The following is a 138,612-nucleotide window of genomic DNA, read 5'->3' as shown; positions in this document are numbered from 1 at the left end:
ACAAGCCAAACTTGAATCTATAAACCTTATAAACATGCAAAAGTATTTACTGTAGCTGGTGAATAGTACTTTGTGGTGCTATTACATAGACACCCTTACTTTTAATGAATTGCCGAATTTGCCCTTGATCAACCAATTGCTTTTTGCTTGCCATGACTGCCAGCTAAGGTAGGTTAGGTTATGCTTGGCTGCACTTTCTCATTCCTCATTACTCTCAACTAGGGGTGAGCATGGATCGGATATCCGATCCGAAATTCAATTTCGGATCGGATATCCGTATCCGAAAATTGCTATATTTGATATCCGTATCCGATCCGAAAATGTTCGGATATCCGATATCCGAATATCCGAATATTTCGGATCGGATAGCTCGGATATCCAATATCCGACCTCATTGTATATGTTTTTTTAAAAAAATATTAATATTGTACAAATACTAATTTAATGACCAAAAAAAATAAAATTTAGAGGCAAATTTATACGAAGTATATTCGTTGCATTGAACAAGCATTTTTTTACTTTTAACAAACTTGAACAAACAAATTAATTCTACAACAATTCTTAAAAAAAAAAAATTTCTTTAACAAGAAGATTAAATAGACTACAAATACAAAAAAAAATTCATCAAAAAGTATTCAGAATTTTCATAAATTACAAAACATAAAAATTATACACAAACCAATTCATTAAACAAAGAAATTTTAATAAGAGAAGCAGTCGTCGTTGTTGCGGTTGTTGTCGTCGTTGTCGTGATGGCTGATGACGGTGTGTGTGAGAATCGAATTGAAGAGGGACGAACGAAGACACTTAACTAGGTGGTTCCAATGGAGGATAATTTTAAGGGAAATATGAGAGGAATGAAAGATAAAGGAGGAGAGATAAGGTGGTGGGTTCTGGGTTGCAGAGATCTAAGAGGAATGAGGAGAGAGAGAAGATGGAGAAAAAGAGGCGGTGAGGTTGGAATATGAGGGAATTATTTAGGGTTTTTTGGTTTGGGTTGTTGGGTCTTTGGATATTTGGGCCTTTAGAGTTTGGACGGAAGTATTAAATTTTGCTTCTTTGGATTATATTTTTCGGATTTCGGATCGGATATCCGATCCGATATCTGACTTTATTTCGGATATTCGGATATCCGAAATACAAATTTTTGATATCCGATATCCGATCCGATATCCGAAATTTTCGGATCGGATATCCGATCCGAAAATGTTTTCGGATCGGTTATCCTAAATTTTCGGATCGGGTGCGGATCGGATCTTCGGATTATCGGATAATCAGATAGTTTTGCTCAGGCCTACTCTCAACTCTCCTCTTCACCGACTTCCTTCACTTCACTCTCTCTCTTTTTAATTAATTAGTTTTCTCAAATTTGATTGAAAAATCGAACTATTTGAAACTTTGGATTTTCGCCCTTTTGATCTTGATGAGGAGAGAAGATGCGATGAACGGGGCGGAGGTAATGGTGGTGGCGGAGTTTCTGGAATCAATTTGATGAAGCTCATAAACTTGTAAGGTATTTTCTCACCTTCAATTTCTCTGAAATTACATCGATTTCATTTATTGATGTTCAAGATGGCAAAGCGAATTGTAGTTGCAAAATTTGTGAGCGGGAGGTTGTTGATTCTATTGCCAAAGAATTGTGCCGGATCATCAATTACATAGGTTTGATTTGATTCTATTTTTAATATTAAATTAATATTGTAATCTCACTTGAGTATTCAATTTCGTAACTATTTTTGGAGGAGGTTTGATTTTTTTGATTAAGTAGGCTTTGTTGCGGATTGCAATTTGCATAACAGGTTCGCCTTAGATCATTGTATTCTTTTGATTTATCGTTTCGAATGTTATTTGCAGAAGAATATATGAAAGTTCTTTTGATTTGTCGATTGGGCTTAGTTGCGTTAATTTGCATGTTATTTTCTCTTTTTAATTTGCTTATTTGCATATGGTGTTTGCTGCCAAAATTTATGCTGTCAAGTTAGATATTTGTGTTGTGAGTGACTATAGAGGGTAGTTGTTGTTTCACGCTGCTGCCGCTGTTAATCTGGTGCTGCCCTGTTTCTGCCGTTCTGTTCGTCCAAAAATCATCGACCTGAAGTTGTTTTTAGCTCATAGTCCCTTCATCAATGTTTTAGATCTCAAAAAGTTATTCAATCTAGGCTCAAGAATTTCTCAATTTGGAGTTGTGTGCTAGGAGTTATGCCTTCTGGAATTTACTACGGTCTGCTACCCTGGTTCTATCGCAACGGGCTGTTATTGCTCATTTGATGCCTATGTGGTGTTGTTGTGTTGAGTTGGTTGGGGTGCTAAAATGAATTCTTGGGCTTCTCTTATTTATTTTGTCTTCCCATTTTCCTTTATTTACACATTAGTTATGAAGTTAAAATGTGGGCAATTTTGATTAATGACTATTTGGATAATGACTAATTGATAATTTGCCAAAGCGATGAGGATTAATGTATATGTTAAATTTTCAAATGTGTGAGTGACTAAAGTTAATTAGTTTAAATGTATTGAAGGGTTTAAATGTTTATAAAATAGATTTAATGAACGAACACTTATCAAGTAACTTTATAACTAATTAACTTTTATATTAGCAGCAATTGCAGGTTGGTGCAAAATAATGCAGTGCTTGAAGTTAGTCTTGTGCTTCTATAACAAAAAAGAAAATTCAACTGCGTGGCCCTCCTTGATTCCATATCAACTTAACTACCGAAAAAGCAACCTGGACATCCTTGTTAGAGTAAAGAGGTTAATCTTTCAAATATATTCACTCTTATCTCCTATTTTTGTATGTCAACTATGTGTGTCGTTTCCTGCTTAAATTTAATGATGGTGAGCAGGATCGTGATCCTTTGTATCTGAAGTAATAATTAGTTTTTATTCAAAAGATGTGCAATGTTAGATCATTGTTAGACCTTGCATTTCTATGAATCTCCATGAGTTTGTGAGGCGATGGATTCTAAAAGTATATCAAGCTATTCTGTTTGAGATGATTACAATATACTACTCTTCTAGACTTTTTGTTCTTGAGCACTTCAATTATTTTACATCTCTGCTTGCTTACTTTACTTTCTTGATTGTATGTATTAAAAGCCTGCCAATGGCCCAATACTCATTAAACCTTAGAGAGTAGTCATTACTTTAGGAAAATACAACTCATCACGATCACCAAACAACGTAGTCATGACCCGAAATTGAATATTGTTTATGTCATTTGTCATTTATGACTTTATCTACTCCTATAACACATAATGTGTGCTACAAAACTGACAGAAGCTTCTGAAGTGCACATAAGGAAATAGATGACTTAATGTTCCGAAGATTCCTCTTACTTGTAATCTTGTGAAGAAGACGGGTTCCATGTTCTTAAAGTATTTGAAAAGGAGGCAGACTTTTCTGCCTAAAGTTTGTCATAAGATAAGAGAAACATTATGACCTTTCCCATAACAAAGTTAATCTAGGAGTCATAGATAAAAAAAAAAGGACACCCTACTATAATTGCATGATTGCGTTCGCAGGTGGGCATTACCTAAATTCCAAATCTGGTCGGGGGTCTTGATGAGTTTAAGCGTACGTCTCTTCCTGTTTCTTTGACTATTTAGATTGCTCACTTATGCTTCAGTTGCAACTATCTACATCAATGTTTCTGCTATTCATACTTGTTTTGTGTGTTTTTATACAGGTCTTCTTGTATAAAATCTTTGATGATATGTGAGCAATAATGTACCCCTCGAATCTGTCAGCTAGCCCTGATACAACAACTGAGTTGTAGTAACTCTAAAGTTGCTGTAGTTCTCACTCGCTCGCTCTACTTTGTCGAGTTCCAGGGGAAAAGAGGAAAATATCGAGAGGAAGACAATCTCAAAGAAGTTCTCAATCACTCTGCTCAAATGCTTTTGGAGCTCTGAACCTTATAATAAGTATCTGTGAGTGACTTCTTGCTTTTATGGATTTTTGCAGGGCTTTTTTCTTTGTTGTGCTTGTATGAATTTAATTGTATTTTATAACTATCCTTATTAATCTTTAAAGAAAGATTTTATTGACTCACAAATTTCTGAACATTTAGGCTTTGTTACTATAACTAGAGAAAAAAAAAAAAATCAATTTCAATTCTTTATTTTGTATAATGTAGCCATCAAGCTTACACTCTCTTTTTCTGGCAGCTCTTGCTAATTTGTTGCTTCTTCGTGTTTCTTCTGCACATCTTATATGCCTTGTTCTTGAGTAGGCTTGGGATGAAGGCATCATTGGCATTCCAGAATAATGGTGCTAAATGAATAGTGGGTTCTATGAATTGTTTTTGGGTTTATTTCTTAAGATATACTGCTTTGGTAAAACTCTCATCTTCTTATGATGCTTTGCCTTATACAGTACATTTATATTTAGATTAGAGAAATTGGCAGCGCATTATTCTTTTCTTCAAACATGATAGACAATGAACTTGGTTATTGCTTGTATATATTAAGCATTTTTGTTTAATGGCTACTCGTACAGGTTCTCATGGGAAGACCCACAATTTTCTATGGAATGCTTATTGTGTGATTTCTTATATTTAATTTGATTTTTGATCGGATGTGTATGCAGCTTAGTGTTTTTTTTTTCGTATTATATTTTTATATTGTGCCTTGTGGATATAAGTCTAAGCCATGTTTTTCCCCATAGATCTATCGCAGATTAAGTGTATAAGCTGTTAAAGGAAGCTAGAATAATAGAATTAAGTATCTTGAATTTAAAGTATCAGCTTTTGCATATGCCTTCATCATCATTTAGATATCTTAAATATATGTCCGCAAGTTAATACATTTGTTCTTTTTTGTTTGCTTATCTATGTAACTGATATATCTGCAGGTTAATAATTTGGTGGTTACAAATATCTCTTAATATGGGTGACATTCAGAATGGTCCTCTTTCAGAAGAGGAAACTACTTGTAGGTTTCTTTTGTATGAACTTCAGGTATATATATGAACTTCAGGTATAATACAAGCTAATTGTTTATCGTGTTATAATATGTGATTAGCTCTATTTTTTTATATTACTGTTTTATTTAGATAATTTGGGATGAAGTGAGTAAGCCTGAAATATTAGGGCCAAGATGTTACTTGTAGGAGTGGAGCACGTGCTTAAAGGCACCAAGAAGACAAGGATACAACCAGATAAAGCATGTGTGAGATGGTGATGTTGTTATAGGTTGGGGTTATGGGATTTAATTTCATTTGTAGTACGAGTAATATTTAATTTATGGTTTTAAACGGTAGAAATGGATAGAATTAGATACATAAATGATGAAGTAATGTAAGAGCATATAAGTGAATATATGAGCATAATGTGTACTTGTTTTCAACTTCAATATTGTATTGTGATTTTAGTAGAGAAATTATATCTTTGTTCTTGAGGCTAGGTATCAAGTTGGTGCTTTTTTTATTTTTTATTTTTATTTATTTTGAGAAAAGAGGTTAATATTAAGTTGATTAATAATACATTTAATACAAAAGAAAAAAAATAAAAATAAATAAACACAAATTTATAAGGTATAATGAGATAGTTTGCGTAGAAATTCAAGTTGATTGTAGTAGTTAGTAGAGAAATTATATCTTTGTATACCTATTTGATTTAAAATCAACTAAGTTTTAAGATTTACAAGGTATTGAGATACTTTATGTTGAAATTCAAATTGATTAGTTAATACTACATTTTAAACAAAAAATCTACCTTAAGGTAGATAGATTAATGCTAGATTCATAAGAAGTTACTTTCTTTAGTTTGCATAAATATCCATACACTAGAGGGAGACCTATAAGTTTTGAAGTCATAAAAAAGGAGAATGGAGAAGAAGGAGGTAGAGACTAAGGGTCTGTTCACATTTACTTAATTTTAGTTCAGTTCAGTTCAGTTCAGCTCCTAATTTCCATCTCTCATAAAATATTCAGTTCAATTCAGTTCAGTTCATTTCAGTTCAGGGCAGTTCAGTTCAATAAATGTGAACAGGCCTTAAGAATGAGAAATAGAGGGTTTTTGGAAAATAAAGGAAGAATGGAGAAACGGTTTAGAATAAGAACACGATAATACTTGCTTATTTTGTTTTTTTTTTTTTTAAAAAATGCTCAATCACATTTCATTGATTAGCTCTTGGCTTCTTGAAATTTAAATGAATTCAGTTCACATAATACAATAATTCACATAATACAACAAATAATCATACAAAGTGAAAAATCTTACCAAGCCAGTGTGCAAAAACATATCTACAAAGTTACGTGGACAAAGTTGGGAGGTGTGCAACGCGCGCACTCCATACGCAAATACTTTTTTTGGGGTTTGCATGACCATAGAGAGAGAGAGAGAGAGAGAGAGAGAGAGAGAGAGAGAGAGAGAGAGAGAGAGAGAGTAAGAAATAGGAGGTGAAGGAGAGAAGAAAAAAAGAGGGGGGGGGGGAAGGAATAGAGGGGCCGAGAGAGAAAGAGGGGGCTAGGAAAGAAAAAGGCTAGAAGAGAGAGAGAGAGAGAGAGAGAAATAGAGAGAGGAAAAGAAATCGGAGAGAGATAGAGAGAAGGGGGTTAAGAGACAAAAGTGCAAGGAAAGGGAGCAAAGGCAAGACCGAGAGAGAGGGGAGGGGCCGAGGGGGTGAGAAAGAAAAGTGCTATGAAAGAGAGGGAAGGTGGGCTAAATGAAGAACAGAGAAAAGCAAGGCCATAAGTTAAGAGTAAAGAGCATGCCGGGGGATAGAGTGAGCGAGAGAGAGAGAAGGGTCAAGAGGAAGAGAGGGTGGCTAAGAGAATGAAAGGTCATCTAAAAGGAGGAAGGAGAAAAGGGACATAGAGACCGAGAAAGAGACAATGAGAGTTTGAAGAAATTTAAAAAAAGGAAGGAAGGATAAAATACTTTTTAAAAACTTTCTAAAATACTCAATCATAAGACATAAATGAAAGTTAAAAGGATAGAGAAACAGTAAATAGAAATCGACAATTAGATTTGGACAAACTTAAATTCTTTCGGTAAATGTAATAGTTAACAAATGTGGTTTTGTGACAATTTTGAAAATGTTAGCTAATTTGTAGCACTTTTAGAATAAAGTATTCAACCTTATTGTCATGTAGAAACGTGCTAGATTCACAAATATGTTAATATAACCATAGTAATAGATAGCTTTTAAGAGAAAGTATGGAAGAAGGACGGAGGAAGGTAAAGAGGGTAAGAGAAGGAGGGTGTGGGAGGAGGAGAGAGAGGCCAGAAAAAAGGGAAGGAGTGGGAGGAGGAGAGAGAAAGAGTGAGGAAAAGAGGGAGGGAGTAGGAGGGGAGTGAGAGAGAGATGGGTAAAAAAGGAAGGATTGGGACGAGAGAGAGAGAGAGAGAGAGAGAGAGGGGTGAGAAAGGTCAGGATAGAGTAAGATAGAGATGATCCAGTAGGAGAGGGAGAGAGAGATAAGGGGCGGAAGAGAAAGAAATAGAGCAATTAAGAGAAAGAGAGGCAAGGAGAGAGAGAGATAGAGTGATAAAGAGAGAGATGAGTCGCGATCGGGAGAAGGAGAGAGAAAGAGAGAGAGAATGACTTACTAAACCGCTCAAACTATACAAGAAGAGTGGATAGGAAGGAGAAATTAAAACCAAGTTAGTGACTACCACACAAATAAGATCCCCTAATCATTATGTTAATCACACCCCGAACTACGAAACACGATCATAACCACGAATCTTATATATTTTAGGGGGGGGGGCACGCGCGTAGTGCGTGTTCCAACGACTATAAACTTAAATATAAAAAGTATAAAGTTATTCCCTCCAACTGTATTATCTAAAAATCGTACATAAAATGATTTATAGATAAATAACCAATAAATAAACTTTAATATATACACATATGATATTTCTCATTCATTTTATACATTCCATATCGATTACACACTCTAACTGCTTAAATTTCAAACCACTCGAAAATTTTCAACTTTAAAAAGTCTAACAAACAAATATACTTCCTCCGTTTTTTTATTATTGCACCATACATCTTGGGCTCACATTTTTTGGTAGTGGGAAAAATGAGGAGAGAGAAGGGTAAAAGTACAAATAAGGCCATGTGATGTAAACATAAAGTAAAGAATCAAGTGTTAAAAGTAAGGGTATATTGGATATTTATAGTGTGAACACACATATTTTCCTTAAAAGGCAAGTGGTGCAATAATAAAAGAACGGAGGAAGTACAATACTTTTGTATATTTTACATTTAATCCATTTTTCATAACTTTATCCTTTATTGTTGCATTTCCTTATAACTACTCCTTATTATCACAATTATTCTAAAACAAAGCTATTCGAAAATTATTTAGGTACTCATCAATAAGAAACTATATTGCGTTCTAAAATAATATCTAAACCAATACTCCTCCGTCCCTTAATAGAATGTCTTTTTCTCTTTATTATGTGAGCAATAAATGCTCAAAAGAGGCATTGTATTAAGGGACGGAGGGAGTAATATATTTTTTTAAGAATCTTTAAATTATAGCAAATTCTAGATAACTTCACTTATAACAATTGTTTTTCATACATATTTCCCCACAGACACTTTATCACTACTCCTTATTACTTATAAATTCATGTATCCTAGCTATTACAAAACCTGAACACAACCACGAATATCACAACAACCGAACACAACCTCGAATTTTACTTATCTTGCCGTCGGGGGGCACGCGCAACGCCATCAATTACCAGATAAGTCGTTTAATTATTTTAGGACAATGGATCTATTGGCATGCCACGACATTTTTCAGAAAATAAGTCGTTTAATTATTCGATTTGATATTAGTCATATTTGTTACAACATTAAATAATTGCAAATAGCTACGGCTTGGAAAACCAAATACTATTGGAGTAACGGGAGACTATTTAGAAAATGCCTTTACTTTTGAACTCTTTTGTTTGCACTGTGCAGTGAACTTGGATGGATCATTTTGTGTTTGTCCCATTAAACTGTAATCTTTTAAATTGATCAAATTTTCTTCTTTCTACGCAAATGTTTTGTTAGTTTGTTAGATGAATATTGTTTTTTTACATCCAAGCACATGGTAAATGTCTGGCACTTCACAGTTACCGTTGTGAAGACCACCAAACTACTAATTTCTGATTTGTGTATGATTACAATATCGATAAAAAAGCACTGCTGGAGTGCTGGATAATTTATTTGATATTGATAAAAAAAAGCCGAGTCCAAAACTCATCCATCATTCACAAAAAAGTTCATAAGAGTAAACAAAAAATGGCAGAGGGAATTATTTCTAACTTAGCAGCAAAAGCCTTGGATGTTTTGGGTAAAGCAGCCTTTAAAGAGGCTGCATCCTGGTGGAGTGCACGAGATGATTTGAAGAAGCTTGAGAAAACCATTTGGTTGATCCAAGGCCGAGTTCGCGATGCTGAGAGGCACCAGGAAGAGGATGACAGTGACGCCGTCAAGGAGTGGCTTATGAGGCTGAGGACGGTGCTTTACCAAGTTGAAGACCTGTTTGATCTTGTCCTCACTGTTGACCGCCAGAAACAGCAGATTGAAGTTAACAAGCAGGTTTGTGTTTCTTTCTCGAGATCTGGCACTCTTTGTTTTAACTGGAAAATATCTCGAGAGATCAAGTCTATTCGACAACAACTTTATGAAATCAATTCAGAGATTGATGGCTTGAACTTGCCTGCCTATGATCATAGAGATGAACCACAACCACTAAGGGCTCGGTTCGTTAGGAATAGGGAAACAAGGTCTTTTGTGAAAGCAGAAGATGTCATTGGTAGGGAAACTGATAAAAACATTATTATTGGGAAGCTTTTTTATTCCAATTATGATGTCAAAAGGATTTCTGTGATTCCAATTGTGGGTTTTGGGGGTCTCAGAAAAACCACTCTTGCTCAACTGGTTTATAATGATGATGGGGTTCGGAACCATTTTGATCTTACTAAGTGGGTGTGTGTACCTGAGGTAGGTGATCAAAACACTATAATCAGGAGAGTTTACCAGTGCTTCACTGGTGATAAGGATTCTGATAGACTCTTAGTTAGTCATATTGAATCACGCATCCAAGAATCGATTAAGGATAAGAAGTATCTTCTCGTCTTGGATGACATATGGGATGAAAGTCGGGATAGTTGGTTGGATCTTCTAAGTTTGCTTGAATGTGGTGCAAGTGGGAGTAGAGTTATTGTTACAACACGATCTGCTAATGTTGCAAAAGCTGTTGGGACAACGGAAGCCCACAATCTAGGACTTCTAACTAAAGAGGAGTCTTTGAGGTCTTTTCAAAAAATTTGCATTCCAATTGGGGCAAGAAGAGAGTAATCCTGTTTTGACTCAGCTTGGGAAGGGGATCGTTGAAAGCTGTGGAAATGTTCCCCTTGCTATCAGGGTTGTTGGGAGCCTTCTCTACTATGAAAATAGCGAGAAACATTGGGAACGGATTAAAAATGCTAGACTCTCGAAGGCAAAGAGGAAAGACAACAACAACATAATGCAAGTGTTGAAGTTGAGTTATGATAACTTGCCACCGGCATTAAAGCAATGCTTTGCTTACTGTTCATTGTTTGAAAAGGATTACACATATTGGAAAGATGAATTAGTTATATTGTGGATGGCACAAGGATATCTTGATAGCACAGATATTGGAGAAGAATATTTTCAGGAATTGTTACAGAGGAATTTATTTCAAGATCCAAATGAAGATGATGAAGGGAACGTCAAATGCTGCAAAATGCACGATTTGGTGCATGATATGGCTCAAGATATAGCTGGTGAAGAGATGAATCAGATTGAGCATTTAGACCAAATGTCTTCTCCTGGTGGACTTATGCATGTGAGATTTAAAGGTAAAAAGCCATATGGATGGGAAGTTCCAGTGTCATTGCTTGCTGGTGGGAAGATGCGGTCATTGCTACTGTCTAGTTTAGAATGTGGATGTACTATAACAGTGTCATCTCTTCAATTGGTGATTTTGAAATTTCAGTCTTTGCGTGTCTTGGACTTGAAGCATATGACTATCTCCGCAGTCCCAAATTCTGTAGGGAAGTTGAGACATCTAAGGTACCTTAATCTTGCATGGAATCGAAGTATTAGATTTCTTCCTGATGACATAACAAGATTACAGAACTTGCAAACACTGAAGCTTGTTGGTTGTTCCTCTCTTACAGAGTTGCCAAGAGATTTTTGTAAATTGATCAACCTGAGGCACTTGGAAATTGATAAGAGTGGTTTGAGTGATTTGCCATTAGAATTTGAGAAAATGAAATCTTTGAAAATGTTGGATCTGTTTGTGGTTGGGAATAGCTGTGGTGTAGATTCATTGCCACTCTTGAATATTTATGGGAATCTGCTTATTAGATATAGCAAGTGGCGAAGTGATGCTGTTGTGGAAGCACAGAGGGCAAATTTGAAGGATAATCAGCGATTAACTAGTCTTAGCTTACTATTTCATTGGATGGAACTTACTCCATATTTAAGTGAAATGGATAGAATGTTAATGTTCTTGCAACTGCCTCTAAATCTTAAAAATATTCGACTTTCTTTCTACGAAGGAGTTGAGATGCCACGTAGATGGTTAGATGGGTTATCTAAGCTTGTTTCCATTGTTATTCAGGATTGCCGTAATTGTAGAGTTCTTCCTCATTTGAGTCGGCTGCCTTATCTCAATAAACTAGGTTTATTATCGCTTTATGACTTGGAGTATGTAGAAGATGAAGACGACATCTGGGTAAGTAGTGGAGGTGGAAAATGTAAGTCTGGAGCCCAAAATGGTTACTTCCCATCCTTAACGACCTTATCAATCCAGAATTCAAGATCTCTAAAGGGGTGGACAAGACCAGCAAAGGATGACGATGATGAGCCCAGGAAATTGTTGTTTCCTCATCTTCTACGAATGACGTTACATAATTGCCCCAAGTTGACATCAATGCCTCTAGCACCAAAGTTGGAGTTTTTGGAGGTGGTAACAATCACTTGGAAGGTCTTAGAATCGAATTTTATTGATGACGAAAAAGCATCTTCATCAACTGTTTTCACCTCTTTAAAAAAAGCAAGTATTTCTTCAATTGACAATGGACTAGATTATCTGGCAATCAGTAGTAAGCTATCTTATCTACAAAATTTAACGATATACGGATGCAAGGAACTGATAAGTTTGACAATAGAATCTTCAAATTCCATTCAACATCTCATGATTAATAAGTGCCCAAGCTTGGAAAACATAACAATGGGTAATCTCTCTGCTCTTGAAACACTTTATTTCAGAAGTCTCGAGAAGTTGACACAACTCCCAGAAGAGATGGGCAATAACCTCTACTTGCTTCGTCAGCTTGATATTTTTTATTGTCCAGAATTGGCATCACTTCCACAGTCATTACTAGGCCTTACCTCTTTACAGGAATTTTGTATTGTTAATTGTCCAAAATTGGCATCACTTCCACTATCATTCATGGGCCTTACCTCTTTACAAAAACTTAGTATTCATGATTGCCCAAAACTGGCATCACTTCCACAGTCATTTCTAGGCCTTACCTCTTTACAGATACTTCATATCTTGAATTGTCCACATCTGAAAGAAAGATATGAGAAGCCAAATGGCCAAGATTGGCACCTTCTCCAACATATCCTCGAGGTTATCATGTGAGTTCTCAGCTGTCTTTTTATTCTTTTATTATATGTGATGAAATTTGTTGTCGGGGAAAATAAAAAAAATGTCCTTCGTGACAAAACAAATGCGTTAGTTTTAGACTTTTAGTAACACATCAAAAAATACAAGTTTGACACTGAATGTACATATATTTTTGAAGAATAATTAATATCTTTATTTTAAGTTGATAAGCTGATTTGTTGAAAGCTTGAAACAATGTATTGATATAAATTTAAAAATCTTATTATGCTAAGATTTGTTTTTCTATATTGGTGAAAAAATTATGGCCAAAGTGAGGCATGATAAAAGTACAAAAGATCAATTGATGCATTTAATTCGGAATGAAGAGAGTAAAAACAAACTTCAATTGCATTTGATGGATTGCAGTATTTGCTTAACATGCTACTTGTTTCTTTCTTTTAATTCTTTTGATTTTTTTTATATATATTTCTTAGACAAGTTGTTTTGATAATGGAATGTAGGTTAGTGTTTGAAAATTTGAATGTCAAACTTATAGTCTTATACGATCTGTAAATAATCTTTGTGCATCACATTTTCACAAACAATATTATGTGGTTTTTTTTCGACAAGCTATCTTTTTTCTTACACTCTCTATCCATACTCTATGTACCCACTATCTTTTATTCCTATGTTCCAAAATAAATCTACCCAATTTATTCAATTGTGTGATCAAATGACTAATTTCTAATAAAGAGATTATGAGGTCGGAAGGGGTATTTGTTATCTCAATTTGTTCCTTCTTATTATTTGATGGGGCAATACACCCACAAGCCCCACCCATTTTAGTGTATAGCAGGAGGCCAAGGAGGGGACAGGATCAGCAAGAGAGGCAGAGCACTTCTCCACCACCTACACAAGCAACGACCCTCTGATTGTAGCACGGAACACTTTTTGGTGTATTAGCCTTTTAACTGTGGTAACTCTAGCTTGTTGACAAGTTGTAGTAAATTAGCAATTAAGGCATTTGTCCGATTATGTATGAATTGTAGTAGTATAAATAGGAGGAGGCTAAAGTAGAGAAGGTATGCAGAAACTTGTAAGGAACTTTTGGAGAGTAATGGCCTAAAGCCATTGTTATCATTCACGCAAGCATTTAGCTTTCAATCAATCAAACAACCTTCCTTCTATAATTTATCGTACCACGTAGTTCGTTGCATTTGGTATCAGAGCAGGAATGCCGCCGACTCCGTTGACAGTGACGCCAGAGCGGGTGCTTGAAGAAAGGGTGGAGGAAATCTTCGATAAGCTAGGTGAAGGAGAAAACTCGCTTCAGCACACGCTCTTGAAGAAGCAAGACGAATCCATAGATAAGGTGAGACAGTCGTTGGAGGGTAAAATGGATCGATTTCGGCAGGACATAACCCAACAAGTGAACATGACGGCGAGCCGGCAAGACAAGGTTATGGATGAGATTCGTAACGCCCTGAAAGCTTTGGGTAACCAACAGACGCCACTACATGGGGTGGAGCAAGAAGTGGAGCAGCCATCGCACGGAGTGGGAGGGTACCAGGAAATTCCTATCGGAACAGGGGGCTTCAACGGACTCCGTTTCGGCAACTGGGAGGCGGGATTGGGTGGTGCTAGTCGCCACCAAGAGAACAATCAGGAGCACCGCAACAAGTGGAAATTCCGCAAGTTGGACATGCCCACGTTCGACGGAAACGACCCAGACGGGTGGATTTTAAGGGGGGAGCAATTTTTTCAGTTCTACCAACTTTCGGAGCCCGAGAAAATACAAGCGGCGGTCGTAGCGTTTGATGGGGACGCGCTAAGGTGGTACCACCGTACCAGTGGGAGCACCGTCGCCGACCGGTGGTGCTTTGGGAAGATCTGAAGTTGCGGGTATTGAACCAATTCCGGCCGATTAACGATGGCTCGTTGCACGAACAATGGCTGGCGGTACAACAAACCACCACCGTGGTGGAGTACCGGAGACTCTTTATAGAGAAGGCGGCGCCTCTTTCCGACATCCCAGAGAATATTCTCAAAGCTCAGTTTATTAATGGATTGAGAGAAGAGGTGAAAGCAGAAATTCGAATGTTAAATCCGACGACTCTAGACGAAGCTATGGACTTGGCGGTGCGGGTCGAAGAACGGAATCGGGTCGCCGAGATAAAGAAGTCGGGTGGAGTGTTTACCAAACCCGGACCTTACTTCTATTTTAATCGGAGCCCCGCCACCACAATACTAGGGTCTGGATCGAACCAACATCATCAACCCACGAGTCAGCCCAGCCCACATCACAATGCCATACCAGCCCAAACCTTCAGCCCAAATCAAAGTAGCCCAACCCACAGCTATCATCCCAGCCAATCCTCACAAAATTCCCTAGCCTCTGTAAACCAACCCACCAGCTCCTACCCAAACCGACCACACCCAAACTCTTCTCAGTTCAGTGGGAGTGTGCGAAGGCTAACTGAGCGGGAAATGCAGGAGAAACGAGCAAAAGGCCTATGTTTTAGGTGTGATGGGAGATGGACCGGGCCTACCCATGTTTGTGGAGCTAAGGGACTTAGTGTGTTGCTAGTAGAAGAGGAAGAGAGAGAGGATGGAGGGGAGTTTGCGGCAATGGAGGCATCGAAGTTGGAAGGGGATGAAAACCCGGTCTCTGTGTCTATGAACTCAATCATCGGGTTATCTAATCCGAAAACAATGAGGCTCAAAGGAAAGATCAATGGGCAATCGGTGGTAGTCATGATCGACCCGGGTGCCACCCATAATTTTATATCCTTACAAACCGTAGGGAGTCTTGGGTTAGTTGTATCCGGTGATACTAGCTTTGGAGTGTCACTTGGGAACGGGGAGAATATCCAAGTAAAAGGGTAATGTAGAGGAGTATGCGTGGAGTTGGGAGATGGAATAGTGATAGAGAAGGATTTTTTGCCTCTCAAGTTGGGCAATTCGGATGTGATCATGGGAATACAATGGCTCGAGAAGTTAGGAACCGTTCTCACGAATTGGAAGTTGCAAGAAATGAGCTTCTCCTTGAATGGGAAGACCATGGTAATTAAAGGGGATCCGAGCTTAACTAAATCGGGAATTACCCTTAAAGCCATGATTAGGACGTTGAGGAAGGAGGAAGGAGGCATCTTAGTGGAGATGAACAAGCTGGAAAAGCAGGTGGGCTGCCCAAATGAAAATGGGCCGAAAATCAGTGGGCCTCCAGAATTCTTACAGGGAATGTTGGAAGAATTTGCCATGGTGTTTGAGAATCCAAGTGGGTTACCTCCAACTAGGAGACATGAACACTCCACAGTGCTCAAGGAGGGTAGTAATCCAATTAGTGTCCGGCCCTATCGCTACCCCCAATTCCAAAAGGATGAGATCGAGAAACTCATCGGGGAGATGTTGCAAGCGGGTATCATAAGACCCTCCACGAGTCCCTTCTCAAGCCCGGTGCTTTTAATCAAGAAAAAGGATGGCTCATGGAGGTTTTGTGTGGATTACCGGGCCCTTAACAAGGAGACCGTTCCCGACAAATATTCCGTCCCGGTAATCGATGAGTTGCTAGATGAGTTACATGGGGCAAGGGTGTTTTCGAAACTTGATCTCAAGGCCGGCTACCATCAAATTTTAGTGCGACGGAAGACACCCACAAGACCGCTTTTAGGACTCACGAGGGGCATTATGAATTTCTTGTCATGCCTTTCGGCCTCACTAACGCTCCGGCGACTTTCCAAGCTCTAATGAATGAGGTATTCCGACCCTTTTTGCGTAAATTTGTACTTGTTTTCTTTGATGACATTTTAGTGTATAGTGCTAGTGAAGAAGATCATATTAATCACGTGAAACTAGTATAAGCCACTCTTAAGGAAAACTCACTGTTTGCAAATTTAAAAAAATGTGAGTTTGGGAAGCCCAAAGTGGCTTACTTGGGCCACATAATCTCTAATGAGGGAGTTGCAGTAGATCAAGAGAAGGTGGGCTCGATGATTTCTTGGCCCACACCGAAATCATTAAGGGATTTGAGGGGGTTCTTGGGTTTAACGGGATATTACAGAAAGTTCATTCATCACTATGCACACATAGCGAGGCCATTAACAGAGCAGCTCAAAAAAGATGGTTTCGGGTGGACTCCGGCAGCAGACGAGGCGTTTCAGGCCTTGAAACTAGCTATGTCCTCGGCACCCGTACTTATCATGCCTGATTTTTTGAAGGAATTTGTTGTAGAGTCGGATGCTTCGGGGTACGGCCTCGGAGCGGTGTTGATGCAAGGCGGTAAACCGGTGGCCTTCTTCAGCAAAGTGCTCGGCCCTAGGGGACAGGGGAAGTCGATTTACGAAAAGGAGCTTATGGCGGTTTGTCTTGCGGTAGTGAAGTGGAAACACTATTTGTTGGGCCGAAAATTTGTAATTCGAAGCGATCAGCAGAGTCTCAAATACATAACACAGCAGCGTGAGATCGGGATGGAATTTCAGAAGTGGGTTCGTAAATTGGTGGGATTTGAGTTTGAGCTACAATACAAACCCGGGGTGGCCGACGCCCTTTCGAGGCGTGGCGAGGATGATAACGGTGGGGAATGTAATGCCATCGTGGCCACACAAGTGGTCGATTGGGATGCTTTGAAGGGGGAAATCGCAAGGAGTGGTGAAATTCAGAGATTAATTGCGGAAGTGGAAAAGGGGCAGGGATCCCTCGGTTATGCCGTGGAGAATCATCAATACAAAGGTCGGGTCGTAATCCCAAGGGATTCGGTACACAAAACCGCCCTATTTCGAGTGTATCACGACTCACCGAAGGAGGCCACGTCGGTGAGACCAAACGTATTTGAAAATCGGGGCGGATTTGGGGTGGGATGAGAAAGGATGTGATGCATTATATTCGGAGCTGCTCAGTTTGTCAAAGGAACAAACACTCTCAACAAACTCCGGCGGGGTTGTTGCAACCACTGCCCATCCCCGAGAAGATATGGGAAGTCATAAGTATGGATTTCGTAGAGGGTTTACCTCAATCGAAGGGAGTGGATACCATATTCGTGGTGGTTGACAGGCTGTCAAAGTACGCCCATTTTATTGGGCTTAAACACCCTTTCACGGCGTATACGGTGGCAGAAGTGTTCGTTAAAGAGGTGGTCCGTTTACACGGTGTTCCATCCAGCATAGTTTCGGATAGGGATAGGGTATTTCTGAGCATTTTCTGGAGGGAGTTATTTCGAATGCAGGGTACTGAGTTGAAACGCAGCACTTCTTACCACCCCCAAACGGACGGGCAGACGGAGGTGGTAAACAAAAGGCTAGAAACATACCTCCGATGTTTCGCGGGAGGGCAACCCAAAACTTGGGCAAAATGGCTCCCATGGGCCGAGTATTCGTATAATACTACCCCTCACTCCGCAACCCAGATTACTCCCTTCCTGGCAGTATACGGTAGGGATCCACCCAAATTAATTCGAGTTGGAGCAGGGCAGACCACGGTTGGGACCGTGGAGGAATTGTTGCAAGAAAGGGACTTGATGTTGGACGAATTGAAGCTAAATTTGACACGTGTCAACAGATTATGAAGAGCAATGCAGATGGAAGGTGTAGGGAAGAAGAGTTTCAAGTGGGGGATTATGTTTTTCTCAAACTTCAACCATACCGCCAAAGGTCGTTGGCTAGGAGGCCCTTTGAAAAGCTGGCGGCTCGCTTTTATGGACCCTATGAGGTGGTGCAGCATGTGGGTCAGGTCGCATACAAGTTGCTATTACCGGAACAATGTCGCATTCACCCGGTGTTCCACGTTTCTCAATTGAAGCGCGCTATTGGTAATGTTCCTGTTTCTCCTACTATCCCAATACAATTGTCCTCGGAGTTGGAGATGGTTGTGGAACCGGAGGAGGTATTGGATATTAGGCGCAAGAGCGGGCAGCAGGGTTGAGTTGAGGTGTTACTCAAGTGGCTTGGGGTTCCTGCATTTGAGGCTACATGGGAGGATGTCGCGGCAATCAAGGAGCAATTTCCGAGTTTCCACCTTGAGGACAAGGTGGCTCTTTTGGGGGCCGGTATTGCAATACACCCACAAGCCCCACCCATTTTAGTGTATAGCAGGAGGCCAAGGAGGGGACAGGATCAGCAGGAAGGACAGGATCAGCAGGAGAGGCAGAGCACTTCTCCACCACCTACACAAGCAACGGCCCTCTGATTGTAGCAGGGAACACTTTTTGGTGTATTAGCCTTTTAACTGTGGTAACTCTAGCTTGTTGACAAGTTGTAGTAAACTAGAAATTAAGGCGTTTTTTCGATTATGTATGAATTGTAGTAGTATAAATAGGAGGAGGCTAAAGTAGAGAAGGTATGCAGAAACTTGTAAGGAACTTTTGGAGAGTAATGGCCTAAAGCCACTGTTATCATTCACGCAAGCATTTAGCTTTCAATCAATCAAACAACCTTCCTTCTATAATTTATCGTACCATGTAGTTCGTTGCAGGGGTGAAATAGGTAATTGTCCCATAAAATGAAGTAGAATATGGCAAAAGAGAGTAGAAATACACATACATCGTATAGGATGGAATATAAGTTGGGTCACATGTTGGATATAAATATAAAGTGTAGTTAATGGGGACCGGGGGATTTTGAATATAAAGTGTAGTTAATAAGGGATACATTTAATTGTTAGTAGAAAGATAATAATTAAAATACTTGTATAGAAAATAGCTCTATAATGAATTTAAAATTATATGATTGATTTGAACTGAGATCTAATAGAAACTGAATTGATTTGAACTGAAATCTAACTGAATTCGAAATGATCTGATTCAAAGTCTATTAAATTCATTTTGATCCAAATAAACCCAGGCCAATTAAATCCGATTACGAGCTTACTTGAGCTCGATATTGCTCGACACGAATTCGACTTGACCCGAATTCGATATGTACCTGACCATACATTGACCCAATTTTGACTCAAATATAATTAAGCTTGACCCGACTTGATTTGGTTTGTGGTGATAAAATGACCCGTCATTACCTACCTAAACACCCCGAACCATCATGGGTCAACCCAAACTCCATCTGAATACCCGATTTGACACCTCTACTACAAAGTACAAAGTGAGTTTATGTACCACGTGACACGTTCTTCATTTGTTGCTCCTTGGCCTTGCTTCCCCTCCGGCTATTCTTTAAGCATAACTTTAGTACTTTACAGTTTATATTGGGTTTTATGGTATATTGATATCATTTCAGATATCAAAAGAAATTTTTTCACACTTCACTATTTTGCAACATTATACGGTAACGGACTACATTACATTATACTGTATTTTGTGTTGCAAGATTTACAAAAGGAAAAGTGAAGGCCAGCAAAAGTTTATTCGTCAATTAAACTCATCACATTGCCAATAGCATGCAGGGAAATTGTTTGATGAAATGCCACTGGAGATTTACAACATCCAAAAGGAATGCACTGCTAGGAATTAGCATGGTTTCTAACCAGATTACAGCTCTAAATATGGAAGAAATTAGGGAAGAACAATGATGACTATATTGATAATAGGCGAATTACACTAATAGAAGGATAATTCCACTTTTGAGAGGTGGATTCTCTCCTAATATGAGCTTTCGAGAGGCTCACTCTCTCCCAATGACATAACCTCAACAATATTCAACATGATGATTATTCCTCCTAATGAGGTCTATTTATAGAAAAAGTCTCACAATTAACTCTAACTTATTCCTCAAGACACTACTAATAGGCTATGACTAATGTGCCCCTCCCTCACATACTGATTCCTTGCAATACCCGCCGCCCAAACATTCACCTTGTCCTCAAGGTGGTTTATAATCAGAACTGGATTCCCGGCCTCTGACCCAGCTCTTAAATAAGACAAAGGCGAGAGAAAACTACACTAAGAATTCCTGGTCATTCTTGAAAATTCGTGCTCCCTCTTGAGAACCTTCTATGGCAGGAAAATCTGAATACTTTATCAGCATGTCATGAGAGCAGAGCATTGAATTTTGGGTAGAGTTGGTCTTCGTGGACTTGGGATTTGTTGGCTGTGGGAAGGGGAAATTGCAATGTACAATTTGGGTGATGAATTTGGGTTTTAAAACTGATGTTGGATGGATGGGCCTAAATTTACCAAACCCAACATCGGAAGACTTTAATTTGTAAGTCACTCCAAAAGATGATAGGTTGGGCTTTAAATGAGTAAGCCCATTCATTCTCAGAAACCCACTATGGCAATCTATTCTGTCTGAAGCACGTGAGAGCTGGCTGATAAATTTTGCAATATCTTCGGGGTGTATTACTATAATACCCTTACTAGAACTTTTCATTTTTGACTTCCTCTCCAAGCCAACAAAAGATCCACTCAAGCTTTTCCCATACTCTTCTCTTTCTAAAGATTTCTGGGAACCACCAAGCAACCACCCTTGAAGTTTTCCACCAGCGAATCCGCCGCTCACAAAGGGCCTTCTACCGACCAAGCCACCTCTGGCCAGAACACCACCGCCGGAAAACCTGCCAGAGAAATCACCATTCCTCACCCCACTACTCGAAACAACGTTCATACTTTCTGTCCCACACTCACTGCTCCAACAACCTACCACACCACCTGTCTCGCCGGTATAAAAACCAGGGCCACCACCAGACCCGCTTCCTCTAGCACCACCTCGCTCAAACACTCCTCCTAGCGATTTCCTTTCGAGACAATTACATTTCTCACTCGATCTATTGCCGGCGACACCCCCTTGAGCACTGCCATTCCGTCCTCCAAATCTTCTGATGGCGAAACCATCTTCACCACCGCTGAGACCTCCTGGTAAAACACTAAAAAAATTTCCAGATCCATTTGTCTCAGCACCACTAGACCAAGCTTATGGACTTATAAGTCCACCGCCTGAGTGCTCCACCATCGCGCCACTGGAGAAGGTGCGAACTACAGAGTAAAAGTACCGGTTAGATCTGGAAATTTCCAGTACCTCCACCTTCTTGTCCTCCTGTGATGGAGGTTCCTCCTCGCCACATGACCACTCGGAGCTGGCTAACTCACCAACCTGATGTTCATCTTCCTCGAAGTCTTCGTGAAGTACTCCTGACCCTAATTTGATTCGAGAAATTGCATCCTCAAAAATCTTCTCTATGTTATGGAACAATCGATCTGTAATTTCATCAATTTTTGCCTCGAGCTTTGACTGTGAGAACACATCAGAGAACTCCATGTTCGCCGGACTTCCAGCAAGGTCACCAGAGACCGAACTGCTCTGATACCATTTGCTAGGAATTAACATGGTTTCTAACCAGATAACAGCTCTAAATATGGAAGAAATTAGGGAAGAACAATGATGACTATATTGATAATAGGCGAATTACACTAATAGAAGGATAATTCCACTTTTGAGAGGTGGATTCTCTCCTAATATGAGCTTTCGAGAGGCTCACTCTCTCCCAATGACATAATCTCAACAATATTCAACATGATGATTATTCCTCCTAATGAGGTCTATTTATAGAAAAAGTCTCACAATTAACTCTAACTTATTCCTCAAGACACTACTAATAGGCTATGACTAATGTGCCCCTCCCTCACATACTGATTCCTTGCATGCACGCAAGGTGTTTGATGAAATGCCAATTGGAAATTTACAACATCACTTTATAAAGGTACGCATATCTGCGATTAATTTCTTTTCAGAAAGTATATTTTCATATCCAAATATTCGCTACTTTAGTTATCATTCCCTCTATGAGAGTGAGGGATAGTTCAAGTGGTTAGAGCTTTCCTCCCAATTTTAGGAGGTCCTGGGATCTCTATCCTTAGTTGTTTGTCCTTGGACGAATAATTTTGTGTTTGTCCATAAAACTATAATATTGTAAAGTAATCAAACTTTCTTCTTTTGACGCAAATGTTTGTTAGTTTGTTAGATGAATATTGTTTTTTTACATCCAAGCACATGGTAAATGTCTGCCACTTCACAGTTACCGTTGTGAAGACCACCAAAATTCTGATTTGTTTATGATTATAATTTCGATGAAAAAAGTACTGCTGGAGTGCTGGTAATTCATTTGATATTGATACAAAAAAGCCGAGTCTGTAACTCATTCATCATTCACAAAAAAACTCATAAAGAGAGAGCTCAAAGTAAGCAAAAATGGCAGAGGGAATTGTTTCTAACTTGGCTGCAAATGCCTTGGAAGCTTAGGGTGGAGCAGCCTTAAAAGAGGCTGCATCCTGGTGGGGTGCACGAGCCGATTTGAAGAAGCTGGAGAACACCATCAGGATGATCCAAGCTCGAGAAGCTCCAGTTTGCGATGCTGAGAGGCACCAGGAAGAGAATGGCAGTGATGTTGTCAAGGAGTGGCTTCGGAGGCTGAGGATGGTGCTTTACCAAGCTGATGACCTGTTTGATCTTGTCCTCACTATTGACCGCCAGAAACAACAGCAGGTGGAGGTTAACAAGCAGGTTTGTGTTTCTTTCTCGAGATCTGGCACTCTTTCTTTTAACTGGAAAATATCTCGAGAAATCAAGTCTATTCGACAACAACTTGATGAAATAAACTCAGATATTGCTGGCTTGAACTTGAATGCCTATCATGATCATAGATATGAATCACAACTATTAGGGGCTCGTTTCTTTAGGAATAGGGAAACTGGCTCTTTTGTAAAAACAGAAGATGTCATTGGTAGGGAAACTGATAAAAATGCTATTATTGGGATACTCATTGATCCCAGTTATGATGATGGGAATAAGATTAGTGTGATTCCAATTGTGGGGTTTGGGGGTCTCGGAAAAACCACTCTTGCTCAACTGGTTTTTAATGATGAGAAGGTTCGGAAACATTTTGATCCTGCTGCCTTGGTTTGTGTACCTGAGGTAGGTGATCAGAACCAAGTACTGAGAAAAGTTTATCAGTCCTTAAGTAATGATAAGGAAACTAGTAAACTCTCAGTGGATCAAATCAAATCAAGCATCCAACAATCGTTAAAAGATAAGAAGTATCTTCTTGTTTTAGATGATATAAGGGATGAAAGTCGGGATAGTTGGTTGGATCTTCTAAGCTTGCTCGAATGTGGCGCAAGTGGAAGCAGGGTTATTGTAACAACACGCTCTACTATTGTTGCAAAAGTTGTTGGGACAACACAAGCCCACAATCTAGGAATTCTAGCTGAAGCGGAGTCTTGGAAGCTTTTCAAAAAAATGGCATTCCAATTGGGGCAAGAAGAGGGTAATTCTGTTTTAACTTAGCTTGGGAAGGAAATCGTTCAAAGTTGTGGAAATGTTCCCCTTGCTATCAGGGTTGTTGGAAGCCTTCTCTACTCTGAAAACAGTGAGAAACATTGGCAACGAATAAGAAATGCTCGACTCTCGAAGGCAAAGAGGAAAGAAGACAATAACATACTGCAAGTGTTGAAGTTAAGTTATGATTACTTGCAGCCGGCATTAAAGCAATGCTTTACTTACTGTTCATTGTTCGGAAAGGATTACACATATAAGAAAGATGAATTAATTAAACTGTGGATGGCGCAAGGATATTTTGATCCATCAAGCACAGATACTGGAGAAGAATATTTTCTGGAATTATTAGGGAGGAATTTATTTCAGGATCCAAATGAAGATGATAAAGGGAACGTCATATGCTGCAAGATGCATGATTTAGTTTATGATTTGGCTCAAGATATAGCTGGTGAAGAGATGAAACAGGTTGAGCCTTTAGACCAAATATCTTCAACTGATGGACTTATGCATGTGAGCTGTAAAGTTTATAGAAGGCCAGAAGATAATGGATGGGATGTTCCAGTGACATTGCTTGCTGCTAGGAAGATGCGGTCATTGATACTGTCTGGTTTTGAGTATGATTGTACTATAAAAGCATCATCTCTTGAATTGGTGATTTTAAAATTTCATTCTTTGCGTGTCTTGGACTTAGAGCATATGAATATATATAGGGTCCCAAATTCTGTAGGGAAGTTGAGACATCTAAGGTACCTTAATCTTGCAAGGAATTATAGTTTTACATGTCTTCCTGATGACATAACAAGATTACAGAATCTGCAAACACTGGAGCTTTTAGATTGTTACCATCTTACAGAGTTTCCAAGAGATTTTTGTAAATTGGACAACCTAAGGCACTTAAAAATTGCTGGGAGTGGTTTGAGTGATTTGCCATTAGGATTTGAGAAAATGACATCTTTGAAAGAGTTGGATCTATTTGTGGTTGGGAAAAGCCGTGGTATAGATTCATTGCCACCCTTGAATTTTTGTGGGAATCAGCTTATTAAATTTAGCAAGTGGCGAAGTGATGCTGTTGTGGAAGCACAGAGGGCAAATTTGAAGGATAATCAGCGATTGTCTAGTCTTTGCTTAAATTTTGAATCCATGGAAGGTACTCCCGATTTAAGTGAAATGGATAAAATGTTAATGTTCTTGCAACTGCCTCCAAATCTTAAAGATATTGGAGTTTATTACTACGTAGAAGTTGAGATGCCACGTAGATGGTTAGATGGTTTATCTAAGCTTGTTTCCATTCATATTAAGAATTGCAGAAATTGCAGAGTTCTTCCTCATTTGAGTCGGCTTCCTTATCTCAATGAAATCTATTTAGCTTCGCTTTATGACTTGGAGTATGTAGAAGATGAAGACGACATCTGGGTAAGTGGTGGTGGAAAGTGTGGTTTTAGAGTCCAAAATAGTTACTTCCCATCCTTAATGACCTTGACAATCTAGGATTTAAGGTCTCTAAAGGGTGGACAAGACCAGCAAAGGATGATGATGGTGAGCCAAGGCAATTGTTGTTTCCTCGTCTTCGGCAAATGACATTAAGAAATTGCCCCAAGTTGACATCAATGCTTCTAGCACCAAACTTGGAGTTTTTGGAGGTGCAAGAAATCAATTGGAAGGTGTTAGAATCGAATCTGATGTCAATTGATGATGAAAAAGCATCTTCGTCATCTTTATCTTGGACAACTCTTTTCACCTCATTAAAAGATCTGGATATTTCTGATTTGGAAGATGGACCAGCTTCTCTGTCAATCAGTAGTAAGCTCTCTAATCTACAAATATTAAGGATATACGGATGCAAGGAACTGACAAGTTTGACGATAGAATCTTCAAATTCCATTCAACATCTCAAAATTATGTATTGCAAAAGCTTGGAAAGTATATTAGTGGGGAATCTCTCTGTCCTTGAATCACTTGATTTCACAAGTCTCGTGAAGTTGACACAACTCCCAAAAGAGATGGGCAACCTCTCCTCGCTTTGTCGGCTTAGAATTGGTAAATGTTCAGAATTGGCATCACTTCCACAGTCATTAGCAGGCCTTACCTCTTTACAGGAACTTGAATTTTCATGTCTCGAGAAGTTGACACAACTCCCAGAAGATATGGGCAACCTCTCCTTGCTTCGTCGGCTTAGAATTGGTGATTGTCCAGAATTGGCATCACTTCCACAGTCATTAGTAGGCCTTACCTCTTTACATGAACTTAAATTTTCATGTCTCGAGAAGTTGCCACAACTCCCAGAAGAGATGGGCAATCTATCCTTGCTTCGACAGCTCAATATTGGTTATTGTCCAAAATTGGCAGCACTTCCACAGTCATTACTAGGGCTTCCCTCTTTGCAAACACTTTATATACGGGGTTGTCCACAATTGAAAGAAAGATATAAGAAGCCGAATGGCGAAGATTATCACCTTATCCAACATATCCCCAGGGTTTACATGTGAGTTTCTCAACTGTCTTTGTATTCTTTTATTATATGTGATGGCATTTGTTGTCAGGGGAAATTTTTTTTTTGGAAGAACAATTATACTTTACATTAAATTGAGAAATTGATTTGTTAAATCTACAGAGTATATATTAATACAAATCTAAAATTTTTTGTTATGGTCAAAGTAAGGCATGAAAAAAGTACAAAAAATCAATTGATGCATTTAATTGTGAATCCAGAGAGTAAAAATGAACTTTAATTGCATTTGATGGATTGCAGTATAAAATTTGTTCAACTTGCTACTTGTTTTTTTTTTTTTTTTAATTCTTTTGATTTTTTATATATTTCTTAAACAAGTTGTTTTTGATAATGGAATGTAAGTTGTGCTTGAAAATTTGAATGTCAAACTTATAATCTTATATGACCCACAAATGAAGTTGAACAAGGCACAAGAAAATAAAAACACTCATACATTGTATAGGATGGACTATCTAGTCAGCTCACATGTTGGACATTTTGTTCTTAGATGGATGTTTCGTAACAAAAGATGGGAAATTTTACACAAGTACTTCTCCCAATAAGTGGATCAAATTGTCCAGTTTACAGCCCAGAGATATAAATTTTCTCCTCTTATTTTCATCTTTGTATTCTGTTCGCTTTAGTTTGTTTGAGAACATTGTATTTGTTTTATTAGAAGTCTGCTGGCCCTGCATCTCTTTGCTTCTCAGAAATTTTTACGTTGGACTGAAAGGAGAGAGAGATGTAGCTTGAACTTTCTTTACGTGAAAATCACAGCTAAAGGAAAAAAAAATTGCAGAATTCAATCAAATGATAAGTTCAGCCATTCCCCCCCGCCCCCAATCAATGAGAAGATAATATTTATGTATACATCATATCAGTTAATCTGTGTAATGTTGAAGTTAAATTTTGAAAGCATTTACTAACTGTTTTTTTCTTCTTTATATCAGATCTATGGGGCGCCAAATAAGTTTTCACGAAGAGCGATATTGAACCTCCAGAATGGGAATGATAGCTTGCTGCCTTCTGCCTACTAAACGACACAGTTGTTCATAGTCCAAACTACATTCTCAATAAGGTTTACTGTAATACTTTGTCTTTATTAAATCTTAAAAATCTCTAGGAAAAAAACGACACATTTGTTTATTTTCTTCTAGTCCTAAGTCTTACCAGATTGCTACCTTTCTGGTACGATGACACCATTTCATTATTTTTTTATGAATGGTCTTATTAGCAGTTTAATACTTCGTAGTGATTATGTGTGAGATGAAGTACTTGAGTACAATATTTTAGGATAAGAACAGAGCATAAGCTGCAACTCTTGCAACAATGAGCACACTTTGACTATATATTTGTTAGTTGGATGCTTTCAGGGGGTGTATAAAGGGGCTAATTTGTAATGCAATTTTTGTTTGGAATAAAAGATGGACAATTTTTTTTTTTTTTGGAACAAAAAAGATGGACAATTTTTTTTTTTTTTTTTTTTTTTTTTGAGGGAAAAAAAAGATGGACAATTTAGTTTACATGATTATGTGCATATTTACTTTATTGTTTTTAAAAATGAAATTTAATGTGGTTTTTTTTTGTAATTATATTTTGTCTGCTTCAAAAGTGATGTAGAGATATGTGAATGTCACTAATAGTTTGTTTGGATAAAGAAAGGGGATGGAAAAGAAGGGGAGGGAGGAGAAGAGGAGGGGAGGGAAAGGAAGGGGAGGGAATAATGGTGAGTTTTCCTTCCAAATCTCTCTATTGTTGGAGGGATCAATTTTGTACAATTTAATCATTCCATTTCTCTCCCCTTTAATTCCCTCTCTTCCTCATTTGCTATCCAAATAAAAGATACTCCATCTTTCCATTTCTCTTCCCTTCCTTTCCCTCCATTTCCTTCGATCCAAACACAGCGTAAGAAAAACAAAAACTTACTCAATGTCTGAACAGGGTCAAAGAGGCAATCAAGTAATTAAGATAGCTTAGCGTGCTACTCTACAACCTTAGTAGCAGAGTGAATATTCGGGGTAATTTAACTACTCTATAGTAAACTTTTTGGCTGCACGTTAGGAATTAATTTAATGATATATCAAGTGAGTTAGTTAGTAATAAAATATCACGAGATTTGTTCTTGGAAAAGCATTACTCTATGTGACATTGATTATAATCATAAATGGCTCAGTTTGTCTACTTTGGAGTAAAAACGAATTATATAAGAAGTGTCTAGTTTTCTGAGTGAGAAATTACTCTTTATTTAGGGCTTGTTTGGTAATAGACTTTTCATTGGCTTTTTGATTGACTTTTGGGTTTTTTATTTGGTCAAACATCTAGAATTTGTGTTTGGTAAATGGCTTTTTCAGCCAGTTGAAAAGCTGGCTTTTAAGTCAAAATGAAAAAACTACATGGAGTAGTTTTTAGCTTTTGGCTACCTAAGTTACTAATAACATCCAACAGTCAATTTTGGCCCTATTTAGGCAATTGCCTGTCGGCTGTTTTAGTTGGTTGGTTTGACTGGCTGTTTAGATTGGCTTTTGAGTTAGCTATTTGACTAAAGTTGTAGTGTTTGGTAAATTGGTTGTTGGGTGCTAGCTGTTGTTAAACAATGCAACACTAATTAACTAATATAGTACTTTAATATTAATTAAAATAATAAATTATTGGTAATAATAATTGTAAATTAATTATTAATTATTTACAATAAGTTTACAATAATTTTATAATAATTAGTTATAATTCAAATTAATTAATTAATTATTGGTTATTAATTAACAATAATTGTATATAAGTTATAAATTGATAATTATAAATAATAATATACTATAAATTACTAATATTAATCCATTTTGAAACTAATTATTAAAAACTAATTATTGAATAATAATAATAATTAATTATTAACTATTAAATACTAATAATTTATGTTTCAAAAAAATATTAATTATTAATTAAAAAATATTAATTATTAATTAAAAAATATTATTATTAATTATTAATTATTAATTACTAATTATTAATTATTAATTATTAACTATTAACTATTAACTATTAATTACTAATCGTCATATATTATGACTAATTATTATTAATCAAAAGTTAATTATGTCAATAAGCCAAAAGTTGCTCCAACTAGCTTTTGGCTTAAAAGCCAGCTTTTCAGCCAGTTAAAAAAGCCACTAACCAAACATGTTTTTTGGCTGTTTGACCAACTTGAAGAAGCCAAAAGCCAGCTGAAAAGCTGGTTTCCAAACACCCCTTTCACCAAACATGTCTTTAGACTAATAAAAAGTCAAACAACCAACAAAAAAGCCAATCAAACCAGCTAACAGCCAGCAGTCAATTGCCAAAGAAGGCCTAAGTCTTATTAGTAAAGCAAGTAATTTGAATATGAGTAATTACCTTGGCCTTTTTGTAAGTTTACTCTTGTGTCACAATGTATATAAGATAAAAAATAAGGTCTTGTTTGGTAAAAAGCTTTTAAAAGAGGTTTTAGCTTATTTTGTTCAATTAGAGGTTTGACCAAGTAAAAAAGTTAATTTAGGTATTTGGTTAATAGTTTATTAAAAGAGCTTTTTGGGCTTAAAATTTTTTTAGTAAAAACTCATTATAAGAGCTTTTTCAAATTAGCTTTATTCAATTAGCTTTTTTGCTATTCAATATGCTAAAACAGCTAACAATCAATAATCATCAATAAATAAATAATCTTTAAATATAACTAAAATAATTACCTTTGACATCATTACTATACACATGTCAACCTCTTTCAAAACATTTTTCCGCCAAAACTAATAGTGACATCATTATTTTTTTTCCAACCTAAATAAAAGTTTTAAAATATAGTAAATTAATTATACACTTTCCTAACAGATTTTATACTACCTCCATTTAATATTTTTTGCAAATTTGGAATATTTTATGCTTCACAAATAATACAACGAAGTTGCAAAATATATGAAACGGATTTCGTATTTAAATTGCCTAATTAAATGATTTCCAATGGAGTTTAAAAAAAAGGGATGGTTAGACTATTTCCAATGGACTATCTTTCTTTCTACTTCGTAAATTTAGTACAGATTATATGAATTGCGGTTTTCACTCTTTATCAATTTATTAGATTTTACTTAAATAATTTATACTAAGTTTCTTCAAATAAAAAAATAAGTATATTATGTAATACACACAAATAAGCCAAAACATCTATATCTATATACTTTATCTATACTAATATATAATATATAAGGATAAGGAGGTTCGAACCCTCAACTTCACTTTATCTATACTAATATATAATATATAAGGATAAGGAGGTTCGAACCCTCAACTTCTCTTATCAAAGATGACTATATAGCCATCTAAGCTAATGATCAACTATGTTATTAATATGTAAAAATAATTATATAAGTGTAAATCACAATAATTAAAAAAACAATAAGATACTCAAAGAATAACTCAATTTTGGTTTGACAATGACAATTACAGTTTTGAAAAACCTTTACACAAATTTATCGATTATACGTCTACAATAGTAGAAACCCGGGGCAATGCCCGAGTTTTGAAAAAATGACATCCGAGGCAACGCCCGAACCACTACACACACTAATTACACAAAAAATCGAACATAATTGTTAAATTAAAACAAGAAGTACACAAAACTAGCAACCCGGGGCATCGCGCAGGGTATATATTAGTTCTTATTAAAATCGTGATACTAAAAGACACGTCGATAATGACACATGTCATCACCTGATGTGTCTTTAGTTTTTTTTTTTTTTTTTATTACGGAGTAATAAAATCTATTAATTAAGGAAACACATCATTTACAAGAATAATACAGTACTTTTTTTTTATACATATTCCATAGTTATATAGTAATTATTATGTTTAAAATAAAAAGATTTCACAAATCTTTCTAAAAAAAATTGGGCAACTAAAAATCAAAAATTGAATTATTAATTTAATTTGTGACCAGTTTTACAACAAGAAAAAATATTGCTCAATTTTTTTTACCTACTTTTATGTTTGTTGTGTATTGAAAACTATCACATACTTTTATTATTCCTCAACTAATTTATGATTATTATACTTATCAACCAATAATTATAACTATACATAACTATAGATCACTGTGCATAATACAAAATCTGACCTAGTTAATAACTATTTACCAAATACTTTTACACAATCAGCTAGTTAAATGAGTTTATATAACCAGCTAGTTAAATTAGTTATATCAATAAGCTACCAGCTAATTACCAAACATGGCCTAAGGGTCTGTTCTCTTCCGTTGAAATTCAGTTCAGTTCAGTTCAGTTCAGTTCTTAATTTATGTCTAATGATATTGCTAATGATATAAAGCTAAATTTCATTCTTTTAAGCTCTTATTACAACGACGACGACGACGACAACAACAACAACAACAACAACAACAAAAAAAAAAAAAAAAAATAATAATAATAATAATAATATTATTATTATTATTATTATTATTATTATTATTATTAACAATAATAATAATAATAATAATAATAATAATAATAATAATAATAATCAATAAATAATAATAATAATAATCAATAAATAATAATAATAATAATAATAATAACAATAATAATTGAAATAATAATACTAATAATAATCAATAAATAATAATAATAATAATCATCAATAAATAATAATAATAATAATAATAATAATAATAATAATAACAATAACAATAATAATAACAATAACAATAATAATAATAATAATAATAATAATAATAATAATAATAATAATAATAATAATAATAATAATACTAATACTAATACTAATAATAATAATAATAATAATAATAATAATAATAATCATCATCAATAATTAATAATAATAATAATAATAATAATCATCAATAATTAATAATAATAATAATAATAATAATAACAATAATAATAATAACATTATTATTATTAATAATAATATGTACATTTGTATATACACATATGTATAGTAATAAATAATCAATAAATAATCAAAGATTACTAATCCATAGTTAAAAATCACTAATTAATAAGTTCAGTTCAGTTCAGCTCAGTTCAGTTCAGTTCAGTTTTAGTTCAATTCAATCAATCGGAACATGCCCTAAGTCTTAGTTACACCAAATTCTAATACTACCTCTATTAATTTTTAGTTGCAATAGAAGAGTAATAATATAAAAGTAACAGGGTAGTATTGTACTCCCTCCGTCCTTTTTTTACATTCATGCTTTCTTTTTTGGGTATTTCAAAATTACATTCCTTTTTTTTTTTTAAGAAAGTATTTTTTTTTTTTCAAATATTCCAAATTATCCCTCTTATTCTGTTTTGTAATTAATGCTCACTCTTACTTTTCTATTCTCATTCTTATTTTCCCTCTATAAAAATTCAGAATCCTTGTGCCTAAACATAGATGAAAATGATTGGCTCTTAATTTTCCAATAGGAGCATGTTATTGGTCTTGTCTTTTTTTTTTTTTTTTTTTTTTTTTTTTTTGCGCAAAGGATCGATGACATTACATCATTAAATATTTTGTATTTCTCATTATATTTTGTTTTATTGTTATTTGTTTTATTCTTAATTCGTTAATTCCCGTGTAATTTTATAAATAGGAATGTAAAAAAGGGACGGACGGAGTACCAAAATAATTAAATAAGGTTTAAATTGAACATTTTCCGAGTTGGCTTGAGTCAAAACGAGCCAAACAAAACCTCCAGCGAGTATACCCAGGCAACCCACACTCAAACACCACAATCTCGACTCTTGAGAGTTGAGACCTTCCTTCCCTTGGAAGCTCCCAAGCCGTCACTAATCTGTTTGAAAGCTCGAATTCCACCAAACCCAATAAATGCTCAAACAACATAACACCCCAATTTTAGCCCTCATTAATAAATAATAATGGCTTATTTTGAGAAATTTGGGCAATTCTGGTTATTCGTGGAGAATTCAAGTCAGTGTTAGTGGATATGACCTGTGCTGCTTGTTCTAATTCTGTTGAGTCAGTTCTTCTTGCCGTTTATGCCGTCTTCAATGCTTCCGTTGATTGGATCAAGGTTTGTCTTATTTATTATCAACTTTTGTATTGGATTTAGGATCATGGGTTTGCTTGAAATTTCCTTACAATTATGAACACAACTATTTAACTTGTTAACTAGTGTTCAGCCCGGGCGATGCCCCAGGTCTATCGTTAAATATTCTTAACTTCGTATTACAATCCTAAATACTTTTATTATATATTTAGTTGAAGAAATAATTTGAAAAAAAAAAGTTGTGACCTATGTTAACTATATTTAAGAGGAATAAATAAGCAACAGCATAAGATAGCAAAGATGGTATGACTTCTTATTCCATTTCTAATGGACCCGAGTTCAATTCTTGACGTAAACATTTTTTAATTTGACATATACAGTCAACAGTGAATTTCACTTTTTCTTCACAAGCCAAACTTGAAGAAACTCTCAGTTATTAAAGAAAATTAAACGATTGTATTGATTGGAATAGAAGTAATAGAAGTATAAATCATTATTGTTTTCCTTTTTAGTTACAGAGGCATAGAAAAAAGAGAGTGAAACACCAACACTGCAACACATAAATCAAAGAAGAAAAAAAAATGACGGAGGGAGTTGTTTTTAACTTACCTGGAACAGTGTTTAAACAAGCCAGAGAACACCATCAATTACCAGATAAGTCGTTTAATAAGACAATGATCTATTGTCATGCCACGACATTTTTCAGATAAGTCGTTTACTTATTCAAATTGCTATTAGTCATATTTCTTATAACATTAAATAATTGCACCATGTGTAACTTTTAAAAAAACAATCGCCACGGTTTGGAAAACCAAATACTATTGGAGTAATGGGGCACTACTTAGAAAATACGGAGTACCTTTGCTTTTGAATTCTTTTGTTTGCACAGTGAACTTGGATGAACCATTTTGTGTTTGTCCCATAAAACTATAATATTTTATATTCATCAAAATTTTCTTCTTTTTATGCAAATGTTTTGTTAGTTTGTAAGATGAATATTGTATTTTTATATATCCAAGCACATGGTAAATGTCTGGCACTTCACAGTTACCGTTGTGAAGACCACCAAACTACTAATTTCTGATTATAATTTCAATTAAAAAGTACTGCTGGAGTGCTGGTAATTCATTTGATATTGATACAAAAAAGCGGAGTCTGTAAGTCATTTATCATTCACAAATAAAAAAAAAAAAAAAAAAAGAGAGAGAGAGCTCAGAGTAAACACAAATGGCGGAGGGAATTGTTTCTAACTTAGCTGCAAAAGTCTTGGAAACTTTGGGTGGAGCAGCCTTAAAAGAGGCTGCATCCTGGTGGGGTGCACGAGCCGATTTGAAGAAGCTGGAGAACACCATCAGGATGATCCAAGCTCGAGAAGCTCCAGTTCGCGATGCTGAGAGGCACCAGGAAGAGAATGGCAGTGACGTTGTCAAGGAGTGGCTTCGGAGGCTGAGGATGGTGCTTTACCAAGCTGATGACCTGTTTGATCTTGTCCTCACTATTGACCGCCAGAAACAACAGCAGGTGGAGGTTAACAAGCAGGTTTGTGTTTCTTTCTCGAGATCTGGCACTCTTTCTTTTAACTGGAAAATATCTCGAGAAATCAATGTTGGATATTTATGTTGTAAATATTTTAATTAGTATTAATGAAGAATTATGAAGAATAGTGTTGTATGACAAATTGTATGTTTGGATAATTGTAACTCTTCATTGGTAATTGTTAATATGGATAATTGCATTATTTCATTATTTACTATTCATTAATTATGATGGATAATTGTATCTTTTCATTACTTGCGTCTTTTCATCCATGTTTCTTTGTCTATAAATAGTTGTTGGTTGTTCTCATTTATTAATACAGAATATAAGTTTTATTTACTCTCTCAAGATATACATGCATATAGTTGCGGTTACTCTAATCTAGTTTGTTCGCTGGTTTCTTATAATTACAATACCATTTTATAAGAAACGAAACCCGTTCTATCCTGGGAGACAATTGCTTAATAACCTTGGGTATCGTAGAGGGAGCAAAATTGTCTTAAGGACACAACGCAATTTGTTGGGCTCGGGTTATAAAAATTATATTTTGAATCAAGTATAAAGGTATGTGTAATGTTCATTTAATCTGTTTTATACACTAGATATATATTATTTGATTTTTTTATACTAGTTTTGTGTAGTAACTTTAACAATCTTAAGACAATTTTCTTTTTTTTTTCTTTTTTTTTTGTTCTATTTGACTACATTGAACTTGGCGAGGTTCCTCACAGAGGAAGCCCCTAAGTTGAAGGAAGGAGAGGCCGACAAAGATAAGGTCGCCGCCATAGATGCTTGGAAGCATTCCGACTTTTTGTGTCGGAATTATGTACTTAATGGTCTTGACAACACATTTTATAATGTGTATAGTCCGATTAAAACGGCAAAAGAATTGTGGGAAAGTCTAGACCATAAGTACAAGATAGAAGATGCCGGTTCAAAGAAATTCATTGTCGGAAAATTTTTGGAGTTCAAGATGGTGGATAGTAAGACTGTAATGAGTCAAGTCCAAGAACTCCAATTAATTATCCATGAAATACATGTTGAAAATATGACTTTGAGTGAGTCTTTCCAAGTGGCTGCTTGTATAGAAAAATTGCCACCGTCTTGGAAAGATTTTAAGAATTATCTTAAACATAAGAGAAAGGACATGTCACTTGAAGATCTTATTGTTCGGTTAAGAATCGAAGAGGATAATCGAAAAGCCGGTGGCAACACTATCATGTCTTCCAAGGCCAATGTGGTTGAAGGTTCTTCAAAAACCAAGAAAAGAAAGCGTACTAATGATGACTCCAACCAAAGCCACAAAAAGAAGTTTAAGGGTAAATGTTATGGGTGTGGTAAACTTGGTCACAAGGCCAAAGATTGCAGGAATCCTAATAAGAAAAAGAAGAATGCCCAAGCTAGTTTTGTGGAGGTTGATAAGATCTCTGAAGAACTTGATGATGTACATCTTTCAGCAGTGATATCGGAGTGCAACATGGTAGGGAATCCAAAAGAATGGTGGATTGATACAGGTGCAACCCGTCATGTTTGTGCAAACAAGTCAATGTTCTCATCCTATACCCCTGCATCGGAAGGAGAAAAATTGTACATGGGAAATTCTTCAACTTCTATAGTTGAAGGAGTTGGAAAAATAGCACTAAAGATGACTTCTGGCAAGACGGTGACGCTAAATAATGTGCTCCATGTGCCTGACCTTCGCAAGAATTTAGTGTCTGGATCATTACTTAGTAGGAATGGTTTTAAATTGGTCTTTGTATCTGATAAGTTTGTACTTTCTAAGAATGATATGTATGTAGGCAAAGGCTATCTTAGTGATGGCTTATTTAAATTAAATGTAATGACTATTGTAACTAAAGATGACAATGTTAATAAGACTGCTACTTCTGTTTATTTGCTTGAGTCTTCTTATTTATGGCACTCAAGATTAGGCCATGTTAATTATAATTCCTTACGGAAATTAATTAGCATGGAAATATTACCATATTTTGATTGTTCAAAAAGGAAATGTCAAGTGTGTGTTGAATCTAAATTTACTAGACAACCGTTTCATTCAATTGATGGAAGGAATACCGAACCTTTAGATTTAATACATACTGATTTATGTGACATGAAATCACTGCCATCTAGGGGAGGTAAAAATTATTTTGTAACCTTCATAGATGATTGCAGTAGATATTGTTATGTCTATCTTTTGAGTAGTAAAGATGAGGCTATCGGTGCCTTCAAAAACTACAAAAATGAAGTTGAAAATCAATTGGGTAAGAAGATTAAAATAATCAGAAGTGATAGGGGTGGTGAGTATGAATTTCCTTTTGAGGAAATTTGTTCAGAATTTGGTATTATACACCAAACCACTGCTCCTTATGCACCGCAGTCTAATGGAGTAGCGGAAAGAAAAAATAGGACATTAAAAGAAATGATGAGTGCTATGTCCAATAGTTCTGGTTTACCAAAAAATTTGTGGGGTGAGGCTATTCTAACTGCTAATTATATACTTAATAGAGTGCCTCATAAAAAGACACAAAAAACACCCTATGAATTATGGAAAGGAAAGAAGTCATCCTTGAAATATTTTCGAGTGTGGGGGTGTTTAGCTAAAGTTTCAGTTCCTAAGCCTAAAAAGGTGAAATTAGGACCGAAAACTATAGATTGTGTTTTTATTGGATATGCACTGAATAGTAGTGCATATCGGTTTTTGGTATACAAATCAGAAATAGAAGATATACATGTCAATACAATTATTGAGTCAAGGGACGCTGTGTTCTTTGAAGATATTTTTCCGTATAAATCTGAAAAGGGTGACAATAGTCATAAAGATGGGTCAAATAGGAAAAATAAAAGACCTCGAGATATAAAGAGTCTCGAAATAGAGGAGCCTAGACGTAGTAAACGACGAAGGACTTCTACGTCATTTGGTCCAGATTTTCTAACTTTCATGTTAGAAGATGAGCCAAAAACTTTTAAAGAGGCTATGTCGTCTCCAGAATCCTTTCATTGGAAAGAAGCTGTCAATAGTGAAATTGAATCCATAATGCATAATAATACTTGGGAATTAACAAATTTGCCATCTGGTGTTAAGCCCTTGAGTTGTAAATGGATTTTTACGAAAAAGAGAAAAGTTGATGGATCTATTGACAAATACAAGGCAAGACTGGTTGTAAGGGGTAATAACCAACGAGAGGGACTTGATTATTTCGATACATATTCTCCGGTTACCCGAATAACATCCATTAGAATGTTAATTGCTTTTGCAGCATTAAATGGCCTTGAAATACATCAAATGGATGTTAAAACAGCATTTTTAAATGGCGATCTAGAAGAAGAGATTTATATTCAACAACCGGAAGGGTTTGTTGTTGCCAGACAAGAAAATAAAGTTTGTCGACTTGTTAAATCTCTTTATGGTTTAAAACAAGCACCGAAACAATGGCATAAAAAGTTTGATGATGTAATGTTGTCAAATGGATTTAAAATCAATGAGTGTGATAAATGTGTTTATATTAAGACCACTCATAATGGATATGTTATTGTGTGCTTGTATGTTGATGACATGCTTATAATAGGTAGTGATATTAATCATATTAATGTCACTAAGTGCATGTTAACTAATAGATTTGAAATGAAAGATATGGGTGTTGCAGATGTGATTTTAGGGATTAAAATTCATAGGACATCTGATGGTTTAGCTCTTTCTCAATCTCATTACATTGAAAAAGTTTTGAGCAAGTTTAAGGATTTTAGCATAAATCCCATGAGAACACCCATAGATATTAATTTACACCTTGCCAAGAACAACGACCAAAGTGTATCTCAGAAAGAATTTGCTCGTATTTTAGGCAGTTTAATGTACATCATGAATTGTACTAGGCCTGATATAGCTTTTGCTGTTAGCAAATTAAGCCGTTTTACGAGTAATCCAAATGGAGATCACTGGAAAGCGCTAAAACGTGTATTGGGTTATCTAAAGCAAACTCAAAATTTTGGCTTGCATTACACTAAATATCCTGCTGTACTTGAAGGTTATAGTGATGCAAATTGGATAACTGGCTCCAAGGATACGAAATCTACCAGTGGATATTTATTTACACTAGGTGGAGGGGCAGTATCTTGGAAGTCATCTAAGCAAACTTGTATTGCTCGATCTACCATGGAGTCTGAATTTATTGCTTTAGATAAAGCTGGTGAAGAAGCTGAGTGGCTTCGAAATTTTCTAGAAGATATTCCTAATTGGCCAAAACCTATTCCTGCTATTTGCATACATTGTGATAGTCAAGCAGCTATTGGAAGGGCAAGGAATGTCATGTATAATGGAAAGTCTAGACATATACGTCATAGACATGATACCATTAGACAACTACTCTCTAGTGGAATTATCACGTTGGACTTTGTAAGGTCAAAGGATAATATTGCGGATCCGTTAACAAAAGGCTTAACTAGAGAGCTAGTAGATAAGTCATCAAAGGGAATGGGGTTAAGACCTATCAATTAGTTATTATAGCGGCTACCCAACCTAGTTGAATGGAGATCCCAAGATCTAGGTTCAAAGGGACAACCAAGTTATGATAACTGTAAAAGCACAATAGAGTACAAAACTCTAATCCATTCCTATATGTGACAATGGTGCTTATACATGAAAGGTTAAGTTTAAGCTTAATATTAAGCTTAGATTTTTAATGATTTCTATTGGAAGGTATAGAAGTCACCTATGTGAGTGTGAGGACGGGCCGCCTCTATGAGAATTTAGAGGTCGAATTCTCTAACACACTTGCAGAACCAGGAGTGTCCATGGCCAAAACGGTCACGAACGTGAGAACAAACTGTTTTAGAGAAATATTTGTGTGATTTCTATTGTCTTAGCTTACATTTCAGAGTTGGCTGTTCAAAGTTGAAAAATACTACTGATCGACTGAGTAAGCTCGATGGACTTCACTAGGGGTGGTTCAAAGTCTTTGACTACTATTCCCAATGCACATATTTTTCGTTGAGTAACCGCAAATTGCATAACATACCTTGATGTTTCATTATGAGTCTTTCTCATTAATGTGGGGGATGATTGTTAGATTTCAATTGTTTGTGAATGAGAAATTCTTCATTAATGTGGGGGATTGTTGGATATTTATGTTGTAAATATTTTAATTAGTATTAATGAAGAATTATGAAGAATAGTGTTGTATGACAAATTGTATGTTTGGATAATTGTAACTCTTCATTGGTAATTGTTAATATGGATAATTGCATTATTTCATTATTTACTATTCATTAATTATGATGGATAATTGTATCTTTTCATTACTTGCGTCTTTTCATCCATGTTTCTTTGTCTATAAATAGTTGTTGGTTGTTCTCATTTATTAATACAGAATATAAGTTTTATTTACTCTCTCAAGATATACATGCATATAGTTGCGGTTACTCTAATCTAGTTTGTTCGCTGGTTTCTTATAATTACAGTACCATTTTATAAGAAACGAAACCCGTTCTATCCTGGGAGACAATTGCTTAATAACCTTGGGTATCGTAGAGGGAGCAAAATTGTCTTAAGGACACAACGCAATTTGTTGGGCTCGGGTTATAAAAATTATATTTTGAATCAAGTATAAAGGTATGTGTAATGTTCATTTAATCTGTTTTATACACTAGATATATATTATTTGATTTTTTGATACTAGTTTTGTGTAGTAACTTTAACAATCAAGTCTATTCGACAACAACTTTATGAAATCAAATCAGATGTTTCTGGCTTGAACTTGCCTGCCTATGATCGTAGAGATGAATCACAACTATTAGGGACTCGTTTCTTTAGGAATAGGGAAACTGGCTCTTTTGTGAAAGCAGATGATGTCATTGGTAGGGAAACTGAGAAAAACATTATTATTGGGATGCTTTTTGATCCCAGTTATGATGATGGGAATAAGATTACTGTGATTCCAATTGTGGGGTTTGGGGGTCTCGGAAAAACCACTCTTGCACAACTGGTTTTTAACGATGAGAATGTTCAGAAACATTTTGATCTTGCTGCATGGGCCTGTGTACCTGAGGTAGGTGATCAAAGCATTGTAATGAGGTGAGTTTACCAATCCTTAACCGGTGACACAGATTCTTATAGTCCGTTAGTTGTTCAGGTTAAATCAGGCATCCAAGATTCGATTAAGGATAAGAAGTATCTTCTTGTCTTGGATGACATATGGGATGATAGTCGGGATAGTTGGTTGGATCTCCTAAGTTTGCTAGAATGCGGTGCAAGTGGGAGTAGAGTAATTGTAACAACACGCTCTGCAAATGTTGCAAAAGTTGTTGGGACAACTGAAGCCCACAATCTAGGACTTTTAGCTGAAGAGGAGTCCTGGAATCTTTTCAAAAAATTTGCATTCCGATTGGGGCACGAAGAGACTAATCCTGTTTTGACTCAGCTTGGGAAGGAGATCGTTGAAAGCTGTGGAAATGTTCCCCTTGCTATCAGGGTTGTTGGAAGCCTTCTCTACTCTGAAAATAGCGAGAGACATTGGCAACGGATTATAAATGCTCGACTCTCGAAGGCAAAGAGGAACGAAGACAACAACATAATGCAAGTTTTGAAGTTGAGTTATGATTACTTGCCACTGGCATTAAAGCAATGCTTTGCTTACTGTTCATTGTTCGAAAAGGATTACACATATAAGAAAAATGAATTAGTTAAATTGTGGATGGCGCAAGGATATTTTGATCCATCAAGCACAAATACTGGAGAACAATATTTTCTGGAGTTGTTAGGGAGGAATTTATTTCAAGATCCAAATGAAGATAATGAAGGGAACGTCATATGCTGCAAAATGCACGATTTAGTGCATGATTTGGCTCAAGATATAGCTGGTGAAGAGATGAAACTGATTGAGCCTTTAGACCAAATATCTGCTACTGATGGACTTATGCATGTGAGTTTTAAAATAAAAGAGCCAGAAGATGATGGATGGGAAGCTCCGGTGTCATTGCTTGCTGCTAGGAAGATGCGGTCATTGATACTATCTAGTTCTTATCCTACATGTACTATAAAAGCATCATCTCTTAAATTAGTGATTTTGAAATTTCAGTCTCTGCGCGTCTTGGACTTAACGGGTATGAATTTCTCTGTGGTCCCAAAATTTTTAGGGATGTTGAGACATCTAAGGTACCTTAATCTTGCAGAAAATGGTGGTATTAAATGTCTTCCTGATGACATAACCAGATTACAAAACCTGCAAACACTGAAGCTTGTTGGTTGTTACTCTCTTACAGAGCTGCCAAGGGATTTTTGTAAATTGGACAACCTGAGGCACTTGGCAATGGCTGAGAGTGATTTGAGTGATTTGCCATTAGGATTTGGGAAAATGACATCTTTGAAAGAGTTGGATCTATTTGTAGTTGGGAAAAGCTATGGTATAGATTCATTGCCACCCTTGAATATTTGTGAGTTGGTTATTAAATTTAGCAAGTGGCGAAGTGATGCTGTTGTGGAAGCACAAAAGGCAAATTTGAAGGATAATCAGCTATTGACTAGTCTTGACTTTGAATTCGAAGCCATAGAAGTTACTCCTAATTTAAGTGAAATGGATAAAATGTTAATGTTCTTGCAATTGCCTCCAAATCTCAAAGATATTGGAGTTCATGACTACAAAGGAGTTGAGATGCCACGTAGATGGTTAGATGGGTTATTTAAGCTTGTTTCTGTTCGTATTGGGGGATGCAGCAATTGCAGAGTTCTTCCTCATTTAAGTCGGCTGCCTTGTCTCAATGAACTTGTTTTATGTTCGTTTAATGACTTGGAGTATGTAGAAGATGAAGATGACATCTGGGTAAGTGGAGGTGGAAAGTGTGGTTCTGTAGCCCAAATTGATTACTTCCCATCCTTAACGACCTTGTATATCTATTCATTAAGATCTCTAAAGGGGTGGACAAGACCAGCTACGAATGATGATGGTGAGCCAAGGCAATTGTCGTTTCCTCGTCTTCGGCGAATGACTTTAGGTGAATGCCTCAAGTTAACATCAATGCCTCTAGCACCAAAGTTAGAGTTTTTGGAGGTGAAAGAAATTAATTGGAAGGTGTTAGAATCGAATCTGATGTCAATGGATGATAAAAAAGCATCTTCATCATCTTTATCTTCATCAACACTTTTCACTTGTTTAAAACATGCGGAAATTTCTGCAATTGAAGATGGACCAACTTATTTGGCAATCAGTAGTAAGCTATCTAATCTACAATTTTTAACGATACGCGGATGCAAGGAACTGACAAGTTTAACGATAGAATCTTCAAATTCCATTCAACATCTCAAAATTTGGGGCTGCAAAAGCTTGGAAAGTATAACAATGGGGAATCTCTCTATCCTCGAAGAACTTGAACTTTCAAATCTTGTGAAGTTGACACAACTTTCAGAAGAGATGGGCAACCTCTCCTTACTTCGTCAGCTTTATATCTCTGATTGTCTAGAATTGGCATCACTTCCACAGTCATTAGTAGGCCTTACCTCTGGAATTGTCCACATCTGAAAGAACGATATGAGAAGCCGAATGGACAAGATTGGCACCTTCTCCAACATATCCCCAAGGTTAACTTGTGAGTTTCTCAACTGTCTTTGTATTCTTTTATTATATGTTTGTTGTCATGGGAAATAATAAAATTTCAATTCATTACAAAACAAAAGCGTTAGTTTAGTAACACATTTGACAAAAAATACAAGTTTGACAATTGATATTTTTTTTGAAGAACAAGTAATATCTTTATTTTAAGTTGAAAAGTTGGTTTGTTTAAACTATTTATTAATATGAATCTAAAAAAATCTTATTATGCTAAGATTTGTTTTTCTGTATTGGTAAAAAGTTATGGTGAAAGTGATGCATGATAAAAGTATAAAAGATCAATTGATACATTTAATTTGGAATGGAGAGAGTAAAAATGAACTTTAATTGCATTTGATGGATTGCAATATATAATTTGTTCATATTGCTACTTGTTTCTTTCTTTTAATTCTATTGATTGTTTGTATATATTTCTTAAACAAGTTGTTTTGATAATGGAATGTAAGTTGTGCTTGAAAATTTGAATGTCAAACTTAGGGCCTGTTCCGATTGACTGAGCTGAACTGAATTGAACTGAACTGAACTGCACTTATTAATTAGTGATTTTTAACTACGGATTAGTGATCTTTGATTATTTATTGATTATTTATTACTATACATATGTGTATATACAAATGTACATATTAATAATAATAATAATAATATTATTATTATTATTATTATTATTATTATTATTATTATTATTATTAATTATTGATTATTATTATTATTAGTATTATTATTTCAATTATTATTATTATTATTATTATTATTATTATTATTATTATTATTATTATTTATTGATTATTATTATTATTATTATTATTATTATTATTATTATTATTATTATTATTATTATTATTATTGTTGTTGTTGTTGGTGGTGTTGTTGTTGTTGGTGTTGGTGTTGGTGTTGTTGTTGTTGGTGTTGGTGGTGGTGGTGGTGGTGGTCCGGCTAGTGTTGGCGGTGGTTTTGGGTCTGGGTGGTGGGGTGGTGGTTCTGATGTCTTGGTTTGGTTGGTGGTGGGGATGGTGGTGGCTGTGGTATAGCTTTGGTGGTGGTGTTTTTCTTTTTTCTTTTTTTTTTTAACTTTTTTTTTATTTTTGGACAAATCAAATTGTGACACGTGTAAAATAAACTTAATAAAAAAATTACCTCTACAACCGATTACTGGTCATCGGGGACCATTTTGAGCGGATTGATATCAAAGGTGGGATTATTAAAAAGAATCCCTAAGACGGGATTATTAATTTTCGACGCTCAAAAGGTGGGATTATTCCCATCAATTTTTCCTTTTATTAATTAAAGGGGTGAAATAGTTTGTCCCATAAATTGAAGTAGAACAAGGCAAAAGAGAATAAAAATACTCATACATCGTACTGGATGGATTATTAGTCAGCTCACATGTTGGACAATTTGCTCTTAAAAGGGTGTTTTGGTAACTGTTGGGAAAATTTACACAAGTACTTTTCCAGAAACTGGTTGATTGTGTTTCCTAGACAAGTTATACTATTTTAGCCAAATGTCAGACTTGTTTAAAGGTGATGCATTTCAATTGTTTCCCATGTTTATTGTTTTAGTGAGTGTGTGGTATATACAATTAACTTCGTCCAGTTTATGTGCTGCATGAAAATATATGTTACAAATCTGAGTTGCTATTACTTAAAGCATTGGATGATTGGTTAATTTGTTTCGTTACTGCTCAATGCTTTCAGAGGATGTTAATATTGAGTGGGATAAATGTAATCAGACTGAGGGGAGGAAGCTTTTACCACCAGACTTAGCTAAGAATTAAGGAAGGAAGTTTGCTTTAGAGATATAGTGCAGGAATGCCGTACTCAATTGACAAAGGTGACTAGTTCGATGCTCTTTAGAGATGCCAGGCTATATGCATCATTGATGCAACCGGAGATGAACCAAGCATGAAACAAGTTAAATGAAATTGATGCCCTTGTTTTACATCATTACTTTTGGGTAGTTTAATTGGCTTGGCCTGAGCATATGATTGGTGGAGCTTTTCAACCCTTCCTAGAAGGTGGGGAAAGCTTACACAGTGATGCTAGTCACAGGCTAACCCATTTTAATCACAGGTTTGAGAAGTGTTTTATGGTATCCTAACATTCAACACACAAGAGTGACAAGACAGACGGAGGAGAGGAGTTTAAGAGAGTTATAGTTGTTGGCTTGTTGCTGCTGTTGTGGTTTGATTGAAGGGTAATCGTTGTTTAAGCTTCATTAAGGCTAGTGTAATCATAGATATAAGCTCTGGTTGGAAAATGCAGTTGAATTGAACTCTGTTATCTGGTGACATTTTTTTTTGTTTTAATAATTTTTTTTACTATTGTCCTTTAGTAGTTTTTATATTATGTATCAAGTTGCTGTATACCTTTGTGAAATATGTTTGGTTTTCTACTTTCAACATATCATAATAAGAGAAGAAAGGGTGGACTCCTTACCCAGTTACACTTGAAATTGAAGAGGTAACAAATATTTTTGAAATTGTGATACATTGTTATGAGTTCTGATAATTGATTTTATAAAGATACACAAATTTAGTGGATCAATGTGTCCACTTTACAGCTTAGAGAAATAAATTTTCTTCTCTAAATTTCGTCCTTTTATTCTTTTCATTTGTTTGAGCACATTGTACCTGTTTTGTTAGAAGTCTGCTGGCCCTGCAGTTCTTTGCTTCTCAGGAAAAAAAAAAGTGTAGAATTCAACTAAATGATAAGTTCAGTTTTTCCAAAATATATATATATATAATCAGAAGTGCTCAATTTACATATTTTCTGCCAAAAGTGTAACACTTCCTGCAGGCTTAAAATTCAATTTGTTTCAAATATTTGTAATAGCAACTACAGTATTAGTCAATTAGAGGTAAATGGTAAAATATTGTGAAAGATTACATAAACGGAAGAAAAGTAAGAGTTCATGGCAACTACAGTATTAGAATTAATGCGGCTTTGTAGTTGGTATTTTGGATAAGAATCAAGTGGGCCAAAATCCAATGAGAATATTTATTCTTGAAGACTTAAGCAGGTCAAGATCATCAAATACACCAGACTTTGCAGAAAGAGAGAAAAACAAGATTGAAAAAATGGCAGAGGGAATTGTGTGGGAATTGGCATCAAAAGCCTTGGAATCGTTGGGCAAAGCAGCCATTCAAAAGGCTGGATTCTGGTGGAGTGCACGAGATGATCTGAATAATCTTGAGAAAACCATCAGGATGATCCAGGCTCGAGTTCGTGATGCTGAGAAGTACCAGGAAGCAGAGGGCAGTGACACTATCAAAGAGTGGCTTAAGATGCTTAGGCAGGTGCTTTACCGAGCTGATGACCTGTTTGATGAGATCCTCACTGTTGATCAGCAGAGACCACGGATGCAGGTACATGTCTTTTTTTCTAGATCGAACATACTTTGGCTTAACTGGAAAATGGCTCGAGAAATCAAGTCTATTAGACAAGAACTTGATGCCATCAACTCGGGTTTGACTAGCTTAAACTTGAGGGTGTATGATCACAGAGAAGACCCACAACATCCTGTGGCCCAATTAATGAAGAGAAGGGAAACAGCCTCTTTTGTTAAAGCAGTTGATATCATTGGTAGAGAAAATGATAAAAACATGATAATTGAGATGCTGTTAGATCCCAAATATGATGATGAAAAGGTTACTGTCATTCCAATTGTTGGATTTGGGGGTCTAGGAAAAACCACTCTTGCTCAATTGGTGTTCAATGATGCAAGAGTTGAGGAACAGTTTGATCTTGTTACATGGGTTTGTGTACCTGAGGTAGACAATCAAAAGGCGGTAATGGGGAAACTTTATAGGTGCTTCACTGATGAGGATTCTGGTGACCGTTCACTGAATCAAATTAAATCGCAGATTCATGATTCTATAAAAAGCAAGAAGTATCTTCTTGTCTTAGATGACATATGGGATGATAGTCGAGATAGGTGGTTGGATCTCATGAGCTTGTTGGAATGTGGTCGCATTGGGAGTAAGGTAATTGTAACTACGCGCTCTGATAATGTTGCAAAGGTTGTAGGCACAGTTCCTAAATCTTATAAATTAGGATTTCTAACAGATGATGAGTCTTGGGAGCTTTTCAGAAGCTTAGCATTCAAACAAAACCAAGAGGAGAGTAATCCTAATTTAACTCAGATCGGTAAAGAGATTGTTAGTAGTTGTGGAAACGTTCCCCTCGCTATCAGAGTTGTTGGAAGCCTCCTCTACTCTAAAGATAGTGAGAAAGAGTGGCAACTCTTCAAAGATGATCAACTGTCAAAGGCAAAGCTGATGGAGGATGGCAACTTAATGCCTGTGTTAAAGTTAAGTTATGATTACTTACCTCCAGCATTAAAACAGTGCTTTGCTTACTGCTCATTGTTCCCAAAGGATTACGAGTTTAGCAAGGCTGATTTGGTCCATTTATGGATGGCACAGGGATATTTTGAGCCATCAAACAGAGACATCGGAGATCAGTATTTTATGGAATTGTTACGGATGAACTTTTTTCAAGATCCCAAAGAAGATGGTAAAGGGAATGTAAAAACGTGCAAAATTCATGACTTAGTGCATGATTTAGCACAACACATAGCAGGTGCTGAGAACATGCTGTTGGGTGAGTCTTCAATGCAGGTCACTGATGAGCTTATACATGTATCTCTTAACGGATGGGAAGCTCCATCATCATTGTTAGCTGCCAAGAACATACGATCATTGCTAGGATTATCTATTGAAAGGCCTGCTAGTCTTGAAGGGTTGGTTTCAAGATTCCTGTCCTTACGCGTCTTGAGCTTGAACAATATTGATATGGTCCCAAGTTCTATAGGGAGATTGCGCCATTTAAGATACCTTAATCTTGCGCGGAATTGTATTGAATGTCTTCCTAATGCCATAACGAGGTTAGAGAATCTCCAAACATTAAACCTTGATAGTTGTCCTTTCCTTATGGAGCTACCAAGAGATTTTGCCAAACTGTCTAATCTCAGGCATTTGGTGATCAATTGGGATACTTTGACAGATTTGCCGTCGGGTTTTGGGAAAATGACAACTCTTCATGAGTTACATGGATTTATAGTAGGAAAAGGGAAAAATACTGGCATTGACTCACTGCCAGCCTTAAATCTTAGGGGAGAACTGAGGATTCAATTTTTCAAGTTGCGCAAAAATGCAGTGATGGAAGCTCAAAGGGCAACTTTGAAGGAAAATCAACAGCTGACTTCTCTTATATTGAGCTTTCGAGGAGAAGAAACTGCTTTTGATTCTGATGAATTAAAGAGGATGATATCATTCTTGCAACTTCCTCAAAATCTTAAATATCTGAAGGTTCTTGGATACAAAGGAGATGAGATGCCCATTTGTTGGTTTGATAGGTTGCGTAAACTTGTTTCCATTAGCTTTGTGTGCTGCAATAATTGCCGAATTCTCCCTTACTTGAGACAATTGCCTCATCTTAAATCTCTTTATCTTCAATCACTAAATGCCTTGGAGTATGTAGAAGATGAGGGCACTAGTTGGGTTGGTGGAAACTCTGGTTCTACAGCTCACAATGACTACTTCCCTTTCTTAGAGGTCTTGGAGTTGGAGGATTTGCCGCGATTAAAGGGGTGGACTAGATCATCAAATGGTGAGGGTGAGCAAAGGAAGGAGTTGTTTCCTCGTCTTTTGCAATTGAAAATAAATGGTTGCAATAAATTGATGTCAATGCCTTTTTCCCCAAAGTTGGAGTCATTGGAGGTACACAAAATCAATGGGAGGTTGTTTAGATCCAATCTGATGTCACAGAATGATCAGGAAGCACCATCTTCATCTTCATCTTCATCATCATTAAAGCAGTTGAAAATATGTGAAACTAATGATGGGCTTGTTTTTTTGTCAATTAGTAGTAGGCTGTGCAACTTAGAGACATTAGAAATAAGGCATTGCCACAAACTCTGGAGTTTGATATTTGATTCTCCAAATTCCATTCGACATCTTCATATTTATAACTGCAGAAGCTTGAGAAACATATCAAAGGGGATACATCTGCCCTTCCTTGAGACACTGACTATCCGAAACTGCAAAGAGTTGGAAGAGGAGGAAGAAGAAGAAGATGAGACGACCACCAGACCGGATTGGCAAGGCTTGAGGAGCCTCCGCTCTTTGGAATTATCCTGCATCCCAAAATTGGAGAAACTCCCACGAGGCATTGCTTGCCTAAGCATGCTTCAGCATCTGACAGTAACATTTCTCCTGAATCTGACAGCACTCCCTGATGAGATCAACAATCTCTCCTTGCTATGTGAGCTTCGGATAATAAAGTGTCCAAATTTGGCTTCACTTCCACCATCGTTACAAGGCCTTACATCTTTACAGAAGCTATACATCAGAGGCTGTCCGGATTTGGGAAAAAGATACAAGAAGCCGAATGGCAAAGATTGCCACATTCTTCAGCATATTCCCCATACTGATATGTGAGTTTCTGAAAAAACCTTTAGCCCTTGTATGTCTACATCATATCAGTTAATCATGCAGTATAGTGGTGAATAGAAAATTTGAAAGCATTACTAATTGTTTTTTTTTTTCTTCTTTTCATCAGATCTACAGGATGCGAATTAAGTTTCCACGACGACTTAGGCTTTATTGAATCTCCAGAATGGGAATGATAGCTTGCTTCCTTCTGCCTTCTTATACTTCGTGTTTATTAACTCTAAAAAGTCTCTACTCAAGGACTTGAATCAAGCCCTCTCCTAGCTATAGGTTTTCTACATTGTGAGACAATCAATCAATCAATCAATCAATCAAAGCCTTAATCCCAAAAGTGGGGTCGGCTAACATGAACCAAATTTGATTATTCCGTGTAGTCATCAACATAAATCTTTCTCCTCCATCCCTTACGATCCAAAACTTCATCCTCACGTAAATCCATGCACTTCATATCCTTCCTCACTCCTTCCAACCAAGTCATCTTTGGTCTCCCTCTTCCTCGTTTAATCCCTCCATGGTCCCACTCTTCCACTCTTCGCACCGGTGCACCCTCGGGTCTCCGTCTTACATGTCCAAACCAACGCAGACGATTTTCCCTTAATTTATCTACAATGCCCGCCACACCTACTTTCTTGCGAATAACCTCATTTCTGATTCTATCTCTTAAAGTGTTTCCACACATCCACCTTAACATGCGCATTTCCGTAACCTCCATCTTTTTAATATGCTCTTTCTTAGAAGCCCAACATTCTGTACCATAGAGCAACACTGGTCTTATGGCAGTCCTGTAGAATTTTCCCTTCAACTTTAAGGGAATGCTGCGGTCGCATAGCACTCCCGTGGCCGCTCTCCATTTAAGCCACCCTGACTTAATCCTGTGGGTCACGTCTTGATCAATGTCACCATTCTTCTGGATGATCGACCCTAGGTACTTAAAACATTCACTCATGGTCAAATCCTTTCCATCCAAACTCACCACTTCATTGCTTGTCCCCCTCTGAGTGCCAAAACGACATACCAAATATTCAGTCTTACTCCGACTTAGCTTAAACCCTCTAGATTCCAACCTTTGCCTCCATTGCTCCAACTTGACATTAACCCCATCCTTAGTCTCATCCACCAAAACGATATCATCTGCGAACAGCATACACCATGGAACCTCATCTTGAATTGGTCTAGTTAATTCGTCTAGAACATTGTGAGACAGTATGTTTATTTTGTACTGTCAAGTTCATTGTAACAAAAAGATAGTTTATTTTTTGCCTAGTCCTAAGTCTTAGCAGATTAATTTGATTGGGCTGAGCATATGATTTGTGGAGCTTTTCAACCCTTCCTAGAAGGTGGTGAAAGTTTACACAGTGATGCGAATCATAGGCTAGTGTTGGGATTGTCGTGGTGTGTTTGGGCTTACATCTGGTCTGCTTACTGGGGCCACATGGAGCTTCGATTCAGATGGTGTGATCGTGGATGTGCTCCAGCTTGTCAGGAAACACAGATGGAAAGGATCTTTGTTTTCTGGTGATATCTGTCGCCTTTGTCCTCTTATTGTTGATCTCTTATGTATGTAGTTGCTATTATGTTAACCTTTGTGAAACTCGTTAGAATATTGCTACCCTTGAGCTTTAATAATAATAGAAGAAATTGGTGGAATCCTCCAATTTCTGTGGTTTTACTCTTCACACCAAAGAGGATTTCGACTTAATAAGTCTCTCATGCTATACAGGCTTAATTCTGTTTCTCAATTTATTTCCTGTCAATTGTAAATATTCTAGTGGTGATTGGAGTTTGGTGTATTAAGTTGAATGTAAAGATTTTCTTATCAAGTACAGTTGGGTCTTATCAAGCTATTTGCTGGTATCTATTCAAATTATTTCTGATGCTGTGATAGCAACTGCAGTTTAAGAGACAAGGTAATATTGAACATGAATGAAGAAAATTATAACGGATCACAATGATAAATAAGAAATAAGATCCAGTATGAAATACTTTAAGATGCCATGTTCTATAATGAAATCAGTTTGTCTTAACCGGGAAATGAAGCTATATCCGTCGTATGTTGTCTGCACCATATTGCTCAGCTCCTCACTCCTTGCTTCAGCATTCCTAGAGCTCAGTGGAACAAAAATACATTAGTGATATTAATGTGATCTGATGTTCTTGTACAGCAGTTTAGAACTAGAGTTTAAATTTGTCACAACCATCATATCTGGATAGTTGTAATCAAACATATAGGCCTTACTTTGTATTAATCAATCATTAAGGATATTTTCTGGCTAAGTCTGAGCATATAATTTATATAAAGCTATAATTTATATAAAGCTATGTAACACTTGAAGTAGTAATTATGTTGCATTAATTAATAATCAAGCATATGTTTTGTCTAACCAAGAAACTAGGAACTAAGTGCTAGCAGCTGCTTAGGCTGACTACTAGTCCTAAAGCATGTACCCTGCTTCTCAGCTCCTGTAACTGGTGCTTCTGTACATTTTAGTTACTCTTGCTCCGTCTTGATTGTCTTAATTTCTGAATGCCTGCATTGCATATAAGGCGATGCTTCATACCGTGGGCTATTGAACAGAAAGGATATAATCAGACAGAGCAGACTAATATAACTGTAATAAAACCTGCAATTCCTTCAAATTTAATAGGCCTGGTGCAGGAGTGCATACACCAAAATGAAGAATGGTGACTGTTTTAAGAGATGCCTTATTATGCACATCAAAGATGCAATTGGATATGCATCAAGCACAAAAAAAGCAAAAAGAAGTCGCAAAGTGGTGTTTAACCATTTTGTCTGGTGATGCACTTTCAATATGTATTGAAAATTACGAGTGTGTATTACCACGGGTGGGAAATTTAAACCTATGACTTATCATACATAGACCCTCAATCTTAACCACTAGGCCAAGATCTTATCATCTCATGTGCTCGGACATATTCTTAATACCGTTTAGTTATAGTTTGTTTCAATCTTGGATAATTTGCATTACTTTTTAGCTGTACACTCACAATCCACATGGACCTCTAGATTGTATTAGCACACATTTGGGTAATTAATTATAATTAATTAATTTGGCACTCACAATTTATATATTCAAGCTACTAGGGCAGACCATGTGGGGCAGAATAAGATGCAAGTTTAATGGTCATTTTCTTTAGATGGATATAAACTTACAAAAAGCAGCATCTATGTAAACAAATTTGTTAAGCTGTCCTAATCATTGGACCAACTATCATTAATATCGCACCTCTGCCCACAAACATAAATTAAATATATTTGAATATTACTACAAGAATTTAAGCAATGTAATTATTGTCAACCAGTTGGTTGTAAATTTGTAATCGTTATATCCCATGTAATTTTTGTCATAGCCAACATTAACAGATCTTCTAGAGTCTATTACCACTATTTCTTTATTGTCAATATGAAGCTCAATGTGCATCTAGATAGAAATATAAGTTATGTTACATGTTAAAATGATGTTAGATTAGATCGCCGTTTTATAAGACACATCTTAGATCACATATTTTACATCCAAATCTAAGACATATGAATGTAAGGGTCTGTTTTCTTCAATTAATTTTCAGTTCAGTTCAGCTCAACTATAATCAGTTCAGTAAATCAAAACAGACCGTACGTGATATTACGTTAGGTGACAACCATATGGTTAAGTACGACAACACAATATATAAAAACTAAAAAGACTTTACACAATCAGATGGAGCTAGTTCTTTGATGGTTTCCATTTTTTTTTAATGGTTTCATATGGACTCAATTGAGAAAATCATAGGGAGTATGAATTAATATATAAAGGTGTATACTCACTATACTGTGTATATATTTTGTATAAAGAAAGATAAAATTAAAAAGACTCAAATAAAATAAAGAAAGATAATAATACAAGAAGACCATAACATGTAGTGTTATTGTCTGTATCCCACAAATGATGGATCCCATATGATGATCTTGTTCAAGTCAGTAAGAGAAAATTCTAATTGCCAGACAACTTTGTTTAGTTGAAGTCGGCCACCATGTTTCACAGTTTCACACTACTGCCAGTTGACAGTTTGACACTTCCTACAACTACAGTCCAACTTCAAACTCTCTAACTTTTTTATTAAATAAAAAATCTAATAAACATTTCTATTATTTTATATACGTAGTACTTTTTTAAACGGATTATTTATGTTTATTTACTCAATTAATAAACTCTAATTTAATCAATCAAAAAAATCTACATGTTTCATGAAGATTATGGAAATAAATCTGTCTCGACAATATATAGTCTATAAATTCATACTTCATTGAATGTAAGTATGTAACACAAATGTTAATCAAAATATAAATTGAGAGAATTGAAGTACAATGAATCATGAATCGATCCAACACATAATATAACTATACAAGAAGAATTAAGAATTTTACCCTACCAAATGTTGTCACTAGCCATATGGGACATTGAATGGTATGTCACTTGGCACTAGTCTACTATCTATGATCCAATACAAAATTCGGCACATAAATAATGTCTAGATTAAGTTGCAAAGTAAATCTATTTAGATGTAGTTCAATAGTTGAAAATAGATAACAATCATAACATGACAACATGACATGGCATATGGTAATGCTATGTTTACATCAATTTTCCAAAACTACTCAATCAGTGTTACATCATGACTCTAAGTCTCGCTGTCGTGTCTAGCTTACTAGCTAACCCAAAAGTACACCCTAAAAACACAATCTAACATTTGCCTACAACCAAACACTTTTTTATTCTTGACTTCATTTGAAACCTTCTACATTCATAATCCATAACACTATATTGATAAAGTGTCATTTATACAATTAGAGACTTGAAGGTATATCTAAGCTTTAGATTACGAAGTTTAATAAACATGAAACATCCATTCAATTTATCTGCTTCTAAACCATAATATTAACATTATTCTATACAAAAATATTTTTTAATTACACATTTACATACGCATCTTGTCTATTTTTTTCCTCATAAATACATAATACTCAATACTTCTTAAGAGATCCACAAGTATAATTCATATAAATAAACAATCAAAAATTTAAAATTTACTTTTAATTACAAACATTTAATATATATTTTTTTTTTAAATTAGACAACAAATTACTTCATTTCAAATTTAAAAATCAAATTTCCTCTCTTAAACTCTCAATTTTTTTTTCTAAATTAAGAAAGTTAAAAAGTAAAAATAAAAAAAATTCTTGAATTCAATATTCCCCAAAATATCCTTCACTTTTTCACTCTCCCTTCTTCTTGTTCTTCATTCCTCTTTCTCTCTCCTCACTCAATCAGTCATTCTCTCTCAACAATCAACAATGTCGCTCCTCTTCCGAGACAGGAGCTCACTTGGCGATTCCAAACGCGAAACCACTCCACCACCACACCAACCACCCTCTCAACCACCGTCATCTTCTCTCTCCTCTCCCTTCGCCGCCGACCTCACTTCCTCCCTCTCTCTCCTCGACCTCCGCTCCACCGCCTACGAAATCTTCGTCGCCGCTTGCCGCACATCCTCCGGCAAAACCCTAGCTTCCTCCTCCTCCTCCTCCTCCTCACCGACCTCCGCCGCAACAACCACCAATGGCGGCGCAAACTCCAGCGGAAGTGGAAACTCCGGCGGATTGCAGCGGTCGTTGACGTCGACGGCGGCGAGTAGAATGAAGAAGGCGTTAGGGTTGAGATCTTCCGGGGCGTCGAGTTTAGGGTTGAGGAGGAGTAGTAATGGCGGTAGTCCTGGGTCTCAGGTTGGTGAGAGTAGCCCTAAGAGTAAGCCTTTGACTGTTGGTGAGCTTATGAGAGTTCAGATGAGAGTTTCTGAGACTGTTGATTCTAGAATTCGCCGAGCTTTTCTTAGGATCGCTGCTTCTCAGGTCAGATCTCGCTTTAATTTCTGGTATTTCGTTGAATTTTTAGTTTAATTTCGAGATTTCGAAGTTTGTAGATCGTAATGTAGGTGAATTTCGCCATTGTTGCAGAATTTGAACTCAATTTCTCAATTAGTTCTACTACAGTTTTACGATTTGCTGGAAATTAAGTTAGATTTTATTTTTTATTGTATAAATCTTTCAGTATTTTTTAGGTTATTGAATTTGTTTAATAATTGTTTAATTGGTGATCCGATGTATTGGTCAGCTTAGGATGATGAAATTGGTAAGTATGAGAAAATTAATCAATTTGAGCTTTTAATTCGTATGTTTGTCGGTGGATTCTATCTTACTTCACGCTAAAGATTTAAAAGGAAAAGGAGCTTTTTTGGAATTTTTTAGGATGTTAATTGTTGTATTATTATGCGTGATAATCAATTAGGTTGGTTGGTGAGAGGTATTGGTACTTGTTGGAAGGCGCGTAACTGCGTAAGCATTCTTCATCTTTAATCCCTTTATTTCCCCTGCAAGGAGAGGGAGTAGGTTCATTTGCTCGAATCATATGTATTTGACAATTTTTTTGTTGTTTGAGTGTAGAGAGAGCTAAGCTAGTTGACGTCAATTGTTTCATTGAATTATGGAGTATATAGTTGTATATAGCTAATGGCTTGTAGTTTACACTGCTAGTAGCACGTCCGCTATGTTATGGCCTTCTATAATACACTGAATGTATATGGTGCTACTATTCTGGCGCTGATAGCACCGAAGTATAAACTGTTCTGGCACTGAACTGGGTTAAGGAATCTTGAGTTCTTAAATGCTTTGTAGTTGAATTGAACTTCAAAGTTTCAGCATTCTTCGGTCTGCGAGGAATAGTGGGATTTTTTTCCATGAAAGGAAAGGATGTGTGTTATATAACATTTATTGGCTTTTGAGAAAGTGTCTAAAGATCTCCAAGATTTACTTAAAGCGTAAATCTCAAAACCAAAGTTCCCAAAATGAACTAGTTAAGAAATTTATTGAAGTGCCTCTAGACATCTAATGGGGGGAAAATGCCTCCCAAGTGCAAATCTTTCTCAACTGAGTTTTTGCTCATCCGGTCATCCCTCTTAGACTGCATGTTTGGATTTTTCAAAATTGTTGTTGGGAAAAAAATTGTAGCAAGTTAAGCAACTGTAGTAGCTGTTAACTTCCTCTGACCTGTTGCTATATTGGACACTACAAACATGAAGAATTGTTATGTTTTTTTTAATAATAATTGAAGTCTTGCTATCTGTAACCATTAGTCCATCACACCAAATCTTATTGAAAATAAAATTTAGGATTGCGTATCCCAAGGATCAGTCCTCCTTCTCTTGCTACTTTCAATATCTCAAATAAAAATTTGTTGTAGTTTGATGTGTTTGATAGATACACTATGCTTCAAGAAACTGAACCAGTTACTGCTTTTATGTCCTTGTCACAGCTTGGAAAACGTATTGATAACCTTGTTCTTCCACTTGAGCTGTTACAACAACTGAAGTCATCAGACTTTACTGATCAGCAAGAATATGATGCATGGCAAAAACGAAATCTGAGGGTTCTTGAAGCTGGGCTTATCTTACATCCTTATCAGCCAATTGGTAAAGCTGATGCTGCTGCCCAGCGACTGCAAAAGATTATTCGAGGAGCTTTAGAGAGGCCTATAGAGACGGGAAAAAATAATGAATCAATGCAAGTTCTCCGCAGTGCTGTTGTGGCTTTGGCTTGCAGAGCTGCTGACGGATTATCGGACTCTTGTCACTGGGCTGATGGGTTCCCTATCAATCTCTGTCTCTATGAGATGTTGCTGGAAGCATGCTTTGATATTAATGATGAATCAACGATTATTGAAGAGGTTGATGAACTTATGGAACTTATCAAGAAAACCTGGCCTATTCTTGGCATCAACCAAATGTTGCATAACCTCTGTTTTACATGGGTTCTATTTAATCGTTTTGTTGCTACTGGTCAAGTGGAAAATGAACTCCTATCTGCAGTTGATGGTCAGCTAGAAGAAGTAGCAAAGGATGCAAAGACAACAAAGGATTCGGTATACTCTAAGTTTCTGAGTGCAACATTAACTTCTATCTTGAGCTGTGTTGAAAGAAGACTGCTTGCATATCATGACACGTTTGATAGTGTAAATATTAATACCATGCCTCATATAGTTTCAATTGGGATATCAGCTGCAAAAATATTAGTTGAAGATATATCTCATGAGTATCGTAGAAAGAGGAAAGGCGAAGTTGATGTGGCTCGTAGTAGAATTGATACATACATCCGGTCATCACTTCGTACTGCATTCGCTCAGGCAAGTTTATTTGTAGTCGTTTATTGTTTGTATAGGTTTGTTTAGATTATTTTTACTCTTTCCAAGTTCAGCTCATATCTCTCAATTTCTTATATGTTTTGGGAGGCATACATCTTCTAGGGGAATTGTCATGGAGCCTATAATGATAGGATATGTTATCTTATTTTGTGTGTGACGCATGGAGGAACATTTGGGTGTGTATTCTCATACTGTGCATAATGACTATGATCTCTTGTGTGAATTTGCTAGATGGGTAGAAAATATACTTTTCTTGAGGAAATTTGTTACTATTTAGATTTGCTGGGTTGGTTTGGTATATGTGGATTTTATCCAGTTATTTGAGCAATCTACATTTTGGTTGTAGGAAAATGTAAGAGTTGTGGTGTTTCTCGATCATTGATTTATTATGTCCAGAGCTGATTGTAGATGCAAAATTATCTTTTCATGCAATTGATTTTTAAGCCCAGTTAATTCAGAAGTCTAATACATATTTTTGTATTAACCACTGACGATAAAGATACATTTCGTTTATAAAACTGCAGAGGATGGAGAAGGCAGATTCAAGTCGGAGAGCATCAAAGAATCAACCGAACCCTCTTCCGGTTCTTGTAATCTTGGCCAAGGATGTTGGTGAACTTGCTTCTCATGAGAAGAAAGTATTCAGTCCAATATTGAAGAGATGGCATCCTTTGGCTGCTGGTGTAGCAGTTGCTACCTTACATGCTTGCTATGGAAATGAATTGAAGCAGTTCATTTCAAGCATATCAGAGTTGACACCTGATGCTGTGCAAATATTGAGAGCAGCTGACAAGTTGGAGCAAGATCTTGTGCAGACAGCAGTTGAGGATTCAGTGGATAGTGATGATGGTGGCAAAGGAATTATCCGTGAGATGCCACCATATGAGGCTCAAGCTGCCATAGCCAATTTGGTCAAAGTTTGGATGAAGATGAGACTAGATAAAATGAAGGAAAGAATTGACAGAAACATACAACAAGAGGTATAACCTATCTAAGTTTGCTTTGGTAGAAATTAGTTTATTTTACTTTACGATTCATAGTGTTGTACACTTACATGATGATTATAGACATCAACTTTCACCAAAAATATCGATATTTCCTTTCTACTTTGACCTATAACATCAATTTTCTCCAAGATAGCCTATTAGTTTGTAGTTTAGTACTGTGGCAGAAAGGATAGTGCAGTTTTAGAAGCCAGATTAGTTTCATCTTTCATGTGATCCACTGTACAATCACTCTTTTTTGCCAAGCAAAATGGCTATCATGCTGAACTTTTATATTAACCCAACATTGACATTCCAACACGTATCTGTAATCCTATCTCTGTGCTTATTTATGGGATGAAAATTGCTGTAAACTGCACAAACTGCTTTGTACTCATCTAAGGGATGCTATGTCTTGACAAACAATTACCATTGCACTGTTGTCTTGACTCACCTATGGTGGATTGATGATGCCAAGTGTGTTTATTTACCCCCTGTAATTGCATGAAGTATGTTAGAGCCCTTGACTGTCAGAGATCTGGCCAGCATTGACTGATGGGCTACTCAACAAAAAAAAAAAAAAAACTCAAGTATGAGTTATCTCTTTGTAGTCAACGAAGTGGATATTTGGCCAACTTTGGCATCTGACTTTCCTAATTTTGTTGTGACAAAGATTTTTTATTGTGAGACATCAGGATTCTTTATGCTAATCACTTGTTGATTTAATCAATCCTTGTGAAGGTTTTATAAACATTTGCCAACATATTTAAGAATTTCAGTCCAACAAAGATTGTCAGTCTTGACTACTGTGATATAGCAATTTGTGTCCAAGTTCAGTAAATGTGACATCTTTGTTGGATGGAGGGCATTTGTTAGCTCTTTATTTGACAGTTTTACAGAAATTTACTCATGTAGCCAGTAATAGACTAAAATTATGACAACAGATGTTTTTATGCCCTAGCTATGGCATGGCATGTCTGAGTCAGGTGCAGGACTATATTAAACAAATATGCATTGTGTTATTGTGTTGCTTATAGATGTATATTGGTACATGTATTTTCCTGTGTAGATTAAATTCTGTGGTTGAGTTGTTATTTTTGAAACCTCTCCTGTTGCAGCAAGTTTTTTTGTAATACTACCTGAATTTTGGTTTGGCATAAGCTAACCTTGTTTTCAAAAAAATGTTAGGCTTGGAATCCACGCGCTAGTCAAGAGGGACTTGCACCATCAGCCATTGAGGTACTGCGGGTCATTGATGAAATTTTGGATGCATTCTTTCAGCTACCTATTCCAATGCATCCAGCACTGCTTCCTGACTTAGTAGCTGGCCTTGACCGATGCTTACAGTACTTTGTAAGCAAAGCAAAATCTGGCTGTGGTACGTGCCTACCAATCTCTGGCTATTTCTACTTCTTACTTTTGGCATAATAATCTCAATATTTTCCCTCGGTCACAGGAACACGTAGTACATTTCTGCCAACTATGCCGGCTTTAACCAGGTGTCCAATAGGGTCTAAATTAGGTGTATTTAAGAAAAAAGATAAACCAGTAAATTCTCAGAGAAAGAGCTCTCAAGTTGCCATGAATGGGGATACTGCTTCTGGGGTGCCACAACTTTGTGTGCGTATAAATACCTTACACAAAATTCGGGCAGAGTTGGAAGCTGTAGAGAAAAGAATTATCACACATTTGAGGAATTGTGAGTCTGCTCGTGAAGAAGATTTTTCCAATGGTACAGGGAAGAAGTTTGAGTTGACACCAGCAGCATGCCTCGAAGCAATCCATCAACTTTCTGAGGCTGTAGGTTATAAACTAGTCTTTCATGATCTAAGCCATGTTCTATGGGATAATTTATATATTGGAGATGCATCGTCTTCAAGAATTGAACCTTTTCTACAGGAGTTGGAGCAGAACTTATTGGTCATATCAGACACTGTGAATGAAAGAATACGCACTCGGATTATTACTGACATCATGAAAGCATCATGTGATGGATTCTTGCTGGTTTTGCTTGCTGGAGGGCCCTATCGTGCCTTTTCTCAGAAGGATTCACAGATCTTAGAGGATGATTTCAATGCCCTTAAAGACCTTTTCTGGGCTAATGGTGATGGGTTGTCCACTGATTTGATTAACAAATATACATCTACACCAAGAGAAGTCCTTCCTCTCTTTCGAACTGATACAGAATCTCTCATTGAACGTTTTAGACAAGTGACTATTGAAACTTATGGTTCATCTGCCAAATCTAGATTTGGATTCCCGTTGCCTCCTACATCAGGCCAATGGAACCCTACTGAACCAAACACATTATTGCGTGTCCTGTGTCACAGGAATGATGATGCTGCTTCAAAGTTCCTCAAAAGAACCTATAATCTGCCCAAGAAACTGTAGTTAATTACACGGCTACCACTCTATTGTCAAATTTTGCTTCTGCAGAATGGCCCCATGGTTCTAGGTTGGTTAGCAAGCTTCAGTTGCTTGGTAAAGTTTTGTACATCTTTTAACTAAACAGCAGTTAAACACAAATGTGAACCTCGCCGGTCAAAAAGCTTCACGTATTTGGAGCAGGAGGACAGATGACTTCCGAAGCTCCTACAGGCTTACAATGGATGATTATCACTATATGTAGACTATTATTGCCTTTTCTACGGTAATTCATCATATCACTATTGTATTTTTCCTCAGTTTGCAGGCATTTGATAGCTCTGTGCTGCGCATTGTGGTGGTGTTTTCCTTGTTCCAGATGCTTGGCTGCTTCTGGTATGTGGCACAAGCACAGAAGGTTTGATACGATCTACCAGTGTTCATACTGTCATTTGTTATATGTATGTATTATAGTCATCTTTCATTCTTTTAGTGTAATTGAAATTATAATTCTTTTATAAAAAATATTCATTATTATTTGCCCTACCAAAATACCATATTCTTGTTCTCTAAGAGCACTTACCAATTATGTATCAATTTGTAAGGGATTTGAAACAGTTGATCTTAGACATTGGTACAATAGTAATAAATATTCCATAAGTAAGAATATGCCGTCATTATTAAAGCTGTCAATTCGGGTAAACGGGTCGGGTTTAGGTCGGGTAAGAGTGGGTCGGGTCAACTCGGGTCGGGTTAATTCAGATTAATTCAATAACCTATGCGGGTCGGCTTTGAGTTGGGTCATGCTTGAGTCGGGTCATACTTCTTATCAGGTTTAGGTTTGGGTTGGGTTTAGGTCAGGTTCATAACAGGTCAGGGTTACATTCGGGTCGGGTAAACAATAGGTCGGGTTTAATTCGGGTTTTCATGGGTTAAAACGGGTTAGGGTAATTCTCAGATTCGAGTCAGGTTTGGTTCAAGTCAATAATTTGCTGGTTAGAATCAAGTCGGGTCATTCTCGGGTTTGAGTCGGGTTCGGTTCAAGTCAATAATTTGCGGATTATAATCAGGTCGGGTCGTTTTCAAGTCGGGTCATTCTCGGGTTCAAGTCGGGTTCGGTTCAAAGTCAATAAATTGCGGGTTATAATCAAGTTGGGTCATTTCCAAGTCGGGTCATTCTCGGATTCAAGTCGGATTATGTTTAAGTCAATAATTTGCAGGTTACAATCAGGTCGGGTCATTTCTAAGTTAGGTCATATTCAGGTTCAACCAACTATAAATAGATAATTATCATTTTTATCAAGCTAATTATTTCCTTTGATTATAATATATATGGCAATATACTAGGGAACTATAGTCTATAATTTAGGAAGATAATTATCTCCTTTAACCATACAGCAAATATATAGTATATTTAACTCTTAAATTTGAGGATGATGCTCCTTTCTTTTGTTGGCCTGGACCGACTTGGTCTCCCAAGACAAATTGCTTTGATCAACAATAATAAGGTGGTCTAAATCACATTTAAGGTGATTTGAAATTGGGTCAGGAACAATTTGGGTTAAATTTAGGTCAGGTCTATAACAAGTCGTGTTAATTTCGAGCCGGGTTAGTAACAGATCGGGTTGAATTTTTGGGTTGGGTAAGTAATAGGTATTGTAAAATTCGTGTCGGGTCAATAACAAGTTGGGTTGAATTTGGGTCAGGTCAATAACAAGTCAGGTTGATTTCGGGTCAGGTTTGTAACAGGTTGGGTTAAATTCAGGTCGGGTTAGGAAGGGGTCGGGTTGAATTCAGGTCAGGTTAGTAACAATTCGGGTTAAATTCGGGTTTGGACAGGTTAAACGGGTTTGGGTCAATTTCGGTTCAAGTCGGGTTAGTGCAAGTTAATTTAAATTGGCCGTTGTAAACCGGTAAATAGGTGCAAGTTGTAAACTAGTAAATTAGCCGTTTAAAAGCAAATTGAACGGTTCCATACACCCAATTGGACTGTAAACCATAAAAATTCAAACCTGCAATATATAATTAAAGAGGTAGAAAATATACGGAAACAATGATTTTCATTGATAATTTGTGGGTTACAACTCCCGTAGATCTCTTATTTCCTCTCTCCAAAGGGCTAGGGTTTGATATTTGTTTATAGTACGGGGCCTTGTCGGCTTAAATCCATACTATGTACCTACAATGTTTGGTAGTAGGGAGGAGATGGGGTCTTTGTGACTTGTTCCATCTGAGCCTCCTTTAAACCCTATAAACGTCCTTTATATAGAGTGTCGTAGAGTAAAAGATAATAATCTATGAGATTCTGAAGATAAATATCTTATAATTTTTTATATTATCTCCTTATTTACATATATCTGACACCTAATAATTAACAAAATTTCGGTGTCAACATGGACTCCCGAAGGATATTTGGGACCCTGGTAAACATTTCAGCAATTTCTATTTCCAGGCGAAAAAAGTAAAAAAAATTCCAAAATTAAAGACTAATATCCATGCTTTTTGAGAAATTTTGGAGGTTTCGGGGCCCGGTGTCGAAAAGTCTTGAAATTCTATGTGATACATCTCGGGGTCATATAATGCCATTTGGAACCATATATAATCATTATTTTCTGTCATAAATGTTCGTGGTAGGCTTGAATTAATGAAATTGGTGCAAGTTGTAAACCGATAAATTGGTCTTTTAAAGGCAAATTGGATGGTTCCACCCACCCAATTGGACTCCCGGAGAGTATTAGGGACGATGGTAAACATTTCGGCAATTTTTATTTCCGGACGTAAAAAAATCAAAAAATTTCAAAATTGAAGGCTAATATCTACGCTTTTTGAGAAATTTTGGAGGTTTCGGGGCCCGGTGTTAGAAAAGTATTAATATTTTAGATAATGCATCTCGGGGTCATATAATGCCGTTTGGAACCATATATGATCATTATATGTTGTCATAAATGTTCGTAGTAGGTTTGAGTTGATGAAATCTGTGCAAGTTGTAAACCGGTAATTAAATTGGTCATTTACAGGAAAATTGGATGGTTCCACTAACCCAATTGGACTCCCAGAGAGTATTAGAAACCATGGTAAACATTTCGCCAATTTTTATTTTCGGGCGAAAAAATGTCAAAAAATTCCAAAATTGAAGACTAATATCCACGCTTTTTGAAAAATTTTGGAGGTTTCGGGGCCCAGTGGCAAAAAGTGTTGAAATTTTATGGGATACATCTCGGAGTCATATAATGCTGTTTGTAACCATATATGATCATTATTTATTGTCATAAATGTTCGTGGTAGGCTTGAGTTAATGAAATCGATTCAAATTTAAATCGGTAAGATTGGTCGTTTAAAAGCAAATTGGATGGTTCCACCCACCCAATGGGACTCCCGGACGGTATTAGGGACCATGGTAAACATTTCGGCAATTTTTATTTCCGAGCGAAAAAAAGTCAAAAGTTTCAAAAATGAAGACTAATATCCACGTTTTTTGAGAAATGAAGACTAACTCCCTCGTGGTAGACTTGAGTTAATGAAATCGGTGCAATTGTAAACCGGTAAATTGGCCCTTAAAGGCAAATTGGATGGTTCACCCCAGCCAATTGGAATCCCGGAGGGTATTAGGGAACATGGTAAACATTTTGGCAATTATTATTTACGAGCAAAAAATAGTTAAAAAATCCCAAAATTAAAGGCTAATATCCATGTTTTTGAGAAATTTCGGAGGTTTCGGGACCCGGTGTCCAAAAGACTTGAGATTTTAACGAATAGATCTCGGGGTCATATAATGTCGTTTGGAACCATTTATGATCATTATTTCTTGTCATAAATGTTCGTGGCAGGCTTGAGTTAATGAAATCGGTGCAAGTTATAAACCGGTAAATTGGTCGTTTAGAGGTAAATTGGTGGTTCCACCCACCCGATTGGATTACCAGAGGGTATTAGGGACCATGGTAACATTTCGGAAACTTTTATTTTCGGGCGAAAAAAGTAAAAAAAAATTCAAAAATTGAAGGCTAATATCCACGCGTTTTGAGAAATTTTTTAGGTTTCAGGACCCGGTATCGAAAAGCATTGAGATTTTTGGGGATACATCTCCGGGTCATATAATACTCTTTTAAACAATAAATGATTATTATATGTTGTCATAAAGTGTCGTGGTAGGATTGAGTTAATGAAATCAGTACAAGTTGTAAACCAGTGAATTGGTCGTTTAAAGGCAAATTGGATGGTTCAACCCACCCAATTGGACTCCCAGAGCGTATTAGAGACCATGGTAAACATTTCGGCAATTTTTTATTTCGGACGAAAAAAGTCAAAAAATTCAAAATTTGAAGGCTATTCCATGCTTTTTTAGAATATTTGGAGTTTTCGGGGCCCGGCGTCAAAAAGTTTTGAATCTAGGGAATACATCTCGGGGTCATATAATGTCGTTTGGAACCATATATGATCATTATTTGTTGTCATAAATTTTGTTTGTAGGCTTGAATTAAGGTGTAAGATGTAAATCGGTAAATTGGTCGTTTAAAGGCAAATTGGATGCTTCCACCCACCCAATTGGACTCCCGGAGGGTATTTGGGACCATGGTAAACATTTCGGCAATTTTTATATCCTGGCGAAAAAAAAGTCAAAAAATTCCTAAATTGAAGGCTAATATCCATGCTTTTTGAGAAATTTCGAACGTTTCGGGGCCCAGTGTCGAAAGCATTGATTTTAGGAGATACATCTCGGGGTCATATGATGTCGTTTGGATCCATATTTGATCATTATATGTTGTCATAAATGTTCTTGGTAAGCTTGAGTTAATGAAATCGGTTCAACTTGTAAACCGGTAAATTGGTCGTTTAGAGACAAATTGGATGGTTCCACCCAACCAATTGGACTCCCGGAGGGTATTAGGAACCATGATAAACATTTTGGCCTTTTTTATTTCCGGGTGAAAAAAAGTCAAAAAATTCCAAAATTGAAGGCTAATATCCATGCTTTTTGAGAAAATTTTGTAAGTTTTAGGGCTCATTGCCGAAAAGCTTTGAGATTTTAGGGGATACATCTCGGGGTCATATAATGCCGTTTGGAACCATATATGATCATTATATATTTTCATTAATGTCCATGGTAGGTTAGAATTAATGAAATCGGTAAGAGTTGTAAATCGGTAAATTGGCTGTTTAAAGATAAATTGGATTGTTTCACCTACCCAATTGGACTTCCGGAGAGTGTTAGGGACCATGGTCAACATTTCGGTAACTTTTATTTCTGGGCGAAAAAAAGTCAAGAAATTCAAAAATTGAAGGCTAATATCCATGCTTTTTGAGAAATTTTGGAGGTTTCGGGTAGAGCTGTCAATTCGGGTAAACGGGTCGGGTTTGGGTGGGTAACAGTGGGTCGGGTCAACTCGGGCCGGGTCAATTTGGATTAATTCCATAACCTATGTGGGTCAGATTATGTTAGGTCATGCTTGAGTAGGGTCACGTCGGGTCATACTTCTTATCAGGTTTGGGTCGGGTTAATAAGTGGTCAGGTTACATTCAGGTCGGGTGAACAATAGGTCGGGTTTAATTCGGATTTTCACGGGTTAAAACAGGTTAGGATAATTATTGGGTTCGATTCGAGTTCAGCTCAAGTCAATAATTTGCGGGTTAGAATCAGGTCGGGTCATTCTCGGGTTTGAGTCGGGTTTCGTTCAAGTTAATAATTTGCGGGTTATAATCAGGTTGGGTCATTCTCGGGCTCAATTTGGGTTCGTTCAAGTCAATAATATGGGGGTTATAATCATGTTGGGTAATTTACAAGTCGGGTCATTCTCAGAGTCAAGTCGGGTTATGTTCAAGTCAATAATTTACAGCTTACTATCAGGTCGAGTCATTTCCAACTCAAGTCATATTCGGGTTTAATTAACTGTAAATAGATAATTATCATTTTTATCAAGCTAATATTTCCTTTGACTATAATATATATGGCAATATACTAGGGAACTATAGTCTATAATTTAGGAAGATAATTATCTACTTTGACCATACAACAAATATATACTATATTTAACTCTTAAATTTTAGGATGATGCTCCTTTCTTTTGCTGGCCTGGACCGACTTGGTCTCCCAAGACAAAATGCTTTGATCAACAATAATAAGGTGGTCTAAATTACATTTAAGGTGATTTGAAATTAGGTCAGGAACAATTTGGGTTGAATTTAGGTCGGGAAAATAACAAGTCGTGTTGATTTCGAGTCGGGTTAATAACATATCAGGTTGAATTTTTAGGTCGGGTTAGTAATAGGTCAAGTAAAATTTGGGTCGGGTCAATAACAAGTCAGGTTGAATTTGGGTCAGGTCAATAACAAGTCGGGTTGATTTTGGGTCGGGTTAGGAACGGGTCGTGTTGAATTCAGGTTAGGTTAGTAACAAGTCAGGTTAAATTCGGATTTTGACGGGTTAAAATGAGTTTGGGTCAATTTCGGTTCAAGTCGGGTTCGGTTCAGGTCAATAATTACGGGTTACATTTGGATCGGGTCATCTCCAGGTCAGTTCATGTTCGAGTTCGAGTCTCACATACTCGGGTCAACTCGGGTCTACAGTTGGTTTCACCGTTTGAGGTTGGGTCAGGTCGGGTTTGGGTCACCATTTTTTCAGGTTCAAATGGGTCGGTTAATAATCGAGTTTTAATCGGTATTTCTGGTCGGGTCAACTTTGGACAGCTCTTGTCATAATACTTGTTGGAAAATAATATTCATATCCTAATGGTTATGGAAGCTAAGGTATACCAGATATTTCTTCATCTGTTACGAAAGGGTTATCCTTACAATAGCTTCAAGGAAATAACAAATAAGACATGCACTGCATCGTGACAAATTCACCCTACATTACAGCAACTAGTAACTACAAAGCAAAACTCTTAATCAAACCCATAATCAATCTATTTAGCACTATGATGTAAAGACAACTCTATATTCCCTTCAATGCCCAGGTTGTTTCCTCTTTTGCTGTCAAAACAGTTCACTCGCCACGATATTTTTCTTCAGTATTTACTATGACCACTAATTTACTTGTACAAAGCTCTAATGTTACATTCCTTACCTAGCTACAATCGTATCACCCCTCACCACATAGTGTTACATCTCTTACCAACTGCAAAGATGGGTATAAATTATAGCAGATGAACCATTACACGATTAATTTAATATGACTATTTGGTATGGAACACCTTTTCCACGCATATAGGCTTGTTACTTGCAGAAACTTCAAGGATAGAGCAGCGATGAAGTAACGAGTGCAAATATTCCTGGTTTGATCTGTTGATGGCTTCATGCCAATAATTTTCAGACCGATTGGAAAGTGGTGATGCATGACTGAATTCATTCAAAATTACGCAAAATGTCACTGCTCTTCTAGAATAGCACGCCCAAGATTTGTAGCAAGAGCCAACCGGACAGAACTCAATGCTTGGGTTGGAAGGTCAGCTTCGACATAATCAGGACGCATCCTCGCAATAGACAACTCTTGCAACTTATTCAGCAATAGGTTGGTCTGTGCAACATCAAGAAGAGGACCCTCTCGCCACGTGAGCAGTTTCAACTGCCAATAACAGCAATTATGAATTGATGGTGATGAACAAAGTCATTAAAGCTTACATACATAAAAGAGCACGTCATTATTAGAGAAACAGCTTACGAGCTACATAATTATAATTCCTCTACAGAACAAAGTCAAAAAAAATATGAAAACTTTGCTCATACAGTAGCCTCACAATCCTAGACGTGACATATTAGAAGCTATCTTACCGAGTCATAAAGAAGAGGTAACCAGAATCGTTGAGGCGTAGATGAATTCTTCATGAGCTGCAAAATAGTAACAAAAACTTTTGTAAATGCCAAAAGAAGAGAGATCAGGAGAAGAGGTTGAACCGTTGAAGACTATCATTTCTTCATTATAGATTGAGATCTACTAAACATGACAGGGAGATCTACTAAACATGACAGGTCACTCTGTAAAACTTAAAAGTTATGCAAGCACATATAGTGAGAAGATCTCCTAAATGATGGCAATAAGGGGGACATGTACAACTATTTAGATGTAAGGTGATTTAGAAATTATAAACAATTTATACCATAATGAGGGATTCCACTGCTTGCCTTGCAGCATCAGTATCTTTTCCATCAACAACTTGCTGCAGGGATCTTTTGAAATCTCTGTACCTGAATGAAATTAAGGGCATAAATGAAATTAGAAAAAATGACTTAGCAAATCAAGGACAAATTACAAGAATAAAATGACTAAATGTCTCCCCCATGTATGAACTGAATATATGGACTAGGTAAGCAACATACTTGTGCAGAAACTCCAGACCCCCGGCAGTTCTTGTGTCAGAACCTAATAGTTCAATCAATCCTTCCCATTGCTGCAAAAATTAAATCATAAAAGTCCTTTGAATAAATTGAAATTCAAGATTAAGGCCACATGAGTTCATGAGCATCAGAATACTAATGGCATGGAATACTTATAATTAGGCCTTGTTTGGTTGGCTAAATATTTTGTGGGAAGTCAAAATTCCCAAGAATTTCATTTTCACCCTCTTGTTTGGTTAACACAAAAAAAAAAAGTGAAAATGGGGTAATGAGAATTCATGGGAATTTTGACTTCCCACAAAACATGGGAATTCACTTACCTTACCCCCCCTTGGTAAGTTGAAATTCCCATGGGAATTTACTTCCTCCATTCTAAACCAAACAAATTTGTTAAATTCCCATGATTTAGATTATGGAATTTATTTCCCACAAATTTAAATTTCGTGGGAATTTACACTTCCCTGATGAACCAAACGACCCCTTAGTAGGCCAAATTAAAATATTATTACCTTGAAGCTCTCTTCAGATATTGATTTCCCAACAAAATCAAACAACTGCTGAGCTATTTTATTGAGACGAATTTCATCCTGAGCTTGTTGGAGCCAGAAGATACCAGACCCCTTTCGACCATGCTTCCAGTGATGTATGCCAGCAATCTGACATGGGGCAGATTTACTGTGTTATTCTAGAATTATGCAAGGATTATCTCTCCTGGATTTACTAATGTACTGTAATAGAATCAATGAGCAATAGCATGCCTTTAAGGGACTCAAACAATACACAGAATCAAAGCATAACTAAATCAAGGAATACCTTCATGATATTTGAGCTGACATCATCAAGTTCATATAAACGGCAGATCTCTAGGCTCTGTTCAAATTAAACTTATCAGAAATCAGCAAAAAGTTAAGGAGGCCATAGGTTAATCCAACATCATACTCACTTTGAGCAATCCTTGCTTGAAGTGTACAGGTTGCCTATACAGTAAAATCTCTAACATGCCTATTCCTGGCTTGCAAGATGTCAAATATACTGGAGCAATCTGGAAACAAGTCAGATAAGATTAGAATGGAAAATATGCTCCAACAAAAGATACAAGAATGCACTCAACACAATGTCAGAAGCCTCTAGGGGACTAGGGGTATACTGGATGGATAGATACTTAGGAGTCAAAATTGGACTTTAAAATCCAACAGACTGAGCTCAAATCTAGTCAAAAAATCCAGAAGTTATGAAATTAGAGTCCAAATCAGCAAACAAAACTACAACTCTATGGTATTTTTAGCTGTAAACTAATCATCATTGACGAAAATAGTTAATGCAGTACAAATTAAAAACACTAAAACTTCTTAAATTTCACTTTAATTTCCTCATCCAAAGATGCCATAAATTATTTAGCATTGGGCCTTATTTAAACTAACGTCTTCTGATAATTTCTAAGTCTTTTTCTGCCCAATACCCCACTTAGACACTGTTGATCACAATATTATGGGGGGAAAGGCAGAAGATAGTTGTCAACTGCAAACATCACATTAGATTAGTTCTTAGTTGTACATCAGCAAGGCATATACTCACCTGCCAAGTTAATTGATGAGAAGCGAGAACTTGAGCATATACAAGCCGATGGAGCTCCTCGATACTAACCCCTCCCAGGTTCCGGCGCACTTCATGCAAAAGAATTTCCGACTGATCATTTCCAGCAGTCAACAACTCTATAGCATGGGTCACCATCCTACAAGTAAGCAAATTAGTCTATCACTGATTGAAATTTGGAAGAAAGAATCATGCTTTGGAATGGGGTCACTGCCTCTTGATTAACATCAAAATCAACAAGGGAAAAGAAAAGGATGCAACTCAAGAAAAAATGACTATACTGAAATTCAATTGCAATCGTCTTTTCATGGATCATAATTTGATGTTTGCATTGAAGAAAGAACAAAAAATTCCAGTGAAGCCTACAAAATAAAGACAAACAGATAATAATATGCTCATAGCTACTCACCAAGGGCCAAAAGCTTTAGAGCATTCCACCAAGACAACCTAAAGTAAGCAGAAGAAGAAGACAAAATTCATAATTAGAAGCAGCAAAGATGAGGTCTTTCAGTAATTTCAGACTTGAGAGAATATTAACAGCTGAATTACTAACTAACTGCCTCAAATCCAAAATAACAGTCATTATAACCAATTTTTACATTACAAATGCAACATCAGACTCATATTATATTTTGACCATTTTATATAATCAACGGAATATTAATGCCATTTCACAATACCGAGATGATTTGACCAAATCTAAATATGTATTAATAACGTATATCATATTTTGAACAAGAGAGATTAAAAAAAGTACATCATAAAGAAAACAAAGAATTAAGAAAATGCTAGCATCATATGCCCCACCTCAGTATTTTCTCCGAGAATCCCAACCATAAGTCCCATCAAACTATGAGGATGAGAAACAGGCTTCAACTGTATGCATTTCTGGGCCAGGCCATACAAACTTTCTAACCCCTGATTCAAAAGAAATTCTTTACTACATTTTACCACAGTAGATCACCAAGTTTTTCAATGAAAAAGTATTTATATATGCATATCACTAACACTAACCACTGTGAATGGCCTGATGTATAGAAAGTGAGATATGTAAAGTTCAACCCAATTGCATGTTGTAGCAGAAAGATGTTCAGTGTTTCCCAGCATAATCTGTAGAATTTTTCTCAAACCCTCTCTGGTTTTCTGGTGCCCACAATCAACCCAGAAAGAACTGCACTCCAACTTAGTAACTCGTGCACGCCATGTCTCCCAACCCTAGGTACAAAACATTAGCATAAAACAGAGCCCATTAGCCATGTGTCACAATTGGCCTAGAAGCAGCTATGAATAAACTATGAAAGGATCATCGATATACCTTGATGAAGTCAGACTTATTTCTATAGCATTCCCCCAATCTTCCAGCTTGCAATTCAGGACGTAGACGTGGCATTTTTGAAACAAGAACAACTACTGCTTCAACCAGACCATTTTCTGTCTATTCCAGATACAAAAAAAATAAATAAATAAATAAAAATAAATCTAATTGTGAGCCCATAATTTGATCATAAACAAACAAGAGTGATTTATACATAAAATGTATGAGCATAAAAGGATCTTCTATTTCATATACCATCTTAAAATTAATATTTGAACTTGCAAATTGAAGGTTTAGCATTCAGAGAGGGATGCCAAGAAAAAGTTAACAAATGAATTTACAACGTAAAAAAAAATGACTACCATGGGACATCAAACAGCATGAAGAAATTCATTCTAGGATACAGATTGTTAACAAGAGATTTTTAGCACTTTCAGAATAAACCATCAGCAGCTTCTTTATCCCAAATAACTTGTGGAATGGAAACAGCATGTCGAGAAATGTGAAAGGACAAACATAAGATGTTTGATGTACCATGTACAAGATGGTCATGCAAAAGAAAGATAATTTCCAGCATATCCCAATACAGCCCAGATTAATTACAGTATACATTCCTTGGTAAGATCCAATAGCAAAACCGCACATGCATGAAAAAGCAGCAATAATTGAGCTTAATACAGATGCATAACATGCGTTGATCACCAGATTTGCCACCACAGAGAGTTTGCAGAATGATCCTTTTGTACATGGGACATGGGAAGGTGTTCACATCGAAGAAATGGGTCCCAGCAACAAAAATTACAAAGTGTCAAGACTAGAAGATTTGTAGGCAAAGCATCATCTGGTGAAGCACGAACCCATGAAGGTTGTCTCAACCACTTAAATCCAAGGTCTTTAATCAAGCAGAGTAATCCTCATCCATCATGACAAGTACTGCTTTTGATAAGGCAGGTTCACACAGAGGAAGCAGATAGAGTGATAATTTCTTGCCGATCATTCTTCCTAAAGTGAGAATTGCATAAAAATTTCTGCAAGGGCTTATAGTTTAAGTGATTAAGACATACAGGTTGTAACACATAGGATGAATCTCCCCATTGACCCAAGGACAAGACTAGAAAGTTTTTTTAAGAAAAGTATGTCCAGTATCAAATATCAATATGGTAGCAGACTGAAAGTCCCACAAAATACCATCTCCAGCCATCTCATATAATAAGCTGTTGAACAGCTGAATAAAAAATGTTTGCATATATTTTATTTTTGTGGAAGAATATGCACAATGTTAGTGTGTTTCGAGACTCCTGAGTCAACATCGTAGTCTAAGCTTCTTCTCAGCAGTTTATCTGTGCAGTGGGTAGAATGCTAACTTTCCAGTCCCCTCAGCAGTCAGCACATGACTAAGGCAACAATAACAACTATTGCCATACCAAGATAACGCTTCCTCAAGCGATATGACAACTACTGTCATACATAGTAAGACTTCATTCTACGAAAATTTTAAGGAATGCAGCAAGAAACAGTTTGATACCAGAAAGACAACAAGCTAAAAGTGAAGGAAACACTGAAGTAGTACTAGAGAAATTTAATAAGAGCCACGGACACAAAATAGGAAAGAACAACTGATTTCCTTACCTCACGTTTTCCAATCTGATCAAGTTCATATGACCCGTGTAGACGTAGTAGTTTAACCTGCAAGCAACAACTAAGAGATCACACATCAAGCTCTATCAAAGGCATTCATGTCACACTGCTTTCACATCCACATACCACAATATCCAACCAGCCAAGAGCTAGCGCTGATGACAAACAATCCCAGTATTTTAGATCATCCTCAACCACCTGCATATAGATAATTTCAGGATGTAAAAACATTTTCAAACCCAAAGGTGTATTTGCTATCTAGTCTTAATCCAACAAAAAATAGCAAAACTCGTGCTAAATTAACTTCTTTGAGGAACATTCATGCTAGATTGAAGAGCCTGTACAATGCCAATTTGTACATTGGTCCTCTACAATATTTGATTTTACTTTATTTTAAAAAGCAGCTAGGAGGAACGTTTTAGCATAAGAAAACTACCTGGAAATGCAAAAGATGATGTTGCAAATCCAAAAGTTTTGAGTACACCGTATGTTGAGTTTCTGAAAAGAGGTTATCATAGTCCTGGCAGAACAAAACAGAAAATAATAATAATTAGCCAGAATTTGAGCACCACACAAAGCAAAGGTGCTAGTATTTGAAACACCGTAACATAATAAAGCTAAAGATTTTTACAGCTAGCCAATCAACAAGACGTTCAGGTAGCCAAGTTTGAGACTGTTTGTCAGCATAAAAGATTTCCAGTAGCTCCCATGCAGCCTTTAAACTTGTTGGTTCCTCATCTACCTAAATAATCAAGGACATAAGAGTGCACAAATTCAATTGAAATTGAAAAGTGTCAACAACAGGGACTAGTGGCTACAATTGAGCATTCATTTTCATATTACTTCTTTAATCACTTCCACTAATGTGGCCACACAAAAATTCAAATAGAAAAAAAATTTCGCATAATTACCGTCAGAATTCTTCTAGGGTCTTCAACAATTGAACTAGCCATTGACTTTGTTGTACCAAGAAGTGAGTTTATCTCCTTGCTATACTCCATGACATACTCCCACCTGGTCATCTCTAACATTGTGAATGACCAATCCCAAAAGATATAACGCATGCAACTAACTAAGCATCAAATGAGAAAAATACGTAAAAACTTAATGAAATTAACACTAATCAATGAGTCAAAAAAACAGTTGCACAGACAAAATAGCAAATTCCAACCACAGCAAGAATTCAAGAGCTCTTAGAAACAAAAGCAACACGATAAAGTTGCAGTTTACAGTTGTGGTTCAATAACTAGATGTCAGGATCCATCGTTTAATATTTTAATACAACAGATTTCCACGCTTAGAAGAAGATGCGAACGTGAATAGCTTCAACGTAACATTTTTCTTCTATTATTTATGACTCTGTTGAGTCTGTTCCCCATTCTGAAAATAAATCAAGTCAAAAAGGATTTGGAGCCCAATTTTCCTGCATTAATAAGGAAAAATTCATAGAGTTACTAGTGATTTGCAATCAAGCTTCGATTTTGAAACCTTTCACCTCCTATAATTCCAATTACCATTCATAGACTCACATTTGAAAGTATTAAACCAATCAAAAACCAAAGTGTCCATTTGCTACATCATTAAATCACTTCTAAGTCATCCTTTAAATTCACCTATCATAAGTTCAGTAAGGAGGTCCTCGATAAGCATTGCCAAATGGCCCAAATCCTATTATAATATCACTGTGGCACTCATTTCAAGTATCTTTTGTCAACACTTAAACCACTATTGAGCAATTAAACCCATAATAGAAACCATTATAAGCTTTAAAAGCAAATTTTCTAAGACAACAAAAACAAAATGCACAAACAAAAGATCTGAGCTTGACTCAACTTTTTTCCATTATGTGCTAAAAAGTGAAAAAACTCTTAACATTGTTCAGTAATCGTGACCGATTGTATAGCAACCTAGATTTACCTTATACTACCTCCATTTCTTTTTAGTTGACACGTATTCCTTTTTAGGAAGTTTTTTTTAGTTGTCACGTTTCCTTTTGGGGTAAATTTTGTACCTTGTATTTACAAGCTACCCCACTTGTTTTTTCATTTTCTCTCACTCTTTCTCCTCTCCTTAATATATGTGCCTAAATCAAACGCGTCAACTAAATAGAAATGGATGAAGTAATAATCTCTCCATCATATGCAATAATGAACACTATCCAGTAACATGCCAAAATCATAGATTCTAACACACATAAACAAGTAAATTAAACCATAATCAAAGCTCGAACTTTCAACAACTTAGGACTTGTTTGGTTGCCTATTTAATTCATGGGAAGTTTATTTTCCTAGGAAATATATTTCAATATACTTGTTTGGTTGACAATTATGTAGGAAGTGGGACTTCCTAGGAACTTCTACTTCCCACAAAATGGAGGAATTAACTTACCTAGTCCCCCCTAGGTAAGTTAAACTTCCCATGGGAAGTAGAAATTCCCACATTCAACCAAACAAATTTTGACAATTCCTAGGAATTACAATTTCATGGGCATTGAGTTTTTATGGGAATTTCTACTTCCTCCATTCAACCAAACAAGCTCTTAGTAATGTATAAAAGTCATGAAGATTATATGACACAACATTAGATAACAAATAACAATTCAAGCATAATAAATAAATAAAAATAATAATAATTCAATCAAACAGAAATAAAAAAATGTAAATCATCAAAAGTTAAAATTACCAATCAACATTGGGCAAAGAAAGCTTTGACAAAGCGAAAACCGAATTCTTCCGATTCTGAAACATCGCAAACGGAGCAACAGAACCATAAACAATCCTCCTCCATTGAGAATCATCATCAATTCCACTATTTCCAGCAGAAAGCTTCACCTCCACGACACTACCACCGCCGGAAGAATCACCGCCGCCATTAACATGGTTTCCGCCATCAGAGGAAGGTTGAGGGAGGAGAGAGAGTCGGAGAGAGTTGCCGCGAGACCAGGAAATGGCGATGCGAGAAATTGGGGAGGAGAGAGAATGGCGGAGAGGGTAAACAATGGGTTGTTGTGGAGGAGATGGTGGAAGTGGGAGGAGAGAGAGTTGGTCGTCGGAATTTGATGCCGACGCCGGCATTTTTGAGTTAGGGTTTATTTGGAATTTGGGGGTTTTGTTTAAAGGAGGGAAATTGGGACTTTGGGACTGAGAATGTGGACTGTTTTTTCGTGTGTTTGACACTTTGACTTGCAGCGATGGAATGTGGACTTTTTCACTTTCAAGTGATATTGCAAAGTATTCTCTCTCTTTCAAAATAATTCACATGGTGTAATTTAAGGGCATGTTCTTATTTACTAAATTGATTGAAGTTGAACTGAACCGAGTTGACTGGAGCTGAACTGAACCGAGCTGATTGAAGCTAAACGGAGGAGAAAAGAGCCTAAATCATCTTTGATAGTGTATATTTTTTTTTTATTTTTTTTTTGAGTAAATCAACAATATTTTACTTACTTCATTATTGAATATAAATGAACTCAAAATTTATTTCAAATGTCATACTATGTATATTAAGAAGATTTATACATATCATAAATTTATAATTTACACCATAAAGAGTGAGAGAAGAAGAAAAAAAAAACCTTACATAAATATTGATCAATGATGTAACAATTTTACATACTCTGGATATTCATTTAAACAATGATTAAACTTGTATTTTTTACAATAACCATATTTGAATTGCAATTTCACAATAATTGGTTGACAACTCAGAATAATGTACTTGCTAACAAACATTTAATAAGCTATTGAAGAAGAAAATACACTTCTTACAAATTCAAACAATTTTTGTGATTCAATAAAATCACTAACAAAAACACCATGGTAATATCCATTACTAAAATAGCTATTAACATCAATCCCTCGATCTTTAAGAAACCCGAACACCTCCGCTTGCCTATCAAATAGTCCATCCCCATCACAACCCGCAATCGCAACCCGCCAACCCAAATCCTTAATTGTGTTCAAACTACTCGACCCGCCACCAAACATCGGGTTAAAATAAGGATTATTACTACTAGTCCCAAGTGGTAAAGATAACTTACATAGCAACTCAATCACCTCTAAAGGAAAAAAACCACCTTGTTTAAGAGGAGTTTGACTTGTTACCCCAAAAAACGGTTGAATTAAAACCAAACCTCGTATAACTAACGGTTTTAGTTCATTAACTAACTCAGAAGCACGTAATCCAACGTTGTACGCAATGTTTCCCCCTGCACTCTCCCCCATAATGATACACCTTGACACATCCCCATATTTTGTCACCCACTCATCCTTCTTATCCTTCACCCAATACAATGCCTCCAAAACGTCGTCGTAGGCGGCGGGGAGGCGATGCTCGGGGGCGAGCCGGTACTCAACCGAGACCACTAGCACACGGAGGCTGCTCGCGGTGTTGGAGAGAAACGCGTCAAATTGTGGGGTGGCCGTGCTAAGGAGAATGAACTCCCCACCATGGGCAAACACCATGATGGGGAGGTTTGTAACGGGCTCGGGCCCGGGCCCGGGCTTGTTGGGTAAGTAGACCCGAACCCATGTGTTTTTAACCCGGTTGAGTGGGACATCTCTAGAAAATGCAAGGGAAGTAGAAGTATTGGGCGGGACGGTCGGGTAGAATTCTTTTATTCGGGTTATTGACCCGTCCGAGTTCGGAATAATGTGGAGAAATGCATAAGGATCAATTTTGTTGGGATTAATGGATGATTTAGAGAAATTATAATTAATTGGATAATAAGCTTGGATTTGGAATACTAATAGTAAAATTACTATTAATAGAAAGAAGAAGAATGGTAGTTTGTTTGGGTATAACTTAATGGATTCCATTTTTGCCTAAGTTTAGTTATGGTATGATTGAATAATAATATAGAGAATGCAGAGAAAAATTCCAAATTTTTGAGATAAAAAAGCAGTGAATTAAAAGTTGGTTACATTTTCATTATTGTTCTCAACTGCGAAAAGGTGTACTAGTTTGTAGTCTTGTGACTTGTGATGATAAGATCCAGGGAAAGAGATTTGTTTTTCAGGTCACGGATGATTAGATGACTCCGTGAAGGTGTGAACAACTGAATAATTGATTTTGACTGGTTTAGATCGACTCATATCGAATCTATAACCGATCGAAATGAAAATGAAACTAAACATTAATAACACTAATAGAAAATTCACATGCTCCGTAATAGAGTTATTAACACTAACCCATTTCGATTTGGATTTGCCCTAAGATAGACCGGTTTAGAACACGATCCTAGTCAAATGTAGTGTACTTTAACAAGACTCAAACTCAAACGAACTTTATTACAATTACCCCGTTTGCTTGCTCAGACACATCAAATTAGGGGATGTTCACTTCAGTTTAATTTCAGTTCAGCTCTGATCGGTTGAATTCAGTTTAGTAAATGTGAACAAGCCCTAAGGGCGTGTTCCCTTTGCCGTTAAAGTAAAATGCTTCATGGTTGATCATTTTTTTATCAGGTGCAAATATACGGTGAAATTAGGGCTGATCAAATTCAATCAGGTTTAGTAAGTAGAGTTATAATAGATGAACAATAGAATGGAACACACCATAAGCATCTATAGACAGCTTTATGCAATATTTAATTTAATTATAGATAAATGATAATCAATGTTGAATAAGATAAACCTCATCCTTTGATGAACCTTGTTGAGTGACCCCAGCCATGTTCTATCCTCTTTGTTGCGGCTTGTCTTACCTGTACTAATAGAATTCCAACTTGCCAACTCAAGGTTAAATACTATGTCAATGAAATTATACCTGCTAAAAGAATACATAGAAACTGACATTGTACCAATGAATAAGTAGTATTATACTTCGTAGAATTTAACTCCAAAATCAGATCAATCACCCAATGTAAGTCATAAAATAACAATTATATTTTTACATACCACCATAGCTTAATGTAAAATTTCAACAAACTTCTATATTAACCCAAAAAAAAAATTAAAAAAAAAAAAAATTGTAGTATTCTGTATTGTATACATACTGACATACTGTACTGATTTCACAAATTACAGAAATTTTTGTTGACATACCTGCAAAATCTTGTATAATTAAGTAAAGCTTGCCAACTTATTGATCATACTTCGTATATATTAACAGAGTAATCCCTGCATTTGTGAGTATAATTATCCCACAGCAAATCAATATTGAGTAGTACTGGAAGACTGAAGGTGCTCCTTCACAATCTCTTGAATTTTCCTCTTCATTATCTTATCCTTGACCCCGTCTAGCATATTTCCGTAGAACATTTCTAAACGCCTTAGCTCTTTACCATCTGCTGCCTCCAACATACCTTGCCATGCTTTTCCAACATCAAAAGAATCAGACTCGATCAATGAGGCTGGAATATCACTCTCTTCAAAAGGCTTCCCAAAGAGTGAGCCATGAAGAACGCTTACATAACGTTCCATCACCGAAAGTTTTGATTGCAAGAGTTTCATCTCTTCCATTGCTGAAGACAACTTTTCATCAACTTCTGTCTTTTCACCTCCTTCTTTAGGCTTCTTTGACTCTATGTTCAAACCGTCGCTGAAATCTTCTGATAGCGGGGGCCACAAAACCATTGTCGGAGAGTAAGAATCACTAACCTTACCATCACCGAGAACTCCACTCCTTCCTCGTCCCCAAGACCAGAGCTTGTAACCATCATCTGCGACTAGGACAGTGTGTGCTGCCCCACATGCAACTTCTACAGGGTCAGGAAAATTGCTCCCATTGCATGAGAATTGCAGCGGCAAGATTGCATCTCCATGATCCACACCCGAAAAGCTCACATCAGGGCAAAGCCCTAGACCCTTTTCCATCCCCCATGACCACACTTCCCCAGCAGATGAAACTACACTTGTATGAAGCAATCCACAGTCTACGGAAACAAAATAAGCATTTTCTGGCAATTCTCTAGCGGGTTCAGGGAGTGAGGAACTCTGGGTTGTACCTATTACAAATAAACAAATACAGAAGATAGATACATTAATTTAATATGCTTATGAGCTGTAAATAAAGACACACAACTAAAAACAATTTTTAGATTAATAATCCCTACAAATTAAGTAATCAACAATACCATGTCCAAGCTGACCGTTTTCTCCAAGGCCAAATGTCCAACAGACACTAGCTAATGTATCACTCGGTTGCTTCTTGAAAGTAAGTACAACAGTGTGAAAAGATCCACAAGCCACATCATAAGCTCTCCAAGCAGATCCCTCGCTGAACTGTGCAACAGCCTGGGGATGTGATCTGCTCTCTGTATCTCCCAAACCTAGTTGACCATGATTATTGTTACCCCAAGTGTAACACACAAGATCATCACCAACATGTTTTTCACCAGCACTGACTAGTGCAACAACATGCTCATTTCCACATGCCACCTTAACAACTGTGTGACCGTAAAAATCGAACATTGGAATTGGGTTTGGAACACTAATAAGTGTGAATGTATTGTCATCAGGACTGCTTTGCTGTGGGATGTTGCCCCACATCCAGAGTGCCCCAAGGTTATCAATTGCAAATGACATCATTCCACCTGCTTTGATTGCACAAACCTGTAATCATAAACAAGGGAAAAATGTATATCATAACTCCATTGTTCATCACCTTGTCAAAAATGAATTAGAGTTTCACTCTTACAGTCTTACCTTCAGTGGATTTTTACTCTTTCCTTCTGAGTCATCACCAAGAGATCGGGGAGAATTCAACTGAGCTAACGTACCTAATTGACAGGGAACTGACACATTTTCTCCTTCAAATCCAAGTTGGCTATCTAGCAAATGTAAAAAATTTGAAACCCCCCAAATAAGGAATTTCAGTTAAATAGCAGCTTATAGAAAGAGCTTTTAAAATAAGTGATTGAGGTGAGAAATATACAGGTATTGTAGCCCCAGCACCAAACTGATCCATCATCTGCAATCAATAAAGAGTGAGGATTAAAAATAGAGTATCTTCTTGAATGGCAACCCAAAACAGCATCATAAATTGGCATTCAAAACCAAAGTATAACTTTGGATTTAAAATCCAGATAGGTTAAATTCAATTAACTATGCAAAAATCATATATCCGGAGAAAAAATACAACCAACAAAAGAGCAGCGGTGTCTAGCATGAATGCATGATAGGTTACAACTAACTAGATCACATAAGGTTTACTTAACTTCCTTCTAATAATCAATTTAGAAAATAACAAGGAAAGATATGGCCTTGCAGACCTGCAGGAGTTCAGGACACCCAGGTCCTTACATTTAAAATATTCAAAGCAAAAACTGATCCCTCTTCTACAACATTAGCAATTTAGCGACAATGCTTCCATTCCTTTAAGCAAGCAACTATCAAGAGAGCAAACCGGCTTGACCACAGAATTAGATCCCACAGTATAGCCATAATGTTATAGCTTTAGTCTTGTCATAGTCTTGTTGGTCTTTTTTCATAGTCTAGTCTTACAAGTCAATTTCTTTGCCTTTTCTAGGTTCCACACTACATAGATCATGAAACAACTTTTACTCCCTCTCCTAGCACAAGAAACAACAAGAAATTCTTCAATATTACTAAATTTAGAAGGACTGAAAGACTACAGTTATCAATATAGGTGTTGGAAATACTTTACAATATTCTCTCAATGATAGAAATTCCTATACAAAACAATATAGTACAATAAAATAAATTTACCAATCATATACCAACTTCATAGTTCAAAACCCAAATTAACAAATATGCTTTTCTTTTCTTTTCTAGGGTAGGGTACATAGTGGGTGTGTATATAAATTATAAAGGCACTACAACCGAATTTCAAACCAAAACCATAAACCTGCAATCAAAGACTTTACCAATTAAGCTAGCCGAACTCGAGTTCACAATCAACCTATACACTCAACACACAGAAAAGTTCTGAACTAAGAATTTCACTTCTTGAGTAAGCAACAAATTAAAGCACTTAAAAGGGGTGTTACATAGTAGTATTACCAGCAAGAGCAAGACTATGATAAGCACCAGCAGCAACCCCAACAAATTTGGGACACTTCTCATCTTGCAAATCATCACCATTATCCCATTTAATTGGCACTGGATGATTCTCATCCGATTGAGAACCATTCCCAAGTCGCCCAAATGTGCCTCTTCCCCATGAATATACCTTCCCATCTCCTGCCCCAATTCATTTGGGTCACCATTTTCATAGCATATATTATACACATTAGTTTCAATCATATTATAAAGTAAAATTGTATTGAAAGGTATATGGCAACTGGGGTTACCGGAAAGTGCGAGAGTATGAGCTTCGCCGGCGGCGACGGCGACGATCTTGTGTGCTGGGTTGCGGGGTGGTAATCCTGGACTTTCTGTGACATCTGCCATTTTCTATTTCTTATTCTTGAGTTTTGATTTCTAAGGTGAATGTACAGTGCTGCACAACACAGCGTAAGAAGAGATTAAATTACTTAGTTTGGCTAGTTGGCTTATTGACTATTGAGTTGGAATGTTGGAGTAGTAGATCAATTTTATAAGAGGGGTGATATAGTATGTTTTCTCTAGCTATGTCACCGCCACCGTTGTGTGCCACGAGTACTCCGTTAAAAGTAGGTTGTATGAAAACGGATATAAATACGGAATCGATATATTTCGTAGCATATAAAGGTGGAAAGAGGACCTGAGTCTAGGGGTGAGCATGGGACGGGTACCCATATCTTTGGTACTAACGGTTCGGGTACCGTTAATCAAAATCACTAAAAGTGATACCCATCCTGAACCGATAAGTTCGGGTACCCGGATTTTCGGATCGGTTATCGAGTACTACCCAATAAGATATCCAATAATGATAATTAAACTTAATTATGTAGTAATTATGATACAATTTACAACTAATTAAAAACAATACCATATGATCTTGACCAAATTATTAATAATATTACTAATCATTGATATTATAAAGTGATTATGAAGTAAAGTAAAAGTTTAGATGTTTTCAAAAAAAAAAAAAAGTAAAGTAAAAGTTTAGATTTATATTCATAGATTTAACTAGGGAAAAAAAAAGCAAAAAAAATGCTTATCGGATCGGATCGGATCGGATCGGGTAACCGTTAATTTTAAAATGATACCCATAACCATACCCGATAACAAATTATCGGAACGGGTACCCAAACCGTTATGGTTATCGGATCGGGTACCCTAATTTTTGAAACGGTTACGGATCGGTTTTTCGGGTAGTTTTGCTCAGCCCTACCTGAGTCTCTAAACACTAGACCAACGAGGCTCTTGAGTCTCGAGTAAATATGAAAATGAGATGACGACATACCTCCTTCATTCTGATGTTGTTTGGTTTACTTAAAAATGGGAATTGGGAGTTCTTAGGAATTACAAAATGAGAAGTTGTTTGGTTGAATAAAATTTGGTGAAATGAATGAAGTAGAACTAAAATATAGGAATTTACTGACCTAATCCCCCCTAGGTAAGTTGAAATTCCTATATGAGTTTACTTCCCTCATTACTAACCAAACAACCCTAAATTATTACACATCTTTATTATGTTTTCCAAAGTTTAATATCCCATATTAACGATAAGTATGAAGTAAAAATTAGAAAAAGTTGGTATTTTACAAACACAAATTGAGAGGAATCAAACAACATCTACAATAAGTGACTTGGTATTTTACAAACACAAATTGAGAGGAATCAAACAACATCTACAATAAGTGACTTGGTTTTTACTAGTATCGTTTATTAATTACATAAATAAAAGATAGAGTCAAATTAAAGTAAAGTTTGTAAATAATGTTAAAAGTCAAAATATATCAACTAATTTGGAACGAAGAATTGGAGTGCATACATATATGGAAAAACACATATAATGATATTTACATGTATTTAAAAACACAATTTTGTCAATTGTGTGTATTTTTTATGAGTATTAATTATACTGTTATACACTTGTACTAATCCAAGTAGCTTAAGTAAACTCCTTAAAAAAATGTACTCGTATTTAATATTTCAACATTGAAGTTGTGATATCAAACCCTATTAGAAGCAATTTAGGGTGTAAGAAAATTAACAATAGCTATTGGTACACAAATTAAGACAATTTTAGAGAGGGAGTTTGAAATCAAATTACATGCCATTACTATAGGATTAACTTTTAAAGGAAAATAATTTATATTTACCTCATACTTTGTTTAAAACTTTGTACTTCGTGTAGCCTATGAGTGAAAGAAGAAAAAAAAAAAGGGAAAGTTCATGAAATAATAATGGTCTGTTAATCATAACTAATCATTATTTAATTGACATTAGTACTATACATCTAATCTATAGATACAATCTGGCTAGGTGTGCAGTTGCTAATGGCTTACAATGGTAACGTGATTGAATTGCAATGCTGCTAGATAACAAATTATTCCAAATTTAAGGTCCTGGTAAAAGGAACATTATTATAAAGTGATGCATGAAAATGACTTAAAGTTTAATAATGGTTGTTAATGGATATATCTTAATACCTGGATTGTTATCGATATAAAAAACATTTGTGTAACGTAAACCATATAGACTGAATAGACGTACGTAACTCACATAGGACATTTCTACAAATGTCACTATCAATATTTAAATTCTGTTAATCACAGTTAATAAACTTTTATTTGTTGGTCAAAGAACGTACGGAATAACTTTTTTATTTTAAATTCTAATCTTTTAATTGTAATGAATTATTAACAATGATTTCTGTGAGATAAATACTTATTACACCTACCGCTTTAAAAGTTTTTTTCTGCATTGTTTTGGTAGATAATTACTATTTAATTTACGAACTTTTAGATACACATGGAGTATAATACAAGTAGTTAACTTTATAAGAGTATAGAGATAAGGAAATTTCTATAATAAGTTAGCTTATTTTGACTAATTTGCTTGGCAAAGTACTTGATGAACACAATCAAATGAAAAAAATTAAGAAATTAAGTTATTTTTAACAAGTAATTTTAGACTTGTAGCTGCAAGGCCTACAACCTACAAATGGTATACAAGTAGATTGAGAAATGATATACTGTACAATAATTTTGAAAAAATAATTAGAGCATCTCCAATGGTAAGCTACAATACCTTGTAGCTTACCTTGCCACATCATAATATCAAGCAACAATGAATTTAGGCTACAAGTTGCACCAACAGTAAGCTACATTGGTTTGTAGCTTGTATAAGCCTTTTTTTTCTAACATAATTTATTTTATAATATTAAATTATTATATAATTTATTAAATATTATAATACGTATATTTTTTTTTTCACATATTAGATAGGAAAGCAATACAATATTAATTTAATACAAGGTTTTAATCTAGTTTATATAAATCATGTTATATAACAGACCTAATGTATATATTTTTTTTTAATAAATACGTTAAGCTATTTAACTTCCCTTTATTTTAATATGATTTATTTATTTTTTAAAAATATGGTAGTTGAACTAAATATATATAGAAGATATATAGGAAGTATATATGTGTAATATTAATATTAAAATCAATGTATGATATATATGAATCTTGCTATGAAGACATTATGTTAAAATTAAAAATAAAAAAAAAATTAATAAAAAAATAAGATAAGAATTGGATAAAATATAAAGTGTTGGGAACATGGAGTATAGATCAATCTGCTGCATATATATGTAGTATATCGCACTCAAGTTTTTTTTTTTTAATTTATTTTAAGTCAATATTTCCAAAATTAAATTAATTTTTATAGAAAAAAAAAATTGAAAAAAAATTTCAAGCTACACTGCTTGTTTGAGCAGGACTTGCTTGAAAGCAGCTTGCTTTCTTTCTTCTCCAATGGTAGAGCTACAAATATGTAATTCTTAAATATTGCAAGCAAATCCTAAAACTAACCATTGGAGATGCTCTTAGCCAACTTTATTATTATTTTTATTTATTTTTTTGAAAGGAAATTAGCCAGAAGGGGTGTTATAATGAGAATTAGATACATTTTTCCATTATTTCCATGTTTATCAAGAAGAGAAATATGGATTTACCCCTTAAGTTAATTTCCATTTTTTTTTTTTTTTTTTTTAGGGAAGTTAAGTCCCATTTTGTTCATATAGTGCTATGGATTTGGACTTTAAAAAGCAACTTAGAGAGAGATGGAATTAAAACTTAGCTTGATTTCTAATACTCTGTATTAATGCCCTGTTTAGTTCACCTGATTTTAGCTGATCTGGTCTGGTCTGGTCTGATCTTATCTTATCTTATCTTATCTGAACTTATATTTTCTGATCTGATCTGATCTGAACTTATTTTTTCTGATCTGATCTGAACTGAACTTATTTTTTCTGATCTGATCTGATCTTTTCTGATCTGATCTGAACTTATTTTTTCTGATCTGATCTGAACTGAACTTATTTTTTCTGATCTGATCTGATCTTTTCTGATCTGATCTGAACTTATTTGTTCTGATCTGATCTGAACTGAACTTATTTTTTCTGATCTGATCTGAACTTATTTTTTCTGATCTTATCTGAACTGAACTTATTTTAATTATTTCAATATTCTACTTTTATTTTAATCAATATTAATGTTTTTTTAAAAACAGAGTAATGTTTTATTACTATTATTAATAACTAGTATCATGCTCCGTGCGATGTCCGGGTTGTTTATTAAATTTTAAGATAAATTTTTATTCTATATATATCAAATTTTAAAATATATCATTGATATAAAATTAGTTAGGAATTGATGTGCTTTTGTGACGATTAGTGGACATGTAATGCCTAATAATATTAGTGGAAATGTTCGATTTAATACATAAAAAATAAATTAAAAATTAGCAAAAAATAAATTAAATTAAATAAATGTTCAAATCCCGTTGGGTTGATTCGAACCCAAAACTTTAGGCAAGGGTTGAACAGTTTTGACTCGTAACCTGAAGTGACTCAATCCGAGATTACTCATGACCCGATCCTAATTGACAGGTATACATAGTTATAAAATTCTATTAGATTGTGAACTATATTATTTTAACCGGTTAGTATATATTACGAAGTATAAATGTATGTTTTACTCCTTGAAGTACTTCTTTCGCTCCAAAAAATATTATGATATAAAAAAAGTAAATTTGTATGATAAATTTTTAGAATTATAATCTAATAATTTTTTTGAATAAAATATAATTCAATTTGTACATCTAAAAAATTGGTATTTATCGAAAATAAAACTTTTAACTAACTATTTTATCCTAAAATTCTATCCAAATAGAATTCTAAAGTGTCGCTGTCTTGTGGTCTGACTAAAAGTTTAGCTTTATATATTAGTATATGATTTATTATTATTATTATTGTTAGGAAAATTATTATTATTATTATTATAAAATATTTTAGAACCCTTACAAATATTTTAAAAGAAACCTAAAAGTATTAATATTATCAGATAGTACAAGGTAATATACTTGTAATATTTGATAATTTTATTATTTACAATATCCAACATCATAAATGAATTTGTTTATAAGAAAGTATTAAAATGGGATCCTAAAAAACCTAAATTGAAGATTAAATTTGTCATAGCTTTTTGTTATATAGAAAAAAGAGATTTGACTTTTTTTTGTTATAGGGAATTTTACAAATTTTTTGGTAATGTAAAATTGTTGACTAAATTGAATTGAAAATTATCATTTCATATTTCAATATTCCGAACAACTATGGGTAACACCTCTATTTTCCTAAATAAAACAACATCTTAGTGTCATAATTTTCACACTCTAAATCAATCTCCTAAAATATTTTTCTATTCATCTGTTCAATAGGTTGTTTGTCTTTTATCTCTATCATAGGTAAGTACTTCAACACTCTATGTCATTAATTTTATCATTTGTCCATTATTTTTTTTTATAATGTAGGAAAATATACATTTATTTGATTTCATGAATTTTACATTTGACCTAATGCAACTAATATCGATGAAAATGTAACTGTTGATGGGCATCAAATATTCACACAATATTATTCTTAGTTTCCTCCCTCTAATAGTCTAATGTTTAATCAAATTGACAAATTAAACATTCAATATAAATTAACTATAATGATAATGCAAGCAAAATACAAGTAATGATCCGGGACTCAAAGCCAAAAACTAGTTTAATGATAAAGTGATAAATCATAATAAAGTATTAAAGATTTTTTTACGAGGAAGTCCAATTGTATTTAATTCTAGCCTAGCCTATTCATAATTTCTAAATTCCCAGCTGCGTGCATAAGGATGAAAAACCTGGTTTGAACAGGACTAGCCCGGCTTATTATCATTAGTTTTTCCTCTTTTAATCAACAACAAAAATTGTATTGTATGAACATGTTAAATTTAAATATTATGGTACCTCTAGTATCCATTAGTTGATTTCATCAATAACACATCAGTTCATTGATAAGGAAAATTACACTGAACCGATCACCTGAAAATTTTTAGGCCTCTGACTAATTTGAGCTGTGTGATGATCAAGAGATGGAAGGAAATTTTGTACGTACAGTTAAAGAGTTTTTTTTTTTTTTTTGGTTGGTAAGGAGAAGGGTCCTACCGGGTTGAAATCTCTCACAGGTCCTCTTAACCCCCGGGTTAGTGGGCTAGACACTTTGGAAGTGAGGGGGAAGGGTGCGGGAATCCTCACCCCCAAAGCGTCTCTAGTTGGGTTTGTGAGTTATAAACTTGAATACTAGACCAAGCTATGCTTGGTACACAATGAAAGAGTTGAATACAAACATATGTTACCACCCCTGTAGAATATATCAACTGCAGAATATATAAGATTAATTACCACATTTGCATAGTTGATCCAAAATAATGCATATTACAACTCATTGTAGATTAGTACTTAAATAGAGAGGCACAGAACATAGCACCAAAAGTTAAATATACAGAATTACACGCATAGAAGCCACTAGCTTTGCCAACCACAAATTCATACAATATGAACTTTGGTTGTCAACAAAAGGATTACTATTAGTAGTTATAACATCACATTTTCATCAACCCACATCTCAGAACCATAGCCAGCTTTGTTTGTGACCTTGACACGCACCCTTCTATATTGTTTCGATTACCAGCAAATTAAATTATGGGATAGAATTTGGGGAGACAAGACTCTCCACATAATCGATAACCTTGTAAACCTCTACACTGGGACATTGAGTAACGACATGTGAAGGTGGATCATCATCTGGGTCAATGAGCGCGAGCCCATTCACTTGAATGCATAGATAACCATTGTATGTGAACCCTACAAATTGGATGCGATTTCTGGGTATATACTTCCTCAGGTCAATTCGATACAGCTTTTTCCAAGAATCCCAATTATCATACTCCTCCAGGGTCCAAAGCTCAAACATCTGTTCCTCAAAGCGATTTAAAAACATAGCACATAGGCGGTGATATTTTCCAATGACACCAAGCAAAAGCTTATCATGTTTTGGTACTTGATCAGGTTTAATTGAGAAGGGAACCTTCTTAAAGGTCTCTGCTGCTAAATCAAATATAACTATCCATTCGCGACATACAAGATAGTGCAATGCGTCTTTAAAGAAAACAGAATGAGCATCCGAGATTAACCCCAAATCCTCATCATCAGAGACATGTATTCTTCTCCATCTACCAGCCCTTAAAGAGTATAAATAGATGCCCTTTTCATAGGGATAGGGCCTATACTCCGAATACACTAAGAAGATTTTGTAGTCATCAGAGGAGGGAACACGACCAAACCAACTTGAGTCTATATGAACAAAAAATGACTCCCTTAGGCAATGAGATCTCCCTTGCTTTAGTGGTGCAAGGATTCCAAAGATGCAATGAATCTTGACCGCGTCTACCCCTCTCCATCTCTTTCATATAAACACATATTAGGCCATCATTTGACCCGACAATGAAACAATAATAATAACTGGATACAAAGCTATCGAGGAATCGATTGTTCAACATGTCTGAGGTTACACCCTCAGTAATATTGTTCGGATCAGAAAACTTCAGGGTGGAAAGGGTATTGAATTTTTGAACAATGAGGGTCAGGGGTTGATTAATACTGTTCGAATAATCGAGATGTGATCTTGCAAATTCAGGGTCTGAGATGAGGGTAAGCCATGATTTGCATACTAGTTTGCATTGTCCTAATGATTTTACAGGCAGTCGATACAGAATATCAAGTATTAATTCTTCATTTAGCCCCAAAAAAGGGTCATCTTCATATTTGAATCGGCTCATATTAGATTAGTCTTTCGAGTTTTCACTGCAAAAAAATTCTGATGTTACTACATTATAAACACAATTTCAACTAATATAACCATTAACATCAACTTGCAACTATTAAGAATTAAGAACATTATCAACATACTAATAAATTCTTTAACAAGCTCATAACTCTTAATTACTACAAATTCCCACAACATATTCATAAAACAAAACAACTGTATGAATGTGTTCTTTTCAGCTTATTAAACCATGCAAGTACTTTATTAGACTTGATTGGAAGTTATGTGCCCTAATTAGGAATTTTTGGTGCTAATGTGAACAAGACTTTATAAGATCCGAGTAATCTAGTTAAGATCCACTTACTTAAAACTACTAAATTTGGTTGAACTTAACCAATACCAATTGAACTAACTCACAAACACACATCCTATAAAAGGGTACATTATCTAAAATTGAAAAAAAATAGTTCAAAACAAGTAAATAACACAATGTGATGAAATTATATAAAGTTATAATTTTTAAAAAAACATAAATTAAAAAAATTGAAGAGAATTACAACTAGAGAGGAAATCAACATAAATAAACAAAGCAAAAAGGGAAATTATATTGGAAAGATTATACCTTTAGAGGAGATGAGCAAGTGTGATGGAATTGATGGAATTGATGGAAATTATATTGGAAAGAAATTGATGGTGATTTTAGGAATGTTTTGCTTCTCATGGAAGATAACAAGTCCTTTTTTTACGGAGTAGGAGTAGTTTTTTTACTGTGTGAATTGATTGATTTAACTATTGAAGTCTTGTTTCAATAGTTGTGGGTTACAGTACTATTTCGGACTTATGACTTGGGGAACGGCACAAAGACAGACGGCCAATAACGTAGTTAAGGCTAAAGTAACTGACTTACTATAACGTCCCTAATTTGATCAGAAGTCGAGTATTCGAGTATTTTACTTCTTAAAGGTGAGTTGTAAAAGAATTTTTTCAGATCGGTTCGGTTCAGGTCAGTCAATCAGAACAGACCATTGGTAAACCAATAATGTTTATTTAGATGATTAATGAGGGCGCCCTCTTTTTACTCTCTCCGTGTTTATAAAATTTTAGGCATTTTAATTGAGATACATATATAGAATTAGGGGTGCTAATCGAATGAGTCGATCACGAGCAGAGGGTTGCTCAGCTCGCACTTGTTAAGTTTCGAGTTGACCTAAGTCGATCAAAGATTTACTACGTAGGTTTCTTGAATTTCAAACATTTGTTGATTATATATATTTATTCTCTTTTATGAATTTTACCTACTTAAGAGTATTAGTTTATGCTTCAAATATAATAAGTGTCAAGGTAAAAGTGTTTGAAAAAAAAGGGGGACAATCAAGGTAAAAATATTAAATTTCTTGTATAGTTATCAAGTTCTGGGATGATTCGAGCAAACACAAACCAACTGGAGACAAGTTTAGCACCCCCTATATAATGTATCTCAATCCAAAGTGTCAGGTTGTTAATTCTTTCTCTTGTTTAATACTTCTATCAATTGTAGTTTGATCAAGTATGAAACAAGGGTTTTGTAAACCAAAAATTTAAAAGTTCGTTTGACATCGTTGTGATTTTTTTTTTTTTGGTTTTTTGTTTTTTAAAAGTATATTATATATGTCACGTATTGAATCAAAAAAATTTAGACTTATTAAAATCATGATAATTTTGAAAACTGACAAAAAAAAAATGGAAACACTTTTTTCTTGCTTTATGTTTTTGGTTTTTAGATTTCAAAAAAACAGAAAACTGAAAACCAAAAAATGCCAAACAAGCCCTTAATAAACTAAAGGTTTCACAAACCACCAAATATTGGAGAAGCTTTTGTAACATATATTGGCTTTGAACTTCTCTAATATACTAATTGTTCCGTATTAAAGATCCCAAACAAGCAATACTTAATCCATGATGAACACAACCACTCATTGATGATTAGTACGTTAGTTATAGAACATAATAGAAACAACATAATTAAATGCATAATAGTAGAAATCATCCAAGCCAATGCAAAATACATCACCACAATCCAACCAAAAATTAACCTCATGTCGAAAAAAAAAAGAAAAATCCAACCAAAATGAACTTCTGATTGTCAACAAAAGGATTATTACTAGTAGTAATAACATCACAGTTTCAATTCTTCATCATCAACCCACATCCCAAAACCTAATACCCCTAGCCAGCTTGAATTGATCGCGTCCTTGACATGGTCCCTTGTAATGCCCTTATGGTTCGACTGCCACCAAAATTAACTTACGAAATAGAATCAGGAGACACAAGGCTCTCCACATAATCCATCACCTTGTAGACCTTTTCAAAAGAGGGATTTCGAGCTACGACATGTGAAGGAGGATCATCATCTGTATCAACCAGCACAAGTCCATTTGCTTGTTGAATGCAAAGATTACCACTGTAAGTGAACCCCAAAAATTTCATGCAGTTTATGACAATATTTTCCTTCAATTCAATTCGATACATCTTTTCCCAAGAATCCCAATCATCATACTCCTCCAAGGTCCACAGCTCGACCATCCATTCCTCAGAGTGATGTACAAACATAGCACATAGACAATCATATTCTCCAATCACACCAAGCGATAGCTGATGATAGTTTGGTAATTTATCAGCCTCATCAATTGAGAAGGGCACCTTCTTAAAGGTTTCTGAAACCAAATCAAATATAACAATCCATTTGCGACGTACAAGGTAATGCAACGCCTCATCCAAGTATACAGAGTCAACTTCAGAAATGCGCTCATAATCTTCATCAGAAACATATAAACTTTTCCATCTATCAAACCTTAACGAGTACAGATACATACACGTTCCATGAGATTGCTTATGCATCGTATAGACTAAGAAAATCTTATAGTCATCATCACAAGAAGGAACACATCCGAACCAACTAGACTCTATATGAACATAAAACGAACCCCTTTCAACAGGCAATGAGATTTCCAACTCCTCAGTGGTGCAAGGATTCCAAAGAGACATTGAATCATCACGACGTCTCTTCTTACCCATCTCCTTCACATAGACACAAATAAGACCATCACAAGACCCGACTATAAAACAGTACCTAGGGTCAAAAACATCATCCTCGAGGAGCCGGTGCCTCAACGGGGCTAAGGTTTACACCCCTACTAATATCCGTCGAATCACGAAACTTTAGTTGAGACAAGATATTATTCTTTTGCAAAATTAGTGTCAAAGGTTGATTATTACTCTTGGAAAATTCAACATGTGATATGGCAAATTCAGGGTCTGAGATTAAGGTATTCCATGATTTGCAGACTAATTTGCATTTTCCTAACGATTTTACGGGCAATCGACACAGAATTTCAATGATCAATTTCTCAGATAACCTCAAAAAAGGGCACTCTTCATTTTTAGAGCGTTTCATATTAGATTGATTAAAGAATCTGCAGAATAAAATTGAAATTACTACATCAAAAACAACACAAAACAAAAACAATTTAATACAAGTTCCTATTATAACTTACCACAACAAATTCGAAAAGGGTATATAATTTGACATTGAAAATATATAGAAAGATGACAAAGCAATTATATGAACAGACTAAGGAATGAAAGAAAACCCTAATACAGTTATACATTGAGAATATAATAAACAAAAAGGCAAATTAAGAAGTTCATTAGAGTAAAACACAAAAAGTATTTAGAAAGATTATACCTTTAACTACGAATGTGTGATGGAAATTGGAAAGGGAAGACGTAAAGTTGAAAGAAAGTGAACTGATGAAGAAGACAATAAAAAGCTTCTCATGGAAGCCAACTATATTTTTGGTAATTTTGAATTATTTTGAATCTTTTGATGCATTTGGTTGTAAAAACCTCTCGTAATTTTCCTTAAAAAAAACCCCTCGGAATTTTCCAAAAAAAATTAAAAAAACCTCTCTAATTCTTGTTGGGTTGGACCGTTGGGCTGAGAAACATGGCTTGGATTTGTTTTCCGTTTCATAATAATTATAACACTTGTAAAATTTTCTTCGATTAATCTTTAAGTATATTTAAATTATATTATGTTGCGATTATTATGAAATTGAAAGAGTATACATAGGGGTACAAGGGTATTTTCATATACTCCGTATTAAAATGTAAGCAGTATTGTAATTTGTTAGAAATGAGAACGTTAGCTGCTTTAATAATATGCTACTTTAAGGTCCTGTTCTCATCAGATTATTTTCAGTTCAGTTCAGCTTCTAATTTCCTTCTCTCATAAAATACGGTATATTCATTTCAGTTTAGTTCAGTTCAGCTCTAATAAGTTCAATTCAGTTCAGTTCAGCTCATTTCACTCAATGAGAACATATTCTAAAGTTTTAAATAGTTCTACTCACTTCTTCAATTACAAAGCTTAATTTCAACTTTTCGGCATTCATTGACGTTCACTTTTCCAATTACCTTATATAAATAATTATTTCTACTCCCTACGTACTATTCACCACGGTCATTGTTAATGAGATTAGATAATAATGTCGTATACCTCTTTCACATCGTTATCTATGATTCATGCTTTTACAATAACATACATTGATATGTTGTACTAGTAGTAGTTTGAGAAAGTACTTAATTCATTTCAAGTCCAATGACCTATATATTGTTCAAGCTAAGCTTGATGCTTCATCATTTGTGAGATCGATCATAAGTCTTCGAGCTTAATTTTTTCTTTCTAGTTTATGAAATCTGGCAAGATCCTTATGTAAACCTAGCTATGATGGGGAAGTTTTCCTTTTTGATCTAAATAAAAAACCTCCAACTTTGTGGCTTTATTAGTGCGAGGATGTGGTTAGCTTTACCGTGAGCTAGCATAGTCGAAGCAGGCAATAGTAGTGAAGAGGTAAAGGATGAAAGGATCCTTGTTAGTTGTTACATATGTGGAGGTGTGGAGCTAACAATTTCATAACAACAATGTCGTCATGGCCTTGTGCATTTGTCGTTCTAGACGTACTACTCCTTATGTTTTTTTTAATTCATCAGTTTGACCTACACATTTGCCATGATATATTATATAATAACATTTATTAATTTTATGATAGCAAAAAATTTAAGTCAAATATGACACGTGAATAGTGTAAAAGTCAAACTAAGTATAAACATGTATGTTTACGGCTTTAAGTTGATCAATTATACCTCATATTTGCCGGTTTTATATTTGCCGGAAATAGATCAAATTCAACCATGAAATAATACACATTAGCACACAAGTACACAACTAATAGCACCTTAAACAATGTTTTGACTTTTGAGATAAAAGAACGTATAACATTAATTTTTTTTCAACAATTACGAAAACATTAAATTAAAAAAACACAATTATATACTCCGTACAAGTACATACTAGTAGTTGAAGAAAATTCATACTACGTATATAGTTGAGGTCTAACATGGTAAGATGTTCGGAGACTTTATTTAAAAAATCAATAAAAAAAAAAAAATACAAGATTTACCCAAACACAAACCTACTTCGTAGTAAATTTATTTTTTCACAAATACTCTTAAGTTATGAAGTGAATAAGGCGATAAAAGAGTTTCAACATAAGTCATAGTATAAATGGCAGTATGTTTCGTTTTAACTTCTTGCATATTATCACTAGCAACCCGATTTGGATCAACAATTACAAGCTTTTCTCCTCCAACAAATATTTTTCCTTGATATGTAAATCCAATTACCCAAGGATATGGACGGGGTGTTTCTTCACCCAAAGAAATCCTATACAACTTTTTCCATGAACTCGAATTCGTCCGTTCAACCAAGTTTTATATCTCCAAAACCCACTTATCCTTCCTACAATGTTGAAATACCCGACCCGAACACAGAATACTTTCTTGTGTGACACCAAGTGCAACATCAATGATACGATAAACCTTGTTGTCTACATCAGGACTTTGTTTTACGTGACGTACACTTGAGTACACTTGATAATGTGTCATTGACCAAATCAAATTTAAATATCGTATAGAGACCAACAGCCTAATGTAACACTCCGTCTTTAAGGACAAATCTAGTTCCAAGACTCCTACAAGGTATAGTCTCATATTCGATAATAAATCGATTTGAATACATTAATTCCCTCCATCGAATACAAATAACTCCGTTTTCTCTTCAAGTGAAAGATAACAACATCGTCCAACAAATAGACAAAACCGAACCAATATCTTTTTTGACGACACGAAACTGGTGTGATAGGCGGATCATCAACGCGAGCAAGAGGCAGTGGAATAGGCCTGCATTCCCGCGTAACCGGGTTCCAAACAATGAGTTGTTCTAGCAAATTAGGTGTAGTAATATGGATACAAACAACCCCATTAAAAGATCCAGCACAATAGTAGTAAACTCCTGTTTTTGAATCAGGAAATGGATGAGTTAAAAGAGTGGTGTTTATTTCTAATTTGTTTAAATCTTCGGATTTTAATGAAGAGATATAGTTCTTGGATTGAAAGATTAGTTTTTGAGGGTTAACAAAGTTTGAGAATTGAATAAATTTTTTTGCAAATTTAGGGCAAGAGATTTGGAAATACCAGGTTTTGGAGAGTAGTTTCATTTTTGCTAGTGATTTTAGAGGAAGTAAGAGTAAGATGTGTAAGGTTATATCATAGGGAAAACACCAAATATCATCTGGAATTATGCGATGTTTCTCAGCAAATTCGAGTTTCTCCATCTTTGGTACGGTTGTTGGAGTAGAACTTTAGGGTTTTTTTCAATACTAAAACTTTAGTTGAGGCTTACTAATTTATCATATTGATTTGAAAAGCATGCATATCTAGCAAAAATTTGAATTCTAATGAAAAAAAAAAGCCCAAAACATTTCTAGCCCATCTATTTGTAGATTTACAAATTCTATGGCTTGCCACACGGTATCGCCAACATCATGAAGATACTTCCTTAGTGTTGGTTATTCATTCTGTATTATAGGGGTTACTTGGTTAGTGTTATAAGGGTTATTTAGTCAATATTACAAGGATTACTCGGTCATGTTATAACAATTCTTTGTTTTTTTACAAGCGGCTATATGGTGTATCCAGTTACACACAAGACTATTGTTATAGCTTTAAAGTATGACACGTTGGATGGAGTTTCTAGGATTTATAGGTCCTTGGCATGGATTATATATTGGTTGCTATTGATGATATGGTCAATATAAAATTGCTGATTAAAAATCCAACATGTTGTAAGGCGGGAGTTGAATTTTGCATATATATACTTGTATATTTTAAAACTGAAGAGTAAAAATGAATCATGATTTATTTAAGTTAATAAAAGTCAAATGCAACCAAAAGGAAAAAACAAAACTAATACGAAGTAGTAGTAGTGTTTTTAAAAGTCCAAACTTTGAAGGAAGTTTTAATCATGGAAAATAGCCAGCAAGGCTAAGCAATTAAGCAAATCAGAGATTGAAGTCTCACGGTATTTTTTTCAAATTTCACTTTTAATTTTAGCAATTTATAATTTAATCTGATTAGCTAATTTGTTAAAGATTCGTCTGAATTTAATGAATTTTGATTTCAATTTCAAGCTCTATAATTCAATCTGATTAGCTAATTAAGGATTTACTTGTATAATAGTTTAATTTGATTGATAAATTGATTCCATTCTTGTTTTATTTTTTGTTTTCGTATGTATATATCATAAGATTCATAACCAATTGAACCTGAATATTCTACTGTAATATCATTCAAGAGTAAAGGCTAAATACTACTGCGTACTTCTGTAGCATCAACCTAAATATTTTCAGTAATAAACTATGCAGTAAAAAAGAATGAAGATATCTAACAGTAAACTTCTTTGTACAACTTATAATGCAGGACTGCATCAACAATCATGAAACTTTCAAGGGGTGATTATATTCACTATTCGCGACAAGCAGTACCTCTTGCACTTTCAGGAGTCAGATGATCATTTTCACCAATATAAGCAGCCAAATTTAAATACTTCTCTTGATCAGCCCTATCTTTCCATCTTGATCTACAGATCACACAACTTACTGATCTGCTTCTCTGAGTCCTTTTCCAGGTCATTAAGCACTCTTCATGCAAGAAGTTACGACAAGTTGCACAAGCCACCAACTTTTCCCCTGAGTTTCCCATCTCTTCAAGGCAGATAGGACACATAGCACCCTCTTCGACGACATTGTGTTGGGCTCGTGCAGCCCCACCAACATCCCTCTGGAGGAATGCTCGATGGAACCTCTCACGAAGGGTTGGGCCTGCAAGGGAATCACTTGAGGTTGGGTTAGCCAAGAGACGAGTCACCTGACTAGACCTTAGAGTTCGTCTCCTTAGAAAAGGATCATCTAAGGAGACTCCTAGGACCCTGATAAGCACAAATAAAATGTGTTTACAAGGGGTTGTACGATCAGGACACGTGCAAGCAAGAGTTGTTGATACGTTAACAATATACACATTTCCGGTGGCACCAAGGATGTAGAAATTTGGGTCCGACCTATAAAGGAGGAGCAGGCGATGCCCTAGAGCCCTTAAGACTCTATCTGCAAAACCCTGTGAGGGATGGAATCGTGGGGTGGACCGCCTTTCTTGGTGATTGTCAGGTTGTCGTGGTGGCGGTGGAGGCTGACTTGGCTCCATGGGTAGGGCAATTTCAAGAAGATTGCCTTACCTATAGAGATATGCAAATGAAGCAAAAGAATATAAAGGGGGTTTTTGAAGACTTATTATGTATTGTTGTGAAATAAAGAGATACTTTGGATAGTTTGGGAGAGCATGTGGTTGGAATTACTTAAGGGTAAGGTAATGGATAAAGTGCAAAATAGTAATACTATGAAGTATGAACAAGTAATAAGGTTGGGAAATTCTGAACTTTGTCTCGTGTGTTAATGAAGTTATTAACCTTACGGCACGTTTAACTTCCCTAAACCCTTTGCATAAGAAGTTCATTCCCAATTAAATCTAGTAGTAGAGTTTTGAACAAGATTTTAAGGAAACTTCTATGATTCCATTTGTATTTGTTTAATATTTGAATTTAAGCCAAGAAATGATCACATCAGAATATAGGTTTTTTTTTTTTTTTTTTTTTTTTTTTTTTTTTTAATATACGAACAACTTTAATAAACCGAAAAATTAGCAACTTTTAATTAATTCAATTCAAGAGTTGTCAGTACTCAGTTGCAATATGAATATTTCCTTCATTCAATTCAATTTTCATTATGTCAAAAATCCATCCTAAATTAAGAATATGACATGATTTCTCATTGATAATGTTATCATGTATGAGTAATTAATTATATTCATCTTGTTAAGTGATTAACTTCATTACTTGTATTTTTATTTTAGTTTTTAAATACCTCATCACTTATGCCATAACTTCTACGGAGTACCATCATCCTTACATGCATCCCAATACAATAATTTCCCGACCCTAAAAATACAATAAAGACTAATCATATAAAAATAAAAATAATAACAAAAATCGAAAATGTATATGATTATTAATCCTGTGATCTAGCACGAGTATGCTATAGTTCAAATCAATTACAGATACTCTAAAAAAAATCGAAAATGTATATGATTATTAATCCCGTGATTTAGCACGAGTATGCTCTAGTTCAAATCAATTAGGGGGCGTTTGGTTCACGAAATATAGGTATGAGGTATGGGTTTAGAATGACTAAAACCCATACCATATGTTTGGTTGTCAAAAATATGAATTTCAAACCCATACCTCAAACCCATGAGGTATGGGGTTTAGAAACCTTGGGAGGAGGTGGGTTTGGCTCATTCCATTCCCTTAGGTATCAAATAAAAGGAGAAAATAGTGAGATATTCCATTCAAGAATTAAACCAAACACATGGTATTAAGTATCAAGTTCCAACCCGATACCACCTTAATCCCATTCCTGATTCCAACCCCATACCACTATGTGAACCAAACGCCCCCTTATAGATACTCTAAAAGTTGAATAGAGCCTCCAAAAGGCAATCCCGTTACATTTTATTCCCAAAAAAAATAAACAAAAATTCCGTTGCCGGGACTTGAACCCGGGTCTCTCGGGTGAGAGCCGAGTATCCTAACCAACTAGACTACAACGGATCCGTTGGCAATATATTCTTAACTAATAAATATATATTTTTAAAAACAATAGCTCGCTAAATTTCAGTTTTTTATCACTTAATCTTCCTCACTCACACTCCGGAATTGAAACCTGCAAAACCAAATTGTGAATATGAACTTTTCAATTCCTCTTGGAAAAGTAAGAAATTCTCAATTTTTACCTTAATTATTTTATTCTATGATTAAAAATATTTTTACTAACAAATTGTGTAATTAATGGCAGCAGCAACCTGACAGAGAGGAGAAAGAAGGGATAGGTGTGAGTTTCAGGCCAGAAAACTTCATCCCAGGTGTTGTTATTGGTTTCATTTTTGGGTTTCTTCTTGATTTAGCTAAACCCTCCAAAAACCCACCTAAATCTTTACAACAAACCAAGAATTCCTTAACTTCTGCCAACCCAGATGAAGAATTTAAGATGGTACTTTCCAGAATACTTTAATTTCTTGTTAAAATGAAATTGTGAATTGTGATTGTTATGTTATATCCTAGTTTCAAGTTGTAGAGGTATTTCAGTATTCGGGTTAGGTTCGGGTTGGGTTATCGTGTCATGTCGATTTTTGCCAGCTCTTATAATGTGATATGATGAAATGTTGGTTTGTGTTATCAATTTATCATATAGCATGCTTTTTTGGGTCCTTTATTTGGTTTACTAATCATGAAGTTTTTCTATTTAGCCCTTTTAGTCGTTAAATTTGTGATTGAAGAGAATTTGGGCAAGTTTAGCAGAAAGGATAGTGCTTGATGTATACAGTATACTTGAATAGGGGTTTAAAGGTTGTTAATTTTAACAAGAAATTAAAGTATTCTGGAAAGGAAATGAAAGTACATTAGAAAGTTAAACAACACAATCTATCAAACTTTCCAAAATTTAAGATGGTACTTTCCAGAATACTTTAATTTCTTGTTAAAATGAAAGTACATTTTTTGATATGTGATCCTTCATGGTATTGTTATAGACTTATTTTCTGCTTCGGTTGATTTGATAAAGATTTCTTGTAGGAGGGTAATCTACTAATCACTAGGCTATACATTTTCCTTGATATCCTGGCATTTTACATTTAATATGTTTAAGAGGCCATGAAACAGCTAGTATGGGTGCTATATCATGTTCGTTTTGTAATATGTGTATGTTAATTTTATGTTGAGGATGTTGATTACAGGTTTTGGTGGTTAGACAAGATCTAAAAATGGGACATGGAAAGATTGCAGCTCAATGTGCTCGTAAGATTAAATCTTTTTAATTGTAACTGGAGATCAACCTACTTTCTTCCTTTTTTTGCCTTTGTCGTCTCCTGATAAGATTCTGTAATTTCAGATGCTGCCACAGGCATGTATGCTGAGCTGATGCAAAGGTACTGTCCGCTATCTCAAATTCTCAGCTGACTAATATCCTTCTTCAGCAGAAAGTTTGATAGACTGTGTTGTTTAACTTTCTAATGTACTTTCATTTCCTTTTCGCCATAATTCCCTATCCTGTTATCATCTCCAAATAAAATCAATTGCACATGTTATCCGAATGTTACCTTTTATTTTAAACCTAATTCACTGCAAACCGAAGAGAATTAAGAGTATCTTGACGTGCAATAGTCTTTTCACATCTTATAAGAGTAACTTGACATATGTTAGTTTCTATTAAATTTGTGAGCTGCATTTGTTTAGCCTCTCAGAGCAATATGTATGACTATTTACATAATATGAAATTGTGAATTTATTTTGGTGTACTTCGGACTGCTTGTTGCAAGGAGTAATTATAGGTGAATTTTCCTTGTTCTATATTGATCAGAAAGATGTAAGCAATGCTTTAATGCTATAGTGTGGTTCTTTAAGCTTTGATGCTATTATTCTCAAAAGTGGGCACTAACTATATCTATTGTAGTCAGCGTTCCCTGTTGAGGCAGTGGGAGCAATGTGGGCAGGCTAAAATAGTAGTGACATGCAAAAATCAAAAAGAAATGTAAGTATTTGTTGTTATTCTTTGTCAGGCTTTCATTGTCTCAGCAGCATTTACAAATTTTGTATCTTTATTTAGGAATAAGTTGCAGCAAGATGCTGAGAACATTGGCCTTCCAACTTTTGTTGTTGCAGATGCCGGGCGCACACAGGTATGCCTCTTCTGTAAGCATTATAGGCTACTATGAATATTCTTAATGTTATAGTTCTTTCGTTAGTTATGTTTTTGTAATCCATTCAGTTATAATATTGCTTGAAGAAACAGTTCCCAGTATTTGGTCCTCCTTGTCCTCTTCTTATCACTTCTTTCCTACTGTAATATTTATTGATGCAAGGAGCTTAGCTTGATTATATACTTCAACCTTTCTTACGAATTCCTCTTTGTTCCTTTTTTTTTTTTGTTTTTTTTTGTTTTTTGCCAATCTATCCTTATGCCACTTTGTGGCTTCAGCTGTCAATTTTCTGGACTGATTTTCTGATGACTTACGATATTTAGTTATTTACGGTGAAGGCTTCTTTAGTAGTAGAAGCATGTAAGTAGTTGCATCACTAGAATTTACAGTAATTGCAGCATTCTGAGTTGAAAACAGGAAAGGCATTAATTTGATTAAGTTGCAGTGGCTTTCGACATGGATTTTAAGGAGAAAATTATGTATTCATGAAGAGATAGAAATTAGGCAACAAGAATCCAATATAGAGGGTACTCATAAAGTTTATCACCATTTTAGTATTGCTGTAAACATAAAAAAAAATTAATTTCTAAAGGTTTTGACTTTTAGCTTAAATGTAATGAAACTCAAATGGTGATGAACTTTTCGTATAGAGAGATGATATTTAGGATTCCTCTCCCAAGCTCTTTCATTATTAATGGCCTTTCCAGTCTAAACCTTCATCTTTTTATAACCTTTTTCATTTCTGTTGCAATCCAAGGTAGATGCCCACTATATATGTAGTCTAAGTTACTGAAATCCGAGGGATCATTATATAAGCCTATCTCCTCATTATCTTGGAACTGGATAAGTTGCCTGTCATGTTGCTCAGTTTGGCTGACAAATGTAACAATTCATACCTGAAGCTTGCTAAATTTGAGAAAGGTAGCACTCCTTTTTTCTTTTTTTGTCCTTGTTAAAACTGAAGGCGTCATTAACAAAATCAGTCTTTTAGAATAGTAGTAGATATACATCCAATTCATCGATTTTCCTGTTCATAGTAACCTATTCTTGATGCTTCCCTGGTTCTGAAGTTCTGAACTAATGTCACTAGTTCACTACATTAAAGAGGGGGGGGGGGGGGGGGTCCTGTGATAGATTACTCAGCACATATATTATGAAGGTATCTTCATTTTGTGAGGAATATCGGAGTCTCCTGTTCTTTTCATCTTCTCTGGATTTTTTCTTTGAGCAGATAATGTCATTTTGACTTCCTCTAAGACAATAGCTAAGACTTAGAATGATATATTCATGCGTCACTAAAATTTTGATTACTTTTTGCTGAAGGTTGCAGCTGGTTCAAAAACAGTACTTGCAATTGGACCTGGTATGTTTGATATCCTCTAATTTTGAGTTTTTGACTGCTTTTCTTGAAAACTATTCCATTCCCACAATAAGTGTGGCTGCTATCTATGCATATCAGCACTTCAGTAATTAGAGAATAGAGAAATTCTTCATAAACTACTTAACATTAAACCACGGTTTCTTGGCAATAGTACCTGAGTGCTTGATTTACATTAAACTCAAATTAAACACACAGAAGCTAGGCCAAATGTTCTGATGATTATCTTTTCTAGTTTGCCCCTTTATTAAACATCCAAGAATACTATCTCTGTAAAATGCACTGCAGTTGGAATTGCAAAAATATTTCAGGATGGAAGGAGCTTTCAGTTGAAAATTTTGGACTTTAGACTTACAGGACCTTTATTTGTATCAATTTGCAGGACGAAAAGATTCCATGGATTCTGTCACTGGGAAACAAAGACTTCTTTGACAGTTTAGCATGCCAAAAGCCTTACTGCTTAGGTTTCAATCAAGAGGCTGTTCCTTTCCTTCAGATAAACAAGGAATCTACAAGAGTTTTATCTTGAGTATGAGCTTTTCTTGGCAAAAGCTTCTGCATGTCACGATTCCGATAAGTTTACTTCCATTCGTTTTAATTGTAGATCAGATAGAAGCCAATATTAAGCATAGGAGGACAGTTTTTCTTTTGGTGAATATTCTGTGGCAACTCATTTTTTTTTTTCCTTCTCATTCTAATTGTAGTCGATTAAGGCGTTACAGACCTTTTTACAATGTAATTGATTTCATGCTTAAAACAATAATCAAAAGCAGTATTCAATTTGAATTGAACGCTTTATTCTGTTGATTTGGAAGTGCAGATTATTTCATTTTACTTAATCTTCATGTTCAGTTCTACAAAACATGATGCAATAACAAACAAAGTATGATATCCATTGCACAATAAAAATCCAATCTCAGTGTTTGCATGACACACGCTGTAATCTTAGAATATTTTTCGTGATTAAATAAATGAAAAAAAAAATCCAAGTTTATCTCAAGGCGTAAAATTGGTATATCCATTTTATCTCTTGGGATGAACTAGCAATTTTACCCATTTTGCCCCAAAATAGGAAATTTTACCCTACTGACCCTAATTATAGACATTCTTCTTTAAAAGGTCTCAACTACTGATTAACTCATGTCAATCTTAATTCTAGGTGAATCCCCACCTCATTGATTATTTAGTGGTCCGTTTTACTACATCTAACGAAAACTTGACACGTGACACTATCAACCGGTCAGATCAGTTAACGTAAAAGACCCCTTAAAGTTAAGAGTTTAGGACCGCATTGAGTTAATCTAATTGAGACGGTTAATGATAGACCGGGGCTCTTAGCCACCAATTTTCAAAACAAGAGATACTCCATACTTGTATAGAATTTCCATAAGCAGTCAAACACACTATCAGCAAAGAAAAGCTTTCCAACAATGGCGGATCAAACAACAATCCTCTTCTCTCTCCTCTTCCTCCTCCCATTCTCTCTCCTCCTCATCCTCTACCTCATCGTCCGCCCTCGCTCAATCACAGTCCCAATCAAAAACCGCCACGTCTTCATCACCGGCGGATCAAGCGGCATCGGCTTATCCCTAGCTCACCACTTCGCATCCCACGGTGCACGTGTCTCCATCTTAGCGCGCGACCACCGTAAGCTCGAAGCCGCGAAGGAGGCGATCCAGCGCTCCACCGGCGTTGACGTCACCATCTTCAGTGCTGACGTCAGGGATTTCGACGCCGTTAAGAAGGCGGTTGAAGATGCTGGGCCCATTGATGTTTTGGTTTGTAATCAGGGGGTTTTTTATCCTCAGGAGTTGGAATTTCAGAGTTTGGATGAAATTAAGTTTATGTTTGATGTTAATGTAATTGGGACTTTTCATTTGATTAAAGCTGCTTTGCCATTGATGAAGAAAGATCGTAAGTCTCGTGGTCCGGCTTCGATTGCTATCATGTCGTCCCAAGCTGGTCAGGTTAGATGATTATCTTTTCGGGCCGATTTTATATAAGCATTAAATATATTTCCTAAAATGGTACGAGTTCCAATTAGTATATGTTTCGACTTTAGGAGTTTATGAGAAAATCATGTGTCGATTGGTGATATGTTTCTTTTATTTGATGTTGTTTGTTGGGTGTAATTGCAAGATAATTGAAGTTGATAGACTGATAGTGAGAGTGACTGATACCTCAAGTGGTTAGAGTTTCCCTTCCGGTTTCAGGAAATATCGATTCTCACCCCTGCCCTTTAGCTCTCTAAACACCAAAAAAAAAATAGTGTGGTGTAGTGTAGTGTAATTATAATTTGAGGTGCAGGGATTATAATTCAAATCAGATTTCCAATTTACTGTCATAAAAGTGATAATGACAGTGAAAAAGTTCAGCTTTGGTAAAATGTGGGTTTGATACTTGCCCCTAGACTTTCATACAATTGACATTGATTGTTAATTTTCATGGTTATACTCGCACATTATTGATTTTATTTCCTAATACTGAATTTCGTTGAACCTTATTGTTGGTCAAGTCTTTGTGATTTGAAGCTCTGCAAAGCAATCTATTAGTGGCGCTGTTAATGTTGACCTTTGTCCAGGTGCATAGTGTAATCATTTAACCAGCTGTTTAAGACTTTGAAGTAATTTTGTAAGCCTTATCTGTCTGTAACACCAGTAAGTTATCCTTTTTTTTTAGATAAGTGGAAAAAAGCTAGAATATAGATTTAGAAAACTATGTTAGATTATTAGGGTAGAACGGGATGTATTAGCTACAACATGAACCTTTTTAACTTCAACTCTATCCACTTTTAGCACATCACACCATTGGAAGATCTTGTCAATGTGTTTGACCTCCTCCACTGGTGCAAGCAGACATCTTTGTTCACATTCCCCTGAAACATCATTCCTAACCTGCTTACAATTTTAAACCTAGGCATAGCTTCAGCAGGATGAGCAGATTGAGCAAGGCAATATTTGACCCCTTTCTTGTTTTGACTCTCATCTGATTGACAGACCCAATTAATTCCTTCTGAATACATTAGACAATGTTAGCTTGGCACAATCCATCTTCTTTTTTTTTTTTTTGAAAATAGTATTATCATGGAAGTGGAACATTGGCTAATATTAGCTTTAAAGAAACTAGGTAGCTGGGTAAGATTATCTTCCAGCGGATGCAAGAAAATTAGGTTCTGACTTCTGAGTAGTAGCAGCATGAACACTCTGGTGTAAGAGCATAGCCTTTGATAGTTATACTTCATTTTTAAGGCTTGATAACTCATACTCATGTTGCTTTTGCTTTGTTTCTAGGTCAATTATATTCTTGCATTTTGGTTGTGACATATCAGAGTTCATAATGGCTCATGCTTTGTTTGATAATTTGTTATTATTTTTTCATCTAGGTGGGTATTTATGGTTACACGGCTTACTCTGCTAGTAAATTTGCACTCCGGGGTCTGGCAGAAGCACTGCAGCATGAAGTGATTGCAGATGATATACATGTGTCACTGATATTTCCTCCAGACACTGACACTCCTGGTTTGGAAGAAGGTATGATTAGATAGAGTTTTATTTTCTGCTTTAATTTTTCAGATATTTTGCTGAAATTGATTTAGGTGCAGTTCTTCTCTTGTCTTAGAAATTAAGGTTTACAGAAGTTTGTTATTAATAACTAAGACAGTCTATCCAATAATCCTCTTGTAATTTTGTTCTCTTGAGAATATCTTGTTGTCATGATTCATTATCACCATGTTTCTTTGCATCATGGACTCACATCAAGTAGTGTTGAATATTCTTTGTTATTTTATTTTCGTAAAACGGTAGCCACATCTGACTTTGTTGTCACGTGTGTGTGCGCGCATCTCTACCTCTAAAGATTAATTTTCAATTTATATTTTAATATACAGTTTCTTTCCATCTTGTTATCTATTTCATTTCCAATCCTTACAAATTATGGTGCAGTGCTTGCAAAATAGTTAGATTATGCTTCTTCATCCTTGGACCTAGTTTCTTGCATATATGCATTTTGGTCAGCCTCACTTTAAATGCTTCTCTTTCCAAGATAATAATGTGCAATTTGGTGACCTTTCTTTTTCCTTTAACATAAGTAATGCCTGGACATGATGTTAAAAGATATTTCTTCTGTGTCCAACTCCAAGATGGCATCATATCTTGGGCATTTCTTCTATAGTTTAATACTTTTAGCTATTCACTAAGGCCAGTAAGTGTTTTGACTTTTGTTGAAAATTTTGGTTTCCTGTAAACTTTGGATCCCTAGCATCCCTAGAAACTACTTTGGAGTTGGGTTTCGTATGCTGTGCAATCACTTGGAGGTGATTTTTCATCAGGCTTGTAAAATCCAAAGTATAAGACTGTGTCATGTGCTTATATAATCCCACATTCTTTAATTGCCAAAAAAAAAAAAAAAAAAAAAACACATTAAAGAATTGATTGGGTAATAAGGCCTTTCATGTCTAAAACATACTATGGTTCCATTATTGGACAAATTGACAACTGTATGTCTAACAACTCACCTTCCTTGCACCTCAAATTCTGTTGCAGAAAACAGAAGGAAGCCTGAGCTGACAAGCATAATAGCAGGTTCTTCAGGAATGATGAAAGCTGATGAAGTTGCAAAGAAAACTATAGATGGCATTAAAAAAGGCAGTTTCATTATCCCTTGCAACATTGAGGGTGAATTATTGTCTATAGCTACTGCTGGTCTGTCTCCACAGAGATCATATTTGATGGCATTTCTAGAAGTTATTGCTGCTAGTCCTGTACGCCTTATTGGTCTGTTTTTTCAATGGAATTGGTATGGAAGCATAGAAAAATGGAACTCCAAAAAAATTAGTAAGTATGCTGTGTTTTATCTTATTCTTAACATATGCCCTTGAATTGGTAGAGTACAAATCATTAAAAAAAAATATGAAATTATATAGTAACCAACATTTATATATATTTTCTGATTTACCTAAATTTTTGGTACTTAAATACTATATCATATCTACGTAGTATTTGATTAGTATGCTTGTGTGTCAAGTTCCACTCTCACAACTTTAGTCCAAATCCAATTTTCTGCTATGGAGCCTTGAGATTTTTATATAGCTATATCATATGGCTCTGAAGAAAACATGTGTTTTCTGGAGTCTATATCTTGTAAGGTCCAACCTTTGCCATACCAAAGGCTTGGCTTAGTTCTGGTCAAAATCAAGGTACCTAGTTTTGGGTATACTGTGAGACTAGGAATAGGAATATGACTAGGACTAGGTCTAGGTCAAGTTCTTTTGGGTTGGGGACTCCTAGCAGCACACTTTGGAAGTATAATTTTGGTACCAAAATACCAAGAAAATCACATTTGTACCAAAAAATTTTGGTACCAATATATGTGGTTTTGTACCAAATTTTTTTGGTGCCAAAATCACATATTTTGTTACCTGTGTGAGATTTAACAAATACCACAGTGTGAGGCGCTGTGACTTGCTCCTTTTGGGTCAGCTCAATTTTGCCAAAATAGCTGGACTAGGGGCCCTCCGTGCCTACCAATCAGAAAAGGAGGATAGTAGATTTAGGTTCTTTTGCGTTTGTCTACTGCAGTTTTATGTATGATGTGTTCTTAGGGGGAATTCTTAATCTTTGCAATTGTATGAAACTGTGTGTTGTCACATTGTTCTGCTCACTCGTACTCATCATCCTATCTAATGCACTGCTTTTGCTACTAATTGTAAACTTGTTTTTTAATCCTATGTTCTCTTGCTTCAGGGACATGAAGTTAGAAATTGATCCATTAGAGCGGATGGAGTCAAGCTCGAGACAAAAAGTTCGAAGCTGAAGTAAATTAATATATTATTCCTTGATGAAGAATTGGTAATGTATTAGAGTTTTGCCATTACCCAAACATCTTGGCATTGTCAGGCTGTACAAATTGTTGCGACTACTTTTCTGGTGTTTTGATTACGCAAGTACTCGAGTAATAGATCCAGTGATTAGCTCCTGGGCATTCATGCTTTCAAAAAATGTAGAGTATGTGAGCTCTGTCCAGAGAGCTTCAGAATATTCATGTTAGGCCAGACTTGTGTGTATGAATTGTATTCTTGTTTCAGGTTTACAGTTCTCTCTCAAAGAATTCAAGCTTGAAGTTGATGTAGCTTATAATGTAGTTTTGTAACGAAAACTTTATCCAGATTCCAGACATAGAGATTAATCATGATGTTATGGCCTACAACTGCAATTGAAAAGCATGTACTTTGCCAGCATATCTTCTTTATTCATCTTCGAATGAAAGTTCAAGCCCATTTTTTCTGACAAATGGTTTCAGTCCTCTGCTTTCCATTGTTCTATCATAAAGCAATCGAGTAAAGCATGTAATAGGCAATTTTTTTTATTGTCACTACCTTATATCCATTCTACATGCAGATAACACCAGAAATGGACAGATTTCAAAATTCAAGAATGTGTATCTGAATGAACTATATTATGAAGAAATGTGAAACAGCCAGTACTAAAAGACTACAATCTCATCTCAGAAAAGTTATTACAGTCAAAAGTCAAAACATAAACCAGTGTCTAAAATGTCTCACTGAAATTCCTTTGGGAGATCTAAATTAAGGAATTTCATTCCTCTAGGTAAATATTATCTTTGCAAAATTATTTCATAATTTAAGGTAACTCAAATCCAATGGTAGTTTAATCATCCGAACAAGTCATAAAAAATAATTCCAGCCTAAACTGCATGCTTCAATTCCAACCAACAAAAAGCTCTCATGACTCTCATTGGAGAAAGCAGAAGACTGACACCAATCTTACCCTGCTATTAACCTCCTGGATGCGAGCTAAATATAGCTGAGAAGCTTGAAACCTATCACAACAGCCAAGATTGTCAATCAAGAACACCACTCCCTGGCATTTTGGAACAAACGCAGCCACGGGCTCGGCCCTTTCTCATTGACATCCCAATGCTTTGGGTACCAGGGATATTGCCACATTAAGAAGCAACGCTCGGGGTGAGGCATCATAGCAAGATGCCTTCCACTAGGGGAGCAAATAGCCGCAATCCCAAGAGGTGAACCGTTGAGGTTAAATGGATAGGTTTCTGTCGGGTTCCCGCTGTCATCACAATACCTCAAGGGGGCTAAATCAGAATCTAGAACACTGTTGAGAACATCAGCATTTGGGAAATAAGCCCTTCCCTCACCATGAGCTGCCCATACACCCAGAGTACTACCTGTCATCCCTTTGAACATTATAGCAGGAGAGTCTCCAATGGTCACACTTGTGAAACGACACTCAAATCGTCCTGATTCATTGTGAATGAACCTAGGTTGTGCAGCGTCACCGCCATTCCCGAGCACACCACCAACTTTGGGGCCTGGGATCCATCCCAGTAAAGCCATGAGCTGGCACCCATTACAAACCCCAAGACTGAAAGTGTCAGGCCGATTGTAGAATTCTTGAAATTGATCTAGAAGAGGTTGGTTAAATCTTATTGAAGCTGACCAACCCTTGGCTGAATCAAGAACATCAGCATAACTAAAGCCTCCAACAAATGCAATCCCACGGAAGTCTTTCAAAGAGATGGCTCCACTGAGGAGGTCTGACATTGCAACATCCCATGGTTCAAAACCAGCAGCATAGAATGCTGCAGACATTTCTCTATCACCATTGCTACCTTCCTCCCGGAGGATGGCCACCTTTGGTTTCGAGGTTGCTAGCATGTATTTATCATCTGTACAAGCAGGAGTAAAGGACAATGACCAAGAAGGTTCTTGTCGGTGCCTTAAACCTTCTTTCTCCAAATCTACACAGGAGGCCAACCTCTGGAATTTCTCTAGGTTAAAACTGGTTTCCTCCCATATGTCCCTCAGGTAAGCCATATCTTCATTCAAATGATTGACCCCATCAACCTTCAAATCAATAGTTTTCCCCTCGGTGACTTGTCCAATGATTTCCGAAGAGATGCCCGCACTCTTCAGTTTCCCCATTACCGATTTCAATTTATTCTTGTCAACTTCAAGAACCAAACCTAGCTCCTCAGCGAAAAGAGTCTCAAATAGGCTATGGCCTTCAGATTTTAGTTCTAAGGAAAGCCCACAGTTGCCTGCAAATGCCATCTCCAAGATGCTGACAAGTATCCCACCATCACTAATATCATGACCAGCAGAAATGAGATCATCTGCAATAAGCTCTTGAACTGCATTAAATGCTCGCTTGAAGTAGGAGACATCATCAAGATCAGGAGATGCACTACCAATTTGATCAAACGCCTATAAGTAAACAGAGACCAAAACAGGAGATTCAGGAATATAAACAAATGGATCAATTTTTCGTGGCCATATCTAGAGATGCAATCAATTATTCAAAAGATGTGAGACACAAATCACCCAACCATGTTATCAGAACAAAAGAATATGCAAAAACAAAGTGACACACTTCAACTAATTCATTGCATAATACATAGCATCTCTCAAGCATCATGATAACAAATCCAACTTAATAATAAAAAGGAAAACAGGGGGTCCTCCACAAAAAACCAATAAATGGTTCTAATCATATTTTTTCCCAATAAAGTTCACCCCCAAGTCAGCAAAAAAGATTATCTTACATTTCTTTGCATCATAAAAATAAACAATAACAAAAAAGGAAAAATGGAAATTAAAAATCCAACCTTTGAGCGGTCTGACAATAAAAATCCAACCTTCGTTTAATCTCAGAAAAATCCAACCTTTATACCCCACCTTCTTTTACAGATCCGTTTGACCTTGAACCTGTTAATCAGGTTAAATTTTTTTTTTTCCCCCTTATTTTCTTTCTCCTTCCTCCTTCATCCTTCCTTTCTCTTTCCTTCTCCTCCATAATTTCCGGTCACCGACCATAACCACCCAACCACGACCACCCAAGTCACGACCACCCAACCACAACCACCTAGAACCCACACCCTAACCCCTCCCCCCCAAAATTCGAGCCACCCTAACCCCTCCCCCATGAAAATCGACCACCCCAACCCCCTCTCCCATGAAAACCCGACCACCCTAATCCCCAAATCGACCACCCTAACTCCCTCCCCTACAAAATCCGACCATCCCTCCCCGTCCCTTGCAAAATTCGACCACCCCCTCTCCCTTGAATTAATTTGTGTAAAGTTTTTTTTTTTTTGTTGAAATTGGATTAAAACCATGTAAATGGCTAATTATGGGTGTTACGGGTTTCAGCAAAAGGGGATCGGATGGGTTACGATTTTTCAGGCGAAATAGGGGATCCGATTTCAGGTAGTGGTCGGTTTAGGGTCGAGGTGGAGAAAGGGTCGGGACAGGGTAGGGATTAGGGTCGGTTTAGGGTCGCCGGAGATGGGTGGCTAGCGTTGCGCGCGCAGGGGAAGGGGAGTTGCACGCCGGGGAGGGAGGGGGAGAAGGAGTGGTGGCAGGGAAAGGTGGTAGTGGTGGCAGGGGAAGGTGGTGGTGGTGGTGGAAAAGGGGATTTGATTTTTTTTGTTTTAATTTTTTTTAATAATTAAAAAAACAATTAACCTATTAGTAGCTGACACGTGGCATGTAACTTACAAAAACCGGTCATCAGGTAATGGATCTTTAAATGAAGGTGGGGTATAAAGGTTGGATTTTTCTGAGATTAAACGAAGGTTGGATTTTTATTGTCAGACCGCGCAAAGGTTGGATTTTTAATTTCCATTTTTCCAACAAAAAATCAGTTCATATATCATTTTAAAAGGTAAAGTAGAGAGAACAGTGATAGGAGTTCATAGCACATAATAATTTTACATAAATGTTATCCTTTCATAGGTAGCTGATAATGAACATTACAGCAAATGAGTTATCTTTTCTTTTTTTCTTCCCCTAAAGCAGCAGCAATAGACTACTATCTCTTGTATAACAAAAGATATCACAACTGGGTAGCACTATAAGAGAGTTGATGTTCTAAAACTATTCCAAAAATATTGAACTGATTTGCTAGTCTGATACAGGTTAGCAGCCTCATGCATGGAAAATGAACACCAAGTATGTTCTCATCTTATGTAAGAAGAAAGCTACTGAAAAAAATTAAAAAATAAATAAAAATGTAATTGAAGTTATGCACTAGAGTTTCACAGTGTTATATACTCAATCAAGCATTGAGATAGCAAAAAAAAGTAGGCTATGAGCCCTTAAAAGAAGGTAAGAAAGAAACCTGGGCAAGAGCAGAACCCCCTAGGCGGCGCTTTCCCTTGGCTAAATCAACATGAATCAAATTTCCATCTTTGAGCTTTAAATCTGGGGTGACTGTTTTTGTTATATCAGGAGTAGTAACATAAGCACTAATTACTAGATTTCCTGGAGCTTTGACGACCTCACCACCTGCATTTGCAGCCATGGAAAGACTATCCTTTCCCCCATCTATAGCAATGCCAAGTTCAATCATAGCCTCGGAAAGAGCTGTGGCTGCATCGTACATGTCCGCACCTTCCCCCTCAAGCTTGGCTGCATACATCCAATTGCCACTGGCTTTAACATCAGAAAGAGATGTAATTTTTGCCCAGATGAGATTTGTGAGTGCTTCACCCACAGCTAATCTGGCCATCGCTTTAGGATCCAACAAACCCTTAATAGGCTGCTCACCAATAGCACATGCACCTCCGGTGAAGTTGGTGTAACTCTGAGCAATAACTGCGACATCAGCTAGAGTAATTTGCAAGGGTCCCACAGTCTGCTGCTGTGCCACCAGGCCAGTGACACACCTATCTACCTTAGTGGTTAGGAAGCGCTTTGAACACACAGATGGGAGTCTCAACACCCTATTCAAGGAATCCATCACAGTTGTTCCTGGAGCTATATCAAGTGGTTCTTGAGGATGAGCCACACGCTGGAACTCAAAGGTTTTCTGGGGCATATCACCTAGCACTTTTTCAAGCTCGAGATCAACAGCAGGTAAGGGAGGAGGGACACCATCAAGACGGCATTTCTCAATAGCAGCGCTATCAACCAAAACAACACGCCCTTCACCATTGATTGTTCCAATCACAGCCATTGACAACCTCTCTCTATCACAAATTGATTGTAACATGTTACGACTCTCAGCTTTCACCAATATGGCATCTTGCTCTTGATATTCTGCGCCCCATATTTCCAATATTGACATTGTGTGATCACCAACCACTATAGCTCTGATATCAATCTGAGCACCCTTTGGATGTATTATCTCCTTGACAACATTGCAGTTACCACCAGCACCTTGGTCATGGATGCTTATAATAGGGTTTTTGTCACCCATTTCAATACAAGCACGTACAACACGATACAATTTCTGTGACATCTCAGCATCTCCCCGTTGTACAGCATTAAAGTCAAGTTCAGCATCATTCTGGCCACTCACCATACTAGAAGCAGCACCTCCTCCCATTCCAATGCGATAAGCAGGGCCACCAATCTTTACAACTAACATGCCAATTTCAGGCTCTCCCTTTGTTATATGAGTGTGATCAATTTGCCCTATTCCAGCACTAAACATAATTGGCTTCAACCATTCCCGTCTCTCACCATTTGGAAGCCTCATTCCAAAGGTCCTAGTATACCCCTGAATCAAGGGCTCCCCGAATTTGTTCCCATAATCTGAAGCACCATTACTGGCATCAATAAGAATCCGCAGAGGAGAAGCCAAGTTTGATGGATAGGTAAAAGATACATCTTCCCAGGGAGCATAAGATTCTTCCATATTCAAGTTTCCAACACAATAACCAGCTGTAGCAGCAACAACAAATGAACCTCTTCCTGTTGCATGTGTATCCCTGATCCTGCCACCAGCACCTGTTTCGGCTCCAGGGTAAGGTGCAACAGCACATGGGAAATTGTGGGTCTCAGCAGTAAAAAGAATGTCAAGATCACGTATCTGCACATCTAGTGGGCAGGTTAAACCTGGGAGAAGAGGGCGCAATTGATCTACCAGAAACCCTCTTATTGCACTAGAATTATCCTTGAACCCAATCACTGAATTGTTAGGGTTTGCCTTTAGCGTACTCTTCACTATCTGCATCAGAGTTCTTTCAACTGGTTTCCCATCAATCACTAATTTACCACCAAAAAACCAATGCCTACTGTGTTCACTGTTAGACTGCGCGATATCAAACAATTCAACATTAGTTGGGTTCCGCTTAATGTCTTCCTTAAAAAGCCAAGTGTAATATTGAAGATCTTGCTCGTCAAATGCCAAACCCATTTTTGCATTTATTTCTTCAAGGGCCTTCCTACCCTGCTCCATCACCGGCACATACAGAACTTCCTCTGGAACCAAATTTGTCTTGAAGCTTGTAAGTCTTTGAGTATACACACATTCAGTCATTCGATCATGAACCATGGCAGCAAAGTCATTTATCTGCTGCTCCTGTAATGGATTCTTAGAAAATAACATGTACCTCCTGGAACGTTCCAGACGATTTACCTCAGTTAGACTGCATGATCGACAAATAGATACAGCATTAGTAGACCATGCTGTTGTAAAGGATAATCTAGGTCCTACCTCCACAACTACGGCTGTACAACCTTCCCTTACCTCCTTATCAAGAAAGCTCTCGATACCTAAATTTTCAGGTTCATAAGTCTCACCCAGAAGCCACCTAAGTGCCAAAAGTTTTTCACCAGAAAGCTCGGTGTCCAGCCCAATGTTGAAACATTGTTCAGTTCTCAAACCAACTATCTCATTTGATATCTTCGTCTGAACTGTTCTTAGAAGCTCATCAGCTGCACTATCTTGAATCAGTGGAACACGGAAGAAATGGGAAACCTTGTCCACCGATTGCAGTTTTTCTTCACCTAATGCAACACTCACATCTCCTGAAACAATGGCCTTCAGCCTCCCCAATCCTGAACATCTCAATCCAACACCATTGCTGTGCAAACTTGGTAATCGAGTAAAGCATCGACCTAGCCCCTGGCCCAAATGTCTCCGGGCACTAATTGAATTTCGAGACAGAATTAATTTACGCTGTGCATAACCCTGCAAAATGAACCCAGACGAAAATCTGAAGTTGTCAAATTTAAAGAAAATTGAGATAGTACACAACACCCCTAAAAGGGACCACCCTAGTTCTAACATATGTTACTCCGAGTCTTGTAATTTACACTTTGAATAGGTATCAGTAATTCACACTACAAGCCGAGCATAAGTAACACAGGCTCTGACAAATAAAAAGTCCATACCTTAAATTCAGAGTTGAGTAATTTGGAACCCATAAAATCAGACCGAGCTGCCATTTCTGTGATACATAAGAAGTGAAGAATCAATCACTTTCTTTATCACAAAATAACCAAAACCCAAAATTTTGAACACTCAAAAACTAGACAAAATCTTAGTGCCGTATAGGCGGATGGTACATGGGTTCGGAGTTGTTCCATTAAAAAGACCAAATAAAATTAATTATAACATCTAATACATAAACTCAAACACAAAATTACAACCAATATCAAGGTAATTAACACTGTTGAACGCATAAAAATTATAAATTCACAAAAGCATGCAACAAATTTTTTCTAATTTTGAAAACATTCTAGTATATCATCTCTAAATGAAAAAAAAAAAATAAAAAAATAAAAAAAAATAAAAAAAAATTGTCTCTCAAGAAATGTCTAAACTAGTGGTACCATCAACCATCTAATACTTGTAGTTGATTAAACATACTAACAATTACAAATGCTGAAATATAATTAATTAGAATCTTCATTCACAACTTTATCAATCAACAAACAAATTAACCCAACTAGCAAAAGTAAAAATGTACTCTCAATCAACGCAAATACATTTCATATAATCGTTGAATAAAAACCCCATCAAAATTATGATTAATCAGAAATATAATAACCTATATAAATAAACAGGCCCTTAGAATACAGCAACATGATGAAATTTAAATTCTTAACAAAAAAAAAAAACAACTGGCGCATTGAAGTTATAACAAAAACCATCAATAAACAAAAAGATAAATAATACTAGTAAATAAAATTTAAAAAATAAATAAAAAATAAATAAATAAATTAAAAAATTAAAAAAAAAAAGCTAAAAATTTGAGAAAAAAAAATTAAATTATTAAGCAAATTAGTGATATAGGCTTACTGGGGAGAATGAATTAAGAGATAAAAGCAAAAGGTGGTGGCGTGTCCGGCGGTCGACGATTGATGGTGGTGAAGCGCCGGTGCGCCGCCGCGGTGAAGCAGAGTTAGCAGCAACAGGTAGCGTGAAAATGGAGCAGACACACAAGTGTAGGAATATAGGAGTGACGGAGTGTTGGGGTTTTGACTCAAAACTCAAAAACTGCTGTAGTTTCAAAGTTTAGTCAAAGTTTTTTGAAATTTTTTTTTTTTTAGGAAATGAACTCTACTTCAAATTCAAATTTTTTTTAGTGTTTAGAGAGCCACAAGGACGGGGAATAAAATTCGATCTCAATATCTTTTGGATTCGGGAGGGGAGCTCTAACCACTTGAGCTATCCCTCACTCTCATTAAATTCAAATTGATACATACTAAGATTAGATTTGAAGTCCAAAAAAAAGTTTGAAAGGCCTTTAGTAAAAAAAAATTCCAAAATTATACTCCCTCCATTCCACAATGATGTTCTTGTTTGAAAGATGGCGCCTCTAAAAGCAGGAAAGATGTCTTCAATTTAATAAGCAGCCAAGGCGAAGGGATTCGTCTTGAATAAGTAAGGTAGTTTACTCGTTAGAGTAAGGATTTAAGAAAAGGCCCTTTCAAGCCATCTTCATGTCTCCCGGTCCGGTACAAGGGCCCCCGTTTAATCGTCTTCTTCGCATCTTTCTCATAGAAAGAGAGAAGGAAAGAACCTCCACCGGAAAAACGGCCGTGATTAATATCGAATCTTTGGCTTTTTTTAAAAAGAGGGAATCTTCTAAATTTCTCTTAATTTATAAGAACAAATGTAGTCATATGGGATATAGTTTGATTCGTCTTGGTTAGTAGATTATTAATATCTAAGTTTTATAATTTTTGCTACTGTGAGATTAAAGATATTTGCGGTCAAAGATGGGTAAAAATTTGCATCGATTTACGAAACAGGAAAATCATTTTGAAACGGAGTACCGTTTAAATATATACAGTAACCCAATGCAACCTTTTCTCAAACAAGATGAAAATCCATCTCCACATATTTGGTGTTTTAATGTTGAAATGAGTTGCTTTGAATATAAATTGCATTATCACCAAAAAAAAAAAAAAAAAAAAAAAAAAAAAAAAAAAAAAGGTAGTATGTTAAAGAGAACAACGTAACTTAAGTAAGAGATTGTGTCGTAGCTAAAAAAATATCAGAGACAACATTTACAACATCTCGATATTCTAGATCTATACTCAATCTACATATAATACATATAATAGGCTGACACTTAGATGACTAAGGGCATGTCCTCTTTAGATTATTTTTCAGTTCAGTTCTTAATTTCCTTCTCTCATAAAATATTCAGTTCAGTTCATCTCAATTCAATCAATCAGAATAGGCCCTAAGAAATAATACATTCGTTTTTTTAGTTGACACGCTTTGACTTTAGCAATATTCACACACTCACCTTTGACCGTGTTTTGTGTTTAATAGGTAAATTTTTATTCTTCTTTCGTATTTTTTTTTTTTTTAAAATACTAGTATATACAGTATGAAAGAAGAATAAAAAATAAAAATAAAAAAATTCAAAAAGTGTACTATTGATAAACCCTCACTCAATTTGCGATAGAACATAAACCCTAAAATCATCATCAACCCTTATTCCACCTTCTCCCTTCTCTCCAATGGCTTCCCGTTATCGATCCCTCTCGAGACCAACAATCAATCTTCTCAAAACTACTTTTGCCCAAAAACCCACTTCAAATTCCATCCCCTCTGTCCGTGCTTCTCTCTCCTCCCCTTCATTTCCCAGGTAATTTCCTCTCAAATCAAGAAAACCCCATTTCAATTTTCTATCAAGTTTGAATTTTTTCGCAGAAATTGTGTAATTTGACAATTGATTTTGAATTTTCAGGGTATTATCTCAAATGGGTGCAATGCAATCTCTTCTTCCACTTCATTCAGCAGTGTCATCAGCTCGACTCACATCATGTCTTGGCATAGATTCAAGCAGTTCTAGATCGTTGTCTCAGGGTATGATCTGCAGTGCCAACCCAGGAGTTTGATAGATATATTTTCTCTCCAAAAAATTATCTGTTTTTTTCAATTCATCTTGTAAGCAACTTGATCTTTGCCATGTTTAAGTTCTTTCTGTGTTTCATTAATCAATTTGCATTGCATTATAAGAATATAAATCGCTGAATTTTTTGTTAGTTTGCTGTGTTATCATCATATGTGCCTAGATTTTGCGACCTTTGTGGCTTTGTTTCTATATATAAGGTTGTTTGTAACTTGATAATGTCCTTTGGAGCTAAATTGAGACTTACTCTTGTATGTGGGGTGACAATTTTATTACTTTCCTGAGCAGATAGGGCATGCTTATAATTTATACTTAATGGCAACGCTATATTGAATGAAATGGACCGATATTTGCTGTTTTGTTCCTTGTCAATTAGTAATGCTGCTTGTTAAAAGACTAGGACATGAGGTATGGGGGATATTTGTGGTTGGTAGAGTGTAACATGGAAATACAGAGGGATGAGGGAAGGCAGTAGCTAGAAAGGGTACTTTTTTAGGAAGTTTTAGTTGACGTGTTAATAGTCATTCAAGGGCTTTGACTAAGGATATAATGTTTATGGATAATTCCACTATGTACCCAACTTGAATCGGCAGTTGGATTAGATACAGGTTTTATGGCTTACAAGCCGAACAATACAAGGGTGGTGGTCTGGTGGATGAAGTAGAAACTACGGAATTCATTTCACCATAGTGCCATACATGCCTGGTCTATTCCAGCTAGGAGTCGATCTCTTTAGCATTTGGTTGATTCCTCTCTTCTTAAGAGACCTATGAGAAACATAGAATATGGAATGAAACTAGAATCTGAATAAGAGAAGGAAAAAAAAGTAGTTTATTAGCTTGTGTAACAGTTGTAAGGGGTTAACAGATTGGGTAGATAGTCTTTTGGTTTGCATATTTCATGTGAGGAGAATAATGGAGAAAGTGAACGTAGATGGATAAGTGGTTCTTAGGTGGAGAAAGAGTTGATCATGGCTAAAACAAGAAGAGAAGGACTTTGCAACTTATGGGATTTTGGTATGGTTAACTTGATGGGTTGGTTGTAAGAGTCATTTGATCGAACATCTTGTGCTTCATTTCTCCTCTTTATTGATGCTCTATTCAATATGATTGTGATTTTTCTTTCAGAGGAAATTTTGCATGATACCTTTGAAGCTTTTAATGATTCTAGGAAGACAGAAATGTCACTTTGAATAAACTTTCCCTATGAAATTGCAGTATTCACCATATTCCCCACAAGTCAAATAACTTTCTTCTTTATTTATCACCATGATAACCTTTCTCGTATTGGTTAGGATAATTATGGTCATAACGTGGATGCCTGCTAAGAAGTTTATCCACAAATATTTGAATGTGCTTTTGGGTTAACAGATTCATCTATTACACTTTGTACTTTATGGGTACCCACTTTTACGTGAGACAGATCTTGTTGCATTAGTTTATCCATTTCTTTTTATTACCTCTTAAGCGTCTCATGTCCCAATTGAGAATAATGTGTGGAGTTGGAAGGTATTGTGTCCAGTTTTTGACATTTTTATGAAAGTTGAACAGGACTTGCTTGCCAGTGATATTGCTTCTTTCAAACCTCTAGGCTTTGAATGCGATAGCTACTAAAAATCTTGGTTTTTTTTTTTTTATTTTCTTGATTTATAGCTCTGAACTTGTTCCTAAGATGTGACTTAAGGACTACTGAAGATGGGTAGGGGTTAATTTCAGGTGTGTGGTGCTTTCGGGGGTTCGGTAATAGGACGGTGGTGGACCGGTGGTGGACCGGTGGTGATGGGTTCGGTTATAGGTAGGTGGTGGGTTCTGTTATATGTAGGTGGTGGGTTCGGTTATATGTAGGTGGTGGTGGGTTCAGTTATAGGATGAAGGTGATTGGAGTTGTGGTGATGTTGATAGTAATGTAGGAGGCTTGAGGAAGCAGAACAGTCCACCCTTGTGGGGAGAAGGGGCGAGGAGGGGGGGGGGGGAGAAGACTTTGGGGGAATGATGAATTGATGAGGTTAAAAGACTTTGGAGTGATGATGAGGGTAAAGGGAGTGATTAGTATTCTACCACAAGTAAGGTAATGAGCCATTGCGATTCTCTTACCATAATTTAAAACCCCAAGCCAAACGCCCCCTGAATGTAATTCTGCATCTATATGTTTATGTTTCTCAGATTGCATTTGAGCTCTATTGTCTATGTTAGATTGTTGACAACCTAGATAGATTATAGGTATAGACATAAATACTTCTAAATGTGGAAAATTGGTTGTCCAACTTAATGTTACTCGTACTTGCTTCAGTTTCACTCAATTTTGCATATAGGGGAATGTTTGTTGTCAAACTTCATTAGTAATGTCTCTGTAGTGATCCCTTGACCTAAGGGCTAGCTTAGCTAACCACACCTTAATTTAACTCTATGATTGAGGCACTCTGTTGACCTAGCAAACCACACATTTTATTATAGTATTATTTGAGGGTTTAAAGAGCTAGGCTCTATTTTTCCATTGACTTGTGATATTTCATGTTGTAACATAATACGAAGTATTTATTTGCCTTCTTTGAAAGAATCTTACTGAATGTATCTTCCTTAATATTGTGATTTTTGCTCCTATGAAACTTGGTCGCTTCTGGCTTTGCTGTTGAAATTTTCACTCCTTGTTGGCTTGTGAAGTGTAAACACATTGTGTAGGAGACATGAAAATTAGTTGCTTATTTTGTTGATTATGATGGCATTGTTGAAAGTATTTCCATCCCGTTCTTTTACTTAAATGCCTTTTCAAGTAATTAATCAAACCTCCAAAACTTCAAAAATGCTTATTTTCTGATGATTCTATCATTGTATGCAGAGCTTGGTCTTAGTGTGCCTCGATGAGAACGGATCATAGTTTGGAACTAGAGCATACTTCAACAAGTTGCTGCATGGCCCTTCACATTTCTCCTCACTATTGTGAAGCTTGATCTGACAAGTTCTGTATGAAACTCTGCCATGCTTTAATGTTATTATAAGTTGTGGATATGAAGTTTATTGCTCAGACAAATTTTGTTTCATCATAACAGATGAAAAGCTGTTGAGTGATTTTTTTAATCAATAAAACTTCTTCTCAGCCATTTAATTTTCGGCCAAATGAAATATTCATGTGGAAGTAAAATATTTTTGATTCAGTCTTTTAACTCTTGCACTTTTGCTGGATGAGCAATTTAGTCAAATTGCATTCTTAATTGTTTGTAGGAGTTCTCCATTTCCTTGTTCATAAATTTGTGTTTTTTTTTTTTTTGAAGTTTTCAGTTTTCATAAACTAGTTCTACCTTCCTGATTAGACAGTCTTGTAACTGAACTGATTCTTGGTACAACAAATACTACTCCTTAGCACTAACTCGAGATTTCTGCACCTGTCAATCTGTCATACACTTGTATTTACCGATGGTGACTGGTCATTAGTGCACAACAAGAGCCTCTGTGTGACTGTCCGAAGTAAGGCGAATGTGTCGCTTACACTTTATGTTCAGTTTCACATTGGCTTGTGTACTATCTTTAGGTACGTTTAGGTGTGATGTAGATTTTGTCGAGTGCTTGTGATCTTATAACGGAGTGCAAAGCAAAATTTTTTTTTTCAACAACATAGTACAAATAAGGATTAATCTATTTCCCAAAGTAATTGATGTTTAGCAAAATTATATTCAGAAAGTTGGACCATTTCATGGTGTAGAGGGTAGCACGAGTTGGTTTGGTTATTGGTTGTGTGGCCCAATAAGTTGGTTATTAATTTAGAGGGTAGCACGATCTGGCCCATTTTCGCACGACCAAGAGGCTCAACGAGGCTCATCAGCTGACTGAGTTAAATAAATCATAATTTAGTCATTACGAACTTACGAAGTAGTTAGCAAGTTGACATGTACTTTTCACAAGTTAGGAAAACCAAGCTTATATTCTATCAAAATGTTTTCATAGAAACATTTTAAACCATTAGTTTTTGTAATGTCTAGTGTAACTAACAACAATTAGTTAGCATTGGTATTTGTGCTCTTGTTAGCAAACTTTGCCAATTCTCCATGGACATGTTTATTACGGAGTACGTACAAAGTATAGCGCGGCGAATTAGAAAACTAAGGTTAGATATCGGGGGTGTTTGGTAATTAGCTTTTTACCTAGCCTTTGGCTTTTTAATTTGGTCAAACAGTCAAAAAATATGTTTGGTAGTTGGCTTTTAAGCTAGCTTTTCCGCTAAATGCTAATAAGAGTAGCTTTTTCTATTGACTTTTGGCTTGTTGACCCACTTTATTACTAATAAACAGCTAATAACCATTAATAATTTTACCAAACACTTTTGTAAACAACTAGCTTAAACAAATAACTTAAAAATCCAACCCATACCGCTAACATTTCCAGCTAGTCAAACAAGCCAACAACCAATCGTCAATTGCCAAACAGCCCTATCATCATTCTATTTTATTCTCACAACCCTAAGATATGTGGGTTACGAAAGAGTTGCATCGCTAACATGGTACAGTAAATCATTAAGTTCGTAAATCGTAAAGTCAAATACTTTCTTGGGATTATAAAAAAGATGAATAGAAGTAAATACAATTGATACTCCCCCCAAAAAAAATCTCCAAAAAGAAGGGGTAAGGAATAAGGGAAGTAAGAGAGAATAGAGTGTAGTGAGTAGTTAGGTATCTTAAAGAAGACGAGAAATGCACGTGAGAGAGAGCGAGTGTATTGATGTGGTTTTTTGGTTGATTGAGATAATATTTGTCTCCTTATCTTTTTCTAATAAAAGCAACAACCTCCTCTCTTTTATCATCGTTTTCATGTCTCTCACATGTTATGTATTGAGTACTAAGTATTTATACTTTGTATCTATACCTTATTTTATACGTTATTTATGTCATAATTTGTACGGATATACTTGCTACGTACCCCACGTGTTTTTATGTATCTTTATGCCATCAATCTTTGGTCATTCACTTTTGTATTATTAATAATTCAAAGTTGTTTTACTTTGATGGGTGTTTTAGTCTATGGATTTCAACCAATTTTTATGCATTTTATTAGTGGCAATAATGTTTACTTAATGTGGTAAATTTACAATATATATTACAATTTAAAAACCTGATCCAACAATAATGACAATTTATAAAAAAAAAAAAATAAAAAAAAAATAAAAAAAAAAAAACTCACTTTAGCCACAACTATCATGATTTTTTTGGTATATTGTTCGTGGTCTAGAAACTTAGAAGCAAGGAGATAGGATAAGGGATTATTAGCTTATCACCCCCACCCCCCAAGAACTATGTACAATTAGAGGATTCGGTCTTATGAGCTTAAAGCTATAAGGTGAATTCTTAAACAACTACACCAAACAAGCTTGATATAAAGTATAGAGTAGATAGATGAAAACTTTACCACCCGATTCTAAATAGCCCAATCAATGTAGAGTAGTACTCCGTATTCTGATTCTGACAATTTGCATATGTACATTTATCGTGCATTATAAGTTTTGATTAAGAATGGGAAGAATAATACTGTACTTTTTTTCTACAAAGAAAATTTAAGTGGGTCCTTACTCCTTAATTAGCATAATGGAGCACATGTTAAGCCAATAAAACTTATAATTTTTTGAAAAAAAAAATGTATGTAAATAACAGACAGACTCTTTACTATGAACGTGGAAGAATCCTCCATGCATGGAAACCCATCTACAATGAGAGATAGCGACCATATTTAGTTTCGAATTGCATTAAAGATCGATCATATTCATGCATTATAGATGTTATAATAAGTCGTGACTTATGACTTTTACATTTTTTTTTTTCTTTTTTAACCCACTTTTACATGTTATTAGGGTCTATTCTGATTTACTCGTAATGAACTGAACTGAATTGTTTATGAGATAAGAAAATTAGGAACTGAACTAAATTGTGTCGAGCTTAACGGAACTGAACTGAAATTAAGCTGAAGAGAACAGGGTCTTAGGGCTTGTTCTCATTGACTGAACTCAGCTGAACTGAACTGAATATTTTATAAGAGAAGGAAATTAGGAGCTGAACTGAACTGAACTCAGCTGAAAATAAACGTATGAGAACAAGCCCTTAGTCTAAATTATTTTAACTATTTTAAGACAATTTTAGATTAATTAAAATAAGATTGTGTAACAAAAAATTAAAATGAGTTAAATAGATTAAACTCTAACCCCAATATAAATAAATAAAAAAAAATAATAAAAAAAAAAAACCCCTCCTACCATTGGATTTTTTTTTTTTTTTTTTTTTTTTTTTTTTTTTTTTTTTTTTAAAGCATTACCCTCGGAATATTAGATAATTGAGAATTGATGAAATAACGGAGTGAATAATCATTTGAGAAGCAATTACCTAAGTATATACTTGTATGTTTGAACCTTCATTGATCTACACTAATTAGCCACTCTATTATAAACTATAAACTAAATTTGAAATTATTAAAATTACTCATGTACTCCGTATTATATATGGTCAAATTCTTTTCATAGTACGGTATATCAAATTAAGTTTTATTACAAACCCATTATTACAAAGACTTACAAGTTACAATATCAATCTTTAGTGTCTAAACATTGAATTTTATCTTCACTATAAGATGAAGAAATTGTGTGTTTGTGTGCGCGCGCGTCTGCTTGTTACTTTCTCAAACCCTTAGGTTGAACATGCATTTAGACAGTTAAAATTACAAGTACTTATTGGTATAGACTAATGAATGGAAAGCTGTGACATTTTAAAAGAAAAAAGTAGGTAAATAAAGTCATGTAATACTTCAATTTATAATTTCCTGAAAAGAACCAAGCATAAATATATGGAGTCATCCCAAAGAAAGCAGTCGAGGTATATTTTTCCAAAAACGGAGAGTAGAAACTAGAATTAAACTTTAAACTAAAATAGTAAGAGTATCCCAAACCTTAGGAAGCATCTAAAAGGCATCAATAGACTATGAGAGTAAGGTTTCCAATTAAAAAAGAAAAGTGCCAACAATCATAAAATATATTTCCCTTTGTTCATGATATATCCGACACAGTCAACATTACACACATGTCAATGCACTAGTTTGGCTTTATTTTTATATAATTAAATATTAATGAAAATTATTTTAAAAAGTATATTATGAAACTTTATATTAACATCTATCCAACAACATTATGTTAGTAAAAAATTATGGTCAAAGCTTATACATGAATACTGAAAAAAGTCCAACATTTAGCTGGGACGGAGGAAGTATACTTACATACTCCGTATGTAGCTGATTTTTTGGATTTATATAAGTTTTAAAAAGGTACTAATACTTGCATATATGAAGCTGTAAAAATAATGTGTTACAATATGATACATATATGTATTCAGTACATAAACTTTGTATAATCTAGTACTACTGTGTAATTAAATTAAAAAATATTAATGATCAAAGGTGTACCTAGTCAAAGGGAATATTAGGTCGTATTTACTTCAACCGTCGCAATCTTTCTCCATACCTCGATTGTATCAAGAATGATATTCTTTGTACCTAAGAGGGAGCTAAGCTAGTAAAGAATATATTCTATGCAATAATGTCTTACATCAAATTGTAATAAATTCATATCATCAGTAAACAAAAACCTAAGAAAATCAGCAGAAATATATAAATATTCAAGAGTAAAAGATTTTATCTACTTCTATATAAAAAAAAACATTGAAACTTAATATTCTTTGCTTTAAATTTAGGTATTAGTTGTTTGAATTTGAATGGTAAAGGGCAAAATTAAGGCAATAACATGATAGTACTGGTGACTAGAACATGGGTGCATGCAGTGAAGACCATGTGATAATCTCCGTTAAGTCTGCTGCCTAACTACGCATTATTTTTTTAATTATTTAATTAATTTTGACTTATCTACGTTTATTTTCAGCCACCCCTAATTAATTTTTTTTTATATATTTTAATTTATAAAATATATTTTGATTTTTATTGAACATGCTATATGACAGGCCCGCCCGCCCAACCCAAATTTTCACCTAAAAAAATTAATAAAAATAAAAAATCTAAGGTTAGAAAATTTATTACTTTACAAATATAATGTCAATGACCAATCAAAGTTTACGAGTTATTAACGGCTCAGAAGTTAAGAGTATGTCTTAGTAAACAAAATATGGTCATGTATAATAATAGAAGGATTTGTAATACGCGTATGAAGACTACTATTTATGGCATGGTTTACAATTATGGTGAGGGTACGTTTTATGTGTCAACGAGACAACGATATAATAATGTGAATGAAGATAACATACAAAAACATAGAGCAAATAATAAGGAGCATATAATATAGACGTTTTACATGAAAAAATTGAAAATCTCTCTATTTTAAAAGAACGGAAAAATCTATCCCTGTGCTTGAAATTTGAATATATAAATAAGATAATGACGATGTATTCAAGGTTTCTCAAGCCTAGAGCTTGGTGCTTATTATCACTTTAGACACTTCAATTTTCTCTCGGAAGTTTTTCTAACCTCTCTAATATGAAAACTATGTTTGATATTTTTAGACGATATATTTAAACATGCATTTATCATGTCGATAAGTCAAGGTTTGTGAATCGGACATATCATTAAGTCACTTTAGACATGATAAATTAATCATGTACGTGACAGATTGATTGATAATGAAAGTGGCGTGGCTTAATCATCACGAACGTGAAGCTCAAAGGTGAATTTTTCTGTGGCCCATAGACGAATTCGGATCTCATATGACCTACTTTCAACGCTACATCCTCTTCTTAGACTATTGCATTCTCATTGTAACAATTGCATTGTTCTGCTCCAATTGATGCGACTCAACCCTAGCTAGTGACTCCATCTTTGTTAAAAAATTCTCCACAGCCCAACATAAAAATCAACCTCTTTCCAAAAAAAACTTACACTTTAATAAGTTGAATTCAGATAAGTGCAATCCAGATGAACATAACCCGCTCCATTAGGAAACATTGAAACAAAACAAACAACTCAACATCTTGGTAAATCATATGGACAAACATATATCAAGCAACAAGAAACAAGAAGCTACAAACGTTCCACATAATAACAAAACTATAAAATTAAAGAATTGAAATTAGCTAGTTAAACATACTTAATAAAGAATTGGCCTATGGATCAGTGTAGCTGTTGCCTAGGATCCTGTAACGATTATAACATGATATGGTCATATGATTTTAACATTAAACTATATTATTAATCTGACCGTGCAGAGTGCAATTATATTCCTCTTTCTCACATCATCTCATGCATTTGCCAATATTAATCTAACTTAATTTAATTAATTAATTTGATTCTCTCTTTAATTTAATTAAAATGAATTATATAATGTACCTCGAAAAGTGTGTAAACTAAGTAAAGAGGTTAATCATGCTAACAACTGGGGCAGCTTGATTTGGAAAGCGGAAAACAATGTTAAAAACAGAGGTTAATCATGAATAACTCTGCTACTAACATTCTCTGAACTCATGAGGTAAAACTCTGAATTTTTTTTATCAATCATCATCTAGGTGATTATTGGTCAATTTTTATTTTTTTCTAGTTTATTTTTATTTATTTTTCTACTGTGTACAAATTATTGGGTTAGTTTTCCAATGTACTTCTTTTCATTTTATTAATTACACCGACAGTTTTTATATCACTCAAATGTTTTGTAAATGGACTATATTAACATTATATATAATAGGACATATTACTATAATGTAGTAATAATAGTGTGGAAAATTAATATTCCCTCTATTTTAGAATATACTCTTGTACTAGCTATGAATTTTAAGGTTGTTTTCGGAGCAATGTATAAGGTTTTAAGGGTAATTTAAAGTTATCGAGGGAGAGAGTCAAAAGTGACGCGTAAAAAAGTGAGTTGGTAAGAGCAATTAGCTATGTTAAAGATATTCATGATAAAAAAAAATGCATACATTGGCAAATATGTACAGTCAAAGGGAGAAGATCATCATAAAACGGAATTTTGTGCTAGTTTTTTTAGTTCGACTAATAGCCAATATTTGAGTATACCATACATCATTGGAGTTTATACACGTATCCATTCCTACTACCAAACTCATATAACCAATTTAAATCATTAATACACACAATTCTCTACTCATGTAGTTGAATATGTCAAACAACTAAGGGTCTGTTCTCTTACGTTGAAATTCAGTTCAGTTCAGTTCAGTTCAGTTCAGCTCAGCTCAGTTCAGTTCAATTCAGTTCAGCTCAACTCAGTTCAGTTTAGTTCAGCTCCTAATTTTCTTCTCTTATAAAATATTCAGTTCAGTTCAGCCGAGTTTAGTAAATGAGAACAGGCCCTAATTATCAAACAATATCAATATAGAATAGTGAAAGGAGGGTGTTTTTTTTTAATGGTAGCTCAAACCTTATATTGAATTCCACCCTACTCTCACTTAAATTTTATTTTTTATTTATAAAAATAAATATAAAAAAAAAAAAAAAAAAAAAAAAAAAAAAAAAAAAAAATTGAATAAGAAGATATTTTGAGAAGGAGATAGTACATGCCGTAAAGCGTTGAGGGTCAATCATGTAGCAATATATTATGCCGTTTATGCGTATATAATTTTTGTTTGAATAAAGTGATATCACTCCACTTATCAGCTCAATCACAACCTTTAGGACTTCTAAAGCATCAGTCGGTTACTTCTGGGTACGATCTTTAGATTGTATGATTCCGTACACTTTATTTGATGTGATGGTACTCTAACAGTATGTCTACACATATCGATAAATATGTTCCTATATCACAATATTTATTTCGATATTTCATCATATAGCTTCGTTTATTGTTCTACTAGTACTTCGTTTGATGATCGAATGATATACACCGTCAATTCTTACTTGTTCTTCCTATGATGACAAATGTAAGAAAGATTAATAAAAACAATAAAAAGACGAGATTTTACATGATTCACTAATAACAAGTTAATTATGTTCATTGAAGGTGAGAGGAGAGTTTTATTGACCTATAACATAACCATATACAAAACTACTAGGTTAAATCCTAAGAGAGTATTAGGTTGGAAACAAGCCAAAAAACGTAAAATCGTAGCTAATATAATAATTAGGTCTAACTCATTTAAGACGTATACTAATAAAATTTAATGGAAATGATATTTTCGTTTGATAAAAAAATATGGCTACATTTAACTTTTTAAGGTCAAAGTTTAAAATCTTTGTTCGAAAATTGTCACTCATAGCGACCTTTCTATGGGCAAACAAGGAGAATAAAGGAATGCACTGGGTTAGTAACGATAAAGTAAGTCTCCCAAAGGGTATGGGGGGCTGGGGATTCGAAGTTTGGGGTGTTTCAATAAAGCCTTACTGATGAAACAAGCATGGAGATTATCTCATAACCCCCAGCTTTTGCTTTCAAAGGTGTGTGCAGCTCGTTTTCAGAATCAGATCACTAAGGGAGTGTCGGCTAGGGTGCAGAATAGGAACTACTCTTGGGGAATACTCTTATCAAGGGTTGTAGTTGGAAGATTGGAAATGGGAGTTTGGTGCTAGCTGGCAAGGATAGGTGGATGGCAAGCAAGGTTCCTGAATTTCACTCTGGAGTCACTTTAGAGCAGGCCCAGAACTGGAAGGTGAGTCATTTCATCTCCCCAACTGGTAACAGTTGGAATCTTTATAGACTACATACTGCTTTTGTGCAGGAAGATGCTTCATTGATTGCTAGTTTGGAATTACCGGACCAAGATGCTGATGACTATTTGTACTGGGGTTTCCATAAGTCTGGTTGTTATACGGTCAAAACGGGGTATGCATTCCTTAAAAAAATCTACTGCACAACAGACACACAACAATTTTCCGGATATATATAAAACACTGTGGTCACTTGATATCCTGCCAAAATGGAAACTGTTTATGTGGAAACTACTAAGGAATGGAATTGCAACACGCTGTAATTTGGGTAGAAGAGGATTGGAGATTAATATTCAGTGTGACCTTTGTGGGTTTCAGGAGGAGGATTTACAACACTTGTTCAGATTTTGCACTTCTGCTCAAGATGCTTGGAAGGGTGGAATTTTACAAATCCACTCACAATCGATCTAATGCAGACCAATCCTTTGAAGATTGGATCCTGTACTATATCCGGCTTTTCATATGCCAGGATGGTTACCATGGTCATAGAACCACCTTTTTTATTGCAACTCTATGGGGGTTGTGGATATCGAGGAATAACAAGGTCTTCAGTTACAATCGGTTTTTCTATAGAATCCATTATTTGCGAGGATCTTCGCCAGCAGGGCATTTTTTCTACAGGGACGGATAATATGCTTAGATCCTTACATCCGCCGGAACAGATCACTGACCACCCTCCCGGGTTTCTGCGAGCTATTTTACAAGACTCGGCGAAGGGTTGAGGCCCATGGTCATTCTGGTCAATGGGTCGTGGAATAGGCACACTCATAGATCAGGAATGGGGTGGTGCCCAGAGTTTGGGGAGTACGGGGAACAAGGGTCATTGGGTGGAGCTTCCCATGGATTGGCACAATCAGCATTACACGCGGAAATGAATGCTTGCTTGGAGGGGCTTCAGTGGGTTGTCATACGGAGACTACGTACTGTTAATATTTATACCGATTCATCTTCTTTGGTTTACTCACTCAGGAACTTAAAGGTTCAAGATGTTAATCTTAGATGGACGGTGGATCGTATCTGTCAGCTCAGTCGAGACTTTAATTGGTGCAGCGTTCACAAAGTGCAGCGGGACGTGGTCCGAAAGGCCCACAACCTAGCTATGACTGCAAATTCTAGTCTTATTTCTTTTAATTATTTCATGTAGTGTGTTGTTTAAGCTTATGTAAAAAAAAAAAAAAAAAAAAAAAAAAAAAAAAAAAAAAAAAAAAAATGTTTAGTTTAAAAAAAACGAGGGACCACAAAAACTTGTTTTGAGGATAATGTAAATACAGAGTAGTTTTGTTTAATTTGTCAACAAATTTAGTCGGCTACAAGAGGCAGGTCTCGCATATCTTTCTACCAATTCTTAACTACAAACTATTTTCATGATTGCAGGAGTTTATGCATCACTTTCATGCAATAATTTTGGCTAATTAGCTTAAAACCCTTGAAAAAGAACTTCTAACCTTAATTCTTTTGCACTCTCTTCGCCAACCCTTGCTTCTAATTAAAATACCAAGCAATTGAATTGACAAATCATTTGGTACATGTCTTTGTCTCTTTTATTTCTTTTTTCCTTTTCTAGTGTTAAGAAAGGTACAATGACCATGTTTAAGAATACTTGGACTCTAGGTTGAGAAAAATTAAAACTTTACCGTAGAGAAAATTTCTTAATGTCTTTCGCTGCATTCACTTTGTATTCAACTTTGCCAAAGTATAAGGATATGACCTCTTCCTTAGGCACGAATTTCTAAACCCAATATTTTTATAATAGAACTCAGCTCATTTCAATTTTCTAGATCAAATTGTACTTTGTATAATTCATATTTTGGTAGTCGAAAAACAATGAAATACACTTTTTTTTTTCGAATGTACAATTCTACGTCTACAAAACTAAGAGTGTTATTTAATTACTCAAGTAGCACCTCTGAAGTTTAAATAAGCGCAATCTCTTTAACCACCATCACCTATTTAAGGGGTACTTTAATGTACTTTTAAACGTATGTTTTTCTTTTTTCACAATAATAATGTAAAATATATAATATCTTAGTTTCAATCAAATATAAAAAGACCACAAATCTTTGGACTTGTAATCTAATCAATTTATATGTATATACCCCTCCTATTTAATTTCTCAACCTAGCCACCTTCCACAGTCACTTTGACTTTCACGTTACCAAATAATTTAAACTTTTTATTACGTTAATTATATATGGTTAAAAGTGTGATATATATTATGAAAATACTTGCACCGAGATTAATTAATTAACTCGTCAACACCTAAAATAGTGACAATTATTTCGTATTATTACTTATAAAATGTATTTAAATCAATACAGTAAAAAGTCAAAATAATGCATGTATTGTGAAACGAAAAAAGTAAATTAAAAGTAAAGAAAAACCGTTAATATCTCGAACTTAAAAATAATAATTAATGGGAGGGGGGCAGGTCCCCTTTGCACTTACTTCTTTAGGGACACTTACTTGTAATTTAAAGAAGATGCACATGATGTCGCTTCAATGCGCCCTTAACAAGGGCCCCTTTCACCCTGCTCTGCCCTCTGATTCTACCATCACCCCTTTAAGTCACCATAACGGAATGTGGATGGATAGGTGTTGCACTACCATCCATCTTTCTTTTTTCTCTTTTCATTTTTTTAAGCTACCAATTCTTTGCCGACGATATTTAATTTATAATTTTATCTTATGCGCATGAACCTCTCTAATTTAAATTATATGTATGGTGATAGGATTTGCATATCTCACATGCTCGGGTCGAATTATTCAAAGTAAATTATTACGTAATAATATTTAAGTATCTAACGCATGTGCAACTCTGTTAGTGATAAGGTGGCACATGTACCGACATGTGTTGTGCACAAGTTAGATAATAGTAATGAGTAAATTTTAAAAATTACGAGTATTTTTAACTGTGAAACTCTGGCGATTAATAGTGTCAATAATGTACCAACCACTTGTTTACAAGATTAGCTAAAGGCTATAGTACTATGACTAGTGTTAATTGGAAATCACAAGGGGCTTAGTTGGCAAGTCAATTACCCGCTAGTTGAGAATTTGAGAGAATTAAATTAGCAATTCAAGTTGTGCTTCATCAAAGATTGCTTTCTTTATTAGGTTAGGTTTAGTGATCATGTGATGGTTAGTGGAAGCACACTATTTTTTCCTTTTATTTTTTTAATTTAATAAATCCCCCCCCCCCCCAACCCCCAAAAAATAAATAAATAAAAAAATTTTAAAAAAAATACATAAAGAACAAAAAAAAGGGAAAGTGGCAAGACTTGACTTGTTAATGCTCATGCACGTCCAAAGATTAGTCAAGCTAATCATCGAACCAATTAAACGGAGAACAAAGTTGCCAATACATGGAGAATAATGTTTCTAAAGTTTGCCAAATTTGGCAAGGAGAAATAAAGGATTATGAATTATAATTATGTGGAAAAAAAAAAAAAGCTACACCAACGATTAATTTGCAAACAGCAATGCGCTCCCTGACTATTTTTTTTTTTTCTTCTTTCTCTTCTATGCTATTTTGAGCTAGGGTTTAATCCCTTGCTCGAATGTTGCTTTCAAAAAAATTCAAAAAGAACCAAAGAAAATTAAACTTGGAAAAATTGTTTCTTGAAAAAAAAGGAAGAAAAACCTAGACAAATGCTAGCTACTATTACCAAACTTGTCTAAGATTAAAATTTTAAGTCCTCTTTGTTACCCCTCCCTAGCTAGCTAGCATAATTTGATCATTCGACTATATGAGTTGCCTATAGTCCGGCCCGATATGTTGGTGGATCAAATAATCATCACCATTAGAAGGGTCGAACATCATATTGCTACTAGTATTTGGATTATGATGAATGAGTTGTTGTTGATATTGGTGGTGTTGTTGTTGCATTTGTTGTTGCCTCATTAGTTCCTTTTGTCTTCGGAGCTCAATCACCTTTCGGTGGGAGTTCGAATGCTTTGTTAGCATGAAGGTCGGGCTTGCAGCGGGTCGGTACTCAGGCACCAACCGACCCGATTTGTACCTGACACCGCAAGCGTTACAAAGCGTCTTCGGGCCCATAGGCCCGGTACGCCATTGTGGTGTTTTGTCGGTCGCACAATGCAAACACTTCCTAACCTCACCCCCAGAGGTCGGGTCCACCATGGGCCCAATCCCACCCAAACTTGACCCTTTCTTTTTCGAACCGGCAGACTTTGTCGGCTTTGTGACCGGAACTTGCTCATTACCGCCCGGGGCAAGGACAAGGAGGCGCGAGGCCCAATTGCACGGGGCAGCACGGGAGCGCTTGCTTCGGGCTTTCCCGGGCACGGCCATCTCCGGGCTAAAAATAGGGCTTGTCGGGAGCGGTGCTGCCCGGGTTGGTTCTGTCGGGTAATACCGGGTTTCTGACACGTCATTGGTTCGGGTCTTCATTGCTGACATGGCAGGAATAAGGTGGAATTTGTGCAAGTCTTCACTCGAAAATGATTCCTCCACAAAATTTGAGAGCCATTCTAGCTCAGCTAAATCGTCATACTGGCCAAACACAAACAAAAGATACATTAAGTTGATGTAGTAAATAAAATACTACTTATAATTGATAAAAACAATACTACAGTATAAATTGATCATCATATAATTAAAATTTTGGTTTCATATATTGATTTATTCGTTGGCTTTTTCTCCCTTTATTCATGGAGTGCAAAATCAATGGACCCACAACGATTACTTCGTTCATAATGCATTCACTGACTCTCTTCATCCCCCACCCTTTTCTAGATAAAGACGTTAAAGGACAAGAAAAATTCATCAATTTTTCAAAAGAAATTGGCACAAAGAACAAAACTAGCTTGTAAAATTCCTTAATTTCAAATTTCTCATCATAAAAAGCAAAAAAAGAACCAAATTTCCGAACATTAAAGAATTCATGATTATTAACCCCTTAATGTCATTGTCTAAACCACATAACACTATATACTTTACCAATTAAAACAAACAAGATTCCAAACTCAAGTCTTAATTCTTCGCTATATTATCCCTTACATTAGCTAAAATTCATCATTTTATTTTATTTTATTTTATTTTTTTTTAAAAAAAAAAACCCTTTATGAAATTCATAAATTATATCCATATTACTAATTACTTAAGTGAAATAACTAAATAAAATTAAAAAATTAAACATGTTATAATGGCTAGAACTCTGGAAATTTCTTATAATGTCGGCCCTGGAGTTCTGGCTAAGTAAGAAGAACTTCAGGGCCGGTACCATTCTACATGACTCATACACCTCCTTAAAAAACTCCATCTGAAAAGAAAAAACAAAACAAACTAGTATATAAGAGTAAATTATAAAACGTACCGGAACACCGAGCTCGCCGGAGAAGTGAGACCCAATATCCCCGGCAGGGGGAAAAATGGAGTCATTATTACCGGAGAAGGAAGAATTGCAGCTATCAACGGGGGTGACAACGGTAGAATCATCGGAATTATTAGAGTGATGATGAAGATGAAGATTATCAAAAGAGGCATTAACATTAGCATTATCATTATTAATATTGTTACTAATATTGTTATTATTAGTATCATGAAGAACCACACCACCATTATTAGTA

The 138,612-nt window shown here is 35.6% G+C and overlaps 14 protein-coding genes, 1 non-coding gene and 1 pseudogene across 19 annotated transcripts in view; 7 read left to right on the top strand and 9 right to left on the bottom strand.

The window, feature by feature from the left end:
- Positions 1-9,248: 9,248 nt before the first annotated feature.
- LOC145555426 (putative disease resistance protein RGA1) lies at positions 9,249-12,630 on the top strand. The gene is made up of 2 exons (XM_081617171.1): positions 9,249-10,264; positions 10,377-12,630. The coding sequence occupies exons 1-2, from the start codon at positions 9,249-9,251 to the stop codon at positions 12,628-12,630; spliced, it is 3,270 nt and encodes a 1,089-aa protein (XP_081473297.1).
- A 10,223-nt stretch (positions 12,631-22,853) lies between these two features.
- Positions 22,854-26,296, top strand: LOC145555425 (putative disease resistance protein RGA1). Its single transcript, XM_081617170.1, has 3 exons — positions 22,854-23,788; positions 23,870-25,223; positions 25,307-26,296. Exons 1-3 carry the CDS (start codon positions 22,854-22,856, stop codon positions 26,294-26,296), a joined length of 3,279 nt encoding a protein of 1,092 aa, XP_081473296.1.
- Positions 26,297-46,515: 20,219 nt separating this feature from the next.
- LOC145556415 (putative disease resistance protein RGA3) lies at positions 46,516-49,916 on the top strand. The gene has a single exon (XM_081618071.1). It carries the CDS (start codon positions 46,535-46,537, stop codon positions 49,895-49,897), a length of 3,363 nt encoding a protein of 1,120 aa, XP_081474197.1. The 5' UTR covers positions 46,516-46,534; the 3' UTR covers positions 49,898-49,916.
- A 5,292-nt stretch (positions 49,917-55,208) lies between these two features.
- Positions 55,209-62,043, top strand: LOC145642124 (protein unc-13 homolog). The gene is made up of 5 exons (XM_081693213.1): positions 55,209-55,814; positions 57,274-58,140; positions 58,683-59,138; positions 60,330-60,519; positions 60,598-62,043. Exons 1-5 carry the CDS (start codon positions 55,260-55,262, stop codon positions 61,530-61,532), a joined length of 3,003 nt encoding a protein of 1,000 aa, XP_081549339.1. The 5' UTR covers positions 55,209-55,259; the 3' UTR covers positions 61,533-62,043.
- Positions 62,044-68,249: 6,206 nt separating this feature from the next.
- LOC145642122 (nuclear pore complex protein NUP85-like) lies at positions 68,250-77,453 on the bottom strand. Its single transcript, XM_081693212.1, has 18 exons — positions 77,062-77,453; positions 75,291-75,393; positions 75,011-75,121; positions 74,816-74,899; positions 74,506-74,577; positions 74,371-74,427; positions 72,742-72,861; positions 72,441-72,641; positions 72,234-72,344; positions 71,836-71,873; positions 71,409-71,565; positions 70,777-70,875; positions 70,647-70,703; positions 70,343-70,489; positions 69,816-69,886; positions 69,596-69,683; positions 69,270-69,326; positions 68,250-69,063 (listed from the first exon to the last, which is right to left on the bottom strand). Exons 1-18 carry the CDS (start codon positions 77,451-77,453, stop codon positions 68,866-68,868), a joined length of 2,163 nt encoding a protein of 720 aa, XP_081549338.1. The 3' UTR covers positions 68,250-68,865.
- A 505-nt stretch (positions 77,454-77,958) lies between these two features.
- Positions 77,959-79,277, bottom strand: LOC145642123 (carboxylesterase 20 pseudogene; annotated as a pseudogene).
- A 946-nt stretch (positions 79,278-80,223) lies between these two features.
- Positions 80,224-83,924, bottom strand: LOC145556414 (ultraviolet-B receptor UVR8-like). The gene is made up of 6 exons (XM_081618070.1): positions 83,633-83,924; positions 83,343-83,522; positions 82,255-82,290; positions 82,026-82,150; positions 81,455-81,932; positions 80,224-81,325 (listed from the first exon to the last, which is right to left on the bottom strand). Exons 1-6 carry the CDS (start codon positions 83,730-83,732, stop codon positions 80,532-80,534), a joined length of 1,713 nt encoding a protein of 570 aa, XP_081474196.1. The 5' UTR covers positions 83,733-83,924; the 3' UTR covers positions 80,224-80,531.
- Positions 83,925-90,459: 6,535 nt separating this feature from the next.
- LOC145555424 (F-box protein At4g22390-like) lies at positions 90,460-91,597 on the bottom strand. Its single transcript, XM_081617169.1, has 2 exons — positions 91,282-91,597; positions 90,460-91,112 (listed from the first exon to the last, which is right to left on the bottom strand). The coding sequence occupies exons 1-2, from the start codon at positions 91,595-91,597 to the stop codon at positions 90,460-90,462; spliced, it is 969 nt and encodes a 322-aa protein (XP_081473295.1).
- Positions 91,598-93,867: 2,270 nt separating this feature from the next.
- Positions 93,868-94,638, bottom strand: LOC145555423 (uncharacterized). The gene has a single exon (XM_081617168.1). The coding sequence runs from the start codon at positions 94,636-94,638 to the stop codon at positions 93,868-93,870; it is 771 nt and encodes a 256-aa protein (XP_081473294.1).
- Positions 94,639-99,260: 4,622 nt separating this feature from the next.
- On the bottom strand, positions 99,261-100,380 carry LOC145556413 (uncharacterized). Its single transcript, XM_081618068.1, has one exon. The coding sequence runs from the start codon at positions 100,219-100,221 to the stop codon at positions 99,487-99,489; it is 735 nt and encodes a 244-aa protein (XP_081474194.1). The 5' UTR covers positions 100,222-100,380; the 3' UTR covers positions 99,261-99,486.
- Positions 100,381-101,610: 1,230 nt separating this feature from the next.
- On the bottom strand, positions 101,611-101,683 carry TRNAE-CUC (transfer RNA glutamic acid (anticodon CUC)). Its single transcript has one exon. It is a non-coding gene; the product is annotated as a tRNA-Glu (tRNA).
- Positions 101,684-101,748: 65 nt separating this feature from the next.
- LOC145556412 (uncharacterized) lies at positions 101,749-105,991 on the top strand. 4 transcript variants are annotated; one of them, XM_081618066.1, is made up of 8 exons: positions 101,749-101,843; positions 101,928-102,122; positions 102,865-102,925; positions 103,020-103,056; positions 103,581-103,658; positions 103,734-103,806; positions 105,151-105,190; positions 105,588-105,991. In XM_081618066.1, the coding sequence occupies exons 1-8, from the start codon at positions 101,817-101,819 to the stop codon at positions 105,635-105,637; spliced, it is 561 nt and encodes a 186-aa protein (XP_081474192.1). In that variant the 5' UTR covers positions 101,749-101,816; the 3' UTR covers positions 105,638-105,991. The 4 variants fall into 4 exon arrangements, with proteins under 4 accessions (XP_081474192.1, XP_081474190.1, XP_081474191.1 ...); XM_081618067.1 differs by having other exon boundaries at positions 101,767-101,843; positions 101,931-102,122; XM_081618064.1 differs by lacking the exon at positions 105,151-105,190.
- A 524-nt stretch (positions 105,992-106,515) lies between these two features.
- Positions 106,516-111,493, top strand: LOC145556411 (3-dehydrosphinganine reductase TSC10A-like). The gene is made up of 4 exons (XM_081618063.1): positions 106,516-107,172; positions 108,588-108,735; positions 109,747-110,037; positions 110,947-111,493. The coding sequence occupies exons 1-4, from the start codon at positions 106,636-106,638 to the stop codon at positions 110,952-110,954; spliced, it is 984 nt and encodes a 327-aa protein (XP_081474189.1). The 5' UTR covers positions 106,516-106,635; the 3' UTR covers positions 110,955-111,493.
- Positions 111,494-111,683: 190 nt separating this feature from the next.
- On the bottom strand, positions 111,684-119,503 carry LOC145642120 (putative phosphoribosylformylglycinamidine synthase, chloroplastic/mitochondrial). Its single transcript, XM_081693211.1, has 4 exons — positions 119,275-119,503; positions 118,365-118,420; positions 115,363-118,161; positions 111,684-113,447 (listed from the first exon to the last, which is right to left on the bottom strand). The coding sequence occupies exons 2-4, from the start codon at positions 118,416-118,418 to the stop codon at positions 112,068-112,070; spliced, it is 4,233 nt and encodes a 1,410-aa protein (XP_081549337.1). The 5' UTR covers positions 118,419-118,420; positions 119,275-119,503; the 3' UTR covers positions 111,684-112,067.
- A 1,359-nt stretch (positions 119,504-120,862) lies between these two features.
- LOC145556410 (protein NONRESPONDING TO OXYLIPINS 2, mitochondrial-like) lies at positions 120,863-124,505 on the top strand. Of its 2 annotated transcripts, none has more exons than XM_081618062.1 (3): positions 120,863-121,078; positions 121,181-121,299; positions 124,181-124,505. In XM_081618062.1, exons 1-3 carry the CDS (start codon positions 120,951-120,953, stop codon positions 124,204-124,206), a joined length of 273 nt encoding a protein of 90 aa, XP_081474188.1. In that variant the 5' UTR covers positions 120,863-120,950; the 3' UTR covers positions 124,207-124,505. The 2 variants fall into 2 exon arrangements, 1 of the variants encoding a protein (XP_081474188.1); XR_014091854.1 differs by having other exon boundaries at positions 121,048-121,078; positions 121,181-121,380.
- Positions 124,506-136,619: 12,114 nt separating this feature from the next.
- Positions 136,620-138,612, bottom strand: part of LOC145556409 (GATA transcription factor 12-like) — a 2,225-nt gene continuing 232 nt past the window's right edge. The window contains exons 1-2 of the mRNA XM_081618060.1: positions 138,360-138,612; positions 136,620-137,536 (exon numbers count right to left, since the gene is read on the bottom strand). The exon at positions 138,360-138,612 is cut by the window's right edge and continues 232 nt beyond it. Of these exons, the coding sequence (XP_081474186.1) occupies positions 136,766-137,536; positions 138,360-138,612 (1,024 nt within the window). The 3' untranslated portion in view covers positions 136,620-136,765. The remainder of the gene's footprint in view (positions 137,537-138,359) is intronic.

The sequence above is a fragment of the Chenopodium album genome, chromosome 8 (assembly GCF_948465745.1).
Source record: "Chenopodium album chromosome 8, dcCheAlbu1.1, whole genome shotgun sequence".
In the NCBI taxonomy this organism is placed as follows: Eukaryota; Viridiplantae; Streptophyta; class Magnoliopsida; order Caryophyllales; family Amaranthaceae; genus Chenopodium; species Chenopodium album.
The sequence above is the reverse complement of the archived record's forward strand: the minus strand, read 5'-3'. Positions and strand labels throughout refer to the sequence as shown.

Excerpts from the sequence above, each read along its gene's own strand:
- LOC145555424 (XM_081617169.1), bottom strand. The coding sequence starts at position 91,597 with ATGAGCCGATTCAAATATGAAGATGACCCTTTTTTGGGGCTAAATGAA. Across the intron at positions 91,113-91,281 it reads CCTCGATAGCTTTGTATCCA|ACTCAAGTTGGTTTGGTCGT; the intron begins GTTATTATTATT and ends TTGTTCATATAG.
- LOC145555425 (XM_081617170.1), top strand. The coding sequence starts at position 22,854 with ATGATCCAAGCTCGAGAAGCTCCAGTTTGCGATGCTGAGAGGCACCAG. Across the intron at positions 23,789-23,869 it reads AAAATGGCATTCCAATTGGG|GGTTGTTGGAAGCCTTCTCT; the intron begins GCAAGAAGAGGG and ends CCTTGCTATCAG. Across the intron at positions 25,224-25,306 it reads AAGATGAAGACGACATCTGG|GTCTCTAAAGGGTGGACAAG; the intron begins GTAAGTGGTGGT and ends CTAGGATTTAAG.
- LOC145555426 (XM_081617171.1), top strand. The coding sequence starts at position 9,249 with ATGGCAGAGGGAATTATTTCTAACTTAGCAGCAAAAGCCTTGGATGTT. Across the intron at positions 10,265-10,376 it reads ACTAAAGAGGAGTCTTTGAG|GGTTGTTGGGAGCCTTCTCT; the intron begins GTCTTTTCAAAA and ends CCTTGCTATCAG.
- LOC145642124 (XM_081693213.1), top strand. The coding sequence starts at position 55,260 with ATGTCGCTCCTCTTCCGAGACAGGAGCTCACTTGGCGATTCCAAACGC. Across the intron at positions 55,815-57,273 it reads TTAGGATCGCTGCTTCTCAG|CTTGGAAAACGTATTGATAA; the intron begins GTCAGATCTCGC and ends TCCTTGTCACAG. Across the intron at positions 60,520-60,597 it reads CAAAGCAAAATCTGGCTGTG|GAACACGTAGTACATTTCTG; the intron begins GTACGTGCCTAC and ends CCTCGGTCACAG.
- LOC145556413 (XM_081618068.1), bottom strand. The coding sequence starts at position 100,221 with ATGGAGCCAAGTCAGCCTCCACCGCCACCACGACAACCTGACAATCAC.
- LOC145642120 (XM_081693211.1), bottom strand. The coding sequence starts at position 118,418 with ATGGCAGCTCGGTCTGATTTTATGGGTTCCAAATTACTCAACTCTGAA. Across the intron at positions 118,162-118,364 it reads TACTCAACTCTGAATTTAAG|GGTTATGCACAGCGTAAATT; the intron begins GTATGGACTTTT and ends TTCATTTTGCAG. Across the intron at positions 113,448-115,362 it reads GGGGTTCTGCTCTTGCCCAG|GCGTTTGATCAAATTGGTAG; the intron begins GTTTCTTTCTTA and ends GTTTACTTATAG.
- LOC145556415 (XM_081618071.1), top strand. The coding sequence starts at position 46,535 with ATGGCAGAGGGAATTGTGTGGGAATTGGCATCAAAAGCCTTGGAATCG.
- LOC145556410 (XM_081618062.1), top strand. The coding sequence starts at position 120,951 with ATGGCTTCCCGTTATCGATCCCTCTCGAGACCAACAATCAATCTTCTC. Across the intron at positions 121,079-121,180 it reads TCCTCCCCTTCATTTCCCAG|GGTATTATCTCAAATGGGTG; the intron begins GTAATTTCCTCT and ends TTGAATTTTCAG. Across the intron at positions 121,300-124,180 it reads TTCTAGATCGTTGTCTCAGG|AGCTTGGTCTTAGTGTGCCT; the intron begins GTATGATCTGCA and ends CATTGTATGCAG.
- LOC145555423 (XM_081617168.1), bottom strand. The coding sequence starts at position 94,638 with ATGGGTAAGAAGAGACGTCGTGATGATTCAATGTCTCTTTGGAATCCT.
- LOC145556412 (XM_081618064.1), top strand. The coding sequence starts at position 101,817 with ATGAACTTTTCAATTCCTCTTGGAAAA. Across the intron at positions 101,844-101,927 it reads TTTCAATTCCTCTTGGAAAA|CAGCAACCTGACAGAGAGGA; the intron begins GTAAGAAATTCT and ends AATTAATGGCAG. Across the intron at positions 103,807-105,587 it reads CAGATGCCGGGCGCACACAG|GACGAAAAGATTCCATGGAT; the intron begins GTATGCCTCTTC and ends ATCAATTTGCAG.
- LOC145556411 (XM_081618063.1), top strand. The coding sequence starts at position 106,636 with ATGGCGGATCAAACAACAATCCTCTTCTCTCTCCTCTTCCTCCTCCCA. Across the intron at positions 107,173-108,587 it reads TGTCGTCCCAAGCTGGTCAG|GTGGGTATTTATGGTTACAC; the intron begins GTTAGATGATTA and ends TTTTTCATCTAG. Across the intron at positions 108,736-109,746 it reads CACTCCTGGTTTGGAAGAAG|AAAACAGAAGGAAGCCTGAG; the intron begins GTATGATTAGAT and ends ATTCTGTTGCAG.
- LOC145556414 (XM_081618070.1), bottom strand. The coding sequence starts at position 83,732 with ATGGCAGATGTCACAGAAAGTCCAGGATTACCACCCCGCAACCCAGCA. Across the intron at positions 83,523-83,632 it reads TCATACTCTCGCACTTTCCG|GAGATGGGAAGGTATATTCA; the intron begins GTAACCCCAGTT and ends GAATTGGGGCAG. Across the intron at positions 81,933-82,025 it reads AGAGTAAAAATCCACTGAAG|GTTTGTGCAATCAAAGCAGG; the intron begins GTAAGACTGTAA and ends TTATGATTACAG.
- LOC145642122 (XM_081693212.1), bottom strand. The coding sequence starts at position 77,453 with ATGCCGGCGTCGGCATCAAATTCCGACGACCAACTCTCTCTCCTCCCA. Across the intron at positions 72,862-74,370 it reads ATCAGATTGGAAAACGTGAG|ACAGAAAATGGTCTGGTTGA; the intron begins GTAAGGAAATCA and ends TATCTGGAATAG. Across the intron at positions 70,876-71,408 it reads CTCATCAATTAACTTGGCAG|ATTGCTCCAGTATATTTGAC; the intron begins GTGAGTATATGC and ends ACTTGTTTCCAG.